Below are 144,179 nucleotides of genomic sequence, written 5' to 3' on the forward strand. Positions count from 1 at the left end.
AGAACAAGAACAAGCTCTAGCAATCTTTTGTTCCAAATGTAAAAAGAAACATCCCTTGAGAGAATGTCCTTTGGATAGTATTCAGGTTTGTGGTCTTTGTACAGAAAATCATTCCACAGAGAATTGTTTAAGATTGAAATAATTACAAATGAACTCAATGGAAGAAGTGCCAGGGATAGAAGGTTTCTATTATGTAGCACCACGAAGACCATGGCAACCTAGGATGCCTCAACAAAATCAACAGCAATTCCCTCAACAAAATTATCCCTATCCACCTCACAATCCTTGGACCCCTCCAATGCCATGGCAAGCTTGGCCTCCACAACAATATTCACAACAACCTGCACAAGGTTGGAGAGGATATGGTTATGGAAACCAGCCACCTCAACAGTATCAACAACAATACCAGCAACAATACCAACAACCATTTGCATATCCACAATATCCACAATCCACACCCTTTCAACAACAACATTCTGCATATCCGCAATCCATCCCATTTCCACAGCAAAATCCACCATCATTGTTGACCCAACCACAACAGTTACAGCTACCCACAAATCAACCCAAACCAACTCAACTACCAGCCCAACCAATGGCCAATCCAAATAATAAGGTGGACAAATCTGCATACACTGTAGAGGAAGCAGCATGTTTTCCTACATATTCGATTCTTCCTCTTAATGATGTCCATCTAAGGTCTAGAAAAGTGCTTAAAAAGGATTCTCCTCCAATCATAGAAGAACCAACTGAACAAGGAGAATCACCTGAAACATCACAAACTGAGATACAAAATCAGAAAGGAACAAATATTACAACACAAACACCACCTTATCCTGAGAGGTTAGTGGAACAACAAAACAAAACAATCCTTCCTGAATTTGATATCTTAGATGAGTTAAAAAATGCTTATGTAAAAATTCCTTTGTTGAAGGCAATTAAAGAAATACCAATATATGCTAAAACAATAAAGGAATTGTGCATTCAGAAATCAGAGAAAAAGAAAAAGGATCCTACTACAATCCAAGTCATTGGTAAATTAGCAAGCCTCATGTCTACACAAACTATAGTAGAGAAATATATTGATCCTGGTATCCCTATGGTTACTATATCAATAAATAATTTCTCAGTACCAAACACATTAATAGACTTGGGAGCAGCTATAAACGTAATGACAATGGAGACAATGAAAACTTTGCATTTAAACAACATTAGATCAACTTCTACAATCTTGGAACTAGCAGATAGATCTAAAGTTGTTCCTGAAGGAATATTAGAAGATATCATAGTCTCTTTGGATTCATGGGAGTATCCTGTTGACTTCCTGATCTTGCAACCAAAGACAAACTTGGGAGGACATCCTCTAATCTTAGGCAGACCATGGTTAGCTACCGCTGATGCCTTCATAGGATGCAGATCTGGAAGCATGATTATTTCACATGGAGATGAAAGGAAACACATAACTCTTTATTCACCTGCGCAATTAACTTCTTTAGAATCAGTACTTGAAACTCAAGAAAAACAGCAAACAAAATCAATCTTAAGTATAAATCAATTCTTTGATTTTAGAGAAGAAGAAGAGAATGAAGACTTAATGGATCTTTTCATTTCATAACCAAGTATTTCAGAGCAGCTTAGAAAAGTTCAATATGAAGCTGCAAGTAACCTTTTGAATCAATGCTTTCAGGAAACTTGTACAATTCAAACTTTGTAGAAATCTTTTATAGACATCTTTCCTATAAACACAATCTCCAAGCCAACAATAAAAACAATTGAGGTTCATCCTGGAAAACATCTAAACATTAGAAACGAATTGCAATCAACACAAGAGCAAGAGGTAATTGCATTATTATAGAAATATTCAAAAGCTTTTGCCTGGGATTATACTGATATGCAAGGAATCCATCCTAGTACATGTATCCACCGCATCTATATAGATGATCAACTTAAACCTGTAAGACAACCTCAAAGACGAATGAATCCCATGATGAAGGAAATAGTGAAAGAAGAACTGCAAAAATTGTTAAAAGTTGGATTCATCTATCCTATTTCAGATAGTCAATGGGTTTCTCCACTGGTTATTGTACCAAAGAAAAATGGAAAGTGGAGGGTATGTGTGGACTATCGGGAACTAAACAAAGCTACACTAAAAGATCATTTTCCTCTACCATTCATTGATCAAGTGTTAGACTCATTAGCTGGGAAGAAATTTTTCTCCTTCTTAGATGGGTTTAGCGGATACAACCAGATAAGAATAGCAACAGAAGACCAAGACAAGACAACATTTACTTGCCCATGGGGAACATATGCATATAATGTTTTGCCATTTGGTCTATGCAATGCACCTGCAACTTTCCAACGAGCAGTACTTGCAATATTTGCTGACCTAATTCATGAATGTGCAGAGGTCTATATGGATGACTTCACAGTTTACGGAAACACATACAATGATTGCTTAAACAACCTTGAGAAAGTTTTGAAACGATGCATTGAAACAAATTTGTCATTAAGCAATGAGAAATGCTATATGATGTTGACAGAAGGAATAGTTCTGGGACACCATATTTCTGCTTCAGGAATAAAGGTGGATCCAGCAAAAATCCAAGTCCTAGTAAACTTAATGCCTCCTACAACACAGAAAGAGGTAAGAAGTTTCTTAGGCTATGCAGGCTATTATAGACGATTCATTGAAAACTTTAGTAAAATAGCCCAACCTCTGTTCAAACTATTAGCAAAAGATATCGAATTTCACTGGACAAATGATTGTCAAAATGCATTTCAAATTCTGAAAGAGAAATTGTCAGTTGCCCCCATTCTTCGTGGGCCCAACTGGTCTTTACCATTTCATATATCAACTGATGCATCCGATACCGCGATAGGTGCCTCTCTTGGACAGAAGGGGAACTTGTTCACTTATGCAATATACTTTATAAGCAAGAATCTAACACCTGCAGAAATGAACTACATAGTCACAGAAAAAGAAATGTTAGCTGTTATACATGCAGTAAATAAATTCCGGCACTATATAACAGGATATCAAGTTTTCATTCATACTTATCATTCAACAATCAAATACTTGATGAATAAAACCATCACCAATGGTCGAATAACAAGATGGTTACTTTTATTGCAAGAATTTAATATCACAATACAAGATCGGCCAGGCAAAGAAAATCAAGTGGCTGACTTTCTGTCCCGCATACACTCACCCAACGATCCAAATCCAGTTGCAGATAACTTTCCAGATGAACATCTGTTTGCCATCACAGTCAAAACACCATGGTTTGCAGACATTGCAAACTATTTATCTTCTGGGAAGTTTCCAGCTCAATTCACTAAAAAGAAAAAATACAAAATTGTTAGAGCAAGCTCTAGATATAGTTGGGTAAATGGTGATTTATTTTATACTGGTTCAGACTTGATAATTAGAAAATGTGTACGGGAAGACGAAATATTAGACATTCTAAGAGCATGTCACGATGAACCATGTGGTGGCCATTTTGCAGATAAACGAACAGCATATAAGGTGCTGCAACTGGGCTATTACTGGCCATCCATCTTCAGAGATTCTAAGAAATATGTCAAGCAATGTGACAGCTACCAGAGAATAGGGCGACCAATAACATCGGATGAAATGCCGCTGAAGCCACAAGTTCTCATAGAACCATTTGAGCAGTGGGCGCTTGACTTTGTTGGACCTATCAATCCACCATCAAATGGGAAGAGGTACATCTTAGTATGTACAGACTATGTAACCAAATGGGCAGAAGCAAAAGCAGTAAACAGAGCAACAGAAGATACAGTGGTCACCTTTCTTTTTGAAGAAATCTTTGTCAGATATGGAGTACCTAGACAAATTGTAACAGATCAAGGCACACAGTTTACATCAAAGCTGGTACGAGATCTAACGGAGAAATACAAGATCAAACACAGGAAATCTACACCATATCATCCACAAGCAAATGGGCAGGTTGAATCAACAAATAAAGTCCTAGAAAATATCATGACAAAAACAGTACAGATGAACAGAAAAGATTGGTCTGAAAAATTAAAAGATGCACTATGGGCCTACAGGATCACATGGAAAACTACAACTGGTTTCAGTCCATACCAGTTAGTATATGGGAAAGAGGCCCTACTGCCTATAGAGTTTCAGATACATACATACAGACTAGCAGCTGAACTAGGACTCGACTTGACAGAAGCACAACAGCAGCGGATCATGGAACTGAATCAGTTAGATGAGCATCGTCAACAAGCCATGGAACATACTACATTGGTGCAACAACAAAGAATGAAGTGGCACGACAGATATATCAAAACAAAGACATTTCACAAGGGAGACTGGGCATTGCTTTTTGACTCCAAATTCAAAGACTTCAAAGCGAAGTTCACAACACACTGGCTAGGCCCATATGAAATTGACGAAATCTTTGACAATGGAGCAGTCAGGATCAAGACAATCGACCGGGATTCCACCTCATTTATAGTGAATGGACATAGGCTCAAAGTTTACAATAGGCCTATCAGTAAAGAAGCATTTATGAAACAACTAATCGAAGATACAGAACTGGAACTCATGGCACAGGATCAACCATCTTCCAGTCTAGTAGTTGAATAAAAATAAGAAAAAAACATAGAAAAAAAAAAAAAAAAAAAAAAAAAAAAACAAAACAAAACAAAACAAAACAAAAAAAACAAAAAAACAAAAAAACAAATAATTTGTTTGCAAGTGAAAACCAGGCAACTGGCACTTTGCAAGCACGAATTCATAGGAGAAAACTAGGGCAACTTGGACTCTATGAATTCCTTAGACTTGTTCTATTGTTCTCAGATACATTTAATGCAGGCACTCTCCACCACCAAATGACTTGAGGACAGGTCATATCTTCAACAAGGGGGAGACTTGCATTCGCTCTTTAACTGGACAGCTGAAGTTGCAAACATCAGCTCTTTAGCTGGAAAGCTGAAGTATAGACAGAACTTGTATTGTCAACAAAGGGACCTGACATAACAAATCATTGCCAAGGGACCTGAAAGACCTGCCAATGTCAAAACAACATGTGCATATTTTGTAAACAGTGAAAGGGACCTGAAACAAAGAATCATTACAGAGGGACCTGATTAACAATTCAAGAACCAAAACATGAAGAACAAGGAACAGTAATAAAGTTTACATTTTGATCCATCTACAACATTTGATCAATTGATTTCATCTCACTTGTACAACCATCATCCAGGGGAGTATATGTATAGTCATTTTGTGCTTTAAAAATTCAAATTTTTCTTAGAAATTTTTAGTTTTTGTTAAGTTGAAATTAGTACCTGAGGATATTCATTATCATTCATATCCTATATTCCTATAACCCTTATACATCATAACCCTATTCCCTTTCATTTCCATACATATTCCCTATTACTCCTAAAGTATTTTTCTTTAAGAGCTTAGAAAGACCAAACTGGGACAACCTTCAACCTGCACATACAACTCAAAGCATTAGTGATGGTGATAATTTTAAATATGACCCAAATGGTCATTTTAAAATTATAAAGCTATGTTATACAGGTCAAATAAACCCCATGCGCTATATGGAAATCAAAAGTCATTATATATCATACAACATATACCATAGTTCAAAACAAAATGTGTGAATGCGCTAAAATCATTTATATCACCCAACGCGCATATGATAAGTGGTGCACAACATATGGTATATGATGTAGTTATAAGTGAAGGCTCAAAACACAATGCATACAATATGGTATGATATATATGGTGGACGGCCGCATGCAAACCAACATTGAAACATTACGGCGGGGAGGTTGAAATATCATTACATGCGAATCATTGCAAAACAAGCAATGGTTGTATATCATTGCAAGCGCATGACGGTGGGCATGATGGTAAAACAACCACAATAAACAAAACATTAACCCCAAAACAACTACCAGCCAACACACAGGTACGAGCATAACACGGTGGCATGGCAACTCATGGTCATTGGACAGTATACTGCGCAGGGGTCATGCGTATGAAAACAATGATTCGGCCATCCTCATGACACAGTCGGGCGACTGGTCAAACAGGACGGCCATGTAAACCACGCATTGTAAACACCAATGGACACAAAGCGCAGTACAGCCCTGAAACGGTCATGAACCGACTGAGCTCTTGCGCTGTTTAAACCATAATCTTCATTGCCAAATAGCTCAGAGAAATGGTGTTTGAGGCCACAGCATAGTAAAAAGAAGAGTGAATTGAGTTGGGGCGGATTTAAAAAAGGAAATCATCCCGGGTTTCACGTTCAAGGATAGCAGATTTTCAGGATTTAATCAGGTAAGGCGCTAGTTGTTTAAAGCTCGGCATACAGTGAGTCAAGGTCATGAACTATCTGAATTAATGGTTACGATTGCTCTGTCCCTGCCACCAGTCAATTGCACAAGTTGAAACAAGGATTTGGAGCACCAGATATCCCTCAAAGTGCTCGTTGATAACAGGCAAGCCGAAACCATAGCCTCAAATACGTTGATTCGCTACGTGAATCTTGGTATGCACTGCTAGTGGATCACGCTTCCCTTAAATGACAATGCATTGCATGGTTAACACGTTTAGGATTTGGCATTGTTATAAGGAATTTTTATGGTATGCCGTGTTAACAATGGAAACTATACACAGAGGAGGCACGAAACTTAGTTGTTATGGCATGTTATATTGAATGGCGGTGAGTGGGTATTAAAATGTGAATGTTATAGACTGCGCACTGCGCTTGTTTATTGCCATACATTGTTTTGATTGCGCGCCGTTTCAAACGTTAAAACAAACAGTCAAACTGTTATGAAACGACATGCGTCCATAACCCTTGCTGCGCACTGTTGTTTCGTTTGCACCGAAAACAGGGGATTGAAATGCCTAAGGATTGAATGGATAATGCATGTGAAATTTTGACTTGCCAAAAGAAGATCTGATTGCTGAGCTAAATGCGCCGTGTTTTCTTATTTTATTACTCGTGTTTGTGAGGCCGAGCGTATGTGTATAGTCCTCAATCTGCCATGCTAAGGCCGAGTGCCTTCTTGCCCATATTTTTGATGCAACCGAGCGTATTTTTGGTAATTGTTTTTATGATGAGGCCGTATGCATATTTTCCAAATTTTGTGATCAGTCAAAAGCGTTTTTGCAAATATTTTTGGTTAGGCCGAGAGCATCTTGAATGTTTTTTTTTATGAGGCCGAGAGCCATATGCATGCGCACTACTCAGTTTTCCTGGTTGAACATACACAGTAAAACAATGGTTTGAATTTTGGCAACGAAATAGGGCAAGGAGCATATATGGATATTGTTTATATATGTATTTTTGTTTTTAAAAACAGAGAGTAGCATATTAACAGGGGTATACAGGTGTATGTATGCATTAAAAAGGGAACTAAAACAGTGCTGTTATAGAGAATAGAGTCAAGAAGAGGTCAGAATTAAGTTGATTGAGAGGAGGAAGGTAAGCTTCTTCGCTTTCAGAATTTCATTTTGAAAACAAACAAATAGTTATATCTTTTTTTTGTCAAAATGAAATTAGTAACAGCAGAGGAATTCATTCATTGGTTTACAGAAGCAATGTCAGTCAGAGTAGAGCCAAAATTTCAGATAGAGAGCTGGGGGAAGGAAACTATAGAAAAACTTTACCAGGCGGGGATGATAAGTTTCCTACAAAAATTTGATGGCCACTCTGAGCAAATAACCAGGGACTTTATAAACAATTTCAGTCAAGACCAGACACGGGTGGGAGATTTCATTATTCTTGTAACCCAGGAATATCTTTCCCAAGCTTTAGATCTACCCATGATAGGTGAGAAGTATTACAAAGGCCTGCACTTCAAGGAGAAAGCTTGGATTTTCTTTCTTGAGAAGAACCGGAAAGGGACATTTGATAGAACAAAAGGGATACCCAGAGAATGGTTTAATGAACCATGGGGTGATTTGGTTTTGGTTATCCAAAAGTTTTTGACCTGTGATAGAGGATATAGCGTTGCCCACTTGTATCATGTCAGACTTCTGCAGCATATAAAAGGGGAGGATAGGATTAACTTGCCTTATTTCCTATATAGGAGCCTTTTGAGAATGATTGAAACAGTCAAACATGAACACAGGCCTAAAGCATGACAGATTTACCACCAAGGATTAATCAAAATCCTAGTTGAGTATCAGGTGAGATCACAAGGCATAGTGTGGCGAGAATTCATGTCTAAAAATCAATTCATTGAACAGGTTAATGAGGTACAGGATAAAACAGAGCAGGAAAACAGAGGATTGATGAACTCACCCTTGTATCCTAGAACAAGAGCCAAACAACAGAATAGCATGGCTATGCAAGAAAATGAAACATCTGTTATGTCTATTCCTAGAAGATTTAGGAATAAAAGTCCCATTGATTTAGACAAGGAAGTAGAAACATATTCCCCAAGACAACAAGAAGAAAATGATATTGCACAAGAGGTATTTGAGAAGGATTCTTCATATGATGATGCAACAGCAGCATCACTAATGAAAACAACACAAGATTTTGAGAGAGAAATCAATTTGGGAAGAATCAGGGATTTAACTGACCAATTGGAAATTAGAAAAATCTTGGAGAAACAATTAAAAGAAGAAAACAACGCAAATAAGAAAGATAATGCTAAATTGGTTAAGGAAAATGAAAAATTAAATGAAGAATTGGGGAGGCTGAATAGGAAAAATGATCTACCTTCGAAGCAAGCATTTAAATGGCTAAAGGAAAAGAACATGTGGCAGGCAAAGTATGAAAAACAAAAGGTCAAAGCAGCTTTGTTTAGGGAGAGACATGACACAGGTCTGGATTGTTTGGTCAGGGCAGCACAACAGGAAGCATCTACAGATACAACATCTACTACAGAGAGATAGAGGTCAAAGAGGAGCAAGCAAGCATGGGGACATGCTTGATGATAAGCAAGGGAGAGATGTTGGGCCTTAGTTTTGGTCTTATTTTTGCTCAAAGAAACTTACTTATCCATCTATTTTCCATCCATTTTCCCTTCATTTATCCCATTTTGATGTATATTTGATATCCATTCAGGTATTTAATTTTAATTTTTCAATTTCTAAAGTTTTTATGAAAATTTGGTTTTTAGTGCAAAATTGGCAGATTCAGAAATTCCCGTAATAGCTCTATGGTTGATATGGTTGTAGGACACTTGGGCACGAATGGAATGCATGGATGAATAGCTTGGGAACTAGGACTAAGCCAACAATTCTTAGTTCGAACAGAACAAGCTTTATTAGGACCATTTGGTGCTAGTCAACCATGACTAGTCATTCAGGAATCCCATAGAAATAGGGCAGTTTTGAGATTTCATAGGAATGGTCATCTTTCTTGGGATGGGAGTAATGAATTCGACTTAGATAGGTGGATGAGAGTAGATGGGTTTGTTTGAGTGAATATAGATCACTTTGTTCATGAGACTTCTTATTTAAAGCCAAAACTTTGATGCCTTATGTATTGATTTTATGATATACTTTTATGCTGTGACATCTTTTGATTGAGGAGTTAATTTGAAGACTTGTGTTATTATTATTTTGCTATTCAATACTATGGATGTGTGATTGAATTTAAGCTTCTGATATCACCTCTCAAGTGTGCAAGGAAAGGGTGGAGGGCCCCCATTCCAAGCTAAGTACACTTCCTTGTTAACTAGTTTCATTTCCTTGTAATCTGGTTGATTGTAGCACTAGTTTTTCAAAGCTTTATTTCAGTTTGCTTTATGGTTTATGCATATTGATTGATTTCATTAGTTAATAGCTTATTCATCACTTTATTGAGTTGGAAAAACAGGTGTTCAAGTTGGGCATCCCTTATGCTAAAATGATGAATCAAAACTAGTTTCTTTTGTTTGCATGCAAGTAGTTTCTCATTGAGATTTTGATATTGAGATGAATGAATTATGATGGAATACCTTATGTGTCTCTTAAGTTAAGAGCTTCTTTCATTAATAATTTATCCATCTTAAGCTTTTGGTTTCAATCTCTGATTCATTAAGTGATAATTGAGGTGAAGGTGGACTTCTTGAGTCAACAACCCTTTCAATGTTTTTCCTCTTTTTAAGCTGACTGAATTAGAGTTATAAAATGTATTACTTTTAGCTTTTGAATAACTTATCTTTCAAGGTTTGATTACATCTGATCTTCACATATAGTGAACTTGCCTCAAAGCATAAACAACCCGGATTGATAAGAAATAATTGTGTTAATTTAGGTCCACAAATTAGCTCAACAATATGCAGAGACATCTGAAGCTTTCCAAGGTTGTGATCCCACTCATAAAAAAGAATTGTATGAAATTGTTTCTAACTATAATGGGATTTTTTAGGAACCAAGTGGGTTGCCTCCAAAGCATGAAATCCAACATGAAATTCACTTGCAGCAGGATGCTCCTTTACCCAACATTGGTATGTACAGGTTGTCATCCATTGAGATGGAGGAGATAAAGAAGCAGGTGCAGGAAATGATGAACCAAGGGGTCATAAGGCCAAGTTCTTCTCCTTTCGGTTGACCTATTTTGTTGGTGCCAAAAAAGGATGGCACATGGAGGATGTGCTTAGAATAAAGAGCACTCAAAAAAATAATGGTGAAGAATTGGTACCCTCTCCCTTGCATTAATGATTTATTAGATCAGTTGAAAAATGTTGTCTATTTCACAAAACTGGACTTGTGCAATGGCTATCATCAGGTCAGGATTGTAGAACAAGATGTATGGAAGACTGCATTCAAGAAAAAACAAGGGTTGTTTGAATGGCTGGCGATGCCATTTAGACTATGAAATTCTCTGGCCACATTCATGAGGGTGATGAATGATATTTTTAGACCTTTTGTTCATGATTTTGTACTTGTGTATCTTGATGACATTCTTGTTTTCATTAGAACATGGGAATATTATGTGAGTGATGTTAAAAAGGTGCTTGATGTTTTTCAAAAGGAAAAATTGTATGTCAAAATATCTAAGTGAATTTGGTAAGACCTCTTTGGTTTACTTGGGTCACATTGTCGGAAGTGGATAATTAAAAATAGATCCTTATAAAATTGATGTGATTGTAAAGTGGCCTAAACCCACCAATTTTATAGAGGTTCGTAGCTTTTTGGGTGCAATACAATACTGGTCAAGGCTCATTGCCAACTTCTCTGTAATTTCATCCCCCTTACACACATTGACAAGTGTGAAGCAAACCTTTCAGTGGCGAGGAAAGCAACAAAAATCCTTTGATACATTGAAAGATAAGATTATTACCACACCAGTTTTGGCCTTACATGAACTCCAACAGCCTTTTGAGATCAAGACAGATGCTAGTTGGTACACCATGGAAACAATGTTGATGCAGTAGAGGAAACATGTATGTTACCATTCAGAAACATTCTCTTGAGTTGTTGTGAACTATCCCACATATGAAAAGGAGTTGTATGCCTTGGTTCAAGGCATGAAGAAGTGGAAGCACTATTTGATTGGAAAGGATATCATCATTCACCACCCCTTGTATTACCTCCAGTCGCAAACCAAGCTTCAACAAGCACGTCATTTCAGATGGATGGGATTCATTCAACAGTTTCACTTGGTTATAAAATACAAGAAGGGCACCAACAACAAAGTGGCATATATGCTTTCTCGCCCTCCTATTTTTGCATCTATTGTTTTTCAAAATGCTCCTTTATTTTTTGAAAGTTATGTTGAACACTATGTTAATGACGATGATTTTAAGGAGATTTATGCAAAGATAACTCATGGATCGCAAGTGAATAATTACCATTTGCAGGGAAACCACCTTGGAAAATTTTGTATCCCCATCAATGAGAGAATACATGTAATTAGAGAGGCACGTACCTCTCTTGTGTTAGGTTATTTTGGTGTAGGGAAAAAATTTGTGTCATTTGCATAGGTTGTGTTATTGGCCTCACATGAAAATATTGTGACTCAGTATGTAAAGGGATGTGTGTTGTTTTCAGTTAGCAAGCCCACTAATAGAAAATTAGGGCTCTACACACCACTCCATGTTCCGAGTCGTCCATGGGAAAGTGTGTCAATGGATTTTTTTGGTGATTTGCCTTTGTCTAGGAGAGGTCATGACTATTTGTATGTCGTTGTACATCAATTTAGCAAAACTTTTGTCTTAATGTCTTGTAAAAAGAATGTCACTACAAAGAAAACTATTCATATGTTCTTCCAAATTGTATGGGTCCACTTTCGACTGCCCACATCCATTGTGTCTGATTGAGACTCTCTCTTCTTGGAGAGTTTTGGATGAGTTTATGGAGAATGATGGTCATCAAGATGAAGAGTAGCATGGAATTTCATCCATAGACCGATGGAAAAATAGAGGTTGTTAACCACATAGTGATACATTTACTGCGAGGTTATTGTGGCAAGCATCCCAAGTTGCGTGATAAGAAACTTCCTTATGTACATCACGCATACAATCGGGCAATGCATTCATTCACTCAGAGCTCACCATTCAAGACATGCTCTGGATTCCAAAGGATCCCTTAGAAACGGTCTTTGGAAAAGATGAAGATTCTAGTGGGAAAGTTGATAGGGACAAAGCACAAAAGTTCATTCAACGAATTCAGATGATTCACTAGGCAGTGCAAGAGCAATTGGAGAAAATTCAAGCTCAAAACAAAGCTCGATATGACAAGCACTAACTCGATCACTAATTCTAGGTTGGCGATAAAGTGCAGCTTCACATCAACAAAGACAAAATGAAAGGGGAAGGAAAGAAGTTGAGACCAATTCGATATGGCCCATTCATCATATTAAAAAATATTGGAGACAATGCTTTTCGTCTTGATTTTCCAGCATACATGCAGATGTACTCAATGGTGAATGTTGAAAACTTGAAGCTTTAGGAGCCTCCATTGACCATGGACACCGAAGAGGATGGAAAGGTTCCTATAGTGGACATATTTTCACCCGAATACTTGGACAAGCTACCTGAAGATATCATTCTTTACAGGAGGAGTAAGACTTCACGATGGGGAGATGTGGAGTACCTTCGTATTAGTTTCAAGGGAATGCATCCAAGTAAGGCCCGATGGATTGAAAAGGAGAAAGTGAGGGAGTAATTCCCTCACTTTCTAATTGACTGATAAAGCTTTTGGCCACGGGGCATTCACTCAGTGAAACTCTGACATATCACGTGTGTTCGTGGCATATAAAACATTACCCTTAATTTGACTACATATTGGAAAATCCCTCTAAAAAACACATTATTTAACCCCCTAGTAATATGAACCCAATACATCTTTCCAATTTAGAAAACCCCTACCTTCACTAGATATTGTAGGTATCCATTTTTTCATTAACATTTTTTATACCCCTTTATATTTTTTCATTAACTTTAAGCTTCATTTTTTATATTTTCCAATATAAAAACCCTTTACCCCCTATATATACCCAAATATATTATGTCATTTTTTCCTTAATAAATATCCCCCAATATGAACCCACGTGGTATGATATTTCTCCCCCAGTGAAGCCCCCGTGCTTTTGGCGGCCCAAAATATCATTAGTGGGGAGGAATGATTTAGGTGGCTCCAAAAATGCTCAGAATCCAGAAATAGCTCAAAAATTAAAGTCATCAGGTTGAAGTGAAACTAGGACCCGATTGTAGTGCTCGTCATCCTGATTCTAATGGCACGAATGAATCTCAAATCTGAGTTTGTATGCTCAAGATATTCATGGTCAAAGTTGTGGTCAAACTAGGCCAAGTGATAGTCACTAACGAGGCAACAATTTGGCTAAGGGTCGGCGCATGGAATTTGGCGGTTGGAACGGGAAAATTTGTTGCCTATTTAATTTTATCAATGACCCTCAAAACTCAACTATTTTTTTTGGCTAATGTGGCTCATATGGAAAAAATAAAATATAGAATAATAAAACTATTGGTTGGGAGGCCACCAACCCCGCCAACGAATGCCAAACACATATATATTAAAATATGGTTGGCAGGTGGTCAAACTTCACCAAAACACTGCTATCTATCTATCTATCTATCGATATATATATATATTATATAAACATGGCTATGATATGGTTGTTGGCCAATACCAAATGTGGGACCGACGGGGTTTGGACCTGCACCAGCTACATGGTTGGCCCACCTAATACGACAGCCCCATCACAAATAGCCACCAAAACTTAATCAGCATGCCAACAAAGAAACAACGATCGAATTTTTTGGGGGAGGCGGCGAGGTTGGAACCTGGGTCTTCCCCTCCAAATTTAAATGCTTGCCAATAGCCCACATAGCTCCCTTGTAAATTATGCCCCCCACAAAACATATATATATATATATGTATATATATATATATACATACATATATATGTATATATATATGTATATATATATGTATATACATATATATATATATATATATATATATATATATATATATATATATATATATATATATATATATATATATATATATATATATATATATATATATATTTCATTTCCCATTCGACTGGGGAGAGAGCAGACCAACAGAACTGAGTGGAAAGATTTGCAAGTGAAACCGGGAGCACCCAGGCAGGAACCGTGCCCAAGCGGGCATGAATTTCGAGAAATATTCCTAGGGAATATTGGGAGAATATTTTTGCAGGGAATCTAAATATTCCTTAGAGCTCTAGAGGTCACTTGATCAGAATATGGTCAAGTTTATAGTCGTTTGACACAATTCCGTGTGCCACGAATCCAATGGTGATGTTTGTTTCTGCATCTGAGCTTTGAATTTTTCGTCCATGCCAGAAAATGGAGGTATAAGGGTCATTTATGTAAATTTGATTGTAATTCATTTTTGCTGCCATTTAATGAAAGAGGCCTCCCCACTTTGAGCAGGGCCTGGAGATGTAGCCCACATTAGGTGAACTTTGTAATCAAATTGTTTTGTGCCTTTGATATCATGGTTGCTTTTGATTTCTGCTTCTTTTCATGTGTTTAAGTTACTTGGTTACATGCTCTTTTATATGCAATTTTGTATGCATCCTTGAAGTAAAAGATCTGGATTAGGGAGAATACTACTACCATACGATAATCTATTGTATTATATTTTGTCTTCATCATTCTAGTGTTTTGGTTTAAGCATGTTTACAATTATACTAAAATTCTGAGTTGAATTATGGTTTGTGCAATAAATGGTACAAGTTTGTTCACTTAATACTTCAGGAAATAACTCCATAGTAAACAAATTACTACTTTTATTCATATGCAATTATATATCATAATTTCACATTTCTTATTACAATTACTGAAATCATATGTAACAGCCCTAGTTAAAAAATCATGTAAAAATATATAAGGCCACATCGATGGGACACGTATTCCAAGCTGAATGGTGGGAAGGACATCCTAGTGGGTGTTCATTTGGTTGTTTATGGCTAAGGAAATTGTCAAAGGCATTAAAGAGGCAAAAAGGTATTTTGGCACATTTATTTATGAAAATAATGGAAATTAGGAGAAAAGGAAGGTGAAAGGTCACAGGTTGCACATGAGGAGGAAATTGAAGGAAAATAATGGAAAATGAAGAAAATAGAGGCCTCATTAATAAACAGGCTTTTGAGGATTAGTGGGTAGGACTTGGTCAGTTTAGTGTTGGAGCTCTCTCATTATTGTCTCTCTATCTCTCATACTCTTGGAGACTTAGAGTTTTCTTGGAGCACTCTTGGAGGGTGTGGCATATTTGGATTCTTGGAGCAAGAAGAGAAAGGAAGAGGAGGAAAGCATAAGAGGGCATTAGGATCAACAACGACATCAGATTTGTTTGCAGGTACCGATTTTCATGTATGATTTCCTCACTAGTTTTGGCTTGCATGGCAAATGCATGTGGTTTCTTGGTTATGATATGTCATTGGCATGGAGGATGGTCGAGATTGAAAATGGATTGCCTAGCCTTGCCATTTCCTAGATAGCCATGGTGATTGTGGGTTTTCTTTCATGGTTTTGTTTTGGTTGGTTCTCATGTTTCCTTAGCTTTGTTTGAGCTATTAGTTCCTAGAAGCCTTGGTTGGACAAATGCTCTGGAGCCTTGTAATGGCTTGGGTTAAGTTATTAGTCCAGGAGCCTTGGTTGGAAAAACACTCTGGAGCCCTAGAACAATCTAGGTTGAGTTACTAGTCCTAGAGCCTTAGTTGGACAAACGCTCTAGAGCCCGGTAAATGTTGTGGGTTGAGTTACTAGTCTTGGAGCCTTGGTTGGACAAACACTCTAGATCCCAGTGTACGCTGTGGGTTGAGTTACTAGTTGTGGGAGACGGGTTGGAACAAATGCTCTGGAGCCCTTGAAGGTTGGGATAGAGATTGATCTGATGATGGTTTTGTGATGTCTGACCGTGAGGTGAAATCACTATTGATGGGTTGAGGTGGATGGCCTCTGGAAGCGCTGGATGAGTTTTGATTGATGTGTTCTATGAGATCCCACATTCATGCTTGGAATATGGCATGGGGGTGAATGGCTTAAGAGAGATTTGGCTCAGCCATTCTATGGTTGGGTGGAATGTGGAATTCCCATCTCGGATTTGGATTTTGCATCACTAATGAAAGGTTATTTCTCCTTGTATCTCTATGATAATTATGATGGATTATATGTAGTTTATATGGCTATTATTTCATTGGTATTATTGTCCCAATTATGTTGGTTATTTACATGTTTTATGATAGCATCCATGAGTGGCTCTCATCATTCTCTTACTTGTTATTGAATGATCAATGTATTTATGACCTAATGGATGAAATGGACGCTAATGTGATAAGGAGACAATGGTTCATAGCATGACTCAGATAAGTATGAGATCCCTACACTTAATTATGTTGTTTACACCTATAGGTTACATGTCGATGATATGTTTGACAAAATGCTTATAATCGCTAGTAGGGGTCTGGCTAAGGTCTTGGTCATATCCTTGCTTTTGCATCATTGTTTCTCTATAATTTTCTTGATTCTAAGCATTTATTCCATTCTAGGAATTGGCCTGGGCTCTGGGCCTGAGAAAGTGGCTTAAATATTAGGGTCACTGGCACAAAACTGGAAATTTTGGTCCACAGTCACTGGCATGCAGGCCTATGAGAGTGACTTTGGGTTTTTGGTCACTCCTTTGCCCATAGCATGAGAGTGACTATGGCCTAAGAGGTCAAGAACAATAGTAGGACCCAGGGACAGGTTGTCTGAGTGAATCACTTATTTTCTGAGGGTTCTATTGATGATGTTGAATGTATGTATGGTGTGTTTTTGTCGATTCCATTTCCTTAAAGTTACCTAGGAGGTCGAATCATATCATAGTGGCCTCTTGTCACATGTTTACCACGGCTGGCCGGTTGCTTGGGTTAGATGTGGGAGGAAGGTGTTATAGAGTGGTATCAAAGCGTGGTTGCGCTCTCCTTGGGTTGTGTGTTGATCATACTTTCAAGTTGGTTGCATGTGTGTTCCTTATGCATGTGGTCCATGTGCTTGTTGCATTTGCATGGTGTTGATCTTGGTTGTAGTGATGTCACCATGTGAATGTTGAAGTTGTTGTCATGGAGTGTGTCTTCATGTGTGTATGAGTGATTATGCATTTTTATGCATGTCAGTGTTCACATGTTATCAAATGCACGTGATATGGTTGTTTTTTTCATGCATGAGGTCATGGTTTGTGTAGTTGATATGGTCATGCATTGATGATTGGACTCTCGCTAGAATGATGTATATATTATTTCATACTCATGTGTTATATGTCTATATGCAGTTTTTATGCATGTATGGTCTTGGTTATAGTTATGCATGAATAGTAGGTCAATTATGCCTTGTGAAGTCATTGTAGGCAATTTAGGCCATCATGATGTTATTGGTTTTATGATGCTAATGTGTTGGCTGAGATAGAACAGGAGATTCAGATCATCATAATGAGGTTGCAGCATTAGAGTTTGGGGTAATAGTAGATCATCATATAGGTATTGTATGTTTGGCATTCAAATATGTAAGTTAAGGATTGTCATATGCATTAGGTTTATATACATTAGGTTCAGGTAGATGTATTTTGATGTTATGGTTACATTTATGATAGGTGTTAGTTGATTAGTGTAGTTATATGCACATGTCAGATAGTCAAGAATGATAGTAACCTGTAGTTGTATGCATTGTTATTGTTGTTTTACATTAGATAACATGATGATTATGTTATATGTTGATTAATGAGTATGTTATAGGTTAAATTTTTGTTGTTATATGACCGTTAGCTTGACGATTAGGTTATATGTTGTCAATGAGAATGATATATAGCTTATGGTTGTTATATGTTAGCAACTTGATGATTAGGGTTATTTCATTAAGATCTTGATGTCATGTGTATCATGATAAATTGGATTGGCCTATGTAGATTGTTAGGGTTATGACATTCAGGTATGATTCAACTTATTATGTTACTAATCTAGACCGATCGTACATGTGTGATTGCTATGCATAAATGATAAATGCTTATGAGTTTATGATGTGAACATGTTAGTTAGTTAGTGTTATGGATATCATGATCTTATTTATGTTTGAGTTCACATGTTGTAAAGTTATATTTTGCTAACTAGATTGGTTGTGCAGATAAGATAGCCTCCCTTGAGATACATTAAGGTACGAGCTTTCTTATGTCGTCTATTTAGGGTTTGAATGTTTGATTATGTTGTTTATTTGGTGTCTATTATGTCGTATAATTGATTGATTTAACATGGTATGTTTGCAAGTTATTTGAATGTTTGATGAATTGCATAATATGAGTATGTGCTTATAAGGTTTCTTTCCGAAATGATCTTGTTTTAAGATGATTGTATTAGTACATATGTGTTGAGATAGTTGATAGGTACTTGAGTGTAGTAGGTGATAGTTGTAGCATTATGTCTAATGACTATTAGTTGACTATGAATGATGACATGTTTGTTGGTCTTGGTAAAGGTTGATTTCAATTGATAGATATGATTGTCTTGATATTTGGAACATGTGGTTGACATGTGTGAGCAGTTGCAAGAAACATGTTGGTATTAGCCTGACAAGGTAACACTTGACGTTTTTATATAACTAATAGTTGGGTGATGTGACAGTACATAGTAAGCCTCGATTACAACCAAGTAAAAGGTAAAATAAAGGAATTGGGAAAGGATTCCTTTGGCTATGTTTGGAAACCCTAATGCCAAACGAATGAGTGCCTTGCATACAGGGAGTCTTCTCAACCTTGATTTTGTTTGACATTATGTGGATATCTTTTATAGTCATGAACATGTACTTGACAGGTATATTAGCCAGTCTCTAGTTGTAGAAGGATCCATCAAGGGAATTGGAGTCCCTTGAGAGATGGCGTGGATGTGTTAAGTTACAAGCAATGTGCTTGGCATGGCAAGGTAAGGAAATTAGTGTATTGTTATATTTATTTATGCACTAACGATTATGTGTAAATGGTAGTATGATGTAGGGGATTGCATGGCAAAGAGATTGCCATGAAATCTTGAAGAAGGCTTAGGTTGATCTTTCCTTGGAATCATGGGGATTGAGTCATGGTGTTTGTTGTTAGTCTTGTGCTTTTGGTCTTTTGGTGCTTTGTTGTGTTTGATTGCGCTTTTGTTTGCATCTTGTGCATGTCCATGCCACTTGGTTTGTGGTGTCATTATTGGTTTCATGCTTTCCTTCTTGGTTGTTTCGTGTCTTGCATTTTATGTTTTGAGTGTCTTGGGAATTTTTTTGGAAAGAGGAAAGTGAATGGAGCTCGGAGAGAGCTATGTGGTACTCAACATGTAGTGTAAGACATAGATGACACTCGGTGCATGAGTAAGCACAACGGAAGGTAAGCTATGACTTCCAGTTGAACTGGTTGGGTCCATTGGTGTAAATGGACTATGGAAGTATAATCATGAGAAAGGTAACCAGAAAAGGTAAAGTAAATGGACCTGAGATGTTGGATGGACTGGCTATGATTGGGAACGATTGTTCTCAATGTTGTGCATGAATGAAGGAAGTTTTCCTAACCTAGACCTTATGTTATCTAGTAATTATGTTATGATCATGATTATATTGATGTTTATATATGTATACATGTATGTATGTATGTCGTTATATGACATGATGATGGTTGTTTTATGTTGATGATTATATATGTATGTATCCATGTATCTATATTACTGTTTGACAGGTTGTCAGGGATCATTCTTGTGGAGGAATGATTTCTTATGCAGTGGAATGACATGAAGAGGTTCTTGGTTTATGATGAATCAAGTGGAAGAACAGTCGTGACAAATATATGAGGTCAATATCATGTGGTTATGAGTTGAGATTATGTGATTATACTATGTTTATGTTATGGACAGGCTATACTGAGGGATACATCGACAAAATGAAAGTAGTATGGTCTATGACATGCTAGGATAACCATGAATAAGACACTAGAAACAAGGTTTCTTGGTAAGGACAATGTGGTTTTAGATGTTTGGTATTACTATTGTGCATATGTTGTATATGTTGTGCATGTTGCATCTGTGATGATTGTACGCCTACAATATTGTGCATATGTAGTGTCTGTACATGTTGTTTATGAAATATTATGTTCAAGGTGTTATTATAGATAGTGTTGTATGAGTGTTGCATATTCAGTGTTGGGTATAGATGATTTTATGTACATGTTGGATATACGGTGCTTTGTACATATTGTACTGTGTGCATGATGGATATATGGTGTTGTATGCATATGGTTCTCTGTGTGTGTTGGATATGTGGTGCTGTGTACAAATGATGTTATGTACATGTTGGATATGCAGTGCTAGGTACATGTGGTGTTGCATGCATGTTTTACATGTGGTGCTATGTACATATGGTGTGGTGTGCATGATTGTACAACTCGTGTTGCATGCATGTGTACATGTTGTACAAATGGCAATATGTGTAGGTGGTGTTGTGTACATGTTGTGCATGTGGCGTTGTGTACATGTGGTGTCGTGTACATTTCATGCACATGGTACTGTGTACATGTGGTATCATGTACACATTTTACAAGTGGTGTAGTGTACAATTGGCATTGTGTACACGTTGTGCATGTGGCACTGTGTACATGTGATGTTGTGCACACGTTGTGCAGGTGGTGTGGTGTATAGGTGGTACCGTGTACATGTTGTATGTATGGTACTAGTACACATATGGTATTGTGTGCATGTCATACATGCTATGTTGAGGGCATATGGTAAAAGGTATGTGGATGGTGTAGGTGCATGTATTGTGTGGTGTTGTACATCTCGTATAGATGTATTGTGTTGTGTTGTATGCCAGGTGTAGGTGCATGTGTTATGTTATGCACTGGATGTCAACGTATGTATTGTATTATATACACTGGGTGTAAGTGTATGTGTTGTATGTCAGGTGTAGGTGCATGTATTGCATGGATTTGTATGTCATATGTGGTCATGTGTGTGTGATGCACACTATATATATGTGCACATGGTTGAGGAGAAGGCATTGGTGTTTGTCTGGTGGGGCAAATGATCTGGTGTGTGTACAAAAGAACAAAGGCAGAAGTAAGGATCGATGAAGGATAAGTATCAGAATTTTATTTAAGTTGTACTATGCATATGATTTATGATTCTGGTCTATGATGTTTACATGTGATCTATGATTCTGGTTTATGATGGTTACATGTGATTTATGATTTTGACCTATGATGGTTATGTTTTGAGCTGGCTTGATGTGGTGTTTTTATACATGATGCTAGTTTGACTTTTCATGACAGGAAGTAAACAGGATTGCAAGTGTACCTTATTGACGAGCTACAAATGAGGTACGATTTGAAGTTATTTCAATTTATTTTGAATCTAATGGAATTTATGTGCTTGGTACAGGAAGCACATAAATTCCTAGTTGGGTGGTTGAAATCAACTGCAAGAATCAACAACAACAATATGTTGGTAAAGCACTTCAGGAATAGGGCCATTGTGGGACACTAGTACCCAATTGTGTCCATTGATTTCCAGGAGCATGCTATGACTAGTATGATGGTTTTGAGGCAGGTATATGCCTTGATTTTTTTATCTTCTGATGTGAGGAAGCCTTGCTAAGGGATGGACTGCCCGGGATGGGGGTGCCAATGAAACTTGGAAGGTGACTGCACAGAAGGGTTGACCGGATTGCCCAAGGGACTGTGTAACAAAGAAGGGAAGGTCGGGGATGGATTTGTTTTGGTCATGAGCATTTCCATATGGAATTAGATGCACATTGGAAAAATGGGTTGATAACTATTCACAGAGAGGACAAGTGGCGCTGGATTGTAGCGCTGGACATTGGATGCAACTTTGATTTTGACAGTGGATTCTGGACTTCCTAGGAAGGAGGTGAATCCTGGTACTACTTTGAGGCTGGAGGTGTGAGCCTTTGGATTCCCTTGTTGATTGATACAAGCATCGTATTCTCTTATTTGTTGGTTTAGCAAATGTGCATATGTTTATATGTGGATTGTAAATACCATAATGAGTTGTGTTATAAAGCTCCAGTATGCGGTATGGTTCTTATCTAGTCATGTTGTCATGACGTTTTACTTTTGAGCAGGTCATTCATTGTAAATATTGCAACGAGCTAAGTTATAAAGCTCCATGGGTAGTATGTTTTCTTTTTAGTGGTCTTGTTGGTTATAGGTGTCACTGAACACTGAGGACGGTGTTCCCCTAAGGGGGAGGGTTCTGTAACATCCCTGGTTAAAAAATCATATAAAAATATATAAGGCCACGACGATGGGACACATATTCCAAGCTGAATGGTGGGCAAGACATTTTAGTGGGTGTTCATTTGGTTGTTCATAGCTAAGGAAATTGGGAAAGGCAATGGCTAAGGCATTAAAGAGGCAAAAAGGTATTTTGGAACATTTATTTATGAAAATAATGGAAATTAGGAGAAAAGGAAGGTGAAAGGTCACAGGTTGCATGTGAGGAGGAAATTGAAGGAAAATAATGGAAAATGAAGAAAATAGAGGCCTCATTAATAAAAAGGCTTATGAGGATTAGTGGGTAGGACTTGGTCAGTTCAGTATTAGAGCTCTCTCATTACCCTCTCTCTCTCTCATACTATTGGAGACTTAGAGTTTTCTTGGAGCACTCTTGGAGGGTGTGGCATATTCGGATTCTGTTGGCATTATGGCATTATGGACATGTGTTGAACTTGATGGCAACCCTCTCACAGATAGACATTTCTCTTGATGGGGACAAGAAGAGCCAAAAGGAGAGAAGAGGGGCCATTTACATATGCTTATTGGAACCTTTGAGCCATTGGGAGCTTATCGGAGCAATAGAGGCTCTTTCTCATATATAAAGAGCTTATCGGGAGTGATCAAACCTCATATGCATGTATTAATGTTATCGGGAGGTGTTTGGGTGCTTAAAACCCATATATGTATGCATTATCACTATCGGGAGCTATCGGGCTTATTAAAACCCATATATGCATGCATTTATATTATCGAGAGTTGGTTGGGTGCGTAAAACCCATATATATGCATTATATCCCCTTTTCGACGGTTACATGAATAATATCATTGCGGCATCGAAGTTTCGGCATATCGCATAACAATTATATATATATATATATATATATATATATATATATATATATGTTTCGGCATATCGGCGCATTGGGGTTTCGGCTGTGTAACCCGGAAGCATATCGCAATGGACCCGATGGTGGCATTAACTCTGGCTTATAATAATATCGCATCCGTAGTTCGGCATATATGCGCGTCGGACTTCGTTGAAACCTCCGATTGCGGTCAGACCCGATGGAGGCATCAAACATGGTTTATAATATATCGCGTCCGTAGTATATCGGAATACATAAAGGGTCACCCACCCCAATCCTCCGATTGCGAGCGGACCCAATGGTGGCATCAAACGTGGCTTATAATAATATCGCATCTGGCTATGTGACTTTGGTGAAATCCTCCGATTGCGATAAGAGGGGTCAGACCCAATGAAGGAATTAAAAGCATTTCATATTAAATCGCATCCGCGGTGTTCGCCCATAAGCCTCCCACTTCAAATCGCCGATATCGATGAAAGGAGCGGATCCGATATATTAATAAAGGCTGGTTAATGGGGCATATCGCATCCGATCCATCGGATCGGACGTCGGGCATGTATTGTTAGCGATGAGAGCGGACCCGATATATTATTAGTGTGGATGCATTATGTTAAAAGTCTGCATTTGTGGTTTTGGGACCATTTTCATAGTTTTTCCCGCTTAAGCCTATTCTTAAGAGATTGGTCAAAACAGTTGCGCCTCAGGTTTTCGGATCCTCTGGTTTCGATTCATGGTATTATCAAAAGCATGATTATATAAAGAAAAAGGGGATCCGGTGGCAAAGTATGGAAAATGAATTGAAGATCTTAAGGAAACTGTGCAGCCGCAGACACGCAAAAGACAGAAGTCTCTTCGGGTGTGGAGAATCGCTATTCAGGAGGTGATGTGGGAGCGGTCACCCACAACAGTATGTAAATCCTCTGTTTGGGTCTTGATATCAGCCTCTGTTGTCTATATCGGGTGATAACTGTCATGTATATGGATCTGGTGCTTGGGTTGGCCCTTGAGTGATTCTGATAGATCTGCTGTCTGGGTAATTCTGAAGATTTGTTTGTACTTGATGACCATTTTATCTTCTTGGATCCAGTCTGAAAATTAATGAAACGTGGTCCTTGAACGAAGTAGGGGGTTGTAGCTCCCTTCCAGGAGAGACTGGAGAATGAGAGAGAGTTGTAGATCTCTGCAGGTTGCAACCTGCATACTGGTAAAGGACTGCATCAGTACAAAATCATTGTAAAAGAAATTCCATTTGAAAGAAGATAGAGACATATTGCAGCAGGTGGTTTTCACCCACATTGGGTTTCCACCTTATATCTGGTGTTCCTTTGTGTGACTATCTGTTTTTACTGTTCTTGATTCATTATTATATGGTTCTGATATACAAGTTAATTATCAATATCAGAAGAATACTTTAAAGCATAAGTCTGGATGGTTTATTGAAAAGAAATTAATAATACTGATTCACCCCCCCCCTCTCAGTATTATTTCCAACAATTGGTATCAGAGCAGGTCCTTCAGAGAAGCTTGATCGCTTGAAGGAAGATCGTTCATTATGAGCAACTACGAGAGGGAAGCATCAATCAGGCCACCGATTTTTGATGGGACAAACTTCAATTATTGGAAGGTAAGAGTTACTGCCTATCTTCAATCTCTTGGTACGGAAGTTTGGGATATCATAGAGACAGGCTACACTTTTCCTTCAGCTACTCCTACAGATCCGGCCGAGAAAAAGAAATATGAAACAAATGCTAAAGCAGTCAATACTCTGTTGGGATGCTTATCTCAATCAGAATTCGTAAAGGTTATGCAATATAAATCCACAAAAGAAATATGGGACAAGATTGTCTTGAGCTACGAAGGAGATGAACAGGTAAAGCGTGCTAAACTTCAAACCCTCAGGATTCAATATGAGAATCTCATAATGTATAATGATGAAAGTGTGGCTAACTATTTCCTTAGGGTAGATGAGATTGTTAATTGCATGAAAAACTTGGGTGAAGAAATAAAAGAGGCTATTGTGGTTGAAAAAGTTCTAAGATCCTTGTCCCCCAAGTTTGAATCTAAAGTGTCTGCCATAGAAGAAAAGGAGAATCTACGAACTCTCACCATGTCACAGCTGCACGGAATTCTAACTGCTTATGAAATGAGAAAAGGAGGTCCTTCAGACAGGAGAGAAGCTGCCTTCAAGGCTTCAGGCAAAGGAGAGTACTTTGAATCAAATCATGTGTCAGAAGAAGAAGAAGAATCAAATTTTGTTAGAAATCTTCAACGAGGTGCTGGTAGATTCAGAGGTAAGTTACCCTTCAAATGCTTTGCTTGTGGAAGAGTAGGTCACTATGCTGCCAAATGTCCTCATAAGGATAAGATTGACAAGGGAAAGGAACCTGTTGGGTGGAACAAGAAACAGAATGCAAATAAGAAGAGCTATTACACCCATGAAGACAGTGATGGTCTATCAAATAGCGACGAAGATGAACGAGGTAATCCCTATAAACTTTTAATGGCTTTTGAAGATGATGATTACATGGATGCTCTAGATATAGATAGCTATTATGAGGAAATGTCTAGACTCAAGACATGCTTAGAAGAAAATAATGTGATCATTGAGACTCTACAAATTCAACTTGATGAAAAGGAACAATCCCTTGAAAAATTAGAATATGAAAATGTTGGGCTTCGAAAAGAAATTGAGAAAACAAAGGCTCTCAATCTTAAATTTGTTAAAGGATCTGAAACTCTGGATGAGATCATCAATGTGCAGCGTTCTCCATTAATCAAGACAGGTCTGGGATATAATGGAGAAGCATCTCAAGCGTCCACCTCTAAAAGTTATCTTGATGCAGCAAGAAGGAGCGATCAAAGGCCCAATAGAAATCATCAAGTGAATCAGGGACAATTTATCTCAAGAACGAACAAAAATTATCAAGAAAATCGGAGGCAAGCTACAAACAGAAGCTACGACCAGTCACAAGTAAAATCTTCCCAATTTGCCTCAAGAATGGATGTTGGTAGAAACTATAATCGGTTGGATGACAGATTTGATAATTGCAGAAGTTTCTTCAATGGGCAATGTTTCTCTTGCCATAATTTTGGTCACAAAGCAGCTCAATGTGTTGCCTATAAGACAGTCATGACTAGAGAAGCTCAAAAACAAAGAAGTATGTCTGGAATCAAGAAAAGGACCTATAACAATTTTTCCGCCCTAGAAAGTGAAATTGAATGTTCCATTTGTAATAACTTCGGTCATGAAGAATCTGAATGCAGGAGCAGGGTTCGGAAGACAACTCAGAAGGAACAAAGCCCGAATGCCAGAACATGGAGAATGAACGAACCACAACCAGAAAGATGTGGAATAGCCTTTTACGCAGAAGGACAAGAAAATTTATGGTTTATCGACAGCGGATGTTCGAAGCATATGACAGGTGATAAAGAAAAACTTGAATCATATACTACTCTAGAAAAGGGAAAGAAGGTTTCTTTTGGAAATGATACTCCTGCGGCCATAAAAGGACAAGGCACTGCTCAATTGAAAGAAAAGGTCAAGGCTGGAAATGTTTTGTATGTTGATGGATTGAAACATAATCTTCTAAGTGTCAGTCAGATGTGCAATCAAGGAACCGAGGTAATATTTAGATCAAATGGATGTCGTGTTCGTGATCTTGATACAGGTGAAACAATGATCAAAGGCAAAAGAACTCCAAACAATCTATACATATTTGAAGAAGGACAACAACAATGCTATATGAGCAAGGATGATGAGCACTGGTTATGGCACCGGAGGTTGGGGCATCTAAGTTTTTCACAAATAAGGAAAGCATGCAAGTATCAGGCAGTTCGTGATCTTCCAGATATCAAAATTCCAGACAACACAATATGCAAATCAAGTCAGTTTGGTAAACAAACCAGGACTAACTTCCCTGAGAAGGAAGGATCAGCTAGCAAACCTCTCGAACTTATTCATACAGATGTATGTGGTCCATTTAGGACAAGGACACCTCGAGGAGAGGAATACCTTATATTATTCATTGACGATTTCTCCAGGTTTGTTTGGTTAGGACTTATGAAGCACAAAGACGAAGCACTTGAAAAATTCAAATCCTTCAAAGCCTTGGTCGAAAATGAATCAGATCAAAAAATTAAGTGTCTCAGGTCTGACAGAGGTGGGGAATTTACCTCAAATGAATTTTTCGATTTCTGTGAAGAGCATGGAATAAAAAGGGAATTCTCTACAGCAAGGACTCCTCAGCAAAATGGAGTGGTGGAAAGGATGAACAGAACAGTCCAACAAATGGCTCGTGCCATGCTTGATGAGTCTGGAACTCCTGCAACCTTCTGGGGTGAAGCTGCATATGCCGCGGTTGTTATTCTCAACAAAACAAATGTCTGAGTGAACAACACTCAAACTCCTCATGAGCTCTGGTATGATAAGACTCCTTCGGTAAAACATTTTAAAATTTTTGGAAGTAAATGCTATATTAAGAATACTGATGAACAGCTTGGCAAACTTGAGCCTAGAGCAGATGAAGGCATTCTCCTTGGTTATTCGCCTTATAGTAAAGCATATAAGTGTTACAATAAAAGACTTGGAAGAATTGTTGACAGCATTGATGTAGTGGTTGATGAAAAAGGATACATTCCTAGGCAATTAAATCATGAAAATATCGAAGAAGATGAAGACTACCCTCAAAGATAGAATGATGAAGAAGAAGAACCTCAAGAAGCACCAGAGGAACAGATAAGGATAGAAGAAAAGATTCCATCCAGGTATGTACAGAAGAATCATCTAGAATCTCAGATTTTGGGACAAAAAGAGGCAGGCGTACAAACTAGAAGAACAACTGCAGAAGCTTCAAGCTATTTGGCATTACTCTCCTCCACTGAACCACAAAATGTAAGAGAGGCATGCAAGGATGAATGTTGGGTCAAGGCAATGGATGAAGAACTTGAAAAGATCGAAAAGAACAACACTTGGGAGTTGGTTCCTAGACCAAAGGATAAGAATGTCATAGGAACAAAATGGATCTTCAAAAATAAGTTGAACGAAAATGGGGAGGTAATTAGAAACAAGGCAAGACTGGTGTGTAAAGGGTATGCCCAACAAGAAGGAATAGATTTTGAAGAAAAATTTGCTCCTGTTGCAAGACTTGAGGCCATCCGAATGTTCCTTGCTCTCTCAAGCTTTCAAAACTTCAAAGTATTTCAAATGGATGTGAAATCAGCTTTTCTGAATGGAGACTTAGAAGAAGAAGTATACATTGAGCAGCTAGATGGTTTCATTCTTGGGAATGATTCAAATCTTGTATGCAAATTAAAAAAGGCTCTCTATGGTCTTAAACAGGCTCCAAGGGCTTGGTACTACCGTTTGGACAAATATCTTCATCATCAAGGTTTTTCAAAAGGATCAGCAGATAACAATCTTTATATAAAAATTGAAAATGACAAGTTGCTAATACTTGTTGTGTATGTAGATGATATTATCTTTGGCAGCAATGAAGAAGCTATGAGTCAAAACTTTGCCTCGGTAATTCAGAAAGAATTCGAAATGTCCCTACTAGGTGAACTGACATACTTTCTTGGATTGCAAATCCAACAAAATAAAGACGGTATCTTCTTGTCACAAACCAAGTACCTCAAGTATATTTTGAAGAAGTATGGCATGGAAGACTCAAAGCCAGTATGTACCCCCATGGTTACAGGATGCAGTCTTAGTGCGAATGATGAATCAGCTGCAGTTCATCAACCAACATACAGATCTATGATTGGAAGTCTTCTTTATTTGACAGGTACCCGACTAGACATCATCCATGCAGTTGGAATAGTTGGAAGATTTCAGGAAAATCCAAAGGAAACTCATCTTCAGGCAGTAAAGAGAATCTTCAAATATCTTCAAGGAACTCAAAACTATGGTTTATGGTATCCTAAAGACATAGATCTCACACTTCATGCTTACACAGATGCAGATTGGGCTGGAAGTGTGGATGACAGGAAAAGCACAAGTGGTGGTGCTTTCTTTATGGGTTCCAGATTAGTATCATGGTTCAGCAAGAAACAGAGTTCAATTGCCTTATCTACAGCTGAAGCAGAATATGTAGCTGCTGCATCTTGTTGCACCCAACTTCTTTGGATGATGCAGACCTTACAGGATTTCCAAATCACTTGTACTCCACCTATCTCCATCTTATGTGATAATACAAGTGCAATCAACATTTCAAAGAACCCAGTCATGCATTCAAAAACCAAGCACATACTGATCAAGTATCATTTTCTCAGGGAACAAGTGCTTGAACAAAAAGTCAAGTTGGAATATGTTTCTTCTAAGGAACAAGTGGCTGATATATTTACCAAACCATTGCCCAGGGAGACTTTTGAATACCTCAGGCAAAAGCTGGGGGTTGTCGACGCATCATCCTGTTGTTAATTCTCAGATTGATGCTTGTACGCAAGGTTCGTATGGGGTATATGCGTACAAGGCTCAGGGGGAGCATATCTAATCCATTGTTGGCATTATAGTATTGCACCATATTTGATCTTAGTAGGAGCAAACAAGGCGGATGGCGGTCCTCGGTAAGTTCTTGATTAAAGGTGCCGAGTTCGATCAGCAGCACAAGTAGAAGGGAAAACAGGGCGGTCTCTGTATTATAAGTAGCCAGTAGTTGTGGAGTGGAATGGTTACCCGAAAAATCTGAAGTTGATATCGCTTTCAGCATCCGGTTCATAATCAGGCGGAACAGGTCCTCAGGGGGAGAAATCAGGAGGAGCAAGCTCTCAGGGGGAGAAATAGTCAGGAGATGCAGATATCCGCCCTTTGCCCTTGATGTCAAATGGGGAGAGTGCTTTTTTTGTGCTTTTTGGTCGGTGTTGTTGCCATCAAGTCCAAAGGGGGAGATTGTTGGCATTATGGCATTATGGACATGTGTTGAACTTGATGGCAACCCTCTCACAGACAGACATTTCTCTTGATGGGGACAAGAAGAGCCAAAAGGAGAGAAGAGGGGCCATTTACATATGCTTATTGGAACCTTTGAGCCATTGGGAGCTTATCGGAGCAATAGAGGCTCTTTCTCATATATAAAGAGCTTATCGGGAGTGATCAGGCCTCATATGCATGTATTAGTGTTATCGGGAGGTGTTTGGGCGCTTAAAACCCATATATGTATGCATTATCACTATCGGGAGCTATCGGGCTTATTAAAACCCATATATGCATGCATTTATATTATCGGGAGTTGGTTGGGTGCGTAAAACCCATATATATGCATTATATCCCCTTTTCAGCGGTTACATGAATAATATCATTGCGGCATCGAAGTTTCGGCATATCGCATAACAATTATATATATATATATATATATATATATATATATATATATATATATATATATATATATATATATATATATATATATATATATATATATATATATATATATATATATATATATATATATATATATATATATATGTTTCGGCATATCGGCGCATTGGGGTTTCGGCTGTGTAACCCGGAAGCATATCGCAATGGACCCTATGGTGGAATTAACTCTGGCTTATAATAATATCGCATCCGCAGTTCGGCATATATGCGCGTCGGACTTCGTTGAAACCTCCGATTGCGGTCGGACCCGATGGAGGCATCAAACACGGTTTATAATATATCGTGTCCACAGTATATCGGAATACATAAAGGGTCACCCACCCCAATCCTCTGATTGCGAGCGAACCCGATGGTGGCATCAAATATGGCTTATAATAATATCGCATCCGGCTATGTGACTTTGGTGAAATCCTCCGATTGCGATAAGAGGGGTCGGACCCGATGAAGGAATTAAAAGCATTTCATATTAAATCGCATCCGCGGTGTTCGCCCATAAGCCTCCCACTTTAAATCGCCGATGGCGATGAAAGGAGCGGACCCGATATATTAATAAAGGCTGGTTAATGGGGCATATCGCATCCGATCCATCGGATCGGATGTCGGGCATGTATTGTTAGCAATGAGAGCGGACCCGATATATTATTAGTGTGGATGCATTATGTTAAAAGTCCGCATTTGTGGTTTTGGGACCATTTTCATAGTTTTTCCCGCTTAAGCCTATTCTTAAGAGATTGGTCAAAACAGTTGCGCCTCAGGTTTTCAGATCCTTTGGTTTCGATTCATGGTATTATCAAAAGCATGATTATATAAAGAAAAAGGGGATCTGGTGGCAAAGTATGGAAAATGAATTGAAGATCTTAAGGAAACTGTGCAGCCGCAGACACGCAAAAGACAGAAGTCTCTTCGGGTGTGGAGAATCGCTATTCAGGAGGTGATGTGGGAGCGGTCACCCACAGCAGTATGTAAATCCTCTATTTGGGTCTTGATATCAGCCTTTGTTGTCTATATCGGGTGATAACTGTCATGTATATGGATCTGGTGCTTGGGTTGGCCCTTGAGTGATTCTGATAGATCTGCTGTCTGGGTAATTCTGAAGATTTGTTTGTACTTGATGACCATTTTATCTTCTTGGATCCAGTCTGAAAATTAATGAAACGTGGTCCTTGAACGAAGTAGGGGGTTGTAGCTCGCTTCCAGGAGAGACTGGAGAACGAGAGAGAGTTGTAGATCTCTGCAGGTTGCAGCCTGCGTACTGGTAAAGGACTGCACCAGTACAAAATCATTGTAAAAGAAATTCTATTTGAAAGAAGATAGAGACATATTGCAGCAGGTGGTTTTCACCCACATTGGGTTTCCACCTTATATCTGGTGTTCCTTTGTGTGACTATCTGTTTTTACTGTACTTCATTCATTATTATATGGTTCTGATATACAAGTTAATTATCAATATCAAAAGAATACTTTAAAGCATAAGTCTGGATGGTTTATTGAAAAGAAATTAATAATACTGATTCACCCCCCCCCCCCCTCTCAGTATTATTTCCAACAGATTCTTGGAGAAAGAAGGCAAAGGAAGAGAAGGAAAGCGCAAGAGGGCATTAGGATCAACAGCTACATCGGACTTTCTTGCAAGTACCGAGTTGCATGTATGATTTCCTCACTAGTTTTGGTATGCATGGCACATGCATGTGGTTGTTGGTTATGATATGTCATTGGCATGGAGGATGGATGAGATTGATAGTGGATTGTGTAGCCTTTCCATTTCCCGGATATCCATGGTGATTGTGGGTTCATTTTCATTATTTTTTTTTGGTTGGTTCTCATGTTTCCTTAGCTTTGGTTGAGCTATTAGTTCCTGGAAGACTTGGTTGGACAAATTCTCTAGATCTCTATAACAGCTTGGGTTGAGTTATTAGTCCTGGAGCCTTGGTTAGACAAATGATCTGGAGCCCTGGAAAAACTTGTGTTGAGTTACTAGTCATAGAGCCTTGGTTGGAAAAATGCTTTGGAGCCCTTGGTGGGTTAAGTTACTAGTCCTGGAGCCATGGTTGGACAAATGCTCTGGAGCCCGGTAAAAGTTGTGAGTTGAGTTACTAGTCCTGCAGCCTTGGTTGGATAAACACTCTGGAGCCCACTGTAAGTTGTGGGTTGAGTTACTAGTCCCGAGAGTCTGGTTGGAGTAAACACTCTAAAGCCATAGAAGGATGGGATAAAGACTGATCTGATGATGGTTTTGTGATGTCCGAGCATGAGGTGGAATCAATGTTTGATGGGTTGAGGTGGATGGCCTCTAGAAGCCATGTATGAGTTTTGATTGTTGTATTGTATGATATCCCACATTCATGCTTGGAATATGGCACGGGGGTGAATTACTGAAGAGAGATTTGGCTCAACCATTCTACGGTCGGGTGGAATGTGGAAGTCCAATCCCAGGTTTGGAATTTTCATCACTAATGGAAGGTTATTTCTCCTTGTATCTCTATGAGCATTATGATGGATTATATGTGGTTTATATGGCTGTGATTTCATTGGTATTTATGTCCCAAATATGTGGTTATTTATGTGTTTTATGACAACAGCTATGAGTGGCTCTCATCATGTTCATACTTTTTATTGAATGCTCAATGTATCTATGACCTAATGAATGAAATGGAAGCTAATGTGATAAGGCGACAATGGTTCATAATGATTCTTAGATAAGTATGAGATCCCTACACTTAATTCTATTGTTTACACCTATAGGAAACATGTCAATGATATGTTTGGAAAAATGTCTGTCATGGCTAGTAGGGGTTTGGCTAATGTCTTGGTAATCTCATTTCTTTTGCATAATTTTTTCCCTGTATTTTTCCTATTTATAAGCATTCATTCCATTCTGGGCAATGGCTTCGGCTCTGGGCCTAAAAGAGTGGCTTAAATCTTGGGATTGCTGGCATAGAACTGACAATTTTGATCCGCCATGACTGACAAGCAGGCCTATGAGAGTGAATTTTGGTTTTTGGTTGCTCCCTTGCCCATAGCATGAGAGCGACTATTTCATAAGAGGTCCAAAACAACAGTAGGAACTAGGGATATGTTGTTTGAGTATCTGACTTGTTTTCTGAGGGTTCTGTTGATGATTTTGAATGTTTGTATGGTGTGTTTCCATTTATTCGATTTCCTTAAATTTATCTAGGAGGTCGAATCATATCATAGTGGCCTCTCGTCGCATGTTTACCCCAGCTAGCCAGTTGCTTGGGTAGATGTGGGAGGAAGGTGTTACACCATATCTAATACTTAATGAAAAAAAATATATTCTTTTTCTTTTTGGTTGCATGTATACTCAATAAACTTGCATCTATACAGTACTTACAAAAAAAAAGCATTTAGCAATGACTGACATTAAAAACATTATATAGCCAAGGTACTAAATTATTAACTATTATCTGGAAAATAATATTGGAGCTATCAGGAACCTTGACTCTTTCTCCTGAAAGGTCCCCTCAAGCTTCAATAGGTTACCCATCAATTCATCCATTGTTATCTCTTTTTATCACTATACTTCTCACCACAGTTTAGCATTGTGTTTGTATCATGCCAATATAGGACAAAAATACCCTTTCCCAACTTATGTTGGTAGCTAGTAACTACCTCCTCATTATCCACTAGGTTGCATGTAGTTACTCGGCTCATTAATGAGCCCCACTCTCCATAGTATCCTAAGACAACATCATGTCTTACTAGGAGAGTTATAGATCAATAAATTTCCTATGTATTACACCATCAAGGGTAATTAAATTCAACCATTAACTTGCATTCCATATTTTCTCTTCAACTAATTGCAACCTCAGAATTATTTTCCATATTTTTTATTGACAACTTAACAAAACAACTTTACATAATATAACTACCAGTGACATAACACTGATAAACCAATCCCAAATAATTTTTAAATTCAGAACATTAAACACACTTTTCATATACAATACTCACAAATAATCTCTAAATCAAGGGATAGCACAAACTTTGAACCTAGTAGCTGACTATCAATTCCCCCTTTGTAAGATACAAGGTGAGAAGATGACAATACCTCCATTAGAAGTGTAATGTCTCCATTACAAGTGTTAATAGTCAAGAATGAATTCTATAGTATGACTACTATATCTTCTTATTTGTTGAAGGCCATTTCCAAGAAGTGATTGATCCAAGGTGAATCTTTTCTCGTGTAGGAGTCTCCCAAATAATTTTTAAATTCAGAACATTAAACGCACTTGACATATACGATACTCATGAATAATCTCTAAATCAAAGGATAGCACAGACTTCGAATCTAGTAGCTGACTATCAATTCCCCCTTTGTAAGATACAAGGTGAGAAGATGAAAATCTATCCATTACAAGTGTCAATACTTAAGAATGAATTCTACAGTATGATTAATATATCTTCTTAGTTGTTGAAGGCCATTTCCAAGAAGTGATTCATCCATGGTGAATCGTTTCTCTTGTAGGAGTCTTGTGTTTAGTGTCTAAATGATGAGTATGTTTTCCACAATGCCCACAAGGGTAAATATCAAAATATTGATATTTGAGGTGACCAGCTCGATAACAATGTTAGCATCTGCGAATTTGATGTAGAAGTGGAGCAATTGAAGATGAAATTTCTTGAAGAAACCGACCACTATAAAACCGGGTTGGATTATAATGGTATGGAATGTGAGAGGTTGTTGGGATGGGGTCCCCCAAGTCTAAGTTTGGTCTAAATTTTGAGTCAATTTTGATGTAATATTGTAAAGTATCTGCATTTTAAGGAGCAGAGCGCGAATAACGCATAATGTTAAGAGTCAAAGGGGATTTTAGGCAGGTCAAAGCCCCTTATTTCATAAAGGGATGGGTTGTTTTGATTAAGTAATGAGATCTTCCCATGGTTCGTAGACTATGGTAATGTAATGTAAAAGCTGTAAAAATAAGTCATCTAGGAGTCATTAGAAAGTTAAGTTCAGTTTATGAATGGGATTTTGAGTATATTTTGTTTGTAATTCTGTATTTTGGATAAGGGTAAGGCTCCTACAGTTGAGTGCATAGAGACCTTGGAAATTTCGCAGTTGAGTGCGTGGGCCCTACAACTGTGTGCACAGGTTCAGAAGAAATGTATTCATTGAATATCTGAAGTAATAAAGTCTATTTGAAGAAATTCTGTGCGTTCTTTGTATATTTGTACATTTTTGTGTTTATGCTTAGTTATGATTTGATTCTCTGTAATATTGTTTTAATTGCATCGTGAATATCTAGATCTACTTTCGTATGATGACTTATGCATGCCAGAAAAATTAGGCGAAACTCATAGTTCTATTTAGGGAGAAATCAATCTAAGTCTATGATTGTGAAGATATGGATTCGCGAAGGTCGGATCAGGCCCTAGATGAAAGAAATGCCTTGCTGCTGCATCACATATCCTTCTAGATGCAGAAACATGGTTATAGCATCCCCCAATATTGCCTTGGGTGAGACTATGGTTTGCGCTAAGTGGATTGTTACTGAAAGGGCTGGTAATGTAGGGTTTTGTTAGTTATAATAGCTAACTCTATACCTGGGTCCCAGCCCCCTCAAGCCAACAAATGGTTCTATTGCTAGGACTGGGATCTATCTAAGGGATGTGTGATGTGGCGTCCATGGATACCAACTAAGAAATAACTCCAGAATTGGGTAGATCAAAATTTGCACAATTTGCAGCTCAGGAAAATCAGAATCCGCGTTGGTCAAAAGATAGGTGGTTACAAATATATATCTACACAGAATAAAATAAAGTTTTCTTTGCATCATTCGCTTGTGAATTAAATGAGTGTTTGTCTAAATTAGCAGAAAGCCAACCTACCTGGAAACACGACAAACATCTGGTGTGGACTCCTGAACTGATCAAGCGTCTTGAAGAGTCTGATCATAAGGTTGCAAGGGTTGTCAACTATTGGATTGATAGTATTTTGGGTGGTTTCATCACTGAATTTGCAATTGACACATTTGTATCTTATAGTGAAGTTGAATGCCGATTATTTAAGGGTCCAAGAGGTAAGTACCTGAAATCGCTAAAAATTTGGATTAAAATGTTGTTGTGTGAAAAGGGTGTTATGCCTTTGAATTAATGCTCAAAAGAGGCCAGACAAGATCTACGTGAAGTGGCAAAAGTTTATGAATATATTGTGAGAGATACACAGAAGGTGAATAGAGTTTGTTGTTAGGGTATTTAGAAACTGCGAAGAAGGAAACCATAACACACCTGGAGGTGCGCCACATACAAAAGGTTAGTGAAATTCTAGGATTCCACATCCATCCACTCCATCTCCATCACCACCTCATACACCTACGCCTATGCCTCCACCTCCACCTCCACCTTCATTATTCAGTATGGCGAATACAATGAAAATGCATGTATTCAAGGGTCAAGGATCAGAGGATCCTGATCAGTTTTGGTTCGCAACAAAAGCTAGATGGAAGGTGCAACAGGTAAATGATGATGACATGAAGAAATCACAATTGGTTACAGCACTACAAGATAGAGCACTTACATGGTATATCAAATATAGTACAACCAATCTGAATGCTATGTTGGCTAAGACAAAGACTGCGCTGAACGTAGAATTTAGAAAGCCGAAATCACAAGCTCAGTGTGTTACTAAAATAAAAGAGATCAAGCAGATAGTTAATGAGTCTGCATGGGATATAGATCAGAGGTTGAATTTCTTATTGAGACAAGCTAATATTTGGATTTAAGACGAACAATATAAGAAATGGTACATAGCTATGTTATTGCCACACTTAAGATTTTGTTTGTCTCAACAGACGATCAGATCTCAGGTTGAAGCATTAAAGATTTTGATGAAGTTGGAGGCTTCACTGATCCAGGACATGGATATAGGAGTCCAACAGATCCAATCGCATTTACAAAGCATGCATATGGAGTCATAGGATCTGAAGAAGGGAAAGGAGGTTCAGTTGAGATTACGCCCTAAATTTTGGTGCACGAAGTGCAAGGCTGTAGGCCACTATAAGGATCAATGCCCTATGTACCGGGACTATATAGCTGTGGGAGGTCCCAACCCACTGAAACCAGAGTCTCTTGCTGGATCAAGCGTCGGTTCAAGTGTCTAGTGTAGTATTTTCCAAGTGTCAGGAATGCATCCGACAGACAATTGTTATCTATTGTAAAAGTTTGTACAATCACCAAAGCAACTATTTTTCAACTTTTGTAAATTGGTTGGCCATGATGAAAGAGATTTCTGAAGCTATGAATTAATGATAGACAAAACCCCAATGTATAGGATGCAAGATGAAACTCGCACACAAAACGATCAAGGCTCACCTGCGGCTCACAAAGGATTCCAAGGACGGGGAAGAGGACGAGGAGGAGGTGCTGGAAGAGGTTGGGGCCATATCATCTGCTACAACTGTGGAGAACCAAGACATTTTGCACGCGACTGTCAGAATCCAACTCATCCTTCTTGTCAATACTGTAAGCAATTTGATCATGTTATAGAATATTTTCCTCTATTAATATCAAAGATGCAGGAAAAGAAGAACCAATAGTTGACACAGAACATTCAGATGATGATATCTGAGCCACGTGAAGACAATCCTAGTGTCAATATAGTCACATGAAGTGGTATAGCCACTGGTGAAGACAAGGTAGAAGACAAGCAGCTAGTATCAGATACATGGGTTCGCAAAAGAAGAATGTTGGATTTGACTTAAAAAGAGAAAAGGAGATGTTTATGGAGGCAAGAAATTTTTTTATGGATCCAGGTGTTTCTACATCTAAAACTCAGATACAAATAGTCCCACGAAAAGAGAAATTTGAAGAAATTACTGCGACGGAGGACTCTGATCCCACGGTGTTGAAGTCATTTCTGTATACATGCATGAAGCTACTGAGGGATTAGAAGTAAGTTGAATGACCACAATAACTGATAGATAATTTTTCTAGCAAGGACAAGTTGTTACCAGAACAAAGCACAATGAATAAGGTGAACCGAAGTACGAAGAGCTCTGGTAGGGAGATGCGGTTAACAACACAAATTAGTGATTTTGAAATGGACCAAGTAATTCTATACTTAGGATTTGACACTAATGTATTGCCAAAACAAACTTGGGAACGTATGGGGAAATCTAAGTTGCAATAGTCGCCAATCCTACTGCATATGGAAAACCAACAAAAGATAATTCCGATGGGTCACCTGCATGGAGTGGTTATAAATATTGAGGGATCCAGTGTGCTCATAGATTTTGAATTTATTGAAATAGTAGATGACAATAATCCATACCCAACATTGCTCAAGATTGATTGGGCTTTCAACATGAATGCTATTATTAATTTGAAGAAGTGAAGCATGGTGTTTGAAAAGAACGGCCTTAGAGTGGTTGTTCCATTAGATCCAACTGAAGGTGCATGATACACAGAGCCAGTCCGTGATGACTATGATGACGAAGACATTGATCACATATATAAGCTCACTGCACAAGATGAAGACTAGATTAATCCCATTGTAGATGGATAGATCAGTTGGGAGAAGGATAGTTCATGCCAATCAAACTCAAATGAAGAATTAGAAAACTGGAAGAATCAGTTACATGAGGTCTCTACACTACGATGCAATAGGCTTACAAAGTCTCTGCGTTGTATATCAACTGAGGTACGTAAATTACCTTATTATGATGGGATAGATGATGTCAATATTTTTCTTGACCATTTTGAAAGAGACGTACCAGAGGAGCACAGGTTCCAGGCTCTAGATTTGGCTTTAAGAGCTACGCCTGCAAGATGGTGGGGAACCCACAAGGATAATATTTCTGATTGGAAGGAATATCATAGACTAATGAGATTAAGATTTGGCTACACAAAAATGCGGCTCAGTGAAAAGTATACAGGTAAGGATGACCCATGTGAACATCTGGCTCGATGGACTAAGGCTTGGGGTGAGGTACCTCAACCAGAGTGGGTACATATCTTTATTCATACCTTAGACGTTATACAAATGAAATGGTATTTGGAGATGGAGCTGTGACACAAGACTATTGATTGGGATGAAATGAAGGAGAGTTTCCTACTGAAATTCAATTTTGAAGAAAGATTCAAATGCATTGATGGGGCGCTTTAGGAGATTAAGGTAGCAATCTTCAGAACACCAATACGGTAGGTAAGGTTGATGAATTATTGCATGAATATCATGATTTATTTTCGACAAATTTCTCTGAAATGAAGGGCATAGTAGGTGATTTGGATATCAATAAGATCAATTTAAATCTAAATGTGACTCTGGTTAAGTAGTTGGAGGATGCCATTACCCAAACTTGCATTGAGATGCTAGATCTCTTCATACAGTCTGAAGCAACTCCCCAAGAGAAGCTCCACACGTTAGTAGCCATGGTAAAGGAGTCCAAAGGGGAGGTTGAACGCATAAAATTTGAGATGCAGATGCAGATGAAGCTACAGCCAACAACACCTCCAGAAGTTCGAGAGTAGCACGAGGCTACTATTAAGGCAAACATGGACGTACTAGAAGCTGTAGTTAAGGACTGCAACCAGTTTTTTGAGAACGCCATGGAGATGTGGGCCTCACTATAGGAGGACTCACATGTATAGAAGATTGAAGCTGACATAAGAGAAAAACAAATGTAGTTCGATAAAATTATGGAAACAACACAGACCCTTGCACCTGTACAACGGTTCGCTAGGCTCCAGGAAGGAAGGGCTCTTTAGACTCAGTAGACGAGATGCGAGACAAAGCATCAATAATTTCATCGATAACATAGCCTTGGGCTGATTAAGCTAGTCAACTCTCTCAAGCTGTAGAGAGTAAACTGAAAGGTATGCAATAGACATAGAGGACCATTGGCTTAGCATTAGAGGGACCAACTACTGAGAAATTGGTCGAGGAGGTTTGGAAGGGCTCCACGCAGTGCACAATAGAGCTTTAAGCATTGAAGACAGAGTTCAATAACCTTAAGGTGCACATCGATGCTGTACCAACATAGTGAATCGGGACGAGTCACATCTCTGTGTTGGGCACCTATTGGGATGGGCTCCCCGGGTCTAAGTTTGGTCTAAATTTTGAGTCAATTTTGATGTAATATTGTAAAGTCTCCACATTTTGAGGACCAAAGCACGAATATCGCAAAACATTAAGAGTCAAAGGTGCTTTTAGGCAGGTCAAAGCCCCTTATTTCATAAAGGGTTGGGCTGTTCTGATTAAGTAATGAGCTCCGCCCATGGTTCGTAGACCATGGTAATTTAATGTAAAAGATATAAAAGTAATTCATCTAGGATTCATTATAAAGTGAATTTCAGTTGATGAATGGGATTTTGAGTCTATTTTGTCTATAATTCTATATTCTGGTGAAGGGGAAGGCTCTTGTAGATGAGTGCGTAGAGACCTTGGCAAGTCTGTGACTCAATGTGCGGGCCCCTGTAGTTGTCTACACAAGGTCAAAAGAAGTGTATTCATTGAATATCTAAATTAATAAAGCCTATTTGAACCAATTCTATGCATTCTCAGTATATTTGTATGTGTTTTGTGTTTATGCTCAATTATGATTCGATTCTCTTTAATATTGTTTTAATTGAATCACAAAGGCCCAAATGTACTTTTGTATGATAACTTATGCATGTTAGAACAATTAGGCGAAGCTCATGGATCTATTTAAGTAGAATCACTCTAAGTTTGTGATTCTGAAGATAAGGGTTCGTGAAGGTTGGATAGGGCCCTAGATTAAAGAAACACCTTGCTTCTACATCACATAGCCTTCTGGATGAAGAAACCTACTTCTAGCATCCCCCAATACTGCCTCGGCTGAGACTACAATCTGTGCTAAGCAATTTGTTGCCGAAAGGTTGGTATTGAATGGTTTTGTTGGTTAGTGTAGCTAACTCTGAACCTGGGTCCAAGCATCCTCAAGCCAATAGAGGTCACTTCTTTTTCATATCTAAGACTGATTATGTGCTTGTTATTGATGACTTTTTTCCTGAGGTTTAATGATGAACTTGGTAAGTGCAAACTAAGCTTCTGCATCTCCATGTGAATCTACTCGTAACGTGGCATCACTGATATGATCAAGTGTTGGTTGTTGATGGGAATTAATCTCAAATTCTAAAATAGATTTATTCTAGAAAAATACTAGTTTAAAATGTTGAATCTTTTAATGTAATTCATCTTGTTGGATCTATGACTCAAGTTGAAGAAACTTGGTTTTTTCATGTGATTGGGACAATTATGGGAATGCCTCTATCAATTGTGGTTGTATTGTCAAATAGAAGAGAGTATCATAGAGTTAAGTAACTCTAATAATTTGTCAATTCTAGCCATTTTCTCAACAATTCAATTTGAATAACTAAAAGGTGCAAGCTTCAACCAAAAACACACATGCTTAAACTTTACAATGCAATTAAACTTACTTTCAAAATATTACAAGTAAACTTACAAAAAAAAATCTTTGCAACTTACAAAGAGATTATTAAATCTGGGACAAAAAATGGTTTGAAAATTATTCCAATTCACTCATACCATAGATAGAAATTTACCACAATATTCTCTTAGATTTCTTCAAAAATAATGTGACAACCATTAAACTGTGTTGTCTTTTTCTAGAAAACAATGAGCAACCCAGACTCAATTATAAGTGAAGTATCAGGAATTCTCTAGAAACAAAGGTGACAATATATCAACTTCAATTATATGTTTATGGTCTAAATTCATACAATGACTTTTGTAACTTATGCAAGTTTTCTACAATACTAGCAATGGAAGCAAAGGAGTTGAAACTATTAATCACTGACTCAACCATGCTTTCAATGCATCTTCTCTTTCTGATTATTCTTCTTTACACTCAAGTCAAAATCTGAATTGTAGAAATTGAAGGTAACCGAAATTAATAGATTCTATAATGTGGGATAACTAGTAGGATCTATCGAATACTCGGAAATATTAATTGAAATAAAAATAGATTAGATCCTCTAGCACGACAAATTGAATGCAATAAAAAATAACTCCCATTACTCATAGGAGACAAAAAGAAGAAAATTGTTCTATGTTGTCATCAGGTCCACAACGGTGTGGCCATAAAATACTAGTAATCTTACACATCATTATCATAGGGTGGAAGGTTCATACCTGACAACATTTTCCACTGTTGAATTGAGGCTCCTGTGATCCATATCAAGTTTACGATAGATTTTTCGGCGTAAATCACATGGTATTTCATTTATCGACGCGTTTCAAACCAACCAGTGTGGTTCATTGTCAGGAAAAGTTGAGGAGTAGATCAAGCTATGCATGTTGAATAGACAGAGAAAACCTCCAACGGCTATAATTCCAGATTGGGCAATGGCTATAATGGCTAAATTTGACTAGTGAGTACTTAGATGTATTAGGACCAGGGGGATAAAAATAAGTTAATTTGATTTATCAAAACGAAAGTTATGTTATCATAAAAAGTCAAAGGGGCATATGAATATGAATATATATATATATATATATATATATATATATATATATATATATATATATATATATATATATATATATATATATATATATATATATATATATATATATATCGAGAGAGAGAGAGAGAGAGTAATGATTATTAAGTTATTAGTTAGTTATAAAAGGTATTAAATAAATAAATATATAAAATATAAAAGTCAGGTGTTAGGACCATATTTTAATAAAAATAATTATTTACCTAATTAACCTAGAGGTTGACCTATTCAATCAATTATCGAGATTTAATCCAATGTTCATATGAATTTACATAAAGGTTTTAACTACTTTACAATGAAATTTTATTCAGATAATAGTTGTTCTAAAAGGAATTGAAAATAATATTTTAAATATCCAGAAATAATTAATCGTATATCTAAATGTTAAATTAACTTATTATTATATAACGGTACAGGTAATAAAAACTATCTATTAGTTAAAATTATTAGGATAGGGTATAATAAGAAAAATCTATTGTAAACATTTTCCACTTCTATAGGGAGGAGGGTTCATATATGGAAACATTTTCCACTTTGGGTGGTTTGTGCTTCTATTAGTTTTTTATTTTGGGAATATCTTGCAATATGAAGGGTCAAGAAATTGACCTCTCTTAACCGTCAAAATGATCTTCGAGGGAGAAATTTTCCAGGTAAGACAAAACTAATTTGAGCTTCAAAATATCCCCTGAAATTGGCCCTGTATTTTGTACAATTGAAATGTCCCCTTGCAAGCTGCTCAACGTTCTCTGCAAATTAATGACCTACACACGACAAATGTAGAATTGGAATACGTAACACATGGTTGGATTCTCCAGATTATCATTGGTGTCTTTGTTTCATTGAATCCATGGTTGTTTTAACTAAAAAAGGATGGTTGTTCATAGGGAGTTTCTATCAACAATGATGACTTTTAGATTCTTGACTGATAAGGAGGGGGAGAGGGGGCTTCTTGGTATTATCAATATGCCAATAAAAAACTGAAACCGAGAAACCAAGAATAAAATATTCTCTTGAGACATAAAAATGGTTGAAAATGAGGTGTTGTCATTGCAGATTAAGGAACATAGATTAGAGGTAAGAGAGAGGGCCCGCTAGGGTTTTAGTTCACCAAGCATACAATGGAAGACAACAAAACCTAGTTCTAATACCACTGTGTTGTAGCAGCTACAACCACCCTATAAATTTTTTCCTTAACTTCGTTTTGGAGACTCCCTACCAACTTTTCATGGTACCTTGTCTTGATTCGTCAAGTACATAAGCTTCAATGTTTTTCTTGCACAAAGTCAGCTTGTTGAACAAAGCTTGATGCATTCCCCTCACAGGCTAATCACCCAGACTTGGTCAAGCTGCAGGCTGAGTGGGTCCCCCAAGATATTTCGCAATTCTGGAGGGCAACCAGCCTTCCCTCCAGAAATTGAGAAATCATGTCTGGCACCCTACTGGGCTCCAGAATTGTGCAATCCTGATAGTCATTCTTCACCCAAAAAATTGCGTAATCCTTCCCAATAGGCCTTCTCAGCCCAAGAATTGCTTAATCCTGGGCAACAGTCAGCTACTCTACCCAGAAATTGCACAAAACTCCTGGGTAGCTAGCCCGGCTCCGATCCAGAAATGCACATTTTCTCCCAGCAGTTGAGTAACCTCATGCATGAGTAGTTAGGTTGACTAGTTCCACTCGGGACCAAGGAAAATTGCTTGCATGCATGGCTTGATTTTTCCTGGAATAGAAAAAGGCAACATGCAAAACGCATCCATGATTCAGGGATTTATTTTTAGCAGCTAGAGGTTACATGCAAAGTTTGTTCTAGAAACTTTCCTCCAAGTGTCATTTTTTCCTAGATTTGTGGCATGCGCGTCATGAGCTCAAAATTATTTATTCGACACATTAGAGATCATTCTTTCTAATTGATCTTGGATCTCTGACACCCCACAACACATCCAAGACTCTTCGACATATCCGGCTCAACTATTCACGGGTAAGTGGTCCAAACTTGTCTTTTTCAACATTTCTTTCGCTTTTTGTGTTTTCGGTTGTGTGAGTGTTATTTGCTTGATTTTTTTGAACTCTTTCTATCGTTTACATGCATACTAGCTTTACTAGAACCGCTTCAGTTTTCATTGCTATCTCACTGCTGTCACATGCATGAAATTGTTTTGCACGAACGGTCGTTGATTCGGTGACTTGCTTCACCCACATGCATGTTGATCTATTCATTGAATATTTCATTCAATGTTTTCATGCATGATCAATAATTTATTCTTTCACTTAGTGTTGCCACACATTCACTTTCATATTTGCTTTCAGTTGCCTGTCGGCGGGTCTGGGCAGCCTTGGCCCGGACTCTGCCTCCCCAGACAACATTGCGCAATCTGGAGAAGCAAGGCTTTGTCTTCCTCTCTAAAAATGTGCATTTCTACCTAGGCACTGCCCTCGATGACTTATTTGTGCATTTCTAAGGGACAGTGACTACTAGCCCATAAAATTGTGCAATGCGGTCCCTGAGCCTGTAGTCATTGCTAGCTGGAATTGCGCATTACGCAATTCCAACAGTCTGCAGTCAGCTTGGATTGTGCATTGCGTAAATCCAGTAGCCAGTCTTGACTCCTGTACAACCCAAATTTCCTTTTGCACACTTCTAGCAGCCAGTCACTCAGCCTCCAAGAAGAAATTTTGCAATCTTTTACTGTCATTCCCTAGGTATGTGTTATGTCATTCCCCAAACTTCCTTTGGTTTTCGATGACATATTTCTCTCCATGCATGTGGCTTTGTCTCCAGATCTTTTAGGTGTTCATCTGCCTCTTAGTAGTATAGGACCAATGGCCTCTAACAGAGTGAGATCAAAGGACACTAACGAAAGTGAAATTGGAGTAGCAGTTGAGCATGTGTCCACATGTCTACAAATCTATGAAGATACCAAGTTGTTTCTGGACAAGGACATCAAGCTGAAATGGAAAGAGGTCAATGAAGCATTTTCAGACACTTTTGGGGAATACCTCGAAGGATGTCAGGTGTATGTGAACATTCACAAGTTTGGCTTATACCAGATTGCATGCAAATACCCTACATTCCCATGCGTTGACATGATACACTAGATCGTCTTGCACAATGATCTCGAGACAACGACTCTGAGCAATGTCAGTGGGAAAAAGATTTCCACCTTCTGGGCACAGGATTATGATGAGATGTATCAGATGTCAAATCCTGTCACTATCATGGAGACTGCTTTCAGCTTACCCAACAGTAGTTCCAACTCTAGAGATATTCTGAAGAACTAGATAAAGGAGTCAGCTAGATTCAGGATGACACCCAGCCAGATCTATAAGATGCAGATAATGCGGAACGTGTATGACTACTTGGTCATATTTTCATGTCGACTATGTGGCCAAAAAAGCACGGAAACCTTCGCACAGAGTTTGGTGATCGCACTGGACCAACTGGCCGGAGAAGGAAAACCATGTAACTGGTCCGGCATGTTGGCTCATCAGCTGAAGGAACAGGTAACAAAGGCTCGACAGTCACCCGGAGGTATGCAAGTAGAAATCTACATGTCTGCCTACATCTTAGATGCAATCTGTGCCCGCCAGGAGTTCTCGGGCTTGGAGTGGGCATGGTCACCGGTGGAGACTGTTGTGAACACATATTGCAAGTTGTTGTCCGAATGCAACTTCAGAGGAGTAATCACACGACTGTCCAATCATTTTGTCACCCCAGTCTACAAGATAATATTCAAATAGGATCCACCCTACATGTCGAAGGAAGCAATGGAGGCACTAATAGACATTGCTGATTGGTATTCCTCACTGTCTGGCGCCTTCATCCGAATGTTCATTGCGGAGAAGCCTATGCATGTTCTACCGAAGTTTTCCTCAGACATACTCATCATGAAGGAAGTAGCATATCACATCTAGGCAAGATTGACAACTAGACTGCATTGGAAGAAGAAGTCACCTTGGCTAGCTCCTCCATTGCGGATTTGGGTTATATGAGATCCAGAGTATCAAGCAAGCGGATGTCGAAGCAGTATTGATGAAGAAGTATCCATTCAACCTTCGAAGCTACAATCCATATGACCCACATTATATTGTGAAGGATAACTGCATGAGAGTACAGTTCAACTGGATCCACGAGGCATTTCATTGGGCTGAGGAGGACCCATGGAGATATCACTACAATTTCTCGAGACCCAATGAATAAGATGACTTCACTGTGGAGTGGTTAGTGAAGCAACATGAAGCAGCATCCCAAAGAGCACTAGCACCAGTGGTAGTCGAAGCAGAGGCAAGCATACCAGTGCGCGACAAGGGCAAGAGGAAGATTGTCGATCACATGGAGGAAGAGCAAAGTTGAAACTTCCATGTAGACCCATTGGTAGAGAAATCAGCTATGGCTATAGAGGCGAAGAGGCAACAAAGCGACAAGTAAATCGCGCAAAGGCAGAGGGAGAAGACAAGAATGGAGGAAGCATAGAAAGAGTTGCATGAGTTCAAGGAGAAAATTTGGAAGGAACAAGAGTTGCCCAAACAGGAGAGAGAAGTGCAACAACAACATGTACAACAAGGGTAGAACATATGCAAACAGATGAAACAATTCCCATACAAGTAGTGGATTCATCAGAATAGTTGGCATCAGGCAAACAAGGTGAACCATCGCAAGAGAAGGACTTTGCTCATGAGATAAAGCAAGCACATCAATAGTTGGATATAGATATGGAGCAATGAGAATCAGAACATAACATCGACCTTATGCCTCATCACCAAGAGGTCGACTTACCTGCTTCACCGCATCCAGATGATGAGCAAGTCTCAAGCGACCGAGGAGGCACTAATATCCTCGAAGATCAGCCAGAAGAAGAGTTTTACAATGATAGGCCCCTATACTACTAGTGTAACCCCTTATTGTTATTAGTACAACCCACTTATTACATTGATGTACCCATGTAGTGCCCATATTGTTACTGTTGTGCCACATAGAAGCCCACTATTGTTATTATTGTGTCCTTACATTATTATTGTTAGGTCGGCTCTGATTATGTTATGACCCCTTAGACTCCTATATATAGAAAGGAGGTCTTTTCATTTGTATCATCCAATAATTGTTCATTTATGTAATGTAAAGGAGGTTTCCCCTCGAAGAGGCTGAATTCTAAGGCGTTGATCTATATTTTCTATCTTTTTGTGAGCTGGTTTCATAACATTTGGTATCAGAGCTTTGGATTCTAGGGTTTCGCTGCTCCAAACAGGTCATCATGGCATTTTCGCTACAACTTTTTTTCTGCGACGTTTCAGAAGCTAAACCAAAAACCCATTTGAGAAGAAATCACACTGAATATCGGCTCCGAATTTCAGATCCTTTTGCACTATATTTGCGGAGATATGATCTGAGGAAGTTGGTCTTTTTGCAGACTCCTAAATTACATTCCAAACAGGTGACCAAGGGAAAATCGTCATAACTTTCTCTCTAAGAATTGGATTGAAATTTTGTAAGAAGGTACAGAAAGATAACGGATTGCAGTTTCTTCTATATATTTTTTAGAGCCAAAGGTCGAAACAGGGACACTTGGTACTTCATACAAGTTCGCTCTTCTGGAAAGGTCTATAATCAGGTCATCTTGGGAGATTGTGCATAACTCTTTCTTGGAGAATCAAATTTGGATTAGACTAGTGGAATTAGAAAGAGGACATAGAGGGCTACTATAGGTCGCAATTTTAGAACTTAAAGATCTGAAAGCACAAAGTTACAGTCGTTTCAAGATCGAGCTCCTAAAATCAAGAAAAGGCAAGATGAGGAAGTTTGATGGCAAGGATCCGGTAAATTGGATACTTCAGATGGAGCAATATTTTGATCTACATGGTGTACCATTGTTACAAAAGGTATGTATTGCATCTTCATATTTAGAACCGGATCAATTTTTATGGTATGAAGGACTTTGTTCTCGTAAACAACTTGTTACGTGGTCAATTTTCACGGAGGAAATGATAGCACATTATGAAGATACAAAGAGCAACACCTTCTTTAGAGCAACACCACAACAATTGGAAAGAGTAAAAGGGCTTTGTGACATAGTGGAAAGCAAAATTATGGAAACTAGGAAGCATACCCCTCCCAACTATAAAGATGGAAGTGTTGCTTCTCCCAGCCTTCCACAACCTACAAGGGTTACACCACAACAATTGGAAGAAAAAAGAGAAAAAAGGCTTTGTTACAATTGTGATAGCAAATGCACTAAAGGTCATAAGTGTGCTGAGAAGAAATTATTTTACATAGAATATGAAGAGGAGGAAGAAAAGGATCAAGAAACATCAAAAGAAGAGGATATACGCTAGGACCCCACCCCAGAGAAAGAAGAAATGAATCAGACCATATCTTGTAAAGCATTGGCAAGAATTACCACTCCTCAAACTCTGAAGATAGAAGGACATATCAAGAAGAAAAAGGTGCAAAAATTGAAAGATCACATCGAGAAAGAAGAAATGAATCCAACCATATCTTGTAATTCATTGGTCGAAATTACCACTCCTCAAACTATCAAGATAGAAGGACATATCAAGAAGAAAAATGTTCAAGAAGTGAAAGATCACATCAAGAATCAAGAAATGAATCCGACCATATCTTGTAAAGGATTGGAAGAAATTACCACTCCTCAAACTCTAGAGATAGAATGAGATATCAAGAAGAAAAAGGTTCAAGCAGAGAAAGATCACATCGAGCATCAACAACAAGTTCTCCAACTTTTAAAGGGTAATGCCACTTCGGTGCAAAATCAAATGAAACAATAGGTAGATCAACATCGTAGTGAAAAATGTTTTGATGTAGGTGATTGGGTATTTTTACTGCTACATCTCAAGCAATCTATTTATGAGAAGGAAATGTTGGCAATACTACATGCACTTAAAAAATGGTGACCTTACCGAATGGGAAGACTCTTCAAGGATGAGGATGTGGAAGCATTGTTTTGTGCTATTTCTATTATCCAACCAGATTGGATAAACGAAGCAAGGGATGAATGGAAGAAGGACAAAGAAGTATGGCCACTTATTCAAAAGTTGCAAAAGATCCCAATTCAAACAATATTGCCAGAAATTGAAGAGGAAGGTAAAATCATATTGGAACCTGGAGCAGTCACAGAAACAAGAACCCGACAGCTACGAAATCGATCAATTTCAGAGTATCTCATCAAGTGGAAGAACTTACCCGGTGAAGATTCCACATGGGAGGACAAGAATTTTATACAGAAGCATCAAGAACTACTCAAGCGTTGAGGACAACGCTTTTTGAAGGAGAGGGGCATGTTAGGCCCCTATACTACTAGTGTAACCCCTTATTGTTATTAGTACAACCCAATTATTACATTGATGTACCCATGTAGTGCCCATATTGTTACTATTGTGCCACATAGAGGCCCACTATTGTTATTATTGTGCCCTTACATTATTATTGTTAGGTCGGCTCTTATTATGTTATGACCCCTTAGACTCCTATATATAGAAAGGAGGTCTTTTCATTTGTATCATCCAAGAATTGTTCAATTATGTAATGTAAAGGAGGTTGCCCCCTTGAAGAGGCTGAATTCTAAGGCGTTGATCTATCTTTTCTATCTTTTTGTGAGCTGGTTTCATAACACACAATATCTCATTCCGCGAGTCTCAACATAGATTTGTGCAGTCTTGTAGGGTGTCGACTCTGGATGATCATACATCTCCTGCGCAAGTTGAGGAACGAGTGATCGTGTCTGACATTCACAAACATCTAGCAGCCTTGGCCGATGCAACTAGAGTGTATGCCAAAGCCACTAGCTCAAGTGTTCACTTTTTGATAGCTGAGAATGAGTGAATGGCTAAGTAACTACAGACAACCAAGCAAGGAGGAGAGTTGGTGACAACGTCCACCCAAGTTGAACTGAAGAAGGTAATACTAGATGAAGTATTGTCCCTTGACACAGTTATGCGAGCGCTATACTCCAAGTTTGGCACAGTGCATAAGGCAATTGTCCATGTCAATAGATGGAAGCAACAAAGTGCTAGAAGAGCGCGTATCTTGACGACCTTGCATGTTGCCGTTGATTACATGCAAGCATGGATGATGAGATACAAGGGAGCTCCACTTCACTTGCCTAAGATAATGAAGGCCAGTGCGGTTGAGCTGAAGGCATGTATCCAAAGTCAGATCTAGAACTATGAAGATCTCCTATATCTCATCACACATATACATGCTTCTGAAGCATGTGTGTTCAAGAGTATGGATGTTGTGGTGAGCGCACATGCGATCCCATCTATTGGGACTCTCACCCAGGTGAAGAAAAAGACACAGGTTCGACTAGAGCTTGACTCATACTTCGACGAGTTGATGCACATTGCTACTAGCCCAGAATTGCCCATCAGTGTAGACAACATGCACAAATATGTTTATGGTCCAGCCACATTGAAGACAATGATGCGCATGTTTATAGATGAGTTGGACAAAGGAGCCCGAGAAGTGTACCTGGACGCTATGCAGGCAAGAGTGAGGTTCCAAAAAGATGTCACTGTTGAGAGATTTAATGGGTGTATTAATTCTCTGACATCTATATGTCAATCCAGGCTCCTAAACACGAGTTGTAATGCACTTTCTAAATTCATTTCTTGGTCAGAGTTCTAACGGTTTCCTTTATAAATTGATTTAGCTAAATCTAGCACACAATTCATCAAATTCTAACAAGCAGAATTAGTAATCAAATTTTAACCTTGAAACTTTTAATGAATATGTATTTTAAAACTATTCTACTTAAATGAAATCCTAGTTTGAATCACGAGATATATGCTAAGAAAAAACTTCTGATTAAAAAACTTTATCAAATAACTCAAATCCCATAAAAACCTTAAGAAACCCAAATTATGTTACCTATGCTACTCTTGAATGAAAAGTTGCAAATTCTAATCTACTTCAAGCATGTTTGAAAGGCAAGTAGACTTGAAACTAGACTTTTCAAAGGTAACTTCAAATCTTTAGGACTCTGTGATAAGCTTCACTCTTGGGTGCAACTCAAAAGAATTTCCAACTAAAAACCTATTTCAATCATCTTTCTTGTCTGACTAGGTATAAATCTAAATCCTATGCCTAAAGTTAAGAGGACACAATAACTTTCAATCTGCTATCAAACCCTCGCTCAACAAAATACAATCTCTAGCATTCAACCATCATGGAAGGAAAACTTAACTAAATGAAATACCAACTCTCCTTATCAAACCAATGAAAGCTTGTCTTCAAACTGATAAACTTATGTCACTCCAAACCTATACTCTGTTTCGAAATGATAGAAATTTGAGTTAAAAGTAATCTTCTACCTGATCCAATCAATCAAAGAGAGAAGTAATCCTCCAGTAACTAACTATTCTTCAACTCTGTTCTAGAAATCGATGCTTAATACATGCTCTGCTTGTTTGCAAGTTATGAATGGAAAAGAGAGAGTGGAATTAACTATCTCAGCAACTCAATTATCCCAATTATTATAAAACCAAGTTCAATTGATAGTTCTGGGATTTTTATGTTAAGTTTCGATGATCTTATGAGATCGATCAGTCGATACTCCACACTGTGAATTCTAATTCTTTTGCTGCATAAACCTTACACACAACATTCAGTATTCCTTGAGCTCAGAGAAGTATTGGTAATCAGGATTTTATGGAGGAATTGAGATGATCGTTGTGTAATTCACTCAGAGAGGCATGCGTACATGCTTGTGATTTGGACTATGCCTACGATTGGGCAATGTTGTTGTGCAATCAAGAGATGGGACAATCACGCAGAGGCTACAAAAGGCGTTTTATATTAGAAGCAAAGAATCAAAGCTATCAACATGCTGGGTCATGGACAAAGGTCATTACATTCACTGTTAATTCGTTTTTAAAAAAAGAGAGTGCCTAAAAGGAAATCAAAGGAACATGTTTTTGTTGAGATCAATCTTGTAGTGAATGCACAATCCAATCAACTGTAAATTCTAATTAATCTACTCATTTGCCATATAACCAAATCCAACCTTATGAAAACTAGCTCACTCAGAGACCAAAGCAAGATATGCCAGAATGCTAGAACACTGTTATGTAAACAAAATGAATTCAGAAGCTCTGGAAACAAATTAACACAATCAATCAAACACTGGAAATTAGATTTAAATTCTTTTCAAAACAATTCAGAGAAATGAATTAAAACTTAAAGCAATCAAATCGACTACTAGCTACGGAATTAAATTGCCCAGTGGTGGTGGGCCCTTGCCACTACCGGGTATGAAACTTACAGTAAAATGGAGAGAATCAGATGACTATATCAAACATTTACAACTCTTGCAATCACAATTTCTCCTTCAACGCAAGACCAAAGCAAAGATAATTTCCATTGATAAAATCTCCGTAGAAAAATAACAAAAGAGTTTAAATTCTTCAGTATGTATGCGTGTATCCCCCTTCTACATTGTTTCTACAGGATTTATAATCCAGTTTACATATTACAATTTAGTAAAAATCAAATCATGGAGATGCCAATTAGATTTCCATTCTAATCCAGGCTTAGCAACCAACAATTTGCCATACAAGATCTAAATGATAAGATCGAATTCTGTTTTGGAAGCTAAAAGTTGGCTATGCATAAGAAGCATCGATCTTCCTCGTTTAATTCAATGAGGTCACATTGACTATCATGCTCATCCTTAAGTGCAAATCTTCAAGTGTAATTTCCTAGAATGCAATTTTGGATTGCTACCTTGAGTACAGTTCCTTCTTTGAGTGCAAAATTCACTTTTGATGCAAAATTCCTGGGTGCCTGTGAGGGAAATCTTTACATCTTTCACCCATACTTATTAGTAAACAAACAAGCACACATTCAACTACCTAATATCGATCATCAAAATAGCTAAAACAACACCATTTGTAATGATTTTACCTTGGATGGGAATTAGGTATGGTCCATGCGCAAAGAGGTCAAAACAACATGAAAAGAGTTCCACTGTAGGTTAAAACAAGGAAAAAAGTAGTATGAAAAGTGTATGAGCAAAGAAAAAAATGGGGTCCAACAGTCACCTCGGAGCACATGGACGCCATCAAGGACTAATGATCTTGACATCTGTATGTTACTGTTGATCATTGCGAGGATGTTGAGGAGTTGGGTTTCCATGGTTGTCTAAGTCAGAGTGATGTCTAGCATGGCTTGCTCGAGCCATTTTGTCTCACATGGTTACATGTGCATTGTAATGTAACGTCATGTCAATTGTAAGTCAAGTGTCGATAGTTGGATGTAACAGTCATAGAGTAGATGAAGAGTCATGAGGGTAGTTGATCTGTCACAAAGGGGAATGTCAAGGGTCACCCCACCATTTGCTGTAAATAGTCCCTCATAACTCATTGTATAGGTTTTTGGTTAGCCAAGATTCTAATAAGACTATCTTGGGGAGAGTTTGGACAATATTGTAACGAGCCTTGGCTTCTCCACTGTGTGGAGCTAGTACATCACTTTGGAGGAGAAAGCGATTGTGGCTATAACGTTCCGCTATCGAAACTAGTGGTTGGACATGGATGTATTATATGACTGGAACTTACACTTCTTAATATAACAAGAGCCAGCACGTTTCATGCATATGTTGTATTTTGTTCTATGTTATCTAGTTTAATCTAAATGATATATGTATTGGTTTTCTTACACATGCATGTATGGCTATCTGTGTATGTATGTATGAATCTTTCTGAAATGTGCTATTGGTTTAACCATCACTTTGGATTGCTTGCTAACTTGCCTTCCATGTTGTGATGCATCTTTGCTTGTGTGTTCCCTTTTTAACTGCGTGCTATCACAGGTTTCCAAGGGGCACACTCATCTCAACCCTCGTGTGTTAGAACCTCTCATGCACCTTCCTTAGCTCGCTGCAATTTTCACACCCTTGCTACCAACAGAGTTATCTCACTTTCCTCTGTGTGAAATCGTGGTCAAGGAATTACCATACGACCCACTGCTAGGACTCCTACACCAAACAGTCTCAGGTCTAATTGGGACTTCTTACCGAGGACATGTTGGCAAGTCCAGCACCGTCAACATTTCTAGCACTAGAAGGAGGGCCAGATGACAAGCTGTGCCCTCTCATCCTATTTTGAACCTTTGCATATCTGTCATGGATTCTTGCACTATTCTCCCTCCATGTTATTTTTTGAATCATGAAGATGTCACCATCACGAGGGAGTTCTTTGATCTCTTGTCCACTTACTTGTATGATGGTGAATGTGAAGTGGCCTGGCCTGAGTTCTTATATGACTTTATTTCCATGCTTTATTAGGAAGATGGGTGTTTTGATGAATAGGCCAGCTTTCTACTTGCATACACACTTCTCGAATTGCCACTTCGATGGTTGTGCAACCTACCGGCTGACATCGTGCACTCACTTGAGCACTTATGTGATCTTATTGAAGACACTTTCCATACTTCTGTTCCAGACCATCTTGACCAAAAACTGCTACAACAATGGAAGGCTCCACATGAATTGACTATGTATTTTTGGCAGTGCTTCTGTGACTTGCAGTTTCAAGCTCCGAAGAGCTAGATGAAATTTTTCTATCTTTGGGACCGGTTTGAGTACTGTGTTAAGAAATCTTCTCATCCCAAGAAGAAGTTTGAAATCAATGCTCGTTTAGAATTCTTCAGTGATGGAGTTGTGCAATCTCAGACAGATGCGGTCACTGTCACAAGTGACTCTCTGCCATCCTCTCATCAAACAGCTCCACCACTGCAGATTGATGTTGAGGATCATGCTCACATACCTGTTCAGTTGTCACATCCTCCCAACATCACTTCGATTAATTTTCGTGAAGATTTGGTTGTAAGTCCATCGAGTTGTCATATGATTTTTGTTCCACAACCTCCATCTTTGCACTTGGTTGTTCCTTTGGATGATAGTGTCTTGTGTTTTTCCATTCTAGACTCTAGACTTGTTGTGAACAACAAACAAGCCACTGATGGAGTTGGTGTTGCACAACCAACATGCGTTGTCATTCATGAAGAGTATGAGTGGGAGCTTGAGCATCAACACTCGACAAAGGATGACTCCCTTCCATCTGAGCCTCCTCCATTCTTTCCTGACATCTTTGGTGAACCTGCTATCCAATATTTTGCATGTGTATCTTCATCCATGGATGCACCCATTGTTGATCACTCACAGGACACACCAAATGTCAGTCCATCATCCAACAATGGAGAGGATAATTATTTCAATGAAAATCCACTTGATCTTTCATCTGCCTTTTCCAGAAACACAGAGGATGAATTTGTTCACTTCTCATCTACCCCTCTGTTTGATTCATTAGATCATGAGGATGCCGATGAAATCATTGATTTTTCTGATCATGGCTATTGTGATCCATTTACTCCCATATTCGATCACGATCATGTTTCTATCACAATTGATTTTTCAAATCTACCAGTCTATGATGATCTATCCGATGATGAAGTTGAAACACCCAAGGTTGTCGAGGCACTTCAGCCTGAGATGATGGTTATGTTAGGCCCTCGCCCTCTTGGGGTTAGTCTCACTTCTAATCATGAAACTGTTCAATCACTCGAGGCTCTTCATCACTCATCTGTATGCATTGAAGATCAATCTTACACACAGATCATGCTTCCTCCACTCAAACTACACGATCCTATCGCTCATGCATTGAAGGAATCTTACATTGCAAGCACACGTGCACGACGCAAGTTTTCTTTGCTTCTTACATTTCCTTGCATGTCACAGTCAAGAGTGTGCTTATGCTTGAAAGGTGCACGCAGTGTCACACAAAACCATGGTAAGTCCACAAACTTGATCAGGAGCTCAGGACCAAGTGTCGTAAAATGGTAAAAAATGAAAGTGCTCAGAACTAGTTTAAACCTGAACGACCGGATAGAGCTCGTCTTCCTGATTCTGGCACCATGAACAGTTCGGAAAATGGTCGCCATATGAGAAAGTTATGCCAAAAAGAAAAATTGCCAATAACATTGAAATTTTGAATTTTTTCAAAAAAAAAATTAAAATAGAATATTCCATAGAATATTCTTTTTGGGTAGCGAATGGAAAGCTACCACGTGGCAGGCCCAGAGGGGCCCACGTGGCCCAGGGTGACATCAACATTATGTGGGCGCATTTCCAAAATAATGAGGCGCATCCGTGGTTTGAACCTGAGACCTCATGTCTCCAAACTTCACGCCTTACCAATGCGCCATAGGGGTCGGACTTGTCATGTTGGTGGAACATATTACATTTAAGGTTTGAGGAACCTTAGGGCGGGGCCCGTAGGGGGGCCAGCCCCCCCATACGACGTGACCGTGGCCCAGGGCTAGGGCTTATGCCCCCAGACCCACCAGCGTTAAAATCTAACGGTCACCGTGTTATGTTATGGATATGTGGTCACATTACCACAAAGTGCGGGGTTAACACGCAGTTAAGGGAAGGTCAACAAAATGTGCTGGCATGCAATCCCATGCAGAACCACCAAGCCATAAACCGTTCACATGGCATTTAATTAAACTGCAGTTAGAGCGCGGTTTAGCTGGCGAAAATTTGGTGGAGCGCCAAATTTGGGCGGTCCCGCCATATTTGGCGGCCCTAACTGGCCCCAACTACAGTGAGCTGGAGCGATTCTAGGCCAAATTAGAGGAAATCTTCAATAAGCCATAACTTTGGCTAGGAAAGTCCTTTTTGGACGAATTTATTTATTTATTTTGGGTCTCTTCGACCTTCTGAAGCCATTGGCATAAGTTTCACAACCATCTGAGGTCATTTGTAGGTGATTTTGCTTCGTGGAAGTTCCAGGAGCCACTAGAGCCAAATCAATTTGGGAGCTGAATTGGGAATTGTGCAGCCAGTGAATGTGGAACGAAGGTCATTCCTGAAGGTTTTCAGTATTATGAATCGATTTCTACATCTCGTTTTGCCTGTTGAGGCATTCTTCTCACTGTTTAGCTTCAGGGAAGCTTTCAGGGCCACGAGGGCCATTTCAGTGCTTGAGCTGTTTGGGGGCTATGTTCATCCATTTTTAGTGATTCAAAAGCCTATGTCTACTGTTTTCGACCTTCTGAGTCTAATGGAAGAGGTTTCAGAACCAATTGAGGTCATCTTCACCTCGAAATTCTCCATGCAAGTTTAAGGGGCCACCAGGGCCAATTGGGGAAGTACTGTATAAGGTACAATTTCACTGTTTAGTGTTTGGGAAAGAGCATGTTTAGCTAATTCCTATCTTCTGATTCTGTATTTACAGTCAGATCTGTCTTTCGAGACACTCATATTCTTGTATTAGCCTTTGTAGCATTTTTAATACAAGAGGACAAGCCTAGTTTGGGAGGCTTGGTCCAGCAGATGTAGCCCAGAAGGGGTGAACTGCTTCATCATTTGGATGTCTTTATTTTCTGAAGATGATATGCTAAACAAAACTGATATAAAGTGTTAATCAGCAAATATACATAACTTTCATACGCACATAATCACCTATTCAGCTGTAGAAAGTTATTTGTCTTATTCCGTAAGACATCAAACTTCAAGTATGTGTATGTCAAAGACTTCTAAGTGTTTACTTCGTTATTTCTTTAGGTAGAGCCTGTAGAGGGCCAGGTAGCCTCTGGAACTCATCCTCTCTTTAGAGGTGACATGTCCGGTGAATGCCCCTACAGTCTATCTCTGTATAAGAAATAAGAAGCTTTCACATTTTCAGAGGTCACTTGGAGTGTATAACTCACATTTGAAATTATGGGAAATGGATACCTTGCACCCTTAAACAAGTACATTCCATTTTCAGATCAGAATGGTATCAGAGCACTAGGTTTGCTTGACTGACATCACTAGCTTGATTGTGTAGCTTGAAATGTGTCTTAAGCAGTGTTGAAGATTGACTGCTTTACTATTTTGTAAATTGCATGTTGTTTGAGTTTGCTAAAGTTTGGGGATAGCCATTGATTAGCTAAGTCTTGGAGAAGAAAAAAAGGAATAGAAGATATTTTCCTTACCCCAAAAGGACCTCAAAACCACACCAAGATTTCTACTTGAGTTGGTTTGCTGATGGCTGCTTGAACATGATGTTCACTTGATTTGTGTGTTGTTGGCTGCTTGAATGTGATGGTTGTAAAGACATTTGGGTAGAAAGCTTTGTCACTTGTTTTGAAAAGCTTTAAGAACATTGTTGAAGTTAATTGGTTCATTGATATTATAATGACAACTTCATCCAGTGAAGTTTCCTCCTTCACAATGTTCTTCGATGAGGACATGAAGCATGAATTCCTTGTATTGAAGGATATGGTGCAGATCCTGTTTGAGTATAGAAGAGAAAGCACAGTGCTTCATGAGAAATTGTTGGCCATGACACAGGAGAATGAAGAGCTTCTTCAAATATTGCATGATATGAAGCTGCAACTTCAGCAAGCCCAAGAGGCTTTGACCAAGAACATGTTGGAGAAAGAGGTAATCCATTCTGATTTGTCTTCAGTTTCCTCTTTAGAAAGATGTGTTGGATCTTTCGAAAAGCATACCAAGGGAATAGGGTCCAAGCTCATGATTAAGATGGGTTATGAAGGCAAAGGATTAGGAAAGCATGCACAGGGCATGATTGAACCCATTTCTGTTAAGGAACGATCCAAGAATCTTGGACTGGGTTATGTGCAAGCTTATGGCGAAGACTCAAGAGCCATGAAGGCATATGAGGCTAATTCAAAGAGAACTTTTGTCCCAAGTTCCATGAGACAAATATGTCAAATTTGTTTCAAAGATGATTGCCATTGCTTTAATCATTTTTTGTAGCAAGAAGATGGTAGACATGCAGCTTATGGCAAGCATGCAATGTTATGCAGTTTTCAAGACAAGAACGAAGATGTTTGTCTACAAAAGAAAGCTGAAGCCTCTACTAGTTCATCTCCTCATGGAGGCAAAAAGGATGAACATGCAAAGCAGCACAAGAGGTATAAATCTTCTCATGATCAATTCGATTGTGTTTCTGCCAGGCATGAAAATTTTACATGCTTTAATGGAAGAAAGTTTCCTTGTACATATTGTGGTCAATTTAATCATCATGTTTCGAGATGTTGGTTGAGGAAGAACGCATACAGGGAACAGATGAAGCAAAGACTGCTTTCCAAGAAGGTGCATAAGATTTGTAATTTTTGCCAAAAGAAGGGACATGTTGTCTCTCATTGTTGGACTTTACATCCAACTTGTCATCCCACACACATGTAGCAGGATGACAAGAAGATTGGCAAAGGTGGAACCACAGATTCCATTATTGATGTGGAAAGGGAAGTTTCACATGAGGAAAAGTTGCAGCAGCAAAAATCGCCATTGAAGTGGCTTGGTAAGAAGTGGATGGACTTCTTGACACAGTAAGACATACTCCTTTTGTACATACAAACGTTGGATGTATGCATGTTTTGTTTTGTTGTTGCAAAATCTCTCCATGGAGCAATGTTTTCATTTCAGCTCTTGTCACCCACATGTTGTTTATTGGGTTGATGTACCTGTTGGTCTTTGCAAAAGAAGAGTTGAAATTACACCTGTACATAGATGTTGTAAGTGTATTTTTCGAACTGTATATAGTTCATTGTTCTTGATACATACATGTGTTTGTAAATGTATCTTGTTGACATTCGACTAGTGTCGCTTGTGAGCACACTTTTACATTGTCGATTGTGTCACACATTGATTATCGACTTGTGTCAATTGTGGTGCACATGTTTTGTCGACTTGTGTCGGTTGTGTACACATTTGCTATGTTGATGGTTGAGTCCATTGTTCAGCATATTTCAGGATAAATTGTTGTTGATGATTGTCTTTTTGCACAAGATACCTTTGGTGTCATTTGGTGCAGGGAAAGAATTTAGTGCAAAGTTGTGCACAATTCTATGAGCTGGAAAAGCATGCATGCAAAGAGGGCTCAAATTTCAGCATGGATCTCTACTTCTTTTAAGAAGTTTTTGCAGCAAGTATCCCAAGAGTTTGGGATGAGAATTTGTAGTACATTCAGCATGCTACAGCCGGTAAAATCCTTCTCATTTGGGAGGTCAGGATTTTAGGTCCTCTCCAGGTCTTCCCAGCCCTGAAATCCCCATTTCACTAACTAACTTCCTTACTCTTCCTCTGGAGCGGAGGTGCCATGGATGGGCATTGTGACAGTTGGCAAGCCCAGATGTTCAGAGGAAGATTTCAGCTCATATATCAGCAAGTTTCATTGCTGGTTCCTGTAATTTCAAATTTGTCTGGTGAAAGAACTTGGTCGGGATTTGACAAGTACTTGGCTTATGCAGCAAAAAGTCGTCATGATGACAGTTGGCAAGGCAGGAAATTTTGGGCATCAGTATGCTCTTTTGGCTGAACAGAAGAGGATATTTTTGTTCCTCAAGTGCTGTACAGTTCAATTCATAGATTTAGTAAGCTTTTGGGGACCAAAAGCCTTCTCATTTGGGAGGTGTGATCAGGAGCTCAGGACCAAGTGTCGTAAAATGGTAAAAAATGAAAGTGCTTAGAACTAGTTTAAACCTGAACGACCAGATAGAGCTCATCTTCCTGATTCCGACGCCACGAACGGTTTGGAAAATGGTCGCCGTATGAGAAAGTTATGCCGAAAAGAAAAATTGCCCAATAACATTGAAATTTTGAATTTTTTCAAAAAATAAATAAATATAATATTCCAGAGAATATTCTCTTTGGGCTGCGAATGGCAAGCCGCCACGTGGCAGGCCCGGAGGGGCCCACATGGCCAAGGTGACATCAGCATTATGTGGGCGCATTTCCAAAATAATGGGTCGGATCCGTGGTTTGAACCTAAGACCTCATGTCTCCAAACGTCGCGCCTTACCAACGCGCCACAGGGGTCAGACTTGTTATGTTGGCGGAATAGATTACATTTAAGGTTTGAGGAACCTTAGGGCGGGGCCCGTAGGGGGGCCAGCCCCCCCCATACGACGTGACCGTGGCCCAGGACTAGGGCTTATGCCCCCAGACCCGCCAGCGTTAAACTCTAACGGTCACCGTGTTATGTTATGGATACGTGGTCACATTACCACAAAGTGCGGGGTTAACACGCAGTTAAGGGAAGGTCAACAAAATGTGCTGGCACGCAATCCCATGCAGAAACCCCAAGCCATAAACCGTTCACATGGCATTTAATTAAACTGCAGTTAAAGCACGGTTTAGCTGGTGAAAATATGGTGGAGCGCTAAATATGGGCGGTCCCACCATATTTGGCGGCCCTAACTGGCCCCAACTACAGTTAGCTGGAGTGATTCTAGGCCAAATTAGAGGAAATCTTCAATAAGCCATAACTTTGGCTAGGAAAGTCCTTTTTGGACGAATGTTTTTTTGACTTTGGGTCTCTTCGACCTTCTGAAGCCATTGGCATAGGTTTTAGAGCCATATGAGGTCATTTGTAGGTGATTTTGCTTCATGGAAGTTCCAGGAGCCACTAGGGCCAAATCAGTTTGGGAGCTGCATTGGGAATTGTGCAGCGAGTGAATGTGGAATGAAGGTCATTCCTGAAGTTTTTCAGTATTCTGAATCCATTTCTACAGCTCGTTTTTCCTGTTGAGGCATTCTTCTCATTCTTTAGCTTCAGGGAAGCTTTCAGGGCCCCTAGGGCCATTTTAGTGCTTGAGTTGTTTGGGGGCTATGTTCATCCATTTTTGGTGATTCAAAAGCCTATGTCTCTATTTTCGATCTTCTGAGTCTAATGGCAGAGGTTTCAGAACCAATTGAGGTCATCTTCACCTCGAAATTCTCCATGCAAGTTTAAAGGGCCACCAGGGCCAATTGGGGAAAGTACTGTATAAGGTACAATTTCATTGTTTAATGTTTGGGAAAGAGCATGTTTAGCTAATTCCTATCTTTTGATTCTATATTTACAGTCAGATCTGTCTTTTGAGACACTCATATTCTTGTATTAGCCTTTGTAGCATTTTTAATACAAGAGGACAAGCCTAGTTTGGGAGGCTTGGTCCAACAGATGTAGCCCAGAAGGGGTGAACTGCTTCATCATTTGGATGTCTTTATTTTCTGAAGATGATATGCTAAAAAAAATGATATAAAGTGTTAATCAACAAATATACATAACTTTCATACGCACATAATCACCTATTCAGCTGTAGAAAGTTATTTGTCTTATTCCGCAAGACATCAAACTTCAAGTATGTGTATGTCAAAGACTTCTAAGTGTTTACTTCGTTATTTCTTTAGGCAGAGCCTGTAGAGGGCCAGGTAGCCTCTGGAACTCATCCTCTCTTTAGAGGTGACATGTCCGGTGAATGCCCCTACAGTCTATCTCTATATACAGTCTATCTCTGTATAAGAGATAAGAAGTTTTCACATTTTCAGAGGTCACTTGGAGTGTATAACTCACATTTGAAATTATGGGAAATGGATACCTTGCACCCTTAAACAAGTACATTCCATTTTCAGATCAAGACTGCTCTTCATACACTTGCACTCACTTGTGTTCCATGGGAACTTTGAAACACGAAGTGTGGTTGTCTTCATTGTTACACCTTTCTTGTTTGCTAGTTCGCGTAACTGGTTTTCCCGCGGACCAAGCCTTCACCAACATGGGTCAACCAATGCACTGGTGGCTACATTGGAATTATCACTTCACGTGACTAGGCCCATGCACCATTAGTTTAGGAATAGGAGTAGTGTTTTCTTTCAATTGGTTTGCTTGCATGCTTGTTTACTTACTTTCTTTGCTGGTTTTTTTTGTTTGCTTGCTTGTTTGCTTACTAGCTTTGCTTTCACTTTTTCTTCTACTCTTGCTTTGCTTTGTTGTTCATTTTCTTTCTTGTTTTTTTCGTAGGTTAGTTTCGCATGAAACCATGTATGACTCTTGAAACAAGCTGGGTAAAGTACAAGAGGCCTTGTGCAGCTATCACTACTTGGTTATCTGTCATCTTGCCTTTGTATGAAGATCTTTTTACTTTTAGTCCATGATACGCTGAAGGAAAATACATATTTCTTGAAGTGAATCTTGGTGAAAACATAACGCTTGTGTGCTAAATAGTGTCACCTACTCTAGTCGGTTGTTTTTGGGTTAACCCTTGTCATCTTAGTGAAGTAGAGTAAGGTGAGGGGGAAAACCTTAACAAACATGTCAGAGGTATAATAAACTACTTCTTTACTAGAACAACCTATTTTTCTCTCAATAAGTTGGGAACCCTCTTCCGCCTCTGAAATGAATAAGTGCTATGCACAGTTATGAAAATGAAAAATGAAAAAAATGAAAAAATGAATAAGGTGAAAGAAGAGAAATGCTTCCTGTGCAGAGAGGTGATGCAAGTAACTGCGTCGGGGTACTGACTAGACTCGCTGGCAGCAGAGCCATGCTTGTGTTCCTATGTGACTCCGTCGGGGTATTGTCCAGGCCTATTTCCAGCAGCGCAACACAAGAGATGAAACTAAGACTCTGACGACTATACTTCTTGTGCACCAATATACCCCTCAACCCCGATCGAAACAATTGTCTTGCCTTGGATTGGAATGTGTGTCAATCAACCAAGATATTGGTAGATGCTACATCTTAAAATCAAGCTAGTGTGAAACCAAGATGAACTTAGAATTGAACAATAATTTTGGAGGTGTTAGACTTGCTTTTCATGAACAAGCTCCATTAAGAGAGCTCGAGTTCTACTAGTGTGTCACTAAGTGTTGTAGGGGATACAACCACTCTCAAAAATATTTCCTTAGGTTCGTTTTGGAGCCTCCCTACCAACTTTTCACAACACCTTGTCTTGCTTCATCAAGTACACAAGATTCAGTGTTTTTCTTGCACAAATTCAGCCTGTCGATCAAAGCTTGATGCATTCCCCTCACAAGTTGATCACCCGAGCTTGGTCCAGCTGCAGGCTGAGAAGCTCCCCCAAGAAATTGTGGAATTCTAGAGGGAAACCAGCCTTCCCTCCAGAAATTTCACAATCCTGTATGGCAGCCTGCTGGCTCCAGAATTGCGCAATACTGCTAGTTAGGCTTCACCCATAAAACTACGCAATCCTTCCCAGCAAGCCTGCTTAGCCCAGGAATGCTGCAATCCTGGGAAGCAGTCAGCTGCTTTGCCTGGAAATTGAGCAAATCCCTTGGGAAGACAATGCAGCTCCCATGCAGAAATGCGCATTTTCTCCCAGCAGTTGAGCAAGCTCATGCATGAGCAGTTGGGTTGACTAGTTCCACCCAGGACCAAGGGAGCTTGACTGGAATGCATGGCTTGCTTTTTCCTGGAATAGCAAAAGGCAACATGCAAAAGGCATCCCATGATTCAAGGAGCTATTTTTAGCAGCTGGACGTTACATGCAAAGTTGGTTCTAGAAACTTTCCTCCAAGTGTCACTTTTTCCTAGACTTGTGGCATGCGCGCCATGAGCCCAAACTTATTTATTCGATGCATCAGAGTTCATTATTTCACATCAATCTTGGAGCCCTGACATCCCACAACACATCCATGACTCTTCGACAAATTTGACTCATCTATTCATGGGTAAGTGGTCCCAACTTGACTTTTTCAACATTTCTGTCGCTTTTTGTGTTTTCACTTGTGTGAGCGTTGTTTGTTTGATTTCTTTGAATGCTTGTTGTCATTTACATGCATACTATCTTGTACTAGCACCATTTCATTTTTTGTTGCTATTCACTGCTGTCGCATGCATGAAACTGTTTTGCACGAACGGTCGCCGATTCGGCGACTCGCTTCACTCATATGCATGTTGATATGTTCACTGAATATTTCATTCGATGTTTGCATGCATGATCAATCACTTCTGCTTTCAATTAGTGTCACCATATATTCACTTTTAGATTTGCTTTCAGTTGCCCGTCGGCAGGTTTGGGCAGCCTTGGCCTGGACTTTGCCTCCCCAGACAACATTGTGCAATTTGTAGAAGGAAGGCTTTGTCTTCCTCTCCAGAAATGCGCATTTATGCATAGGCACTATCCTCCAGGATTGCTTTGTGCATTTCTAAGGGACAGTGACTGCTGGCCCAGAAAATTGCGCAATGCAGTCCTTGAGCCTGTAGTCATTTCCAGCTGGAATTGCACATTGCGCAGTTAGCAGTCAGCCTAGATTGCACATTGCGCAAATCCAACATCTAGTCTTGCCTCCCAAACAGCCCAGAATGCCTTTTGCACAGTTTTGATAGCTAGTCACCTAGCTTCCCAGAAGAAATTGCGTAATCTTTGACTGTCATTCCCCAGGTATGTGTTATGTCATTCCCCAAATTTGCTTTGGTTTTCGCTGACAAATTTCTTTCCATGCATGTTGCTTTGTCTCCAAATCTTTCAGGTGTTCATCTGCCTCTTAGTAGTACATCACCAATGGCCTCCAAGAGAGTGGGATCAAAGGACACTGATAGAAGTGCAACTAGAGCAACAGTTGAGCAAGTGTCTGCATGTCTACTGATCTATGAAGATACCAAGTTGTTTCTAGACAAGGACATCAAGCTGAAATGGAAAGAGGTCAATGAAGCATTTGCAGGAACTTTTGGGGAAGACCTCAAAGATCGTCAGATGTATGTGAACATTCACAAGTCCGGCTTGTATCGGATTGCATGCAGATACTCCACATTCCCATGCACGGACATGATACACTGGATCGTCTCACACACTGATCCCGAGACGATGACTCTGAGCAGTGTCAATGAGACAAAGCTTGCCACCTTCTGGGCACAGGATTATGATGAGATGTATCAGATGCCAAAGGCCATGACTATCATGGAGACTCCTTTCAGCTTACCCAGCAGCAGTGCCAACTCCAGAGACATTCTGAAGAACTGGGTAAAGGAGCTGGCTAGATTTAGGATGAAACCCAACCAGATCTATAAGATGAATATACTGCAGAAGGCATATCAGTACTTGGTCATATTTTCATGTCAACTATGTGGCCAAGAAAGCACGGAAACCTTCCCACAAAGTTGGGTGATCGCGTTGGACCAACTGGCCAAAGAGGGAAAACCATGTAATTGGTTTGGCATGTTGGCTCATGAGCTAAAGAAATAGGTAACGAAGGCTTGATAGTCACCAGGAGGTATGCAAGTGGAGATCTAGATGCCCGCCTACATCTTAGATGGAATCTATGCCCAACAGGAGTTCTCAGGCTTGGAGTGGGCATGGTCACCGACGGAGACTGTTGTGAACACATATTGCAAGTTTTTGTCTGAATGCAGCTTCAGAGGAGTAATCACATGGCTGTCTGATCATTTTGTCACCCTCGTCTACAAGATGATATTCAAATAGGATCCACCCTGCATTTTGAAGGAAGCAATGGAGGCACTAATATACATTGATGATTGGTATGCCTCACCATCCGACACCTTCATCCGAATGTTCAGTGCGGAGAAGTCTCTACATGTTCTACCGAAGTTTGCCTTGGACATACTCATCATGCAAGAAGTATAATATCACATCTTGACAGGATTGAGAGTTATACTTCATCGGAAGAAGAAGGCACCTTGGCCAGCTTTTCCATTTGGATTGGGTTATATGAGATCTGGAGTATCAAGCAAGCATATATCAAAGTATGACTAATGAAGAAGTATCCATTCAACCTCGGAAGCTACAATCCCTGTGACCCACATTGTATTGTGAAGGATCACTGCACGCAAGTATAGTTCAATTAGATCCATGGGGAATTTCATTGGGCCAAGGAGGACCCATGGATATATTGCTACAGTTTGTCCAAACCCAATGAACAAGTCGACTTCGCTATGGAGTGGTTAGTGAAGCAACGTGAAATAACATCCCGGAGAGCACCAGCTCCAGCAACAGTAGCAGTACAGGCCAGCATACCGGTGCGCGACAAGGGCAAGAGGAAGATTTTCGATCACATGGAGGAAGAGAAAAGCTGCAAGTTCCAAGCAGACCCATTGGTAGAGAAAGCATCTATGGATATAGAGGCAAAGAGGCAATAGCACAACAAGCGAATCATGTAAAGGCAGAGGGATAAGAGAAGAATGGAGGAAGCAGAGAAGGAGTTGCATGAGCTGAAGGAGCAACTCCGGAAGGAACAAGATTTGCACAAATAGGAGAGGGAAGTGTAGCAGAAACAAGTACAACATAGAGTGCAACATGTGCAAACAGATGAAACAATGCCCGTACAGGTAATGGATTCATCAAAACAGCTGGCATCTAGAAAACAAGGTGAACCATCATAGGAGCAGGACTTCCCTCATGAGATAGAGAAAGCACTTCAACAGTTGGATATGGATATGCAGCAACGGGAATCAGAATTATGCCTCATCACCAAGAGGTCAACTTACCTGCTTCACCACATCGTAATGATGAGAAAGTCTCAAGCGACTGAGGAGGCACTGAGATCGATCATCTGGAAGAAGAGTTTCACAACATCTCAATCAACGAGTCTCAACATAGAGTTGTGCAGTCTTGTAGGGTGTCGACTCTGGATGATCATAAATCTCCTGCACAAGTTGAGGAACAAATGATCATGTCTGACGTGCGCAAACATCCAGCAGCCTTGGCTGATGAAACTAGAGTGTATGCCGAAGCCACTAGCTCAAGTGTTCACTTTCTAATAGATGAGAATGAGTGAATGGCTAAGGAACTATAGACAACCAAGCAAGGAGGAGAGTTGGTGACAGCGTCCGCCCGAGCTGAACTGAAGAGGGAAATAATAGATGAACTATTGTCCCTTGACATAGTTATGTGATCCAGGTGGATCTTGGTGGCCACCTGCCAAGTCCACCTGGACCCCCACCATTATTTCTCTCAGCATTTTCAGTTTCCTTAATTGTAGCACAACTTACTATTTTTAGCAGTTTTTCGGGTCCTGAACTTCCGGAGCCGTTTTGAGGCCCTAAACGACGTTTTTTGGGAAATCTACCGCCAGAAATTTTTCTGATAAAAATCATCTTTTTCGTCGTAGTCATCGGAGAGATCTTTCCAACGGGCTATCATGCGCGTCAAACGGAGATAATACGACCAATTCGCAACCCCGGGAAATTGGCTGTCCAACTCACCCCAAAATGGGGCCCACAATTTGGCGTTTCATCTTCTAGGGTTAGGTTTTGGAATGTGAAGGGTTTTCCATTGTTTCTCAATAATAAATAGGCCTTCGAGCCTCATTGTAAACATAGTTCGGAACAGTTCAGAGGCATGTAGCCGACACATCTCTCCTCAGAGATAAGCTACCATCACCCTAGCTGGGTTATTTCTATTTCTATTTGTAAGCATATTTCAATATTTTCCATTAATGAAATGAAGTATTACTTCCGCTGCATATATATCTTTATGGTTATATCTATATTTTATTGCGTTCCTATTTAAATCCGGATCAATGGTATCAGAGTGGTCTGCTTTTTCTCTGTTTTTCTTTGCATGTCCCCAACGAGGTCGGGATATAAGGAGTTAGGGCTTGAACTGGTCGAACCTTTGCGAGACCAGCCTCGCAGATCCCGACGGCCTCCTATGGCGGATGAGAAGAAAGATGAGGGGGTAGGAGATCCTATCAAAATCTTGCTCGAAGGAGCCCTCGAGCGACAACGGAACACAATGATGGACAGTTTTGCCCAAATCCTTCAGCGGCTACCCAGAAGCGACGCATCGGCTTCCAGCAGCTACTATAGAAATGCCACACCCTTTAAGGTACAAGTTAATTTTGAAATCCTGATATTTGAGGGTCAGATAGACGCAGATGCTGTAGATAAATGGTTAAATCTGCTGGAGGGTTATTTTTATGTTCATGAATTTTCAAGTCGGGAAAAGATTGTTTTCGCTCTTCTCAAAGCAGCCCCCCACGTCAAGGACTGGTGGGAAACCTACTGCGAGCAGAAGGATGAAAATACTGGCTCACTATTTTCAGCTGCACCCACCTGGAATTCATTCCGGGATGCCATCAAGGAGCAATACTACCTTGTCGAAAGCTATGAGGATGAATACATAAAATGGACCACGTTGCGGCAGGGAAGGGACCAAGATGTGCTGGAGTTCACCAATCTTTTCCATACCCTTCGCACAAAGCTGGGTATCAAGGATACAGAGCAGCATTTGATACTCAAATACCGCGGCTGCCTGCACAAGTACATCCAGGAAGAAATACAATTCCTAAACATCTCCTCGCTTGGCACAGCGTATTGATATGCCGTCAAGGTCAAGCAGAAGTTTAAACAAAAGAAGCGAGACTTTGGATCTGCGAATCTGAAGCAAGGGAAAGGTGCCCCTAAAACACAGAACAAAGGACAAAGCCAAGGCGGGGCAGCCCAAGACAACCCGCCAAAGCTGCAGGCAAAGAACAGTGCCGCGAAGACAAAAAAGGACACGGGAAAATGGTGTGAGTTCCATAAGAGCTCCACTCACAACACCAGTGAGTGTTGAGCCAAGCAGTCACTGGTGGCTGAACTAAAGGTTCCAGAATCAGATGCATGTTTCGACTCTGAGTCAGAACCCGACAAGGGGGATGACAAAGGGAAGCAGATCATTGACGCGGATCCCAATGCCACTGTTGCTACCGCAAAGATCCAGAAAAATGAACCCGAAGATCCAGAAGAGGAGGAGCGTCTCTTCCACTCCCAGATGTGGGTAAAGGGATCCCCGCTACAGTTCATTGTCGATAGCGAGAGCCAAAAGAACCTCATTTCGGCAGAGGTCGTGAAGCGGTTGGGCTTGCCGACCACAGCACATCCACAACCATACACCATCGGGTGGCTTCACCAAGGACGGGATCTTCGCGTGAGCCAGCAGTGTCGCCTTCCGTACAACATCAAGCCCTTCACAGATGAGGTATTGTGTGACATTGCTCCCCTTGAAGTTTGTGATGTATTATTAGGACAACCATACTTGTGGAAGCGACATGCTATGTATGAATCAAGGCCCCGTGCTGTTATTGTTACATTGGGAAATAAGTTGTACAGGATACCAGAGGTAGCACCGCCTACCGCCATCTCTTTGATTACTGCAAAACAATGCAGTAAGCTCATTTCCAAGACTGGGAAATTTGTTTTCCTGATGATACGCCCGCAAGGAAAGAATAAGACAGTAGCCATGGCCTCCAGACAAGACCCCTCCGCACGACAACTACAGATGGATAAGGTCGTGAAGGAGTACGAGGACATCTTCACCTCCCCCGCAGGGGTTCCTCTGCACTGTCAAGTCAAGCACTCCATCGATCTGACCCCAGGTGCGCCGCTACCCAATGGACCAATTTATCGGCGCTCCGTTCTGGAGAACGATGAAATCAAGAGGCAGATTCAGGAGCTGTTGCAGAAAGGTCACATCCGTCCGAGTTCATCACCTTGTGGGAGCCCGATCGTGTTGGTACAGAAGAAGGATGGGACTTGGAGACTCTGTATTGACTATCGGGCGCTGAACAAGATCACTGTCCGTAATAGGTACCCGATCCCGTGGATTGATGACCTCTTGGACCAACTAAAGGGGGCAAAATATTTCAGCAAGATCGATCTGAAGTCAGGATATCACCAGGTACCAATCGAACCCTCTGATGTGTGGAAGACTGCCTTTAAAGCCAAGGAGGGCCTCTTCGAATGGTTGGTTATGCCTTTCGGATTGACGAATGCCCCTGCAACCTTCATGAGGCTAATGGATGACATCTTGCGGCCATTCACCAACTCATTTGTAGTGGTATACTTGGATGACATTCTGATCTTCAGTCAGAGTTGGGAAGAGCACCTCCACCACATCCGACAAGTTCTTCAAACACTGCGACAACACAAGCTATGTGCCAATTTGGAGAAATGCACTTTTGGCATGACCCAGGTTCAGTATCTGGGATACATTATTGATGAACAGGGGGTGCATGTAGATCCGGCCAAGATCCAAGTCATTCGGGATTGGCCATCTCCAACCACTCTGACGGAGCTCCGCAGCTTTCTAGGTCTTGCCAACTTCTACCGCAGGTTCGTGTTGGGGTTTTCTCATATCACTTGGCCGTTGAGTCAAGTCACCAAGGGAGGAGCGAAAGTGAAATTCTTCTGGTCTGCATCTCAATAGAAGGCATTCAGAGAGTTGAAAGATCGCCTCTGCACGGCACCGGTGCTCACGTTACCAGATTTACAACAACCATTTGAGGTCGAGACAGATGCCTCTGACTATGCTATTGGGGCAGTCCTTACTCAACACGAGCATCCAGTGGCATATCACAGTGAAACACTTTCAGACACAGTCCGGAAGTATCCCACTTATGATAAAGAGATGTATTCCATTGTGCAGGCCTGCCGACAATGGAAGCATTACATTTTGGGGAAGGAAACGGTCATCCACACAGACCACCTACCCCTGCATTTCATACAAACCCAAGGGAAATTGCAAAATGATCGCCATCAAAAGTGGTCTACATATCTGCAACAGTTCCATTTGAATATCAAGTATAAGAAGGGCAGCACCAATAATGTTGCAGATTGCCTCAGTCGACCACCAATCATGGCGTTAACCACCGTGCTCAACTCTTGTGGGCACGAGACTTCTGATTGGCCACTTCTCTACAAAAGCGACCCAGAATTTGGCCACACATACCAGACACTCTTGGGGGGTCGGCATGTTCCAGATTTTCATCTCCAAGATGCCCTGTTATGCCACTTGGGTCACCTTTGTGTTCCTTCAAACGAGCGTGCCAAGATGATTTTGGAAGCACACTACAATCGGGCTGCTGGGCATTTTGGGGTCGAGAAAATGGTGGCAGTACTGCAAAATATTTCTATTGGCCAAATCTTCGACAAGATGTCGGGAAATACATCAGATCATGTACTGCCTGTGCCATTGCCAAACCAACCATCAAGAAGCAAGGCCTCTATACCCCGCTGCCTACTCCTAGTCGACCTTGGGAATCCATCTCCATGGATTACATGTCAGGCCTTCCTTCCACTAAGCATGGAAATGATTGTGTTTTTGTGGTCGTCGACAGGTTCTCGAAGATGGCCATTATGGCGGCCTGCAAGAAGAATATCATAGCAGAAGCCACTGCTAAACTCTTCTTTGAACGAGTTTGGGTGCACTTTGGGATCCCACAGTCTATCATCTCAGATCGGGACAGTCGGTTCCTTAGTACATTTTGGTCCAGTCTCTGGTCAATGCTGAACACCAAACTCACTAAGTCCACAACCTTCCATCCTCAAACTGATGGCCAGACAGAGGTTGTCAATCGGATGATTGTACACATTCTGCGCATGTACAACTCAAAGCATCCGCGCACATGGGACGAGAGCCTCCCCTATGTTCAGCACAGCTACAACCGAGCTCTTCATAGCTCGACGGGCCATAGCCCTTTTCAGGTGGGCCTGGGATTCCAGCCACTATGCCCCATTGATGTGGCCATGCCATTTGCAACTACTCACACAGATTCAGCTCATGTCCAGTCCGAAACAGATAAGGCAACCAGCTTCATTGAGAACATCCAACATATTCGCCAGTAGGTCCATGACATTCTTGAAAAATCAAATGCCAAGTACAAGCAGCGACATGATCAACATCGGGTGCCACACAAGTTTCAAGTGGGCGACAAAGTCTGGTTGCATTTGCAAAAGGAATGCCTTACTGGAGCCTATCGGAAACTGAGACCACTCCGATATGGTCCTTACACCATTATTAAGGTTGTGGGAGACAATGCATTTGAGCTCAGCATTCCCCCATTCCTTGGCCTACACCCAGTGTTCAATGTGGACCGCCTTCGGCCATACTTTCCACCATTGCTAGACACATCCGACATTGCAGAACAACTCACACCCATAGAATTAAATGCAGATTGCATGGAACAAGCTGCAACTAATCGGATCATGGACACACAGGTCAAGAACACTCGCCAACAGAATATCCAACTGTATCGAGTTGTCAAAGCAGGCCAACTCCTTCACCAGGGCAAGTGGTTCACCAGGGACCAAGTTCAGCAAAAGTTTCCTCATCTCATGGAGGAACTCAACGCAATGGGGACCATTGCTTCCTAAGGGGGGAGGAATGATCCAAGTGGATCTTGGTGGCCACCTGCCAAGTCCACCTGGACCCCCACCATTGTTTCTCTCAGCATTTTCAGTTTCCTTAATTGTAGCACAACTTACTATTTTTAGCAGTTTTTCGGGTCCTGAACTTTCGGAGCCGTTTTGAGGCCCTAAACGACGTTTTTTGGGAAATCTACCGCCAACAATTTTTCTGATAAAAATCGTCTTTTCCGTTGTAGTCCTCGAAGAGATCTTTCCAACAGGCTATCATGCGCGTCAAACGGAGATAATACGACCAATTCGCGACCCCGGGAAGTTGGCTGTCCAACTCACCCCAAAATGGGGCCCACAATTTGGCGTTTCATCTTCTAGGGTTAGGTTTTGGAATGTGAAGGGTTTTCCATTGTTTCTCAATAATAAATAGGCCTTCGAGCCTCATTGTAAACACAGTTCGGAACAGTTCAGAGGCATGTAGCCGACACATCTCTCCTCAGAGATAAGCTACCATCGCCCTAGCTGGGTTATTTCTATTTCTATTTGTAAGCATATTTCAGTATTTTCCATTAATGAAATGAAGTATTACTTCCGCTGCATATATGTCTTTATGGTTATATCTATATTTTATTGCGTTCATATTTAAATCCAGATCATTATGCGAGCATTGTACTCCAAGTTTGGCACCATGCATAAGGCACTCGTCCATCTCAACGTATGGCAGCAACGATGTGCTAGAAGAGCACATATCTTGATGAAATTGCACGCTGTCGTTGATTACATGCAAGCATGGATGATGAGATACAAGGGAGCCCCGCTTCACTTGCCTAAGATGATGAAGGCCAATGTAGTCGAGCTGAATGCCCGTATCCAAAGTCAGATCCGGAACTATGAATATCTCCCATAGCTCATCACTAATATACAGGCTTCCCATGCATGTGTGTTCAAGAGTATGGATGTTGTGGTGCACGCACATGCGATCCCATCTATTGGGACTCTCACCCAGGCGAAGACAAAGGCACAGGTCCGACTAGAGCTTGACTCGTACTTTGACGAGTTGATGTGCATTGCTACCAGCCCAGACTTTCCCATTAGTGCAGACATCATGCACAAGTATGTTGCTGGTCTAGCCGCATTGAAGACAATGATGCGCATGCTTACAGACGAGTTGGACAGAGGAGCCCGAGCAGTGCACCCGGATGTTATGCAGGCAAGAGTTAGGTTCTATAAAGATGTCACCTTGGAGCACATGGACACCATAAAGGACTACCGATCTTGGCATCAGTATGTTACTGTTGATCATTGCGAGGATGTTGAGGAGTTGGACTTCCATGGTTTTCTAAGTCAGAGTGATGTCTAGCATGGCTTGCTGAAGCCATTTTGTCTCACATGGGTACATGTGCATTGTAATGTAACGTCATGTCAAGTGTAATTCAAGTGTCAATAGTTGGATGTAACAACCATAGAGTAGATGAAGAGTCATGAGGGTAGTTGAACTGTTACAAAGGGGAATGTCAAGGGTCACCCCACCCTTTGCTATAAATAGTCCCTCATAACTCATTGTATAGGCTTTTTGTTAGCCAAGCTTTCGATAAGACTATCTTGGAGAGAGCTTTGACAGTATTGTAATGAGCCTTGGCTTCTCAACTGCGCAGAGCTAGTACATCTCTTTGGAGGAGCAGGCGGTTGTGGCCGTAACATTCCGCTATCGAAACTAGTGGTTGGACACGGATGTATTGTATGAGTAGAACTTACAGTTCTTAATATAACAAGAGCCAGCACGTTTCATGCATATGTTGTATTGTATTCTATGCTATATAGTTTCTCTAAATGATATATGTATTGGTTTTCTTACGCATGCATGTATGGCTATCTGTGTATGTATGTATGATTCTTTCTAAAATGTGTTGTTGGTTTAACCAGCACTTTGGATTTCTTTCTAACTTGCCTTCCATGTTGTGATGTATCTTTGCTCGTGTGTTCCCTTCTTAACTGCATGCTATCACAGGTTTCCAAGGGGCGCACTCATCTCAACTCCCGTGTGTTAGAACCTCTCATGCATCTTCCTTAGCTCACTGCAGTTGTCACACCCTTGCTACCAACAGAGTTATCTTACTTGCCTCTATGTGAGATCGTGGTCAAGGCATTACCATACAACCCACTGTTGGGACTCCTGCACCAAACAATATGAGGTCTAAATGGGACTTCTTATCGGGGAGATCCCCTGACATGTTGACGGGTCCAACACTTTCAACACACTGATAAACATAAGTTTCATCTCCATTCATACCCATCACACAACATGCGTGAATTTTGGTTTCATATTCTAAAAGGTTTTTTTAGACCACGTGTGGTTTTTCATAACCCTTCACACCAATTCTAATAAATTAGGTGTCCAACATTTCTAATTATTCCCGTGTCATCATTTTTTTTAATATATACAACCCACTGTTGGGACTCCTGCACGAAATGGTATGAGGTCTAATTGGGACTTCTTACCGAGGAGATCCCCTGACATGTTGTTGGGTCCAACACTATCAACACACTGATAAACATAAGTTTCATCTCCATTCATAGCCATCACACAATATGTGTGAATTATGGTTTCATATTCTAAAAGGTTTTTTTGAACTACGTGTGGTTTTTCATAACCCTTCACACCAATTCTAATAAATTAGGTGTCCAACATTTCTAATTATTCCCGTGTCATGATTTTTTTAATATATAGGTATATACCTAAAATTTGATGTCATTATTATTTTTTAATATATAGACATAATATAGACATAATTCCATGTCATCATTGTTTTTTTTAAGATCTAGGCATAATATAAACATAATTTGTAGTAATTAAGTAATTATGGAGATATCCTATTAGACCAAAAATATTAACTACACAATAAAAAAAATAGTGTTTAACATCGATGCTTATAAATAATAAATCATGTTAATTAACGAAAGTAAATATATAATATGAAATGCAAGTATAATTGGGAACTTGGTGCAATGGGATAGCTTTTCATTTATCTCAAATAAAAAAATAAATTTCAATAAATAGTATGACCATAGACAAAGTAAAGGATATGTTTTATGTTGATGCAAGCTTAAATGTATTATATGAGCCTTTTCTCTCCTTGTTAAAATGCAAAAAGCAAGAAAACAAACTAGACCGAAAACACCATTATTTGTGCATATAAAATATTAATATTAAAATTAATTAATTTCATACAAATTTTCATATTATTGAACAACAAAAAAATATTCCTTTTTATTTGTGTTTATACTTTTTAGTTCCATATTGTTTCCCAAATCTTTGGTTAGGTACGTATGGGAGCATGTTGTTGATTGTTGTGCATATCTTCCAGTGTTCGCATCTCGTCACCTCAAATATGGGGTGAGCACCTAAAAGGTGGAAAAATAATGGCGTGTTTGTTTATTACGGATTTGTTTTCATTGGAAATTTGACATTTTTGAGCTCTGGGTTTTGTTGGTCTAGGGAAATGAAGAGGGAGAGGGAATTCCTTTCCTCTTCCTCGAAAGTGCACGTATAGACACTAGAAGAGCTTCCTTTTGGTGCATGGTCAGGAAATTTTTCCAGGCATAACCTTGAAGATCGATGGTAGGTGTGGAAAGCAATAGCGTCAAGGGTTGTTTTGCAGGCTATGAGAAATTAGGCTGCTCTAGGGAATACGAACCCTCACATTTTCATACAGTTAGTCGAGATTAATGTGACACTTGAACTTCTAAGCTACAACATTGACTTTGGATGGGCTATGGTGATCTCACTTGGCACTATGTAAGTATGCCATATATGAAAACTCATCGGTTTCTTACAAAGTGTTTGAGGAATTGTCTAAATGAGATAAGTGGGAAAGTGTAGATAGTCTATAGGATGTATTTGAAAATTTTCTTATATAAGACGTGGATTCTTGTCTTGCTTTGGTCCCTCATTTCCTATGCCTGGAATAGTTCCTATAGAGTTTTTCCCTTAAGTTAGATCTTGAAAAGCAAGGAACAATAACTACATATCTACTCCAATTCAGAATGTTTGTAAGGTATTTCACTTGAGGGACTCTCTGTATCAAGATGATAGCAGTTGATATGGTATTTATGATCGCTTCCAAACTCTAGGAGCAAACAAGAATCCATGTTGCTCTTGTGAGGCTTTTATATATATGAAGGAAGGAAACCTAAGGAGGAGCTCCTTCTTAGTGACTATGGCATCACCAATTATGCCTAAATCTCCCTCATTGCAAGTATAAAAGTGGGGGCCAGGGGAGGGATGCTCCTTTTGCTTCTAAGACCATGTCATTCAAGGATTCCCTCAAGCTCGCATCTAACTCTTCGACATATAAGGACCTCTTGGGCCCTACCTTCATGGTATATCAACCTATGGACACCCCATTTCTTGAAGTAACAGGTGATGAGACCAACATAAAGGCAATTGAATATCTAGGGGAGTAAATAATCTTCCATTTTAACGGACTTTGGCCCTTTTCATCTACACTCAGGGAATGGATCCACCAGAAATGAACTTAGAATTTGAAGTTGTTCTTTTGTTCAAGAGGATTTTTTGTGGTGGTCTTCACAAGTTTTGAGGATAAGTAGAAAATCTTTTACCAAGGACCCTAATTTTGGGGATGAAGTGGTCTACCAATGAAACCTTGGTTCTCATAATTCAATCCTCTTACCATGACATCAATGACTACTCCAGTATGGGTAAGGTTGCCCAACTTACCCATTCTTTTTACCCATCCAGAACTCTTAGAAAAAATGGGAAACTTAATTGGATGCTTCATTAAAATAGACAAGGAAAGTTTATTAAAAGGAATTATCACTTATGTCCATATATGTGTTGAGGTGGATCTTAATAAAGGTGTACCACACAAGGTAATGCTTAAGTGGTTGGGAAATATGTGTTCTCAACCCTTAGACTATGAAAATATTTCTTTCCAATGTAGGAATTTCTAACAAGTTGGCCACCTTTAGAGTTCTTCTCCCTTTTCGAAAGGGGGCGCCTCCCCATAGGAGTCTAATAAATCTAGTCGTGGATGACGAGATCTGAAGGAAGGAAAAGGATCTAAAAAATATTGTGGGTTAGAAGAGGGACAATCCTTAGCAAAGAAAGGCATTTAGAGAAAAATAAAATCCCCTAGGTTCCGATCAGGACCCAATGGCACCATCTCATTCCCCAACATGGGGAACCATCCTATTAATGAGAGTGAAAGAGCTTTATCCATAATTTTGATTGCAACAAGTGGGAAAAAATGAACCCATGAATCAGATATTTCTTACAGTGAAAAAGAGATGACAAACATGGTTGATTCCATGGTGACGGATCTATACAATAGAAATGATGACACTAACTCATATTTAGTTGTGCTTGATAAATCCATGGGATGGATTGATGTACACAAGAGAGAAGGGAAAAAAGTAAAAATGTAGGATTTATCTTGAGATTTAATTCCAGGAATACAAGAAATATAGCTGGGTATACATTGATTATCGTTGATGATACCAATGTTGTATTTTGTTTTTTCTGAAGTAATAGAATTAATTTAAAAAACATATTTGGTTATACCTTGCATGTTATAAAATCCAACTCATTTTGCATTACGATGGGGTTCATCTTCATAGCTTAAGGCCCCAAAAGGTGATTACCTAACCATGAATATATAGGTTTAGTAATTGGTTAGTTTAGAGATTTCACTACAAATATAAATACATACACAAAATATAATAAATATAGATATCATCTAGGTTATAGTTTATTTTCCTATGTAGCTAACATATTAGATAAATAATAATACATAGAATCTGATGAATCTAAGCAATAGTTCCTATTATCTATTTCTAATAACCTAACACATGCATATTATCTCCATTTTATATCCATGTCATCTCTTTATCACGGTAACAAATTCAACTCTTCATGACAGATACTCATTTGTCTTATCTCTATTCACTTAATCCATAATACTAACAATTAATTACTATTTAATGATATTGCACAGGGATATCACCCCTCAATCCACTCTTCTAAAATTTAATCAAAACTTCATAAGATTATTTAATCCATTTACTTTGAGCTTATATCTTAGAATTTATCTTTACATTGAGACAACATAATACAATGTCAACCTACATCTCCATACTTCAATTTATCATTGATCCACTCAACGGAAAACACTCCTACTTCATATAAATTTCAATCTACTTGCATGATGACAACCTATGGTAATAATAGTTTACAAGAAATAATATTGTATAATGTAAAATTGTACTACTATTAGTCACTTCAACCTAATGTAGTTGTCACTGTTTTTTACAATGTCAATCTATTTCAATCCTAGGTTAATCCTCCATGTGCATGCACTGTCGAATTAGAGATACTTTTTCTATATTTACCAAATATACATCAGGAGGTGTGAATAGAGTTGAACTAGGAAATTCATTGGAAAGTTTTAAGATTGATATTCTTGGTATTCTTAGTTTGCGATCAGAAGCTTTACATATTAAAAGGAAACAAGAAGATGAAAAATTAGCTCTCTCTATATTTTTACCTAAATGTAGAAATAAACACCCACTTCAAGAATTTCCTATTGACATTATTAATATTTGTGTTATTTTTTCCAGGAGAACATTCGATAGAACAATGATCCTCTTTACCTAGTCTAAAGGTAGTGTATTAAGGGGAGAATCAAGAAATAGAACAATTGTGCATATTGACACTTAGAAGACCCTCATAGCTCAAAATATCAAGTATACCTTTGGATCCCACATCTCAATTTAATTCTTATTATGGTTAGCAATATTCACCACAAATTTTAAATTCTAATGCCTTAACATGCATGTCCCCCATAAAAAATCCCAAGTCATCCTTGGCAACAAGGATGGAGAGGACCTGACTATAGAAACATGTTTGATTACTATTATTCTATGCATTCACAACCTTTATAGCCTGCAAAGTAATTACAAAAAACCTATCCCCCATGATACCAGTAATCATACCACACACAAGCACGAACTCAACAGGTGGTACAACCTCAAGAACTACAAATTCCACAACCTAAACAATTACAACTGCCACCCACCCAACATCTAAAACCAATCTATATACCTACCTAGCTGATTCCTAAACAAAACAATAAGGTAACTCAACCTATTTTCAACACTGAGTTATAGCCATTTTAAGCCTATTTGATCACCCCAATAGAAATACAAGGTGTGCACTTAAGGTTTGGAAGAGTGCTTAGTAAATATTCTCTTGTAGTCATTAAAGAACAATCAAAAGGAGGAGACCCTAGAACAAATAAATAATAACACAATAAGGAAGACCCCTTCAACTCCATAACTTCCCTAATAATTTAGTTTACCTCCCCATATAAGTATATGAAACATTGATGTAGGGGAATTTTGAGTCCAAATTTATCTTTGAACTCCTTTAGTCAAAACCCATTTACCAAAGAAAGTTGGTTTCCTTAATTTATTTAATTTTGTAATATTTTCCTAGCTATAACAATCTATATTGTTAGAGAATATAGGATGAGTGGCATTTAGTTTTTATGAAAAAGGGATAGAGTTAGCCAATTTAAGGACTTGTTAGAAAACATATAAAGTTTTTTTGGTTGTACGGGAACTTATGAAACAAGTTTTTTGTTTGTAATAAAAAGAGAATCAGAGAGGAGCGAATGGGGGGAGTTATGATTTTTTATAAAAGAGAAACATTGTGCACAATTGTGTAATTTTAATACCTTCCCTTTCATTCCAGAATTAATATATTAGCTTTGTTTCTTCCTTGTATTTATGATCTTTGTGCAGTGTAGAAATTTGTATTGAAGGCAACCAGATTGGATTTCATCTTGACATGAGATCCATTATTGCAAGTGAAACAGTGATTAGGGATCACAACTTTAACACTTTGTTGTCAGGGAAAATTTTCAATTCAACCTAATTGGAGCCAAAAATGTTATAACACGAAACCTTTTCAATTTTCAACTTTTCCCTAACTTTATGTCAGTTAATGTGACATCAAATTGTGCATCGGAGTTTTGTCATTTATCAACTTATTGATCATCGGGTTCACGTGTTTCTTTGTTACCAATTTGATATCGGGTTGATAAGACATCGTACCAGTCTGATGACGTATTGTAGTGGGGTTTCGATCGATTGTAGGGTTCCAATCTCCAACAAGTATATTACCTCCTCTCGACATCCAATACCAACAATCTACATCCAATCCTATAATTTATTTTTAGGGTTTTATTAGTTGTCGATGACATAAATATATATGTCAAGTGTTGTGAAGTTTCATCAAGGGAAGTCCATCAGATCAAGTCTTAAACATATTTTGGTGAACATCGATACAAAGGAAATGTTCGATGATCTACTATCTGACATAGGCTAGCATATTTTTCCAATGTGCCTAGTTGTTGTGATGATCTACTATCTGACATAGGCTAGCATATTTTTCCAATGTGCCTAGTCGTTGTGATGATCACATGCAATACAATGAGGTAAGCACCTAGAGTTAAAAAAGATTAGAGTTACACTAACGTGTTGTGTTAAAGGTTTGTTGTGGAAGTTGTGGTTGAACACCAATACCACTAATTGTGCTAGATAGAGATTTAGTCTACATCTCCATGCCACACACAGAATCTAGGTGAAAATTACGAGAGTTTCAAATATCTCTATGACATTGAGAGCTTCGATTCTAAAAATAAAATAAAAGATAACCAAGTAAAGTGAGACCAAGGCATCAGTTTATTATCATAGCAAAATATAGTTTTTCTCTCAATAATGGTTGGGAGACATATAAGATCAATTCGAGGAGTGGGTAGAGCGAGGCATGTAGTGAATGTGGGCCTACAAGAAGAGATGAGGGGAATTCAAGAAATATTAAAAATAATGGAAGCTCATCATAAACAAGGAGCTAACATGGTAGATATCAGTGAAACATGAGAAGAGTATTCTAGTGAAGAAGAAGATGAACAATTAACATAGGCCAAAATGTTGAAGATGATAGTCAAGATGACTTCTAGACCAAATATGGAGGTGCTTGTTTAACAAGGTAATATAAATTTTGATGAATTGATGGATTGGATCAATGTTATGGATAAGTATTTTGATAATGAGAATATTAATGAAGAGAAAAGGTAAATTTTGCAATCACAAGATTGAGAGGCCATGTAACCTTGTGGTGGAATGAAGTGCACATAGACAGGAAAAGAAGAGGAAAATATAATAAGAGCTGGGATAGAATGGTGGAAAAATTCAAAGGTAAATTCATGCCCAAGCATTACCAATTGAATACTTTTAATCAATTGCAAAATCTTAAACAAAAATATGTTTGTAAAAGAAACACTGAATAATTTTAAAAGTTGAACGTTAGAGTTGGTCAAATTGAAGAAGATGTTAAGAAAGTTTCCATATACGTTAATGGTCAGAGATATGAGATATGGGATGGGATCAATCTCTTATCCTTCAGGATCATTGCGGATTCTTAACAAGCTACTTTGAAAGAAATAGAAAAGATAGCCAAAAATTGAGTCAAGAGAGTAGAGGAAGAATTTCTATAATAGGAAAAGGACAAACATGCATCAAAGAAATATTGCAATATTCAAGAGAAGAGAGTGGAAGTTTCAGTAGTCAGTCACCACAAGGAGGTAATCTCATATGATTAAAAACTTTCTAAAGAGGCATAGGAAGAGGTAGAGACTACCGGCCTAGATGTTAAAATTGTTGAAAGTTGGGACACATGTCTTGGGAATGCCTAGAAAATAATTTGGCAAGTCAGAGAGGTGCACATGTGAAAAAATACAAAGAAGGAGGTGAAAATACAATATCACCTTAAGAGATACATGATGCAATATAGTCATTGGTGATAAAAATATTTTTAATTAAATCAGGGAAAGAAATTAAGGATCCAGCCCAGAGGAAAATTTTGTTCAGGACTGTATGCAAGTCAAAATATAAGTGTTGTATATCTGTGATTGATAGTGGCAATATAGATAAACTAATTTCTACTAAAATGGTAGAGAAACTAGAAATAAAAAGAACAACACACCCAACCCTTATAAAGTAGCATGGCTATAAAAGGGCATCAACTTCTACTAAATGAAAAATGCAAGGTGGAATTTCAGATTGGAAGGTATATAAATGAAATTTTATGTCACATAATGCTCATGTATGTCTTCCATAATGCCCATCGATGTCTGCCATGTTTTTTTGGTAAGTACATGGAAACATGACTGGAAAGTTATCTACAATAGTAAAAGGAACACATACGAACTTGAGAAACATAGTCAAAAGCATAAATTGTTTCCCTTGCAAGAAGCAGGAGCCAAGCAAGAAGTTGGTCCAACTGTGTTGCTAATGAGTGATAAGGAGTTGTTGCAAGAGGTCAAGAAGGACAATGTACATTTTTCTTTGGCTGGGAAGCCCAAGGTAGTCCTCCCTAGATCAAGCCTATATGATTTGTCTAAACAAATTGAAGGTACATTGAATGAGTTTTCTAATATAATTGTTGATGAATTTCCAAATAGTTTACCTCCTATCAGAAGAGTAACTCGTCATATACACTTAATCCCTAGATTGAGTCTTTCAAATAAAAAAACAAACAAAATGATGCCACAAGAAAAAATATGTAGAACTGAAGAGAAATGTGCAAGAGCTATTGGATAAGGGTATCACCAAGGATAATTTTATTTTAGTGATGGAGAACATGCAAGAAAATAGGCACTAACTTGAATTTTAATTCCCCTTACCCTGATGGAAAACAGAGGTGGAAAACAAGAGCTTGGGAAATATCTTGAGGAGCCCGGTAAGTGAGAATCCTAAATAATAGGATCAGGTACTTGCTCAAGTTGAATTTTCTTAAAATGATTCACCTAATATAAGCACAAGGATGAGTCCATTCCCATTTTTTTATGGAATGCATATTAAAGGAGTTTTTGAGCTAAGAAATTTAGGAAAGTAGGAGATAAGAAGTGCTGATGGTGAATACTTTGTAGCAAGCATGAAATATTTGTAAGAAAGAGTCAAGTATCATTTGCAGGAGAACAACAACAAGTACAAATAGACAAAAAACATAAAAAGAATAAAGCTAGACTTTGAAGTTGGTAACTTAGTGATGGCATATCTCAAGAAAGAGAGGTTATTGTGGGGACATAAATAAAACTAAACCTTAAGAAAATTGGTCAATGTAATATTTTAAGAAAAAAACTTTTAATGCTTATGATTTATAACTCCCAATTGATATTGGGATTTCCCCAATTTTCAATGTCGCATATTCGTATCCCTTTAAGGAGATAGGCAATGTTACAATAGATGATCCTATAAGTGATGAAGATAGGAATAGTATATGGAAGAAACAATTGCCTAAAGAAGTTAAAAAATATATTGAAGCAGTACTAGATCAGAGAGTAGTCAAAAGAACCAGAAATAAAGAATACTTACAATATTTGATCAAATGGAAGAATCAACCAATAAAAAATGTTACTTGGATGATAGTAACAAAAATCTCCAAATATGGCACTATCATTGAAAATTTGGAAAACTTATATTTTCTTCCTTGAGAGTCTGATTTAAGAGCATATACCAACCAAATTGATCTTTGACCTCCTTAGGTCAAAACACATTTAGCAAAGGAAGTTAGTTTCCTTAATTTATTTAATGGTATTATCTTCCTAGCTAGGACAATCTAAATTTTAAAGAAGATAGGGTGAGTGGAATTTAGTTTCTCTGGAAATGGGATACAGTTAGCTAATTTAGGAATTTGTTAGAAAAATAGATTGAGTTTGTTTGGTTTTATGAGAACTCTATGAAAATATTTTAATGTGTGTAATGAAAAGATAATTTTGAGTACGTGTAAAAGAGGAAGACTATGGATAATTGTTTGATTTTATTACCTTCCCTTTCATTCCAGAATTAATATATTAGCTTTATTGCTTCCTTGCATTTATGATCTCTATGCAGTGTGGGAATTTGTATTGAAGGAAACGAGATTGGTTTTCATCTTTTCATGAGATCCATTGTTGCAAATGAAACTGTGATAAGTGTTCACATCTTTAACCCTTTTTTAACAGGGAAAATTTGGATTTCAATCTAACCAGAGTTAAAAATGTTATAACACAAAACCTTTTCAGTTTTTTAATTTTCCCAACTTTACGTCATTTAGCTTGAATTCAAATTGTCCATCATAGTTTTTTCATTTATCAGCTTATTGATCATTGGGATTGTGTGCTTATTTGTTACCAATCTAATATCATCTCAATATGATATCATACTATACTATACTATAGTGGGGTTTCAATCTCCACTATAGTATAGTGGGGTTTCAATCTCCACCAAGTTCTGATATATATTACCTCCGCCTAACATATGAGAACAATAATATACATTTGATCTGATACTCTATTGTCAGGTTATGTTATATGTTGAAAATGTAAAGATATCTATCAAGTGTTGTGAAGTTTCATCAGAGTAAGTCCATCAGATCAAGACTTGAACATATATCAATGAATCAATACAAAGGAAAGGTTTGGTGATCTGCTATCTGACATGGACTAACGCCTTTTTGTAGTGGTCTTGGTTGCAGTGCCAATCACATGAAATACAATGAGGTAATCTCCTAGATTTAAACGAATTTAGAGTTGCATTCACTTGTGTTAAATTTTTTTTGTGGAAGTTGTGGTCGAAGGACGATAATGTTGATTGTGTTGGACAGAGAGTTAATTGTGTATCTCTAGAGATTTAATCTCATATCTCCATACCATGTACAAAGATTGAAGTGAACCAAGGAGAGATTCATATCTCTCTAATAATTGAAGAGGATTGATCTTAAAGAAAATAAAAAATAACCAAGTGAGACCAAGGCATCAAACTTGGAAAAAATTATTTGCAACTCCAAATTGGAACTACTTATACAATTGAAGAATGTTTGCATCAAATTTATTATATTACAAGAAATTACAGAAATCCCAATCTATGACAGAACTATTAATGATTTTATTCTAAAGAACCTTGGAAGGAAGAAAATGGAACTGAAAGTGATTCAGTTTACTAGAAGGTCAACAAAGCTTATGCAAGGATATACTTCTATAGAAAAATATGTACATCCTAGTAATCTTGGTGTATCAGTCCATATTAATGGGATCCTTGTCCCACATGTTTTAATGTATTTAGGAGTAACATTCAACATAATGACCAAGCACACCATGGAACAATTAAATTTCCTTAATCTTTATCCTACACCCATTGTCCTAGAGTTAGTAGAGTAGTCTAAGATCAAACTTAAGTGAGTATTGAATGACATAATTGTATCCTTAGACCGTCGAGAGTACCTTGATGGCTTTATGGTTTTACAACCTCATGCTTCCTTAGGAAGACATCTTGTAATTCTAGGAAGGCCATGGTTAGATACCACAGATGCATTTATTGGTTACCGATATGGAAACATGATTATCTCACACAGTGATTCCATGAAAATTGTAACTTTGTATCCTCCAACAAAAACCAACCATGAAGACTTTTAAAGGCCTGGTAACACCAATGATGCTAAAGAAAAGTTCCATCCCATATGTATGATTGATCAAATTATGCAATTCAAATAATCCATGAAAGAAAATAAGATCCAAAATTTCCTTGTTAAATTAGAATCTTAACCCTTTTATCATATTTTTATACAAATTTGAAGAAAATTGTGATCCATCATCATGACAATGTTTTGCATCAACCATGAACATTTCAAAATCTTGTACCATTCTGATTGAAATTAGTCTGGGGAAAAAATTACATACAAATTCTTAACTTGATATATTACAACAAGAACGATTGGTCAAAATATTTTTTTTTGTTGGCTGACCCGTGGGGTTTGAACCGAGAATCTCATGGGACATAACTCCTCATTATCAAGGAAATCATCAATCAAGCTACCCCCTATGGGCAATCATTTCTCAAAATGTTTCAAACACACACTAATACATTTTCTTGGAACTATAATGATATGGAAGTCATCCATCCCGATACATGTACACATCATATCTACAATCAGGAGGATGCTTGTTACAGATCCATTTGGGCATATCACTCCCATCATCCATATCAGTGTTTTAGGGCTCATCAAACCCTAATATCAGTTGCTACATGCCCTAAACAAGTAAACCTTTTGAATGCCTCCTTCCTAGACAGTTTCATGACATGAAGACACCCTAAAATGATCTCTAAAGGGATCAACGTAGGTAGGCCCATGTCAGGGTGCACTGCATAGCAATTGAGTCCATGCCAGGGTGCTCTACAGAGCACTTAGGCCCTCTTTGACCTACTGGGTGAGATTGAGCAAAATTCACATAGGGTTTGTGGAATATTCTTATCTCTTGGAGTCTTCTAGAAGTTTCCCTCACTTATCAACTCCTATGAGCTCGAAAATGGATGAGGAATGAGTTAAGATGCATCCTATCCTCTCATCCCTTCCTCCATGGAACTAATTCTAAGTATGGAAGGCCATTCAATACCCCCATTTATGACATAACCTCCTCCATATTCCTATAAATTGAGCACTCATCTAAGTGATCAAGGGCTGGACTATGTTGAATTGTAAGGAGATAATGTTGTTATGAGAATTGACTTTGAGACAAGTATTGTTATGATACAAGTTTTTCATGATTTTGATGTGATGTGGATGGGATCAAAGCTGGAGGAGTGACTTCGAATCAGACTTGATGGTTGTAATTCCTTCTTCTATTCAATAAAGTATTTGAACCTTTTTCCATATGCTTATCTTGTTATATGATGCTTATATGTGTGAATGTATCTGATTCCATTTACTTGTAATCAATCGATCATTTTCTTTGATTGGTTCTTTGTCTTCTGTTGATATTTACAGGTACTTCTCAAGCATGTTAAGTACGGGAATGTTATGAAACCAGCTCACAAAAAGATAGAAAAGAGAGATCCACGCCTTAGAATTTAGCCTCTTCGAGGGGCAACCTCCTTTACATTACATAAATGAACAATTCTTGGATGATACAAATGAAAAGACCTCCTTTCTATATATATGAGTCTAAGGGGTTATAACATAATCAGAGCCGACATAACAATAATAATGTAAGGGCACAATAATAGCAATAGTGGGCTTCTATGGGGCACAATAGTAACGATATGGGAACTACATGGGTACATTAATATAATAAGTGGGTTATACTAATAACAATAAGGGGTTACACTAGTAGTATAGGGGCCTAACATGCCCCTCTCCTTCAAAAAGCGTTGTCCTCAACGCTTGACTAGTTCTTGATGCTTCTATATAAAATTCTTGTCCTCCCATGTGGAATATTCAGTGGGTAAGTTCTTCCACTTGATGAGATACTCTGAAATTGATCGATTTCGTAGCTATCGGGTTCTTGTTTCTGTGACTGCTCCAGGTTCCAATATGATTTTTCCTTCCTCTTCAATTTCTGGCAATATTGCTTGAATTGGGATCTTTTGCAACTTTTGAATAAGTGGCCATACTTCTTCGTTCTTCTTCCATTCATACGTTGCTTCGTTTATCCAATTTGGTTGGATAATATAAATAGCACGAAACAATGCTTCCACATCCTCATCCTTGAAGCGTCTTCCCATTCGGTAAGGTCGCCATTTTTTAAGTGCATGTAGTATTGCCAACATTTCCTTCTCATAAATAGCTTGCTTGAGATGTAGCAATAAAAATACCCAATCACTTACATCAAAACATTTTTCACTACGATGTTGATCTACCTGTTGTTTCATTTGATTTTGCACCGAAGTGGCATTATCCTTTAAAAGTTGGAGAACTTGCTGTTGATGCTCGATATGATCTTTCTCTGCTTGAACCTTTTTCTTCTTGATATGTCCTTCTATCTTTTGAGGAGTGGTAATTTCTTCCAGTCCTTTACAAGATATGGTCGGATTCATTTCTTGATGCTCGATGTGATCTTTCACTTCTTGAACATTGTTCTTCTTGATGTGTCCTTCTATCTTGATAGTTTGAGGAGTGGTAATTTCATCCATTGAATTACAAGATATGGTTGGATTCATTTCTTCTTTCTCAATGTGATCTTTCACTTCTTTCACCTTTTTCTTCTTGATATGTCCTTCTATCTTGAGAGTTTGAGGAGTGGTAATTCTTTCCAATGCTTTACAAGATATGGTCTGATTCATTTCTTCTTTCTCTGGGGTGGTGTCCTGACGTATATCCTCTTCTTTTGATGTTTCTTGATCCTTTTCTTCCTCCTCTTCATATTCTATGTAAAATAATTTCTTCTCAGCACACCTATGACCTTTAGTGCATTTGCTATCACAATTGTAACAAAGCCCTTTTTCTCTTTTTTCTTCCAATTGTTGTGGTGTAACCCTTGTAGGTTGTGGAAGGCTGGGAGAAACAACACTTCCATCTTTATAGTTGTGAGGGGTATGCTTCCTGGTTTCCATAATTTTGCTTTCCATTATGTCACAAAGCCCTTTTACTCTTTCCAATTTTTGTGGTGTTGCTCTAAAGAAGGTGTTGCTCTTTGTATCCTCATAATGTGCTATCATTTCCTCCGTGAAAATTGACCACGTAACAAGTTTTTTACGAGAACAAAGCCCTTTGTACCATAAAAATTGATCTGGTTCTAAATATGAAGATGCAATACATACCTTTTGTAACAGTTGTACACCATGTATATCAAAATATTGCTCCATCTGAAGTATCCAATTTACCGGATCCTTGCCATCAAACTTCCTCATCTTGCTTTTTCTTGATTTTAGGAGCTCTAACTTGAAATGACTGTAACTCTGTACTTTCGGATCTTTAAGTTCTGAACTTGTGACCTGTAGTAGCCCTCTGTGTCCTCTTTCCAATGCCACAAGTCTGATCCAAATTGGATTCTCCAAGAAAGAGTTATGCACAATCTCCTGCAGTGACCTGATTATAGACTATTTCAGTAGAGCGAACTTGTATTAAGTGCCACGTGTCACTGCTTCAACCTTTGACTCTGAAAAATATATAAACGAAAACTACAGTCCGTCCTCTTTCTGTACCTTCTTACAAAATTTCAATCCGATGCTCAGAAATAAAGTTATGACGATTTTCCCCAAGTCACCTGTTTTGAGTGTAATTCAGGAGTCTGCAAAAAGACCAACTTCCTCAGATCATATCTCCGAAAATATCGCGCAAAAAGCTCTAAAATTCTGACCCAAGGTTCAGCACGATTTCTTCTCAAATGGGTTTTTGTTGTGACTTCTGAAACATCACAGAAAAAACGTTATAGCGAAAATTCCACGATGACCTGTTTGGAGCAGCGAAACCCTAGAATCCAAAGCTCTGATACCAAATGTTATGAAACCAGCTCACAAAAAGATAGAAAAGAGAGATCCACGCCTTAGAATTTAGCCTCTTCGAGGGGCAACCTCCTTTACATTACATAAATGAACAATTCTTGGATGATACAAATGAAAAGACCTCCTTTCTATATATATGAGTCTAAGGGGTTATAACATAATCAGAGCCGACATAACAATAATAATGTAAGGGCACAATAATAGCAATAGTGGGCTTCTATGGGGCACAATAGTAACGATATGGGAACTACATGGGTACATTAATATAATAAGTGGGTTATACTAATAACAATAAGGGGTTACACTAGTAGTATAGGGGCCTAACAGGGAAGGAGAGATGGGACTGATACCAAGGAGACAAGAGGAAAGCGGAACTATAAGTAGGTCTTCTCATTCTCTTTGTCTTATCTATTACTTATAGGAAAAGGCTAAAGTTCTTTAAATTGTTGTTCTAGATATGGATACTTATCTAGGGAATTAGTATTTATCCGTAGATACCAAATTCTCCAAAAAAATTGGCGACTCGGATTGGGAAGATACATCCTTCCTAGTAGCTTATCCACCTCCTAGGACACTCTTGCAGACCCTATTTGTTTTCATTGATTGTATTTCAGCTCTATTGCATTAAATTTTGGTAAAAAACTATGTCAATTTTCCTCTTGAAATGGCTTATTGTCACTAGCGGAGGCTTGTGAGGGACACAGTGTGCTGCAGAGCACCCTTGGCTTAGGGACAGTGCTCTAAAGCACACTGTCTCCCATTCAGGGTTGCGCTGATCCTCCTAGGGTCAATTTCCTACCTTTGGATGGAGTTTTTTCCAACTTTCCTCCGTTTGATTGCTTGCTAATTGGTCAATGAATGTCATGTCTCAGAAAACAAGTTTTTATCTCCTTTGCTAACCCTACTTTGACTTGGTCGATTAATGTTTATTAAATGCTTTCTTTGGCATTATCGATCCATAGTCAAAGATAGATTATAGTCGATTAATCTTCTTTTCCTTCGAAACAGAACTGTCGTAAAGTCTTCGTTCTTGTTAAAGGTTGATTGATTGTATGTGCATTAGTTTTCTTTTGTTCATATTCACATTAAGGAAATTGAAAAGAAATACATGCATTTTGCGTTGAAAAAGTTTGTGTGTCCTCATAGGAATAGTTTATGGAAATTGCATTACATTGTGCTCTTTGCTCTTTGATCGAAAGAAATATTATTGCTCTATCCCGATTAGCTAAGAGTTTCATTGTTAAATTGAATGGAAAGAATGCTTATCATATTAGTTGCATTCCTAGGAATTTCAAAATAGATCACGTGGTGAACTTGAAAGGCAAATCCCTAAGCAAGATCAATTTAAAATTAAGCTAAATTTACCTAATGGGGCATTATCTCCTAAAGAAAAACATTTAGTGGTTCTAGGCTAGAGACGTGTTCCGGTGTCATAAAACAAAGCAATTGTCTCTAACTTGTCTACAATACATCCCGAGTGTGATACCTCATTCCACGTATGCGAGTATATCGTAGCTCGTCCACGTACCTTCGGGTATATAGGGCGGTGTTACAGTACGTAAAGTATATGGGAATGCTCTCACTGTGCGGTTTTACATTAGACAACACTTATACGGATTGGGCCTCCACGTACTTTCAGGTATATATGGGAGGAAAACACTAGGTTGTTATCCATCCTTAGGTAACCGAGTTAGCCGCCTTGTGCACTGTGATACACCGAACACAGCATTCGGGGAGATTGACTGCCTGTACTTCTCGGTTCGCTATGAGGTATTATGTAGTTCACAGTTGCTTGGTAAACCTTTTTTCCCATATTACCCCTTTTTTTTTTATTTCTTTTTGTAATAAAATTAATCAACAATCGTGGAGGAACATCAACCCTTACCCTGTTGTTCGCGGAGAATAGTGCGTAAATCGCCTTTGCCGCCCGAAGCTACACCTATTCGGTGAAAGAGGTCTCGTTTAACTGAGTCAAGTACATCAATAACTCCTGGTTCTTCATCTGAATTACAAGATTCACCCATTCCGGTAAGTACTGAGACTCCAGTTACACCAACTATTTCTGGTACATCTGTTACTGAAGAAGAAGTTTCACAATTACCTGGGGACACTATAACTGAAATTGTTGTTTTTTTACCAGAACATCTGGACTTCGAATTTGAACATTCGGAAGTTGTTATCTTATCGGAAGATGATCAACCGGTTAACCCTTAGACATCAATAACTACTGAAACTTCCACTTTACCAATACCAGAAGTCTATTACGGTGATGATGAAGCTCTTCCACCTGGTTTAATTATTGTTGAGGAAGAATTTGAAGAAGATACTACACTTGGAACTCCATTCCATTTTGGAACAGGGGCTTTATCTTTACCCTCATACTCCTCATTTTACTACTCCTTTTGATCATGCTTCTTTTCAAGTACTCGTTGATTCTTTAGGACATCTATTGGGTTAGTTAACTATGGCTGAACAATCCCAGACTGTATCATCTAATGCAACTGCGATAGAATCTTCTGTTGCAACCTCTTTGATGTTTTCTACTACTCTTGAGTCACATCTATGTGGTGAAACTTTCGCCCCAGTTGGTTACCAATATTTATCTGGAACCCACTCAGGGGTTGCTTCTACACCATGGTCATCACCCATGTCCTCTACTGGAATTTTACTTGGTTTTTCATTTACAGGAACTCAACAATTTGATCCTGCATATCAATACCAAACTGGGCAACCTAGTCAACAACGACCTATGTATCCATTACATACTCGATTACCACCATATGGAGAGTAATATGCTTATTCACCTTATCCTCCATATCCTCAAGGACCATCATATGGTAGTATCCCACCGTATTCAGGTCAGTCTGGAATGTGAGTATGTCAATGGCAACCAACAATGCTAGTTCAACCAAGGCTTGTGTATCCAATACAACCAATGCAAACTGTGTAAGATATTCCTACTACGCCTGTTGTTACCACTATACCGCAGTCACAAGTTCAAACTATTGTATCTCAACCTGTACAAACTGGTCCTTCTACCTCACAACCACAAGTTTCAGGTCAGTAGCCCCAAGTTTCTTAGGCTTTTGTACAACAACCGCTTATGTCCAGGGTCCAACAACCTCAGGTTAGTGTACCTTTATCTGGAGTGACTCAGGCTTACACTGGTATAGTTTATTCACAACCTAGTCAAGCTAACATTGGTGGGAAACAACAACCGTTAAATCAAAAACCGTTGTACCAACAACAACAACAGTTGATTCAATAACCTTGGTAGCCCCAATATCAACAGCCTCAATTCCAACAATTCCAACCCCAATTTGGACTTTCCCAACAAGCTCAACCTAGGTTTAGACAATATCAAGCTTACCAAGGTCCTGGTCAACAAGACTTTGTTGGTTATGGACAACTGCAAATTCAACCTGGTTATCAACAAACACCTTATCAAGGTTACCAAATATAGATGCTCTATGCGGGTATGCAAAGAGCTATTGCTCAGGCAATTCCATCATATCCTAGGTATGCTCAACCTGACTTGAATCGACAGTTTCCATTTGTAGCAACTCTTGAATTACCAGATTTAAATCGGCTCACTAATGATCCAATTTTATATGCGCCTTGGTGGTCGGTAATTCCGCATAAGTTACATTTTGACATTATGAAATTCAATGGAAATCTAGGAGAAGACCCATCAAATCATGTCATGAATTTTCATTTGTGGTTTTCATCAAACTCCTTGAATGATGATTCAGCTAGGCTCCATCTTTTCCAAAGAACGCCTACTGGTCCCACTGCGAAGTGGTACATTGAGTTACCATGAGATTCTTTTGACAACTTTACGACTTTAGCCACCACATTTTTAACCCACTTCCAATTACCTATCAGATACGAGATTGGAACGGAACTCCTGAACAACTTTAAACAGACTACTGCTACTCATATATCAGATCATATTCATGAGTGGCGGAAATGTCGTCGAATGGTTAAGAATTTTTTCCTGATCAGCTTTTGGCTGAGTGGTTTATAAAATCCTTTTTGCCATCAATCACCGAGGATGTGACGAAAGTTGGATTTGTCACAGAAGAGCAAGTAATTGCTCGTGCCCAATATTTGGACATGATTTATACGCAGTCTGGCACACTCTACGACAAGATTCCAAATGCACCTCGACTAACTTTCACTATTCCTCCACCACCATCGAGTAAGGACTCTCATGTTGGCGACGATGTGATTGGTTCTTCGAGCACACAAAAGGAAGGTAGACCATTTGGTCAAACACTTGTTGTTTCTAATCAAACATCAAATGCATCAGAAAACACTCTTGCTTACGAAGTCAATTCTGTGTCATCTGACAAAGGCAAGAATCAAAAGAAACTAGTAGGCAAGAAGAAGGGGAAAAACAAGAAGAAACAAGATAATGTCCCTCATGAGAAATCATCTGATTCCTCTACTTCGGTAAGGAAACCTTGTTATCCATGTTTAATCTGTAGTGATGAGCATTTTACAAGATATTTTCCACACTGCTCGAAAGTCTCTAAACTTCTAAAGAATTCTAACACATCTGCAATGTTGACTGATCCATTTCCAAACCCAGAGACACATTTGGTTGCGACAGACCACGCTTCCACATTCCAAGTACTTATGCTATCTGTTGCAAAGCCTAAAAATGAAGTTTTGGTGTTAACACAAAATAAATATTATGGAAATCCACCGTCATCGTCGAATAATGAGGTTAATGATTAACCTAATCCTTTGACTTCGACTTCATCTGAAAATATTCCACTACCTATTGTGCCAGAATTGACAATAAAACCACCAAAGGGAGTTGTACATAAATCGACATTTAACCCTCGAGCTCGAGCAGCTCAGAACTATAACATAGTAGAAGACCTTGCTCAATCACCTTCTGCTATGTCGACGCTTGAGGTGTTACAAAACTGTCCCTCCCAGAAGTAGGCTTTATTGTCAACAATTGGTGGAATAGACCCTATGGATTCCAATCTTGTGGTTTTTAACCATGCGGGATATACACCACAGTTACCGGCACAATTAGCTTTCTTAATTCAAGTAAAAGCTGTAAATAAAAATGTTCACCGAACTATTATTGATGAGGGGGCATCTACTTGCATTATGTCCATGAGCTACTGGAAAACACTTGGTTCACCGTCATTGTCACGATCACCAACAACGTTAAAATCTTTCTTCGGACACACATATACACCTTGTGGGATTTTGAGTAACTTGCAAATTGAAATAGGGGGAAAACAATTACTGTTGAAGTTGAGGTAGTTGATAGATCCCTCGACTACAACATTTTACTGGGAAGGCCATGGGTATATGTTATCGCTATTGTGGTTTCCATGTACTTTTGTACGATTGCATTCCCTCATAAAGGTCGAATCACAGTTATCGATCATCTTGCCTTCTTTGCATCTAGTTCACAGGCTACTGGAAGAATTTTGTTGGTACACGGACCCCCGCTATCACTTCAAAATGTTGGTGTAGGTCTCTTTAAAGATCCTTTCCTAATGGGTGCTTTTACACTATCGTCACCATCTAATTTGGTGGAAGTGGAAAGAGTAGAGACTTGCAACATGATTTCCTCCACCTTATCTGATTTAAGGAGGATAACCAATAGTTATAAAGTTGATAGTAATACTGAAGTTATGCTGCTAAGTCCCATTGAGCTTGCATAGCAATCAATTTTTCTGACTTGAGCGGCAAACCCAAATCCACTTTCACCAATTGTATGGGTAGACCATTCATTAGAATATGGTACTTCTTCGGAACCTTTTTCACATATATTTTCTATGGATGAAGGAATCATCCAATCAATGATGATAGGAGAAGAACCTTGGGAAGATTATCATCATCATTCCCATCTTCCATATCACATCAAATATTATTCAAATGAACTTAACCACCTTTCAGTGGTTGATTTCCTTTCGAATTCTGTTTTCATAGATACAATAGATTCCGATCGAAACCTATCAAATATTGAAGAAACGATTTCTATTCATATTTCGACCAAACCTAATGTTGTAGAAAGCATTCATGTCAACAAATATTGTTCTCCATCAGAACTTGATACTTACCATGCTCTATTTCATGAATTTCGAGATATTTTTGCATGGTCATACGAGGAGATGTCAGGCGTTGACTCTAGTATAGTTGAACATGAAATTAAAATGTATCTTGATGTCAAACCAGTACGACAGCAGCTTCGACCTGTTCATCCAAAGAAAGCCACTGCCATTAAAGTAGAAGTTGAAAATATTTTGCATGCTAGTTTCATTTACCCTGTACCTCTTACTGATTGGGTTTCCAACATTGTTCTTGTCATGAAAAAACAAGGGACAATTCGAGTGTGCATCGATTATAGGGATGTAAATCAGGCTTGTCCAAAAGACAATTATCCTACTCCTTTTATCGACCAAATTATTGACGAATGTGCCAGATGCGAAATTTTCTCATTTATGGATGGCTTTTCCGGTTACAATCAAATCAATATCTACCCACAGGACCAATCTAAAACAACTTTTATTTGTCCATGGAGCACATTCACTTATAGGAAACTCCCTTTTGGTTTGAAGAATGTAGGGGCCACATTTCAGAGGGGAATGAACTATGCCTTCGATGACATCAAGTATATTGTTCAACCTTACCTTGACGATTTACTTGCTCATTCACGAAAGTGTACTGATCACCCGCAACATTTGAGAGCAATATTTTTACGATTCTGACACTACAAGATACGACTCAATCCACACAAATGTGTGTTTTGTGTTGGTTCTGGTCGATTTCTTGGATTCATAGTTTCAAGAGATGGACTTCGACTCGATCCTCTAAAGGTTTAGGCAATTATTGACTTGCCTCCACCTTCAAATTTTTTACAATTACAAAGACTCCAAGGGAAGGCTAACTTTCTGAGGAGGTTCATTCCTAATTACGATGAAATGGCTAAAGGTTTTACACGTCTTTTGACAAAGGGGATAGCCTTCCATTGGGATTAGGTTACGCTAGCTTCTTTTCATGCTCTTAAAGATACCTTGATTAGAGCGTCATTAATGTATTCTCCGAATTATCAAAACGACTATTATATGTATCTAGCCGCTGCAGATACAACCATTAGCATGGTTTTAGTCCAAGAGGAAGATGGGATAGAACATCTAATATATTATTTGAGCTGCAATCTCAATGATACAAAAATTAAGTACTCTTATGTTGAAAAGTTAGCTTTGGCAGCTGTGCAAGCTGTTCAGATATTTTGCCACTACATCCTGCTCTGGAAGACCACTCTCATTTTGGATTGCAACCCTATGACATATATTTTGTCACGTCAATTTCTAGGGGGGAAATACTCAAAATGGATAGTCATTTTGCAGGAGTTTGATCTAGAATTCATCAAGTCCAAATCAAATAAATCTCTCATTTTCACCGAGCTACTTTGTGACCTTCCCTCAACCTCCATTGATTCGACATCTGAACCATCGATTTTGGATGAGTCTTTGTTCTTGATATTGTCATCTAACCCATGGTATGGAGATATACTGATTTATCTCCAGACTCAAACTTTTCGACCAAATACCTCTTGCTCGAAACAGTGACATATCCGATACCAAGCCAAATATTATCTGATCATTGGCGACACTCTTTATCGTCATGGTATCGATACGATTTTAAGGTGCCTCACACATGAGGAAACCGAGAAAGCATTGAATGATTTCCATTCAGGTGCTTGTAGTGGACACTTATCTGGTTATGCTACTACGCAGAGAATTCTCCATGCCAGTTACTTCTGGCCTAATATATTCAAAGATTGTATTATTTCCATCAGAAGCTATCATGCATGACAGATCTATGACCGTAAAGCTAGATTACCACCTGCACCATTGCATCCATTCGTTGCTATTGGACCATTCGCCAAATGGGGCATTGACTTCATGACATGTAACCCCACCTCGACCGGGGGGCATGGGTATATTATAGTTGATGTTGACTATTTTACCAAATAGGCCGAGGCAAAGCCAACATTAAACAATAGTGGCGAAACAGTTGCTCTTTTCTTTTTCAACCACGTGGTTGCCCAGTTTTGTGTACCACAGGCCATAGTTACAGATCATGGGTTGCATTTTCGCAATCACATGATGAGTGAGTTAACTGCCAAGTTAGGACTGTCACATGACAGTTTTACTCCTTATTACCCGCAAGCTAATGGACAAGTTGAGTCTATCAACAAGGTCCTTAAGCGAATGTTGCAAAGAATGATAGGGATTTATAAATGACACTGGCATTTAATCATGTACTCTGCCTTGTGGGCATATCGATCCTCAGTGAGAAATGCAACTCGATTCACACCCTTTCAGTTGGTGTACGGTTTGGAAGTAATCTTACTGATACAATGTGAAATTTCATCTCTCAAACTCGTGATTGGCCTGTTACTCGACACTTCTGAAGAACAAGCGTGTTTCTTGGAACTCATCCATCTCAATGAAACCCGTCGTGATGTTGCATTGGCTAGCAAAGCGCATAAGAAACGAATCAAGATGAAATACAATAGAATGTCAAGCCTTGTATCTTCTCAGAAGGAGACCTGGTCTTACTTTACGATCGGGAAGCTTATAAACTTGGAGAAAGGAAATTTGAACTGCTATGGATGGGTCCTTATATTGCTAAGCATGTTTTGGCAAAAGGTGCCTATGATTTAGTGGATTATGATGGGATTCCATTGTCGCAACCCCGAAACAGGTTGTACCTCAAACATTACTATTATTAATTAAGTGTAGTAAAACACACTGTATATATGCTTTCATTGCATGTGTGTCTGTCAGTATGTCTTTTAGAGTTCTTTTTAGCTGGTTAGTAATACGCTTTACATTCGTTGCAGATGTCGGAATATTCTAAACCATTTGTTGGTTACACCGATGGTGCTATTCGTAGTACACAAAACCTATCTTATGTAGCATGCGTCATTTTTGCTCCAAGTGGCGAGTTATTGAGTTTTCAAGGGATTTGTATAGGTTGATCAACGAACAACATCGCTGAGTATAGCATGTTGATCGAACTTCTCTTAATGCCATTTCACTTGGCATTCACCGAATCATCGTTAGGCTGGACTCACAACTCATCGTACTACAACTTACAAGTGTGTATACCATTCGAAACCTAACAATTATTTGTATGTTCCTTAGAGTTCGTATTTTGGAAAGGCATTTTGAATACATTCAATATCAACATATTTCTAGAAACTTTAACACATTAACTGATTCTCTAGTGAATTATGCATTAAAATAAACATTTGTGACACATGTAAAATAACATTTTCAATTCACATCATTAGTTGAATAGGATTGCACATAACCATATATAACTCTGAAAGAAAAAATAGGTAGATGTTTTAAAAGTCTTTACAAAATTTGTGTCCAAGACACGTTTGGTATTTGACCAAAAAACTAAAAATGCATGCAAAAAACATCCTAAGCAAACCTAGTGATGCTCATGATAACAGGTCACAACCTGTGCTATCATGTGCAAAAGCTTCATCTAGCGGCTAGGAACACCAATAGTGTGGCACTGCAACCTCATAAGTAATTCCTCGATCCGGACATTCGAGATACCAAGGTTTAATCCCTCTACGTGAACCTGCAACTCTGCCAAGGTCTCGGGCAAGTCCAAATCCTGGAGGACCGTTCTCCCAATGATTCTTTGCGCTGGCCCACCTACCCCCTGTTGGTGTCCCACAGGTCGAGCAATGCCCACATCTGCATACATGAGAATTATTTTAGTTTATTCCTGGAAACATTAAAAGCACAAAAACATGTAGAAACTTGAAAATCAAAAAACACTTTGGTCAAACAATTTACCTATAGCATCCCATTGTGCTCCAACTGGTAGAATCAAGTCTGGATCTCCACGAAAATCCATCCCTGAGTATGGATGCTCCTCGATGACAATGTGCTTTTGATCAAGCCAACTGAAGAATGCAGTGGAAAAAATGGTTGTTGACTGACCCGCATGTCGAGCCATCAATTCAACCCACCTCTACGTCCGTGGATCTCTAGGACTAGCTACACATAGTGATACATGTTGCGGTTGCATCAAAGGAATTCTCTCTAAGGTAAAAGTGATTAAGATCGAACCATAGTAGAAATTCTTCATCTTACCACTTTTTACCTTGGTCAGTTGTTCTTTCAGTGAAGAAAGCACTGCCTCACACCAGTTGAATACTTTTTGCTCTAGACACTCAAGTGCATACTGCATATATGATATGTTCGCCAGATGAAGTGTCACACTGCCAGCCATTTTTTGATTTTGAAGAGGATCATTCCCAAAGGAAAATTACTTACATCCCTAATGTTTATTTTCCCATCCTTGCTAGGTTGTGCACCTGGCCGAAAAAACTGTCGAATGTAATCCCTCATCGATTCACCTCCACGGGAAAATCCAGAAAGCGAGATGGCGGCACCTCGCCTCGACAGTCCAGTAAGAAAGTAAATATCATCAATGGTAATAGGGATCATTTTGTCCCCTGTGTGAAAATTCTGATCTACCAGATCCCATGCATGAACAAGGAACTGCAATAGTTCTATTTGTTGCCCCATTCTGGACAACTTGAATTATTTGAGTAACCCATAGTTTTTGAGGGCCTCAACTGTACCCGGATTATTTAGAGCAACCATGTCGTGTTATTCATGCTCTCTTTCTCACCATGTAATCGACATTATAATCTAATGAAAGCCTGAAATCTAATCACAAGCTTAGTTAGGATCCTTTCCATGCAAAAAACAGGACAATATTTGGAGCAAATAGCTAAATCAAATTTGGGAAACTCACCTAGCGTAGCCCAAGCACAAAGATAGTGCGCTGAATAGTAGGTAGCCTTCTATTAGAGTGCTCTTTAATGCAGTTTTACTCCCATGGTTCTCTTCAATGCATGGGTATATTATAGTCACTGTTGACTATTTTACCAAATGGGCCGAGGTGATGCCAACATTAAACAACAGTGGTGAAATGGATGCTCCTTTCTTTTTCAACCATGTGGTTGCCCAGTTTCGTGTACCACAGGCCATAGTTACAGATCATGGGTCAGATTTTCACAATCACATGATGAGTGAGTTAACTACCAAGTTAGGACTGTCACATGATAGTTCTACTCCTTATTACCCGAAAGCTAATGGACAAGTTGAGGCTATCAATAAGGTCCTTAAGCAAATGTTGCAAAGAATTATAGGGGTTCATAAACAAAACTGGCATTTAATCATGTACTCTACCTTGTGGCCATATCGAACCTTAGTGAGAAATGCAACTGTATTCACACCCTTTTAGTTGGTGTATGGTTTGGAAGCAATCTTACCGATACCATGTGAAATTTCATCTCTCAAACTCACGGTTGACCTGTTACACGTCACTTTTGAAGAAGAAGCACATTTCTTGGAACTTATCCATCTATATGAAACCCATCATGATGTCTCATTGGCTAACGAAGCGCATAAGAAAAGAATCAAGGCGCAATACGATAGAAATGTCAAGCCTCATATCTTCTCAAAAGGGGACTTGGTCTTACTTTACGATCAGGAAGCTGATAAACTTGGAGCAAGGAAATTTGAACCGCTATGGATGGGTTCTTATATTGTCAAGCGTGTTTTGGAAAAAGGTGCCTACGAGTTAGTGGATTATGATGGGATTCCATTATCCTAGCCCCGAAACATTGTACCTCAAATGTTACTATGCTTAATTAAGTGTAGTAAAACTCATTGTATATATGCTTTCATTGCATGTGTGTGTGTCAGTGTGTCTTTTAGAGTTTTTTTATCTGGTTAGTAATACGCTTTGCATTTGTTGCAAATGTTGGAATCTTCGGAGCCATTTATTGGTTACGCCGATGGTGCTAGTCATAGTACGCAGAGCCTATCTTCTGCAGCATGGGTCATTTTTGCTCCAAGTAGCAAGTTAGTGAGTTTTCAAGGGATTTGTATCGGTTGATCAATGAACAACATCACTGAGTATAGGGCGTTTATCGAACTTCTCTCTGATGTCATTTCACTTGGCATTCGCCGAATCATCGTTAGGCTAGACTCACAACTAGTCATACTACAACTTACAAGTGTGTATACCGTCCGAAACCCAAAAATTCTTCGTATGTTCCTTAGAGTTTGTATTTTGTAAAGGCATTTTGAATACATTCAATATCAACATATTTCCAGAAACTTTAACACATTAACTGATTCTTGAGTGAATTATGTGTTAAATAGACATTTTTGACACATGTAAAGTAACAGTTTCAATTCACATCATTAGTTGAATAGGATTGCACATAACCATAGAAAACACTGAAAGTAAAAATAGATAGATGTTTTAAAAGTTTTTACAAAATTTGTGTCCAAGTCACGTTTGGTCATCTGACCTAAAAACTCAAAATGCATGCAAAAAACATCCTAAGTAGACCTAGTGATTCTCATGATAATAGGTCACAACCTGTGATATCATGTGCAAAAGCCTCATCCAGCGGCTAGGAACACCAATAGTGTGGCGCTGCAGCCTCATAGGTAACTCCTCGATCCAAACATCCGGGATACCAAGGGTTAATACCTCTATGTGATCCTACAACTCTGCCAAGGTCTTGGGTAAGCCCAAATCCTGGAGGATTGCTCTCCCAATGTTTCTCCACATTGGCTCACCTACCCCTGTTGGTGTCCCACAGGTCGAATAGTACCCACATTTGCATGCATGAGAATGATTTTAGTTTAGTCTTGGAAACATTAAAAACACAAAAACATGTAGAAACTTGAAAATAAAAAAACACTTTGGTCAAACAATTTACCTATATCACCCCATTGTGCTCCAACTGGTATAATCATGTTTGGATCTCGACGAAAATCCATCCCTGAGTATGGATGCTCCTCGATGACAATGTGTTGTCGATCAATCCAACTAAAGGATGTAATGGAAAAAATGGTTGTTGACTGACCCGCATGTCGAGCCATTAATTCAACCCACTTTCACATCTATGGATCTCTAGGACCAACTACACCCAGTGATACATGCTGTGGTTGCATCAATGGAATTCTCTCTAAGGTAAAATAGATTAATATCGAACCATAGAAAAAAATCTTCCTCTTACCACTTTTTACCTTGGTCAGTTGTTCTTTTAGTGAAGAAAGCACGGCCTCACACCAGTTGAATACTTTTGGATCTAGACACTCAAGTGCATACTGCATATATGATCTGTTCGCCAGATGAAGTGTCACACTACTAGCCAATTTTGCGATTGTGAAGAGGATCGTTCTCAAAGGAAAATCACTTACATCCCTGATGTTTATTTTCCCATCCTTGCTAGGCTATGTACCTGGCCGACAAAACTGTCGAATGTAATCCCTCACTGATTCACCTCCACGGGAAAATCCAGAAAGTGAGATGGGGCCACCTTGTCTCCAAAGTCCAGTAAGAAAGTAAATATCATCAATGGTAATAGGGACCATTTTTTCCCCTATGTGAAAATTCTGATCTGTCAGATCCCATGCATGAACAAGGAACTGCAATAGTTCTATTTATTGCCTCATTCAGGACAACTTGAAGTATTTGAGTAACCCATAGTTTTTGAGGGCCTCAACTGTACCCGGATTATTTAGGGCAACCATGTCTTGTTCTTCATGCTCTATTTCTCACCATGTAATCGACATTCTGATCTGATGAAAATCTGAAATCCTATCACAAGCTTAGTTAGGATCCTTTCTGTGCAAAAAACAAGACAATTTTTGGAGCAAACAGCTAAATCAAATTTGGGAAACACACCCAGCACAGCACAGGCACAAAGGTAGTGCACTAAAGAGCAAGCAACCTTCTATCAGGGTGCTCGACAGGAAGTTTTACTCCCATGGTGCTCTTCAGCGCATGGGTATATTATAGTCGTCGTAGACTATTTTCGCATATGGGCCGAGACGATGCCAACATTAAAAAAAAATGGCGAAATGGCTGCTCTTTTCCTTTTCAACTACGTGGTTGCCTGGTTTGGTGTACCACAAACCATAGTTATAAATCATGGGTCGCATTTTCACAATCACTGTCACATGATAGTTCTACTCCTTATTACTCGCAAGCTAATGGACAAGTTGAGGCTACCAACAAGGTCCTTAAGAGAATGTTGCAAATAATGATAGGGGTTCATAAATGAAACTGGAATTTAATCTTGTACTCTGCCTTGTGGGCATATTGAACCTCGGTGAGAAATGCAACTCGATTCACACCCTTTTAGTTGGTGTACGGTTTGGAAGCAATCTTATCGATACAATGTGAAATTTCATCTCTCAAACTTGCGATTGACCTGTTACCCGACACTTCTGAAGAAGAAGTGCATTTATTGGAACTTATCCATCTATATGAAACCCGTCGTGATGTCACATTGGCTAACGAAGTGCATAAGAAATGAATCAAGCGCAATATGATAGAAATTTCCAGCCTTGTATCTTCTCAGAAGGAGACCTGGTATTACTTTACGATCAGGAAGCTAATAAACTTGGAGCAAGGAAATTTGAACCGCTATGGATGGGCCCTTACATTTTCAAGCATGTTTTTGCAAAAGGTGCCTACGAGTTAGTGGATTATGATGGGATTCCATTGTCGTAGCCCCGAAACGGGTTGTACCTCAAACGTTACTATGCTTAATTAAGTGTAGAAAAACTCATTGTATATATGCTTTCATTGCATGTGTGTGTGTTAGTGTGTCTTTTGGAGTTTTTTTTATCTGGTTAGTAATCCGCTTTGCATTTGTTGAAGATGTTGGAATCTTCAGAACCATTTGTTGGCTACACCGATGGTGCTAGTTGTAGTACACAGAACCTATCTTCTGCATCATGGGCCATTTTCGGTCCAAGTAGCGAGTTAGTGAGTTTTCAAGGGATTTTTATTGGTAGATCAATGAACAACATCGATGAGTATAGCACGTTGATTGAACTTCTCTCTGATTCCATTTCACTTAGCATTCGCCGAATCATCATTAGGCTAGACTCACAACTCGTCGTACTACAACTTACAAGTTTGTATACTGTCGAACGCCAACAATTCTTCGTATGTTCCTTAGAGTTTGTATTTTGGAAAGGCATTTTGAATACATTTAATATCAACATATTTCCAGAAACTTTAACACATTAACTGATTCTCTAGTGAATTATGTGTTAAATAGACATTTGCAACACATGTAAAGTAACATTTTCAATTCACATCATTAGTTGAATAGGATTGCGCATAACCATAGAAAACACTAAAAGTAAAAATAGATAGATGTTTTAAAAGTTTTTACAAAATTTGTGTCCAAGTCACGTTTGGTCATCTGACTTAAAAACTCAAAATGCATGCAAAAAACATCCTAAGTAGACCTAGTGATGCTCATGATAACAGGTCACAACCTATGCTATCATGCGCAAAAGCCTCATCCAGCAGCTAAGAACACCAATAGTGTGGCACTGCAAACTCATAGGTAACTCCTTGATCCATACATCTGGGATACCAATGGTTAATCCCTCTATGTGATCCTGCAGCTCTGCCAAGGTCTTGGGCAAGTCCAAATCCTGGAGGACCACTCTCCCAATGTTTCTCCACGCTGGCCCACCTACCCCCTGTTGGTGTCTCACAGGTCAAACAGTACCCACATCTGCATGCATGAGAATGATTTTAGTTTAGTCTTGGAAATATTAAAAACACAAAAACATGTAGAAACTTGAAAGTCAAGAAACACTTTGGTCAAACAATTTACCTATAGCACCCCATTGTGCTCCAACTAGTAGAATCAAGTTTTGATCTCCATGAAAATCCATCCCTGAGTATGGATACTCCTCGATGACAATGTGTTGTCAATTGATCGAACTAAAGAATGCAATGGAAAAAATGGTTGTTGACTAACCCGCATGTCGAGCCATTAATTCAACCCACCTCTGCATCTGTGGATCTCTAGGACCAGCTACACCCAGTGATACATGTTGTGGTTGCATCAATAGAATTATCTTTAAGGTAAAAGTGATTAAGATCAAACCATAGCAGAAATTATTCCTCTTACCACTTTTTACCTTGGTCATTTGTTCTTTTAGTGAAGAAAGCACGGCCTCACACTAGTTGAATACTTTTGGATCTAGACACTCAAGTGCATACTACATATATGATCTGTTCGCTAGATGAAGTGTCACACTGCCAAAGAATTTTTCGATTGTGAAGAGGATCATTCTCAAAGGCAAATCACTTACATCCCTGATGTTTATTTTCCCATCCTTGCTAGGCCATGTACTTGGCCGACAAAACTGTCGAATGTAATCCCTCACCGATTCACCTCCACGGGCAAATCCAAAAAGTCAGATGGGGGCACCTCGCCTCGACAGTCCGGTAAGAAAGTAAATGTCATCAATGGTAATAGGGACCATTTTTTACCCTATGTGAAAAGTCTGATCTGTCGGATCCCATGCATGAACAAGGAACTACAATAGTTCTATTTGTTGCCTCATTATGGACAACCTGAAGTATTTGAATAACCCATAGGTTTTGAGGGCCTCAACTATACTTGGATTATTTAGGGCAACCATGTCTTGTTCTTCATGCTCTCTTTCTCGCCATGTAATTTATATTTTGATCCGATGAAAGCTTGAAATCCAATCACAAGCTTAGTTAGGATCCTTTCCATGCAAAAAATAAGACATTTTTTGGAGCAAACAGCTAAATCAAATTTGGGAAACTCACCTAGCGCAGCCTAGGCACAGAGATAGTGCGTTGAAGAGCAGGCAACCTTCTATTAGGGTGCTCTTCAACGTAGCTTCTGATGTGAAATCATCCTTTGATCCCAGGGGGAAAAAATCAAACCCTAGAGGCCCCAAAAAACCATAAAACTTGCATGAAACAGTAAAGGTATGACTTGAAAAGAAAGAGGAGGGGTAGATCTCCTACCCGGTCTAGACGACATGAGAAATGGTCCATAGAATCTCTCATAATCAGTTGCTGAAGTTTGAGGTAAAAAACTAGCCCATAGCACAAAACTGAATGGTAAGTATCAAATGGTAAACAATTCATGGTAAAAACTTGTTTTATGTTTATTTCATGTTCATTAATCGAGTAAACATTAGTATTTACCTATTTTTACCTATGAAACAGGTATTTTTAATCCATTTGGTGGTGTTTTGAACATGTTTTACAACTGACTTACAGAATTTGATGTGCTTGATTGTAAATTGTACCTTTGACCACAAAGCATATTTTTATCTCTTTTTCGAGCTATGTTAAATAATGAAAAAGGAACCCCCTTGGAGTCCTCTTTAAGCTCTTTTTAGACTCTCTAAATATGAAAAGATTGGCAATTGCTTGTCCTTTTGAACTCGTTAATGGATTGGAAATGACATTTACTCAATATAAGTTTAACCCTTTTTCAAGCTGAGATAGATTAATTACAAAAAAGGAATACGTTGATCTAACATGATCAATAGGTTCTCTCTTGTATTGTTTTACGTTTTTTCAGGCTTGAGAGACAAATATACCGAAAAGAACTTCTAGAGTTTTCTTTTTGTCCCTTTTCAAACTCTCTAAACATGAAAGGGACCTAGTTATCTTTGTCATTAAACTCGTTAAAACATCAAATAGCGACAAATTTGTCCATCTAGACAAGACCGAGTTTCACCATCGCTAGACTGGTTAAAAAATCACATAACGATGGATTCACCAGAAGGGTGAAATTATACAACAAGCATATGTTATCCTCCTCAAGATTGATAAAAAATAAAGAGGTACTATTCAACAATGACTAGGGAAAATGGAAAAAGGGGAAAACCACTTTATGGTAGCAGGTCGCTCTTGAACATGACACTTTCACTACATCATTGTGACTACTTGGGTTGGATTATCAGCTTGATGGTTATCATACCATCCATCACTTTGTTTTAGGTCAATGCTACCAATTCATTTTAGTGTCACCGACATGTTCAAGAGAAGTCATTCAATCAAAATTCATCCTTTGCAATACCATAAACCTTCATTTTCATAACCGCCATTCGTGAACCTTGTGTTATCAATAAAATTCCGTCTCCAAAATCATTACACTCGTTTCGTGTCATTGATGTGGGATACATCAAGGCCCTCCAATGACGAGTTGCTTCTTGTCGACATCATCACATTATCCAAGAAGTTGACTTAGAAACACCCTTTCAGTACCTTGAGGCTTGCATACATCAATGGCAAGTCCTCCACCTTGATTAGTCCCCCCCCAGGAAGAAATGTTCCCAATTACATTGAGTGCCTCCATGAGATGGGGAAATTTCTATTGAGCTTGGTCCCTAGTGAGCCACTTGCCTTGGTGCAAGAGCTGGCTGACTTTGACAACCCGATACAGTTGGATTCTCTGTTGGTGAGTGTGCTTAAAATGCATGTACATGATCCAGTCAATTGTGGTATGTTCAATGCAATCTAGGTTGAACTCTGTTGGTGTCAATTGATCAACAACGTCTGATGTGTCTAACAATGGTGGAAAGTATGGTTGAAGGTGGTCCACGATGAACACTTGGTGCAGGCCAAGGAATGGGTTAATGTTGAGCTTGAAATCATTGTCACCCATAAATTAGTCTCATAGCTAGTGAAAAACCCACAAGGGTAAAACCCAACCAATCTTTCCTTATGAGAGAGAAATTATGTTCATCAATAGTACATCAGAATATTCCAACAAGATTGCAAAATATGACCTCAATATATCCAAGTCAATAGCACTCAATGAAGAGAGAGAAAAAGTCAACACTAACCAAAATCACAGTCTGCAACAGAGGGCCAAATTTTGGTCAGAGGTAGCTCAAAATAGGAGGTAAAAATTTGGTCAAACCCACAGTTAAATTACCCAATGAAATTCTCAGTGAAAACCTCAATCAAACTTGTGGTCAACCCACATCAACGAGCCAAAAACAAGAGAAAAACTTTATGCAAACATGGTCAATGTATCTCTGTAATTTTTAGCCTCTTCCAACAGTCAATATTTCGAATAAATAGAAGCAAATGAGCCCAATTCAATGCAAGTTAAACAGATAAAAACCAAGTTAGTCAACACATATAAGAAAAGTATCCTTTGACTCCACACATGTGGATGTCTTCTCTCTATTTGAGATCAAATGTGATGTGTTGAGAAGTTGTCAAATGAAATCCAACAAGCCTATATTTAGATGTGATTTTGGAGGTGTCATTTCCACATGTGAGGCTAACCTGTTGCCTTTATGTCGACTTGGTAAAACAAAATAAAAATGTATTTTATCCATCAAATTTCCAATGAAAATATCAACCATAGTTACCCAATTTTTCAACACTCCCTCTTACCTAGGGAGGTACTTGTCATTCTCTCCCAAGATCAATCTCCCTGGCCAATCCATAGGTCTCCTAACCCACATCCTAAGCAAGAGATCACAAGTAGAAGTCTCTCTCTCTATTAAGATTAATCTCTCTGGACCTTCCATAGGGATCCCATTCCACTTCCTAAGGGAGAGATCATGATCTAGGGAATCAAAAATATGTTCAAAAATAAAAATAAATCTGAATAGCTTGAAACTAGTGTCAAATCATAGATCTCGTCATTCTAATTCCAACAACGCTTCAATTGCCTCAATCCAACGTCGTATGTGAAAGTTATCCCATTCTAAAGTTTTTGGCAAATAATGAAAAACTCAAGTTGCAGGGTTGAATGGGCTACTGACTAGGCAGGTTGTACAGGTGACGTGGTGTTAACATCAATAGGTGATTGTGAAGGTATGGTAGACAAGTGGATGAATCACATGTTGACATGTGGCCCAGTCGTACAAGTCAACTTGGTAGTATTTCATTAGTTGTTGAATTTTGTGTGGACCAATTATGAGGTGCTACATGGCACAATGGGAGGGTGCCACATGGCCCTCAGTTTTCATGCAAAAAAAATTTGGATGGGCTGACCACCCTCCACTAGAATCAAACCCATAACCTGCCAGTTATAACTATAGTGTTGAACTATTAGATCAGGTTTATCACATTGTTAATATGGTTGGCATATTTTTATTTAAATTTGAATGAATCGGTGATTGGCAGGAGGGACGGGGCACATGGCCCCAGCCCTAGTTGTATGACTCCAATAGAACCCTGGCATGAAGGTGGAGGGGGTGGGTGGTTAGCCCTAGTCCCAAGTTCCATAACCTTCACTGTGACCAATGGCAAAAGGCTCGATGCTAGAGGGTTGACGGGTGGTCCCAACCCGCAACCACATGACTCCCAATATGACCAAGGGTAGAGTGTTGGCGGGTGTGTGGCCTTTGTCCTACACCCCTAGCCATATGGCACCATATGATCCAGACCCGAGGCTAAAGAATCGACGCTTGAGGCTTATTAATGTGATTAAGTATTCAATATTTTGCACCAATTTCAGCGAAATTTTCACCGCTCCCGAGAGAATTTGTCACTTGATAGTTCTTCCAAAGGTGAATTTAGTTGATTAGTTAGCCAGTTTGGTCCTAAGTTGGTCATTTTTCAGTCATTTTGAGCCCAAGAAGAGCCAACATAGGGGTTTTTGGGTGTTCGGGACATAACGACAACATTATTTTTGTGATTTGAGAATTATATGTGGAACAATTTGCAAAGCCAAGTCCTTTTGTGTTGTAGACAAATATTGTTTTTGGCTTTTCGTGAGGCCATATGGAGACCTTTTTTAGCACAAAAAGAGCCTAGACAGAGGTTTTTGAGCCTTCCAGGCACATATGCAGTAGTTTTTTCTTCATTAGAGTAGCCAATTTCATTCTATTCTCAATATGATTGTGGGAAAATATCATTTTTACACTTCATTATGAAGTAGTTGGATTTATGCTTCTTCATCTCAGAATGAGTACGAGAACATATTGCCACATTTAGTGAGAGAGTCCTTTGCTTTTGTGTAATCATTTCTTTACTAAAGTGAGTCAACTTGTGAGTGAGAGTTCTCTGAAGGAGAAGTTTTCTTTGAAGGAGAAACACTACCACTTTAGAAGGAGGTTTACTCTATGAGTCAAAGATTTGTAATGTGCTATTTTGTTGTTGAGATCAATAAAGTAGCCTAGACACTAGAGAAAGGCCCAGAGACATAGCCTTCATTGGACGAACTTTGTTATCACTTGTTTGTTCTCTTCTTCATTTTCATCATGTTTGGTTTCATATGATTTTGTTTCATCTTTAAGTTCATTTAAAATTAACTATTCACATTTGAACAAGTTGCAAACTAAGCTAACTTTTGAAGACCCAAAATTATAAAAACTTGTGAAGTGTCAGAGGATGATTGATTTTTAGATCACTAGTATCAGAGCAGGTTCTCACCATATTGGAAGCATGGGTGAAATTTTACGTAATTAAAGGCTCGTAGAACTAGATGAGAGGAATTCTTCTCTTCAAGTGGAGAACATGGAACTAATAATATTTCTTGAAGCAGCAAAGGACGAGAAGAAGAAGTTATGTCTGATGTTTCAAATTGTCATTGAAGAGAAAACTAGGGAATGTTCAACTATCAAACCTTCCCCCAAGACGTGACAAGCTTGTGGCCATGGGATGACTAATGTTTGCACTCTTTGTCAGTTAAAGAACGTTGCTTATATGTTAAATCAAAAGAGTCATTTTCTTTAATATTCATATACCACTTCATCTACAAAAGAGAAGAAGGAGGAGATGGCTAAGCTTCAGGAAAAGGACCAAGAGTTGCAAGCAGAAAAGGAGGTAAAATATAGTTCATGTTCAATTCATTCTCTTAACAATGATAATGCTTCTTTTTCATCATTTGAGAAACATAACATGGGTATTGGTATGAAATTGTTGACCAAAAACTAGATACAATGGTAAGGGTCTTGGAATTAATAGTCACAAAATCATTAATCCTATTGAGGTGATAAAACAACTTAGACATGAAGAATTCATATATTTTCAAGAAGAAGTTGGAGAATGCTCCAAAATTGCAAATTCAAGGATTTCTTCAAGTGTGAAATTCGTGAAGAAAGAACTCCCACAAGTTGAAAGAGTATCATATCATGATGATGATGTTGATCGAAAAACATCTCCAAAGATAGATGAGTGCTTCAAAGGAAGAACTAAGTCAAATTCTCCTCACCAGACTCATAATATAAAGAACAATCATAAAATATATAAACATCTTGATTATTAAAAATATTTCTATGAATATAAGAAACATGATGATTTGAATAAGATTTTATGGAATGTGTTTCCTTTTACTTTTTGACATGCACCTAAACATTGTGTAGCCAACTGCCAAAAAAGGAAAGCATTGGTTGAGAAAATGAATATGTCGATTAGAAGTGATACTAGGAAGGAATATCCTTTTCCAAGTTCACAGATAATTTTGCCAAGAAATTCTCACAAAAACTTTTGTACTCATTGCAATATAAGAGGGCATTGGATGGAAAATTGTTGGAAGTTGCGTCCACATTTTCATCCAAAGAAGGAAAAACGTGTCATGAAATCCCCTGATAAGAGAAGGCATAAGAACGTGTGAGGCACACCATAAACACCCTTGAAGCAACTCCAAAATAAAGTGAAATGAGAAAAAAAAAACTCCCTAGATTGGTTGGGTAAGAAATGGTTGGACTATTTGTCTAGTTAGATACTGCATTTCTTTTGTATTCTACTTGTTGCATATCCCACAACTGGTTATTTTGTAAAAGTGATGTTATGAATAAATCACTTATATGCAACAGTGTTTTCTTTGGAATTTTATGCTATCTTGGCTTGTTGTTGATTCAATCTGTATGGGAATTTGAGAGCCAAATTTATTACATGTTGTAAAAAAATGCATTTCATTCATGGATATTGTGATAAGCATCCTAAACTTTTGGATGAGCATTTGCATCACATTCAACATGAATAAAAGTACCTCTATTTGAAGCTTGTTTGGGTTATTTTTCAAAGTTTCCTTTGGATTTCATATTTGGTAAAGATATTGTAGTGTATGGACAAGTGATGTGGACAAAGCCAATAATTTTATTGAAAAAATTAAACTAATGCATCAAAGAGTACAAGAGCAACTTGAGAAAAGTAAAGAAAATTACAAAGCAAGGCATGGCAAGCATCGAGTTGATCACGATTTCCAAGTGGGAGATCAAGTTTGGTTGTATATCAGTAAAGAAAGACTTCATAGTGAAGATAAAAGATTCATCCTATCAAATATGGTCCTTTCAAAATTTTGGAGAAGATTGGTAACGAATCTTTCAGATTAGATTTGCCACTTTATATGCAAACTTATTCTATTGTGAATATGGAAAACATGAGATTGTATGAGCCTCCAATGATTGATGATCATGAAGTGAGTGTTCAGATTCCATCTATTGAATATTTTTCTCCTAAATATTTAGATGAGTTGCACGAAGAATTAATTATTGACAAGAGAATCGGGACTTCATGCAGAGGCAATGTGGAGTATCTTCGAGTGGGGCTCAAAGGTACTAATCCAAGTCAGGCAAGGTGGATTTAAATTGGAAAGTGAGGGAGTTTCATCCTCGATTACATGTTGAGAAAAACCAAACCTTTGGTTGTCCAAATCTTTAAGTGGGGAGGAATGATCCAAGGATTAAAAAATATGCTCAAAAATCAAAGTGCTTGGAATTTCCTGAAATTAGCACCAAATCATAGTTATTTTCGTTCTGATTCCAACGACGCTTTAAAGGCCTCAATCCAACATTGTATGTAAAATTTATCACGCTCTACTTTTTTTGGCTATAATTAAAAAGTCAACTTGCATGGTTGACTGGGTTGCTGACTGGGCAAGTCATATAGATGTTAGCAAGTGACTGTGTAGGTACGATGGACCAATGGACCAATCACATGTTGACATGTGGCCTAGACGTACAGGTAAATTTGGCGGAATTCCATTAGCAGTTCGATTTTGGGTGCACCAATTATGAGGTGCCACGTGGCCCTTGGTTTTTTTGCAAAATTTGTTTGAACATGTCGACTAGCCTCCAATGGAATCAAAACCATGACTTGCCAGTTATAACTACCACGCTGAACCATTAGGCCATGTTTGTCACTTGGTTAATATGGTTTGTAGAATTTTATTTAAATTTGAATGAATTGGCAGTTGGTAAGAGGGACAGGGCACATGGCCCTAGCCCTAGTCGCATGAATCCAATGGAACCCTAGCGCAAAGGTGAAGGGAGAGGGTGGTTAACTTCGACCCCTGATTCCATAACCTTCACTATGACCGATGGTGGAGGGCTCGACACTAGCGGGTTGACAGAAGGCCCTAGCCTACAGCCACATGGCTCCCAATATGAACAAGGGTGGAGTGTCGGTGGGCACATGGCCTCTGGTCTGCATCCCTGTCCATATGGTGCCATATGACTGAGACCCGAGGCTAAAGAATCGACGGTTAAGGCTTATTGGCGTGATTAAGGATTTGACATTTTGCACCAATTTTGGTGGAATTTCTACCGCCCCCGAGAAAATTTGTTGCTAACGGTTCTGCCAAAGCCTAATTTCATTGCCTGGTTAACCAGTTTGGTCATTCTGCATGACAGATACTAGACAAAGGAACCAAGAGACATAACTTCGCTGGTTTTTAGTCTTTTTGAGCTTAGGAAAAGCCTACATGGGGTTTTTTGGGTGTTAAGGACACAATGTCAACATTTTTTTGTGATTTGATCATTGTATGTGGAACAATTTGCAGAGCCAAGTCCTTTTGTGTTGGAGACAACGACCGATTTTGACTTTTTTGGAGGCCATATGGAGACATTTTTTACCACAGAAAGAGCCTAGACAATGGTTTTCAAGCCTTCCTGACACATCTATGGCAGTTGTTTCTTCATTAGGGTTCCGAGTTTAAATATATTCTCAGTATGATTGTGGGAAAAGACCATTTAGACACTTCATTATGAAGTAGATGGATGTGTGCTTCTTGATCTCAGAATGAGTACGAGGACTTGTTGCCACATTTTGTGAGAGAGTCATTTTCTTTTTGCACCACCATTTATTTGCTAAAGTGAGACAACTTGTGAGTGAGAGTTCTTTGAAGGAGAAACAAGGCCACTCTAGAAGGAGGTTTACTCTATGATTCAAAGATTTGTAATATACTCTTTTTGTTGTTGAGATCAATAAAGTGGCCTAGACATTGGAGCAGGACCCGGAGATGTAGTCCACACTGGATGAACTTTGTTTTCACTTGGTTGTTCTCTTCTTCATTTTCATCATGTTGGGTTTAATATGATTTTGTTTCATCTTTAATTTCATTTAAAATTAACTATTCATAGTTGAACAAGTTACGAACTAAGTTGACTTTCGAAGACCCAAAATTTTAAAAACTTGCGAAGTGTCAGAGAACAATCGATTTTCAAATCAGATCATCAGTCTCATCATAAGGAAATATACATGGCATCCAACACATGCCAGAAACCATAACCCTATGGCGTTCAGGTTAATTCCCTACTGATCAGTGGGATCAATCAATGAGGTCAAACCAATCATATTCACATGACACATCTCCCCAACCAATCCATAGGTCTCTTGGCCCACAGACTAAGGGAGGAAGATTAGGATCAATCTTCTCAACCAATACATAGGTCTCCCCACCACTGCCTAAGGGAGAGATCACAAAATTAGTGTCCCCGACCAAACTGATCTCTTGGTAAAAACCTAAGGGATCACTCTATGCCTCAAAACCAAGCTCCCCAACCAGACTCACTAGCCTCCTGGTCAATTGGCCGAAGGGAGTGACAATCTTCTTGACTAGTCCATAGGCCTCCTAGCCATAGCCTAAGGAAGATTTTCCATCATATGACATTGTAAAATCAATGTTGCCTCTCTCTTTGCTTCAGGGAAAACTAGTGTCGATTCGAACTGCTAGTCCCAATAAGATGGGTAGCTATCTTAGAAACAAACAATCAAAGAAATTCGATATTTCCTTTAAGTGTAATAGATAAGAGGGGAGAAAAGAGGGACCAACGTGGATCTTCCACTTTGATCCTTGCTTGATTTCTCTTTCCCTTGATAGAATTTGCGACTCTTCTCCTACTTGTCCCGCTTCAAAGAGTACATGTAGAGTCAAAGTAACAGAAAACCATCAAAGCATCTCTATCTAAAACATCATAAACAATGCAGAATCAGAAAAACATTGACCATATAATTGCATTCATAAATAATAAGATTCACAAATACATGATTATATGGAGGAAAACTCAAAGAAATTTATTAATAGTAGAAGAGAGGATTACAACCCAGCTGTCTGATCCAACACCATCCTCCTAGCATAGAAGCCCTCTTCACCTCATGAAAAGCAAGATCACCCAACAATATAATGTCTTTTCTCACAGATAAACCAACAGCACTTCCTTACAAATTACAAAATTCCAGCGTCTAGATCTCTTAGATGAGGGATCCATTTATAGATGTCTTGCAAGGGTGTGAGTCATCTCTGGGTTTTTGATTAGTGTCATTCCACTGATAGTTCTTGGTTCCACCTGGAGATCTCATTGATCTCTTACTCATCCCTGGGCGAATTGAGAGAGGCAAGTGTCCTGGGAGAAGTTTCTGGAAGATTCCATGAGCTTCCACTTAGCAAATTGTCTCTGCCATTTGTCTATTCTCACTCATCACACCCTACAAAAGGACATTTCAGTATGCATCTCACCTGGCTAGTGTGGCAGCCAGTATGCATCGCACCTTGACCATGGAGCAGTCAATATGGTCCAATTTTGGCCAGTTCTGAGTGGTTGTTTAGGTGGAACTTCTGGGAAATTATGTAATCAATTGACCATGATCCTTTAAGGTATGAAACAACACTTTTAGGGATTAAAGAGCCCTTGGTTTATCGACATATGATTTTGGGGTTACAGTGCCCAAATATGTCTATAACAGTTGCCCCCTAAAGCATGAGGTTGTAAATATTCTGATGTCGGGTGAAATGATTTATCATGAGGATCTGAGGTATTCGAACTGGAAGGTGATCTGTATAAGATACAATACAATACTTCATCATCATATTATTTCCATGATCTAGCTAAGGTGGGAATTCCCATGCTCAGCTTCATAAATTCATTTTCATGTACATGGGACAGAGTGATTCTTCATATGAAGAGTCATATTCTTTTGCTTAGATGACTATCTGTGTAGATTCCGTGCACATTTGATGTCTTTATGTTCCTAAATATATTGCAGCCCAGATGGATGAAACTAGATCTGGCGTCTTCAAACTCATTCAATCTTCACCGGATGTACAAGTCGATCCATGTGAAAAGATGTTCTGAAGTCGAACATTGAAAGACATCGCCTGATTACCGGCCAATAATGTAAGCTATTAACAAGCGTGAGAGGAGTCACTAATAATGATAATGACCCTCAAGGTACTACAGTACACTTCACGTGGTTTGAATATATGAGTTGATTTTGAACACCACGCAAAATCTTTCGGCCGAAGGCCATTGATGTAAACATGTCGTTGGAATTGAGAAACTTGCCATTGATGCATGCAAGCTTGAAAGTACTGAAAGGGTTGTTTCTAAGTCAACTTCCTGGATAATGAGATGATGTCGACAAGAAGTGACCCATTGTAGGAGGGCCTTGATGTATTCCACATCTATGACATGAAACGAAGCAAATGATTTTTTGGAGGTGAAAACGATTTGATGATACAAGGTTCAGGAATGGCGGTCATGAAAAATGAAGGGTGAAGGTATTGCAGTGGATGAGGCGTTTGCTGGATGGTGAATTCTCTGAATGACTTCTCTTGAACATGTCGGCGACACTGATATGGATTGGTAGTGTTAACCCCATGGATGGTACAGAGGACCAATGGTGATATGGTGAACAGAATAACCCAACCTGACTCAATCATGGTGATGGAGTGAAAGTGTCATGTTCAAGAGCGACCTACTACCAATAAAATTCTTCAAGTTTTCTTCGCTTTTTTCCCAGTCATTGCTGACTAGTACCTCTTTGTTTTTGTCAAGCTTGAGGAGGATAACATATTCTTGGTCTATAATTTTCCCTTCGAGCAAACCTATCGCTATGTTTTAGCGAGCCTAGCATCAGTGAGACTTGTTCTTGTCTGGGTGTACAAGTTTGTCGCTATTGTTTTAACGAGTTTAACGATAAAGATAACTTAGTCCTTTTCATGTTTAGAGAGTTTGAAAAGGGATGAAAATGAAACTCCAACAGTCCTTTTTCATAGCATAATCCCTTAAGTCCAAAAAAGTATAAAATAATACGAAAGGGATGACTTTTCGATCGCTTTAGCGAGTCGAAAAAGACAAGCGCTCAATCTTTTTGTTTGATAATCCCTTAGGTCCAAAAATATTAAAATATATGGGAGGGATGGAGTTCCCCTTACTTTAACGAGCTAGAAAGGCCAATGGCTCGACAATCTTTTTATATTTAATGAGTCTGAAAAGAGTTTAAAAGGGACTCGTTTTTTAGGAACGAGTGGTATTTTTGGGTAGCAACTGGTTCCAGGTAAGTTTGGAACTTCTCAAAACATGGCAATGTGAAGAGGGTGGTAATCAAAATCACTCATCGCAGCTATTCCTCAAAAGGGTAAACAATCAAGTGGAAGGATATGATCGGCCAAATGAATGGAGGTGACAGTAGAAACACAACCAAGGTTCAAAAAGGCTGATAGCAAGGCGATCACAAAGGTTATTTACCAAAGGTGGATTCATTTTTTAATGAGCTTGAACCAGAAGAAACTATGCTTAGTGGCAGGTTTATTTTTTAACGAGCTTGAACCTTGCAGGAACATTGCTCTTTGGCAGGTTTATTTTTTAACGAGCTTGAACCTTGCGGAAACATTGCTCTTACCAGTCGTTTGAAGATGTCTCTTGGTAGATTTATTTTTTAATGAGCTTGAACTCTACTATAACATGTGCTCATTTTCCTTTTTATGTAGGCTAGAAACGACCAAGCTACAAAGCTAGAAAACTAAAAAGCTAAAAGGTTGAGAATGCTAAAAAGCTAAAAAAGTCAAAGGTCATTTTTTACTTGCATACAAAGGTTTGCATGCCCCCAGGTCTTTCAGAAAAGGAGAGTTTCCAGGTTACCATATGGAAGTTCCTGCGGTTAGGCAGGATTGTTTCTGTCAGCAGACAAAAAACTCTTCCTTGGCTTTGTCCATCGAAATAGATGAAGGTGAATGGTGAGCTTCCAATCACATAACATACAAGGAAATACCTGTTTCAGATTGATCACATATCCAACAAGGAAATGATTTTTCAATCCAATCGTATAACCTTTCAAGGAAATATTTGTTTCAGACTGATCACATAACCTACAAGGGAATGTTTTTTCAGTCCAATCATATGACCTTCAAGAAAATCTCTCTTTTCCTCTGGGTTCGCCTACCGAAGCAAACTAGGGTGCATGCCCCCTAAAATCCATTACATTCATCGAACTACTCTCGGTAATTAAGTGGATGGAATGAAGGTTGAAGAGACATTGTTGACGCAAAGAGACCATTTAGGGATGATGGTTGATTCATAGTTTGAACCGGGAAATGAAAGCTAGTCGACTAATTGCACTAGTTTGCCTTCATGCGGAAAACACATCACTTGAAAGAGTGTGGAAACAATCACTTCCATGCTATATATATAGTCACATCCAAGGAGTAGATTGTAATCTAACAGCCCTTGAACTACCATCACATTCAAATGAACGGTTTTCTTTCTCAAAGTTATCGGTAACTTTGGAAGGATCCGTAACGGTTGACTGGTTCCTTTGTTGAAGCCCGACAATTTTTGTTTTTCAGGAAAAAGAGATGGCGAACCAAGTGCTTTCCAAGCATTTGAGGAAAGGATACTCATTGAAGCCCCTTCATCTATGATAGTGCCAGACACAATCATTTTGTAAACTTGTACTATGATTCGGAATGGTACATTAGATGGAAGGCGGGGTTTTGCTAGTTGATTCCAATCAAAGAAAATGACTAGACTGCTCGGAGGAGGTACAGGATAAACGGCTGGATAAATCTCATGAATTGGGGGGTTTTCTTCTTGTTGTAAAGGAACGGGTGGATTGCCCCCAAGTTCATTAGACTCTGTATTGACAAAAATAATTTGAACGATGTCGTTCTCATTCTCTTTGGAAATTGTATCATCCGAAGGTGGTCCTTCTGAAGGTAAGATTGGGTCGATTGCCATCTTGACCAGTTGACTTTGGTCCGGTATGGACTCAAAAGGTTTACTTTCAATGATAGGCAATTCGATCAACATTTGAGTTATGTCAATCGGGTTTTCAACTTGTGAAGGACTTGGCAAGAGTTTCCTATATCCAGGTGGAAGTCGCTGTAGTGAAGCAGGACGATTATCCAAAATACTTTTGGCTTTGTCCAAAAAAGGACAACGGGGAAGAGTATGATTACCTTCACATAACGTACAGGGAAATTTGACATTTCTATTATGTCCATTAAATTCGTTTTCACTAGTTGATGGTGTGTTGTCAACCTGACTGCTAGAGGTAGATGACACCGAATGGTGCAAACGGGGAGACCGTTCTCTCAAGATCCACAGAATTCAAGGGAAATATTGATGGTAGTGGTCTCCCTTGCAAATTATGCATGGATATTTTGGTTTGGAAAGTTTAGTGTGTATATTTTCACCGAATGATGCATGTTTTCCTCCTTGTTTAGCTGGCTTCTTCTTCTTCTCCTTCCCTTTCTTTTTCTTCTCATCTACTTGCTTTTTAGTGTCACTAGTTTCACCAAGCGAAGAGGAAGAAGGGGAAGGAGAAACAAACGAAGTAGAAGGTGAAGGGGTAACTTCAGTATCATCTGGTTGTTGATTAAATTATTGAGGAATTACAGTGTTTTGAACAATAGAGGTCGAGAAAAGCCATATTGGCAAGCCGATTGTGATTCCTGGAAGGGACAATGTAGCCATATATGGAGGACCAATATCTCCCCAAGAGGAGAAAGGACTAGGATTTCCCCCAAGAGGGATTCCTTGATTGGTGGACTCCATTATCTCAACCTAAGATTAACAAAGGAACAAGGATGTTATTCCGATTTAAATAAATTTTTAAAGACGCTTTGACACAACTTGCTTTTTCAATTTTTAAGATTCGAGAAAAATCTAAAGGTGACTCTAGTCACCTTCGATTTTTAATGAGCCTGAAGTGACAAGTGCTCAAATGGACCTTTTCTTTTAAGGAGTTGAAAAGGAACGAAAGTGACTGCTCTGGAAATCTAGACAGAGAGATTACCAAACCAATCGCAAAACTGCAAAATACACCTTGGTGATAAATGATAGAGAAATTACCAAGGAATTATGTACGGCAGTCAATCTTCCCAAATGTTGTGTTCAGTGCATTGCGATCGATAGGGCGGAAGACACAGCTTCCTATAGATAAAGGATATCAGCCTATTGTGGTCTCCCAATATATACTCAACGGTACGGGGAGCACAAGTCTGTACTGGAACTTGTCGTATCAAAGACGAGTAATCACCCAACCTTCAATGAAAATGATAGTTACCAGGTTTTACGACGTCGGAACACGTCTCTAGCCTAGACTTCTAGATGTGTTGCGTTAGGTTCCAAAGCATTTTTATGTTCATTGAGATTTATTTTATAGTTGATCTTGCTTAGAAGTTTGTCTTTCAAGGTTCACCGCATGATGTAGATGTACAATTCCTAAATATGCAATCTAAAATGATAAACAGTTGTTTATTTTCTTTTAGCAATGAAAATCCTAGCTACAAAGGAAAGAAGATTATGATTTTTCTTTTAGCAGAGAGCATAGAGCACACACTAAATGCACTTTCCTAAATCATATTTCTGCATACAGTCAAAATGCAAATGCACATGCATGTATTTGTTTTTCGTTTCCTTAATGTGAGAATGCCAAAAAGGAAAACTAAGTACAGATCTGAACTATTTTCTTCAAAGCGACATCTTTAACAATTTCTTTTCAAAATGAAAGGAAGACTAAAACGACACTTTTCGATTTTGAATTGAAAACTGCTTTTGACAATTCAAATACTAATAACTCAAATCAAATACAATGACAAAAGTACAATCAGCTATCTAGAAGAGGAAGGCTTTATGACACTCTTCTTTTTGACTCAAATGACAATTACGACACTTTTGACATCAAAAACAACAGTTTGATTAAGCTACTTTTGACAAAGGAGGATTGTAAATGATAGATAAACACACAAAAACATTTACAATTCCTAACTAATGGAGGCTGAAATATGTGAAGGAAGGAGGATTTAGTAATGAGATACTGATTATGAACAGCAAAACTATTGAATAAAGCTGAAAATCAGCAGGAAAAAACCAACTTTCAAAGAGAGAAATAGTATCACTCAATCGTCGCACCTGCAACATAGAGAAACAGGGATGCATCTAACCTACAACACGGAAGGTGTGATGCATACAGGCTGCCAGTTAAAGACAGTGTGATGGACCAGGGAGCGAAACTGAGCTTGGTTTTTGCTCAAAATTTGCAGCTAGGTTCAGTGATTTAGGCTGAGTTATGATGGACAGTAAAAACAAAGTATAGGCGTATGATCTTATGAGTTTATTGAGCTACCACAAGGGCACTTAGAATGCTTGTAAGTAAGATGTTCAGTTCATAAACCAACCCAGAGATTGACTGAAGCAACATTCATCTACTTCGAAATTGCATAGCAAAGGTGGTTCGAAGGCTAGCTGGCTAACTTTAGGCTCCGTCTGTAGTTTATAAAGCAAACAATAAACAAACAAAACAAACTATTCGTTCCCCAGCGGAGTCGCCATTTTGTTTAGGGAAAACTAGTGTTAATTTGAACTTCTAGTCCCACTAAGATGGGTAGCTATCTTAGAAACAAACAATCAAAGTAATTCGAGATTTCCTTTAAGTGTAATACATAAGAGAGAAGAAAAGAGGACCAACCTAGATCTTCCGCTTTGATCCTTGCTTGATTTCCTTTTACCTTGATAGAATTTGCCACTCTTCTCCTACTTGTCCCGCTTCAAAGAGTACCTATAGAGTCAAAGTAATAGAAAACCATCAAAGCATCTCTATCTAAAACATCATAAACAATGCAGAATTAGAAACACATTGACCATACAATTGCATTCATAAACAATAAGATTCACAAATACACGATTATATGGAGGAAAACTCAAAGAACTTTATTAATAGTAGAAGAGAGGATTACAACCCAGCTGTCTGATCCTGCATCATCCTCCCAGCATAGAACCCCTCTTCACCTCATGAAAAGCAAGATCACCCAACAATACAATGTCTTTTATCACAGATAAACCAACAACACTTCCTTACAAATTACAAAATTCTAGCCTCTAGATATCTCAAATGAGGGATCCATTTATAGATATCTTGCAAGGGTGTGAGTCAGCTATGGGTTTTTAATTAGTGTCATTCCACTAATAGTTCTTGGTTCCACTTGGAGATCTCATTGATCTCTTACTCATCCCTGGGCAAATTCAGAGAGGCAAGTGTCCTGGGAGAAGTTTCTAGAAGATTCCATGAGCTTCCACTTAGCAAATTGTCTCTGCCATTTGTCTATTCTCACTCATCCCACCCTACAGAAGGCCATTTCAGCATGCATCACACCTGGCTAGTGTGGCAGCCGGTATGCATCGCACCTTGACCATGGAGCAGTTAGTATGGTCTAGTTTTGGTCAGTTCTTAGTGGTTTTTTAGGTGGAACTTCTGGGAAATTATGTTATCAGTGGACCATGATCCTTTAGGGTATGAAACAACACTTTTATGGATTGAAGAGCCCTTGGTTTATGGACATATGAGTTTGGGGTTGTAGTGCCCAAATATGTCTATAACACTCTTAGATAGGGGTTCTCAAAAACTCCAATTTTTTCTTTGAAATATGAAAAATCCATCCAGGACACTAGCTTCGTCAACATATCAAAAACCTACTCATTAACAGGGACATGATCAAGCCTCACAACTCCTGTATAGGCAATATTCTGGATGTAATGTTACTTGATCTCAATGTGCTTTGACTTTTCATGAAACACCAAATTCTCAGAAAGCTTCACATAACTTTGAATATCACAATATATAATGTCAAATTCCAACACTTGATCAAACAATTCAGTAAACAATATTTGAAGCCACACAACTTTAGAACATGCTAAAATTTTAGCTATATACTCAACTTCAGTCGTACTTAGAGAAATAAAATTTTTCTTTCTACTAGACCATGAAATCATAGTGGAGCCCAAGCAAAAAAAAAATCCATAAGTGTTCTTCCTATCATTAGAGCTTCCATCCCAATCAAAATTAGTAAATCCATACAGCTTCCATTCTCCATTAGAAGCATATCTCGTAGCATATTCAATGGTACCACGCAATTATCTCAATATATTCTTAGTTGCAACACAGTTCACATGACGGGGCTCAACGTGTTCACAACATACCAAATACCAGGCTTGGTATTTACAAGATAATTCCACAATCCAATCAATTTGTGATAGATAGAGGGATAAATCAAGTTAGAGTCATAGTCTCAAATCTTCTTCAATTTCTCACCAGAGGAGTGCCCATTTACTTGCAGTACATCATGCCAAATCTTTGAAGGATTCTAATAGTGTATTTTCCTTGGAAAACAGAGATCCCATCGAACTTTTGTTAAGTTTTCAATCCCAAATAGTAATGCATGAGAATAATATCCTTCATTTCATATTCAAACACTAACTCCCTCTTACACTAGACAATCAGAACTTCACACGTGGGCTTCACTCAATGAACCTTTGACATATCAAGTGTGTTCATGGCATAATAAACAATACCCTTAATTTTACTACATATTGGAAAATACCTCTAAAAGTCACATTATTTAACTCCCTACCAATATGAACACAATGCACCTTCCCAATTAAAAAAACCCCTACTTTCACTATATATTGTAGGTATCCATTTTTTAATTAACATTTTTTATACCCCTTTATATTTTTTCATTAACTTTGAGTTCTATTTTTTATACATTCCAATATAAAAACCCTTTACCCCCTATTATATGCTCAATATATTATGTCATTTTTTTCTCAATATATATCCCCCAATATTAATGCACATGGTATGGTATTTCTCCCCCAATGAATCCCCCGTGGAAATTCAACACCTATCAGAAACAAATCATCTACATATAGCGGCAACATCAAGGGCTCACCTTCAACAACTTTGAAGTATAGATTTGAATCAACATTGATTTTCTTGAAACCAAGACTCTATAGATAGTCATCAATACGAAAGTACCATGCAAAAGGAGCCTACTTCAACCCATGCAATGCTTTCTTCAATTTGCAGAAATGAGTTTCTCTATCATGGACCTCAAAGCCTTGAGGTTGCTCAATCTAGACATCCTCTTCAATTGAATTCATTCAGAAACACAGTCTTGACATCCATTTGATGTAATTTCCAACTTGCAATAGAAGCAAGAGCAATGACAGATCTAATAGAAGCATGCTTGGCAATGGGAGAAAACATGTCTTCATAATCCTATCTTTCTTTTTGGGATAGTCCTCGGGCCAAAAATATTTCCTTGTACTTTTCAACACTTCCATCAGTAGCATGCTTTATTTTGTAGATCTACTTTGAAGACACAACAGACTTTCCTTCAGGCCTTGGCACTTTTTCCCAAACATTTTTCTTAAATATAGATTATTATTCTTTAGTCATAAATCTTTCCAAACTTGTTCCTCAGCTACTTCTTCATAGGTGTATGGCTCAGACTCAATAATCTTGCACATCATTGTTGCATAACCAAAGTACTTCTTTGGCCTCTTTCTTTCCTTGAAGGTCCCACAAGGTGCAACATGTCCTTCAACTTCCTTCAATGTTCTTTCAAGCTAGGAAGGTCTCTTTCTAGTTTTAGGTATATTGGCTCTTAAAGACTCAACAAGTTCATGTTCATCAAATTATTCATGAGGGTTTTATCCATCATTTCACGTTTTTTAGACTTCGATTCCACATTTTTCGGAGCTATCTGTATCTCATCATTTGAGTCCAAGTGTGAACCCTTGGACTTCCAGAAAGCAGCATCCTCATCTAATATAACATCCATGCAGGACTCAATTGAATGTTGTCCTGGAACATAAACCCCAAAGGCCTTTGAATTCTCAATGTAGCCATCAAAAGTTCTTTTCTTCCTAGAAGGTTCCAATGTTGTTCATTTCTCCTTGGGAACATGAACACAGATAAGAAAATGAAATATTAATAAATGATCAACATTTGGCCCCTCATTTATGAAGACTTCTTCAGGAGTATTGTAGTCCAAGATTTGATGTGGGCATTGAACATAAATAGTTGTTCATCCATCATCTCTCCAAAGAAACATAAGATGTTCTTGATCATGAAGCATGGACTTGGAAGATTCCATAATGGTCATATTCTTCCTTTTGGCAGTTCCATTTTGTTAAGGATAGTAGGGAATATCGGCTCCCTCTTAATTCCATCATCCCTACAAAAATCAATCAATTCCTTGGACACATATTGTCCACCATTATCAGATTTTAGGGTATTGATTCTTCTTCTTGTAGCATTCACAATTTGTTCTTTAAATTCATGAAAGTTTTCAAATACTTAATCCTTGCTATTTAAGATATAAATCCATGTTTTTCAAGAGTAATCATCAATGAAAGAGACTAATACAGGTTTCCACCCAAGGTCTTGTTAGACACAAGCCCAAAAGAAATAGAATGAAGAAGATCCAAGATTCCTTTGGATCTACTATCTCTGGTAGTACATATTCCTTTAACATTTTTCCCAAGGGAATATCCCTTTCAAACTCCATCATGATCAACCTTTATTTATGGTACACCTTTAACAAAATATTTCATTCTAGACAATGTTTTACAATGAATATGAGTGTACCTTCGATGCCATAGTTCACAAATATTAGTGATGTTATGTAGCAAGGCTTGAATTAAATTTCCAAGGAGATGATATAAAACTCCAATTCACACACCAATGACCTTGGTATATTCAAAAGAGGCACCCTTTTTCCATATTAGAACTTTTCCATCAACAAAAGCAATATGTATCCTTTGTCTTCAAGAGATGAAATGGACAACAAATTCTTCTTCAAACCAGGAACATATAAATTATTGTTAGTGGGTACATTACCTCCTAGTTATAATTGGAAAGACAGTGTACTCATGCCCTTGACTTCATATTTTCCATTATCTCAAAGCTCAACCCTTTGAGTTATCTTCTTTTCAACCAATTTGGAGAGATTATCACGATTCCCAGTCATGTGCCTAGAGGTACCATTGTCCACCAACCATATTTCATCATGACTTGCAATAGAACCTACAAAAGTAGAATAAAATGACGATTCATCATCATAATAATTCTTTCTAAGCCTCCTCTTATGAGATGATTCATTTAGATCAGCAACAGAAGCGTGATGCTCCCCTTTCCTTTTTCTATCTCCATTTCTTTGATAGCCATCCCTTTGATTTATTTGAGGACATTGATTTTGATAGTGACCATAAGCTTGGCAATTATATCATTGAAAATTTGACAAATCAATTATATCTCTTCTATATTGAGAGGGAGGAGGAGGTCATCTTTTTGGAGTAGGTTCGCTTCTTGGAGTAGGTCTTGAATTGGGTCTTTTACCGTGACTTCTTTGAGTGTAGGAAGTCCATAGTTTGTCAAAAAGTAGATGCATTTCCTCTTCCACAAACACTTGATGTATCAGTTATATCTCTTCTATATTTAGAGGGAGGAGGAGGTCATCTTTTTGGAGTAGGTTCGCTTCTTGGAGTAGGTCTTTGAATTGGGTCTTTTACCGTGACTTCTTTGAGTGTAGGAAGTCCATAGTTTGTCAAAAGTAGATGCATTTCCTCTTCCACCACCCAAACCCACAAATACCAATTCTTTGTCGGATGCTTCTTCTTTAATAACATTGCATTAATATCTTATTTGAGAGACTCTAACAAACTTGTATGATTCCATAGTATCATTCTTTGTCATCTTGATATTGCGAAGTTGACCGCTTAAATTTATAGATTGATTGATGTTGTTGATATTGTACAATAAGTAATGGCATCATACATCCCATTGGAAGTTTGATTTTCAAAAATAAAAGGAATTATATTATCCCTAACAAATTCTATAATGACGCTCCTTTCCAAGATGACATCTTCTTGAAATTTTTCCTTTCTTGCTTTATGTCTTGTAAGTACTAGGTCAATCCTATGCTTGCATGCCCTATAACTAGTATCTCCTTCAAGCTTGTTCTCTTTATTCATGAAGGAATTCATGATGAAGATGAAGATGACCAACCAAAATAAAAAAATCCCAAAGCTATTCAAGGTGCTTTCAATGCTCTTCAAGGTGATCTCATAGCTCTTTCCCTTCACCAAAGCTCTGATACCATGTTGATTTTCTAGTGCAATCAAGACTAGTATAGTTTTTCAAAATTGATAACTACTTCCAATGATACAATTTGTCTTGTTATATAATTCCAATCATTAAGAAGTCACACATGAAAAAATTCAACCATTTACTTTCTACAATAGAACAATATAGATCATAATAAATAGTAAACAAGAGACAAGAGACCAAAAATTAAGCTCACAGCTAGGAAAAACCCACAAGGGGAAAACCCAAAAAATATTTCCTTATGAGAGAGAAATTATGTTCATCAATAGTACATCAAAATATTTCCAACGAGATTCCAATCTATTACCTCAATATATCCAAGTCAAAACTAGTCAACAAAGAGAGAGAACAGTCAATGCTGGTCAAAATCACAGTCTGCAACAAAGGGCCAAATTTAAGCCTGAGGTAACTCAGAATAGGACGACAAACTTCTCTCAAGCCTATAGTCAAAGTAGCCTATGAAATTCTTGGACAAAGCCTCAATCAAACCTACGGTCAACCCAAGTAACCAAGCTAGAAACAAGAGAGAAACTTTAGTCAAATAGGGTCAATGTGTCTCTACAATCTTCCACCTCTTCCAACAATAAATATTTCGATCATATAGAATCAAACTATCCCAAGTCAATGCAAGTCAAACATATAAAAAACAAGTTGGTCAACACAGATACAAAAATTCTCCTTTGACTCCTTCTCATGTGTTGATTTCTTCTCTCTATTCTAGATCAAATGTGATGTGTTGAGATGGTATCAAATGCAGTCCAATGAGCCTCTATTTATATGTGATTTTGGAGGTGGAATTTCCACATGTGAGGCCAACTTGGTCAAAAAACAAAAAATTGAATTTTCTCCATCAAATTTCCAATGAAAACATCAACTGTATCTACCCAATTTTTCAGCAAGGAGAGAGGGAGAGAGAGAGAGATGGAGTTGGAGGGGAAGAGAGAGATGGAGTTGGATGGGGAGAGAGAGGAAGGGAAGAACAAAGACATAGAGAGATAGAGGTAGAGAGAGAGGGAATGACAAATGAGAGATGGAGAGACAGTGAGAGAGAGAGGAGAGGAAGGAAGTAAGAGAGAAGGAGAGGAGAAAGTGAGAGAGAGAGAGAGAAAGGGAAGAGAGGGGGGATATAGATATGGAGGGGGGAAGGGGGGGTAGAGAGAGAGAGATAAAGAGAGGGAGAGAGAGAGATGGGGGGGAGAGATAGAGGAAGGTGGTGAGGATTAAGGAAGAGAGAGAGGACTTGACAAAGAGAAGGAGAGGGAGGGAGTGAGAGAGATGGAGTTGGAGGGGGGAGGGGAGAGAGAGGGAAGAAAAAAGATATAAATAGATAAAGGTGAAGGAGAGAGGGAGTGACAAGGGAGAGATGGAGATAGAGTAAGTTAGAGTGGAGAGGAGGGACAAGAGAGAGAAGGATAGGAGAGAGAAAGAGGGAGAGAAGGGAAAAAGAGATAGAGGAAGACATGCATATGGAGTGGGGAGAGAAGGGGAGAGAGGGAGAAGGAATTAGGGAGAGAGTTAATGACAAAGTTGGATGGAAAAGAGAGAGAGGGAGTGATGGTGGGAGCGATAGAGGGAGGTGGGAGAGTAAAGGGGGGAAAGGAAGGAAAACATAGAGGACTTAATAGAGATAAGGATAGAGGGAGGGGAGAAGAAATACATAAAGAGAGAAATGTTGAGAGAAAGAGTGGGTAACAAGGGAGAGAGTGGAGTAGGAGGGAAGGGAGAGAGAGAGGGAGATATAGATCCAACCTAGATATGGTATGTGTGTATATAAAAACCGACATAGATCCATCTTAACCCTAGATCTACCAAGCGTCGAGAGGGATCAAATCTCTTGGGATGAAAAGCTCTTTTAGAGTGAAAAGAGATATGATACCTCTTGGCACTTAGTAGATCCATAGTTGAGATGGATCTAGGTTGGTTTTAGTCTAAGTATAAGTTAATGTGTATATTGAAATCAGATTCTCAAGTAAAATTTCTATGACAGATGTCTTTTGAAACTGCCATTCACATGATGTTTTACATTTATTTATGCCCATCATTTAAATGTTATTAGTATATCTGTTATCTTAATTTTGTACCTGAGCATTTTTTTGTTGATGTGAGTTTTGGGTTTTATCTTATTAATTCTGGCTTTATCATGAAGTAAATGAAACCAAGTAAAATTAGCTTAGATCTATCTTAACTCTAGATATACCAAGCACCAAGTGGATCAATTTTTTTTTCACTCTTAAAGATGTTTTCACCTCAAGAGATTTAATCCCGCTCCGAGATTGGTAGATTTAGAGTTAAGATGGATTTAGGGTGGTAGAAATATATATATATATATATATATAGATATATATATATATATTTCTTCTTGTATAAGAATACCATTGGCAAAACCATGGTTACCACATTTTTATTTTAATTATTAGTTTTATTTTATTTTTTATTCATATAATTGTTTATGTAATTTGACTGTTTCAAAGTGGTTACATAACATGACATGAAAGGATAGGACAAAACATTACAACATCTCTTCCACATTGGGCTAGAGAGCACCTCTCGGCATAATCACATATATACATGTTAAAGAACAAACATATTGAATCATGTTCATTACTGCGAAATTAGCCAATGATTTAGGGAAATTATGTATAGTCATTGTTTATGTAATTTCAGAGCTTTTGCAAGTCGTGTTGAATTATTTTGCAAAATTTCTCAACTAGCATGCTCAAACCCATTAGATGTAATGTATTTTAAGGAGAAATTGATCTCAACTTTCAACATGATGAGTTGGATTGAAATAGGATCTTATAAATAATAAAACAAATTTCAACCCACTTTTACTTTTAAATAGGGATTTGGGGGAATTCTAATATTTCAAGCAATAATAATATAAAGGGAAAGAAATAATAATATACAAGGTATGTGTTTTGAAGAAATTTATGATAGTTTAATAAATGAGGAGGGATCTCTCAAGCAGGCATCCCAAGATTTGAAAGGCTCAAACTTCGTCATGTTCAGATTCAATTATTAATTTATGGAATGCACAAGTATTAGGATATTCCGACACATAGGAAATATTTAAGTATAACTTGATCTAGTGTAGAGTTAGGTAAAGCGTGTTTCTTTACTATGTACTTTTGTAACTTACAATCCGACAGTCACGATATGTTCCAGACATGAAGTGATCTGATGGTTCATTCTCTCCTCGGTATTACCAACACTTGATCTGTGGCTTAACACCTGATTGGTCCATGATCTCTATTTAAAGAGCATGGAGGTTTATTTGTGAGGTGACCGTTCATGATAGAAGCTTATGTAAATTTTCTTTCTTTTATTAATAAATTGTTGAAGTGGTCGCATTGGCTTAGGTCGTGGACTGTTTCCCTCTTTGAGGGTTTTAACCACGTCAAGAATACTGATGTATTGATCTGTGATCTATTTGTGAGTGGTTTCCTTTGGTGTTCTATCTGAGGAACTTACCCTGTAAATTCCTACATGGTACCGAGCTATTTGAGGGTCGCATCTGTTGGTGATCCAAATCCGAAGTGATACAACTGCATCCGACTGTTGTTTCCTATATCTATTGTTTCTGACTACTTTCTCACCAAGATGACTGCTCTATTATGTTATGAGTATCTATTCTAGTAAGGAACCCCTTTCGTTTCATGCAGAAAGGTTTCCGGTAGCCCTAGCTATGTCATTTTTAAGATCTGGAGGTATACAATCTTTATTTGCAGTTTTAGTTATTCATCTCTCTGTTTATTTCGGTTTATTTAGCTCTCTGTTTTTCATTACAAAATCTATACCTTTCATTTCTACATATACTCTTTGCCCTGCGACTTTGTGTGATCTGGGCAAATCAGAAATAGAAAGGAAATATTTTGCTCATGTGTATGCTCTTTTCGCCGCGCCTTACTGTGATCTCGGAAAATTAGAAACATTGAGTAAAATATCTAGTTTCCGTCGAAAACTAACTTCAAGCCATAAGGTTTGGTTTTTTTATATGTCTGTTTTGGGTTGTGTGGTTTTTTGTTTTGTAGGCAGAAAGGGTTTCTTCAAATAAGCACGCACTCCAAAGCTTCAATGACCAAAAAAAAAAAACCTTCCACTTTTCCAAAAATTACTAACCTTTTAAATTGGCTCATTGGGTTTAAAGTTACTTTATGAGAATAGAGGTCTTGGGTTCAAGTCTTTATTTTGTTGAGTTACGTTTTCAAAAAGCACATGTAACTTATGTTTTAAAGTTACTTTATATAAAAGTGTTCTCACCCATTATAAAAAGTGAGTCACTTATAATTCTAAAGTCTCTTTATATTTTATTTAAGTTATAATTTAGTGGGTAGCTCATAAAGTACCATTGTAAAAATGATTTTCATTTATTTATAAATTTGGGTCACATAATTTTTTTTTTTTAAATGAGCTAATTAGATTAAGTTTGGAAAGAGGGGGTATTTTTTTTAAATATAACATTATCATTCACTTCCGCACATTCACGTACTTCGGTGACATCTTCAACAACTTTTCTTCAAAAGGCCATAACTTCTTCTTCCAGAAGCCGTTTTTAGAGCCTTTTTTTTAATCAGCCTTATGTTTCAAGATCTTTCCATTGGAACACTTAGTTCAATATCTACAGTTTCAGTTTTTGTTAAAATGGAAAATCCATGCCAAGTTATTCTTGATAGCACCAACTACTTCTAATGGGTGTCCTACATGGACGATTTACTCAGAAGTAAAGGTATTTATAGAATAGCCTCAAGCCAAGAGTCTAAACCTAAAGATGAAGGTAAGAAAGCCAAATGGGAAAATAGGCAAGATCAAGCACGTAGGTTTATAGGGATGTCTATTTCTCCAGACCTTAGATTCCATATCACAGACCTTGATACCCCTGATGAAGCAATGAAACACCTCAATAAAGTTTTTGGAATTAAAAATGAAATTAGAGCCCATCAACTCGGAAATGAGTTGCTTACGTTGGACCCCAATAATTTTTCTTCTATTGAATATTTTTTGTGCAAGTTTAAGACCCTTAGACTTCTCTTGGAAGGTGTTAAGGTTAATAAAGAAGATGGTAGCCTTATCTATTCCATTCCAACTAAGTTGGGACCAACCTACTCTATGTTTGTTTCCACCTTCCATTCTACTAGAGAAACCTTTATTTCTCAAGGAAAAGACTAAAAGTCCCCCTCTTTGATGCCTTTTGTGATTCTTTAATAAAATAACAAGAAAATCTCTTACATCTTAGTCTTCTTAATGTTGGAAATACTTCTAAGAAAGCCTTAGCCGCCCAGAAGCAACCAAGTTCAAAGAATCCTAAAAAGCAGCATCCTAAAAAGAATGGTCATAAACCAACCAAGGGTCCTAAGCACTTTCAGTCTCAAAATGAAAAATCAATTCAACAAAACTATAAGGCAAATAAAAACAAAGGGAAGAAGACTGATAGACATTGTAACTTTTGTAATTGAGATGGCCACTTAGAATCCAAATGCTTTAAGAAGATGGAAGCCTTGGAAGCAACAATGAAGAAGCATAAAATCCATTTGGAGCACTCTTCAACTTCAACTTCATCTTCAAGAATAGCACTTTGTGCATGTGGTTGTCAAACATCTCGGTCTGGTTATGCACTAAATGTATTTTCTTCTTCTCATTCTCATAAGTGGCTCATTGATTCTGGAGATTCTTATCACATGGCCAAAAACAAAGCCATTTTTTCTTCTTTAAATGATTGTAACACCAAAACTATATCTGTTGGTGATGATAGATCTCTTAGTGTTGTATGGACTGGATCTATTCATCTAGACAATGGTCAATTTAATAATGTATTATGTGTTCCAACCTTATCCTGCAACCTTCTATCTGTATATTAGATAACTCATTTAGGTGAAGGTAAACTCGTTGAATTTTCACCTCATGATGTTGTAATTAAGGACCTAAGAGATCCTAGACAGATTTTAGCTACTGGCATTGCTGATGATTCTACAAGGTTGTATAATTTTGACAATTTTGGGTCATCAACTCTTCCTTTAGTCTTCGTTGCTCATAATGATGAAGTGAACAAACTTTGGCATGAGCAATTTGGTCACTAAACTATCGCTCCCTTCAAAATTTATGTAAGGAAAACGTGGTGATGGGTCTTCTTGTGGTATCTTGCAGAGATGGTGTTTTTTCCGGATGTTTACTCGGAAAACATCATCGGGATTGTTTTGAAAAATGTACCTCTTGACATGCCTCAACCCCTTTACAGCTTGTGCACAGTGATTTATGTGTTCCACTTCCAATTGTTTCATTCTCTGGCTACAAGTATTTCTTAACTTTCATTGATGATTTCTCCAAATGCACTTGGGTATACTTCTTAAAACTCAAGAATGAAATATTTAATATGTTCTTGGCCTTTAAGGCCTTTGTTGAGAAATAATCTAGACATAAAATTCTTAAGCTAAGATCTGATAATGGCAGAGAATATGTTAACAACAAATTCATCAACTTTTTCACGGAGCATGGAATTAAAATGCAACATATTGTTCCATATACTCCACAACAAAATGGTGTAGCTGAAAGGAAGAATCACACTTTAAAAGAAATGGCTAATTTTATGCTTCAATCTAAAGGACATAGTCTTAATATTTTGGCAGAAGCAATTAACTGTGAAAATTACATAGTAAATCGCACTCCTACTAAGGTTTTAAAGAATATCACTCCAAAAGAAGCATGGAGCTCAATTAAAGCATATGTAAGTCACTTTCGTGTTTTTGGAAGTGAAGCATGGGCCCATATTCCAGATGAGAAACATAAAGCCTTAGAACCTAAGAGTGAAAAATGTATTTTTGTTGGATATTCTGAAGATGTCAAAGGATATAGACTTCTTTTACCTAAATCCAAAAATTTTATCATTAGAAGAGATGTAAAGTTTGATGAAAATATATCGGCCTACGAGCCTAGTTCGGCGGATGTGCCACCTCTCTCTATCCCTTCTACCTCTGAAAATATTTCTTCTTCAGATGATGACAGCGAGGATGAAAATCCTCCCCTACCTTCTCAGGATCCTCCTTCAGCTCCTCAACTTCCAAAATGGGTTCATGCTACTCGGGATGTAGCAGCTGCTCTTTCAGGTAATCCTATAGATCAACGATGTACATGTTCTCAGTTCGATAGAGCCTCTTCTTTACTGGCTCAAGATTCAGCAAATTATGATCCTGACACCTTTGCAGAAGCTTCAGGCCATCCAGATTGGGACGAAACTATGAATTAGGAATATCGTTCACTATTGGCAAATGATACATGGGATCTTGTTCCTCTTCCAAAGGGAAGAAAACTTGTTAGATGTAAATGGGTTTACAGAACCAAGTTTGGATGAGATGGAAAAGTAGATAAATATAAAGCTCGTCTTGTTGCTAAGGCCTTTTCACAAGTTGAGGCAATGACTATACTGAAACCTTCTCCCTTGTTGGCAAAATGAACTCTATCCACCTTGTTCTTTCCCTTGCTGCCCCTTTGTTGGGCAGCAGATCCCTCACGTAACAATTTTGGGGCTCAAAGCTCGTAATTTTGGGTAAAAGTATGGTAAAGGTTCCATGAAGTGTGTGGAGCATGAGTTGTAATGAGTCAAGTCCAAGGGTAGTCCGCCCTAAAATATTATAGGTTAATCTAGAATGTGCGGCTTGCCCATGGTCCTTGATAGAGCAAGGCTCTAGGTTTAGAAGACAGTTTTTGGATGGTGGCTTGGATGAGATCTAAATTGTATGGGTTCGTGAAAGCAAGAGTGCTCTGACTCTGTAAATCCAAGTCGTGGGTGCTAGTGGTTAGAGTAAGATCTGCAGATGTGTGCGCAGAGGCCTAGTAAAGTTCACAGCTGTGTATGTGGACCCCTGCAGCTGTTTGCACAGGGTGGAATTGAATTGTACTGAATGAAAGATTAATAAAGATAAGTGTTTCTAAATTATTGTGTATCTGATCACAGACCTAAATTTTTATGCTTATGTTATGGTTTTATGAGTATATTTAAGATTATGATTGTGCGCATTGGGTTTAACTGTTTAATAAAGCCCTTAAAGAACAAATCAAACCTATAATAACTGCAATAATACTAAGGATCTAAGAAACACCCCAGTGCGGATCTTTTGCAAAGGCCAAATAGCTGCGTGGAATAGCGTAAGTGCGGAGGATTTGGTTGCGACCCCTCCAGACCTCATCAAGACATCCCTAGGGTGTGGAAACCTGGTTCCAGCACCCTCCCATACTACCTCGGGTGAGACTTCAGTTCGTGCTCCACGGATTGTTGCCGAAAGGGCTGGTAGTGCGGGATTTGTTTGGCTAAAAACTCTTCCGAACCTGGGTCAGGGCCCAATAAGCCAACAAATGGTTCCGTTGCCAGGACCAGGATTTGCCTAAGGGATGTTTGATGTTGAAACACTAGAACCCTACAAAAAAAGAGATTGAAGATTGGTTGGATCAAAAGCTTCACGAGTTCATGTTGCAAGAAAACAAAACCCCACAGATATCTGAAGAAAGGTGGCTAGATCGCTACATATACATAGAAATCCATGAGATCTTCTTCGTGTCCTTCTTGTTAGAACTATATGAGTGGATCACAAGGCTAGCAGACAACACAGGAAGGTGTAAGCTTGATCAGCCGATAGTGTGGACTCCAGAGTTAGTGCGCAGGCTAGAGGCATTTGAAGATAAGATCGCACGGGTCGTAGATCATTGGTTGGATCGGATAATAGGAGGGTTTATCACTGAATTCGCGATAGACACAACTGTCAGCTACAGCGAAGCTGAAAGACGTTTTCTCAAAGGACCGCGAGGTAAGTACATCAAATCGTTGAATACCTGGATTAAAATGTTGTTATGTGAAAAATGGGTTATGTGAATCCATTGATGTCTGGGGTAACGTGGAGTGAAAGAGGCTACCAAGGGATCGAAGAATTAGAGAACAATCCCCTAATTTCACTTTCATAGGAAAGTGAGGAGGAGCTTGCTAGGTTTTCTCTGAGAAGTGCATTTCGATTAATAAAGCAGTGCATTCCATAGTTACTGCCCCCATCCACACCATCACCTTCTTCACCTACATCCACCCCATCTTCACCTACCCCACCTCCACCACCTCCAAGGGTTGGAATGGCGAGTGCGATCAAGTTTCCTGTGTTTAGAGGCATAGGAAATGAGGAAACATACCAGTTCTAGCTTGTGGTAAAGGCAGTATGCGAAGCCCAAGGCGTTACGGATGATAACATTAAAAAGTCTACTTTGGTGAGCGCGTTGCAGGATCGCACGTTGACATGGTATATTAAGCACTCTAGTAATCATCCGAATGCCGGAATAGCAGAGATCTAAGATGCATTGAACAAAGAGTTTAGTCAACCAAAATCAGAAACTTAGTCAATCATCGAATTTAAGGAAATTGCGATGCTTCTAGGTGAGACTCCATGGGATCTAGATCAGTGCCTAAAAAGTATGATCCGTGAGGCTAATATGACGCTGTCAGATGTGCAGCACCGCGCTTGGTTTGTGGCATCCCTGACACCGCACCTAAGGACGACGTTGTCATAGCAGAAGATCTCAACCCAAGCCGAAGCATTAGAGATAGCAATGAGGTTGCATGAAACTCTAATACAAGATCCTGGGTTAAGAGTCCAACAAATCCACATGCAATTACAAAACCTATGCTTAGAAATGCAAATTTTGAAGGATAGGGCTCCCCAGTCAGAGGCACGCAAAGAAGTGTGGTGTATAAAATGTAAGGGTCAGGGTCACGATAAGGATCATTGTCCTATATTTGCAAACTATTTGACGGGAGGGGGGCAAATGCCATTGAGGCTGGAGGAACAAGCAGGGCCAAGTGCGGCAACTACACTTTGGTGAGCGATTTGTTAAGTAGGAGGAAAGCACGCAACGGACAACTGTCACCTGTTGTAGAAGTATACCCAGACTCCACAGCGATTGTACTGTAACTTCTGTAGGTCGATGGGCAATGACGAGCGAACATGCCGGAGCTATGAACTAATGATGGATAGGATCCCGGCGTACCGAATACAGAATGAAATGCGAGGTTTTGATCCAGCTGCAGGGGCACGCGGAGGATTCCAAGGACGTGGACGAGGGCGAGGAGGAATCGGACCTAGACGAGGGTGTGGATAGCTGATCTGTTATAATTGCGGAGGGCCAGGGCACTACGTGTGTGATTGTACCAACCCAACGAGAATATCTTGTTCGTACTGTGAACAGTTTGATCATGAAATGGTAGATTGTCTGATGCTAATTGCCTAAATGCACAAGAAAGGGGTACTATAGCCTACTCCAACTCAAAATATCCAAATGATGAGGTCTGAACCACGCGAAGAGGACCCCAGTGTAAATATGGTACTCAGAAGCGGCGCAATTACGGGAGAGGATAAGAGGAAATAGCCTGGAGAAGATTCGAAGGTTCAAACTTGAGTCTGAGATGGAACATGTGAAGGAAACGTTTAAGGAAGCTAAGAAGAGCATCATGGAAGACTCCACTTCAGATAGTAAGGATCAACCTGAGTCGGGAATGGATCCTTTTATGCTAACTACCTTTTTAGAAACATGTATGAAGCTGCTACACAAAAATAAGGTAGTTAAGGGACTATAAGAACTGATCACTAGGTGCACAGGATCAGGAGATCCACGTATGGTCTGAAAGCTTAGAAAGCATGCTTTGCGTAATGGACAAGAAATGTGATTGACGGCACAAATAGGTGAGTATGAAATGGATCAGGTCGCCTTGGATTTGGGGTCAGATGTGAATGTATTTCCTAAACAAACATGGGAACGCATGGGAAGGCCCGTGCTGCAGTGATCTCCCATTCAACTGTAGATGGCCAACCAACAGAAGATCTTACCAATTGGAAGGTTGCAAGGGGTGACAGTGGACATTGAAGGCGTCAGTACGTAGATAGACTTTGAGGTAATAGAAATTTCTGATGACATTAATCTGTACCCCACGTTGCTAGGAATAGACTAGGCCACGGACATGAATGGGGTCATTAACTTAAAAAGACGGAAGATGATATTCGAGAAAAAGTCACTCTGTGTAATAATTCCATTGGATCCTGCCGAAGGAGCGTGCTACATAGAACCTGTGCGTAATGAGGACGGTGATGATGAACTAGACTGCATTTACCAGATAACGGTGCAAGACCAGGATCAGGTGAATCCGACGGCGGTCGGGAGAATTTCATGGGAACGCGACAGTTCCTACACATCAAATTCTGATGAAGAGGTAGAGCGTTGATAGAATTGATTGCATGAGGTAATGACACTAAATTGTAATCTAATGATCAGATCACTGCAACACGTGACAACGGAAGTAAGGACACTACCAACAAGTGACGGTGCAACAAATGGGGAGGAATTCATAGACCACTGGGGAACTACAGTTATGGATCATATGTAGTCCGATGCACAAGAAGAGGTGTTGCGCACAACAACTACACAAGGGCGGAGGTGTTGCGTACGGATTGGAGGCTCTCAGCATCAAACGCGGCCTGGGTAGCCAAGACGGAGTGGTTTTGGCAGCTACCTATGACGAGGGATGCAACTATATATTGTGAAACCACCGACCCAACTGAATCTGCGCGTACCAAGGGTTCGATGGGCCTATAGGTCCATAAACAAAACGAGGTGTGCAAAGATGACCCTATCTGTGCTCAAATTGGAAGAAACCAGGAAGGCGGAGAAAAATTCCCCGATCACCACCCTGGCAGTTCAGACTAACCTGGGCGAAGGAATTCGGTGATTGCAGGAAGCCATTCGGCGCAGTAGCTTGAAACTTTGCAAACTTGATGAGGAATGGGCACAACTACGAAGGAAAAGCATGAGGTTGAATGATCTGGATTTAAACAGGAACGCAATAAAACACAGAGATAACCATAAAGACAGATATGCATCGGAAATAATACTTCATTTCATTACTGTAAAATACTGAAATATGCTTATAAACAGAAATGGAAATAAACCAGCTAGGGCGATGGTAGCTTATCTCTGAGAAGAGATGTGGCGGCTACATGCCTCTAAACTGTCTTACAATGAGGCTCGAAGGCCTATTTTTTGTTGAGAAACAATGGAAAACCATTAATATTCCAAAACCTAACCCTAGACGATGAAACGCCAAATTGTGGGCCTCGTTTGGGTAAATTGGTACATCAACTTCTCGGGGTCGTAACTTTGGCATACGATCTCCGTTTGACGCGTACAAGAGCTCGTTAGATAGATCTATCCGAGTACTACCACTTTGGGAGGCAAAATGGGTCCATGGACCCATGTTGCCCTAGATTTCCCAAAAAAGGTCGTTTAACGCCTCAAAATGACTCCGAAAGTTCAGGACCCGAAAGACTGCTAAAAATAGTAAGTTGTGCTACAATTAAGGAAACTGACAATGCTGATAGAAACAATGGTCGAGGTCTAGGTGGACTTGGCAGGTGGCCACCAAGATCCACCTGGATCATTCCTCCCCCCTTAGGAAGCAATGGTCCCCATTGCATTGAGTTCCTCCATGAGATGAGGAAACTTTTGCTGAACTTGGTCCCTGGTGAACCACTTGCCCTGGTGAAGGAGTTGGCCTACTTTGATAACTCAATACAGTTGGATATTCTGTTGGTGAGTGTTCTTGATCTGTGTGTCCATGATCCTATCAGTTGAAGCTTGTTCCATGCAATCTGGATTTAATTCTATGGGTGTGAGCTATTCTGCAATGTCGGATGTGTCTAGCAATGGTGGAAAGTATGGCTGAAGGCGATCCACATTGAACACTGGGTGCAGGCCAAGGAATGGGGGAATGTTGAGCTTGAATGCATTGTCTCCCACTACCTTAGTAATGGTGTAGGGACCATCTCAGAGTGGTCTCAGTTTCCGATAGGCTCCAGTAAGGCGTTCCTTTTGCAAATGCAACCAGAATTTGTCGCCCACCTGAAACTTGTGTGGCACTCTATGTTGATAATGTCGCTGCTTGTACTTGGCATTTGATTTCTCCAGAATGTCATGGACCTGCTGGCGAATATGATGGATGTGCTCAATGAAGCTGGTTGCCTTGTCTGTTTCAGACTGGACATGAGTCGAATCTATGTGAGTAACTGCAAGTGGCATGGCCACATCAAAGGGGCATAGTGGCTGGAATCCCAAGCCCACCTGAAAAGGGCTATGGCCAGTGGAGCTGTGAAGAGCTCGGTTGTAGCTGTGCTGAACATAGGGGAGGCTCTCATCCCATGTGCATGGATGCTTTGAGTTATACATGCGCAGAATGTGCACAATCATCCTATTGACAACCTCTGTCTGGCCATCAGTTTGAGGATGGAAGGTTGTGGACTTCGTGAGTCTGGTGTCTAGCATTGACCAGAGACTAGACCAAAATGTGATGAGGAACCGACTGTTTCGATCTGAGATGATAGACTGTGGGATCCCAAAGTGCACCCACACTCATTCAAAGAAGAGTTTAGCAGTGGCTTATGTTGTGATATTCTTCTTGTAGACTGCCATAATGGCCATCTTCGAGAACCTGTCGACGACCACAAAAACATAGTCATTTCCATGCTTAGTGGAAGGAAGGCCAGACATGTAATCCATGGAGATGGATTCCCAAGGTCGACTAGGGGTAGGAAACAGGGCATAGAGGCTTTGCTTCTTGATGGTCGGTTTGGCAATGGCACAGGCAGTACATGATCTGATGTACTTCCCAACATCTTGTCGAAGATTCAGCCAATAGAAATAATTTTGCAGTACTGCCACTGTTTTCTCAACCCCGAAATTCCCAGCAGCCCAACTGTAGTGTGCTTCCCAAATCATCTTGGCACGCTCACTTGAAGGAACACAAAGGTGACTCAGGTGGCATAACAGGGCATCCTGGAGGTGAAAATCTAGAACATGCCGACCCTCCAAGAGTGTCTGGTATGTGTGGCCAAATTATGGGTCGCTTTTGTAGAGAAGTGGCCAATCAGAAGTCTCGTGCCCACAAGAGTTGAGCACGGTGGTTTACGCCATGATCGGTGGTCGACTGAGGCAATCTGCAACATTATTGGTGCTGCCCTTCTTATACTTGATATTCAAGTGGAATTATTGCAGCTATGTAGACCACTTCTGATGGCGATCATTCTGCAATTTCCCTTGGGTCTGTATGAACTGCAGGGGTCGGTG

This window comes from Pinus tabuliformis, chromosome 9 (genome assembly GCF_031772625.1).
Source record: "Pinus tabuliformis cultivar Carrire ecotype Pingquan chromosome 9, CPIR1, whole genome shotgun sequence".
Lineage (NCBI taxonomy): Eukaryota > Viridiplantae > Streptophyta > Pinopsida > Pinales > Pinaceae > Pinus > Pinus tabuliformis.